At 33.3% G+C, this 140959-nt stretch overlaps 4 protein-coding genes across 4 annotated transcripts in view; 1 reads left to right on the forward strand and 3 right to left on the reverse strand.

The window, feature by feature from the left end:
* Positions 1–675: 675 nt before the first annotated feature.
* Positions 676–44024, reverse strand: LOC124357979 (exportin-2). The gene is made up of 20 exons (XM_046810153.1): positions 43893–44024; positions 33673–33762; positions 31882–32027; positions 31245–31437; positions 29391–29536; positions 28371–28478; positions 25262–25354; positions 23733–23900; positions 22155–22284; positions 21602–21765; positions 17633–17819; positions 15912–16107; positions 14287–14547; positions 13994–14085; positions 7848–8056; positions 6576–6673; positions 4621–4788; positions 3196–3342; positions 1683–1843; positions 676–958 (listed from the first exon to the last, which is right to left on the reverse strand). Exons 2-20 carry the CDS (start codon positions 33755–33757, stop codon positions 801–803), a joined length of 2910 nt encoding a protein of 969 aa, XP_046666109.1. The 5' UTR covers positions 33758–33762; positions 43893–44024; the 3' UTR covers positions 676–800.
* Positions 44025–49264: 5240 nt separating this feature from the next.
* Positions 49265–72144, forward strand: LOC124357985 (coiled-coil domain-containing protein 102A). The gene is made up of 8 exons (XM_046810166.1): positions 49265–49636; positions 59350–59559; positions 60895–61463; positions 62663–62888; positions 65155–65361; positions 68548–68744; positions 70261–70338; positions 71608–72144. Exons 2-8 carry the CDS (start codon positions 59353–59355, stop codon positions 71684–71686), a joined length of 1563 nt encoding a protein of 520 aa, XP_046666122.1. The 5' UTR covers positions 49265–49636; positions 59350–59352; the 3' UTR covers positions 71687–72144.
* A 16016-nt stretch (positions 72145–88160) lies between these two features.
* LOC124357991 (uncharacterized PE-PGRS family protein PE_PGRS54-like) lies at positions 88161–112847 on the reverse strand. Its single transcript, XM_046810179.1, is given in 6 exon segments — positions 88161–91560; positions 91562–93210; positions 96121–96415; positions 97266–97403; positions 101682–101786; positions 112710–112847. Coding segments are annotated over 6 exon segments (4713 nt in total). The 5' UTR covers positions 112779–112847; the 3' UTR covers positions 88161–89103.
* Positions 112848–130148: 17301 nt separating this feature from the next.
* The window catches only part of LOC124357996 (transcriptional repressor scratch 2-like), a 19823-nt gene continuing 9012 nt past the window's right edge, over positions 130149–140959 (reverse strand). Inside the window, exons 2-4 of the mRNA XM_046810194.1 lie at positions 134416–134642; positions 132966–133233; positions 130149–131602 (exon numbers count right to left, since the gene is read on the reverse strand). Of these exons, the coding sequence (XP_046666150.1) occupies positions 131337–131602; positions 132966–133233; positions 134416–134642 (761 nt within the window). The 3' untranslated portion in view covers positions 130149–131336. The remainder of the gene's footprint in view (positions 131603–132965; positions 133234–134415; positions 134643–140959) is intronic.

Raw genomic sequence — 140959 nt, forward strand, 5'->3', positions numbered from 1 at the left:
AACACATTAATTTGCAAGAGTAAATTTTATTATTCTTATTTCATTGTGTTGCTTAACTGAACATAGGTAAAATTTTGCCATTTAGTGCTTATCTATGCAAATATAAAAATTATTACCATTTTTATTTCTGAACCCCATAACACTATATATTTATGAGTTCGCAATTAAATTTCCTACAATTTGGCTACTTTGAATTTTTGTAACATTGTGTTTTATTATAATATGGATACTATTATGTAATATTCTTTCACATGTGAAATAATAAATACAAAATATGCAGTACAAAATATATATTTTTTTAACGTTTACTTCAAAATTATTTAGTCTTATTCTCTGATTCTTAACAAGAAAAATGATATATAACACTTTATACATAATGTATATTACATTTAAGATTGTTTATTAAATTTACAAAGGGTACAATTTAAAGTTTCTGATAGATGTTTCCAATGTAATCTGTACACTCAATACATAACTATAATGAATTCTCTCAGTCTTTCTTCTGACATGAATACTTTAGAAAAACTAATATTTTAATTCCTCTCCAGTTTTTATGGATGGTAGTTGACAGCTTTGAAACATAAAATATATCATCAGATGTAAAAAAAATCCATATTGTCTTAGCTAATTATCACACGCTGATAAAGCTACTGTGTTATTAAAGAATACTGTCCATTAATTAAATAACAAACGTTTATTTTATTAAAAATTATTTAATAAAGTTGTATTACACGTTCAACATGTGCTTAATAATTAATCCTAATGGTAATTACAAAGGTACGAAACCAGTGGGGAAGAGTTCAGCTGAGAGTGACGTTGGCTGCGTTGAGGTAGGTCTGGAGGTGTGACCGGTCGGCATCACCCAAACCGTTCTGTAGCAAGGGGTTGAGACGGCCGGGACATGCCACGGACAGCTTGGACAGGGACTGTGCCAGATGTAGTCTGGGGTCTCCCACACCTGCACCAACGCTCATGTCAGAACACTCATTTCATTAGGTAATGACGCTGTTTATAATCTTATTGCAGATAGTTCATGTTTCAGTTGACAACTGGACAACAATTTTCATGAGATATTGCTTTCAGTTGTGTGTTTTTGAACCTAATTTCATATACGTTTTAAAGACGGTTTTCGATGACGGTAAGATTTTGAAGAAATAGGATAATGCAAAATGTCTTTACCAGTTTTATTTCTTTTAGATTTCCAAGATATTGCACAATTATAGTTGAATCATACAAGCAGAAAGTATACCAAGTCACAGTGAAGCCTAACACTGTGCTTGGTGTAATTGAAAATGTACCAAAGTGTGAACGTGATGTAAGTCTAGGCTAGCCGCAATTGTGGTAGTGATGGATTGGACAATTCCCAAACTGTTCATAGTAGGACCTGATGACATTTATTTTCCACATACTTTATCAAGTGGTTATAAATAATCAAACAAGAGCAAACCTATCTCAGACCTTTTACTGATAAAATGTTAAAAGAATTAACACTCATCTCATAGAAGAAAAAAATAAACAGATATATCTTATCTACTTAGAAAAATTGTTTCTTTAGAATAAATCAAGGTTTTAAGATTTGATTTTTAGTGATGGGTGACAAATCCTATTTTTTTGGTGATTTGATATAGAATGACCCTTCTATAGAGACTGTATGTATGTAGTGATTGTATTATTTCACTCACCTTGCAGAGGATCATAGTCAGTCTTACTGGCAAAAGCGAGCTGGGAGTAGGCCACTTCATATCCTGGCGTTTCATCCACTTCAATGAAATGATCATCTTGATAAGTGGTCTCATCTTCAGGAAGTTCAAAAAGTCCAATCAGAACTTTCAGTAGTGGAGTCCTGAAGAAATCATAAATTTTTCTTTAGGTATACAATCTCTTACCATTATTATACACAGGGTCCTTACCATAAGCCAATCATAATATTTCAAGGGGAGATAATTTTAAAATATTTATTTGATGTAAATAGTTATTGTGATAAAAAAATTCATGCTTTAAAGAAAAATACATTGGCAAAGTGTCATTTTGATTTGAAAAAAGTACATTTTGTGGGAATTTTGAAATTGAATAATACTAGTTGCTACTTTAGAAATAAGACTCATTCTATTTATTACAAAATTGATTTAGAAAATGTTAATCTGAGGACAAAGGTATAAGATTTTCAAAACTGAAGGTTTTACCTTAAACTGATCTTATAAAGAATATTTAAACTGTCATCCACCAGCTCTGATATAGGCATAGCACTTTCCTATTTTATTTATTTTCTTCTTTTAAATTATTTATTTGCTCCAGATTTCCCATTATTGTGACTTTATTTCAAAGAAAAAAAAAATTAACAAAACATCCAGTTTTGTAGCAGTATTTCATTAGTACATGAAATATTAATCTAAAGTAGTAATTATTATTTATAAAAAAGCATTGGTATGTCGGAAAGTAAGTAACTTTTACTAAGGTCATGCTTTGTTATTTGGAATAGTCATCAGCTGCCCTATCTCACTTTGAAATAGTATGGTTGACTTACAGAACACTCTGTATAAGGCATAGGAGTTATCCTTCCTATGGGGTTACTAGAATATATGGTAGAGGTTACAAGGCAGATGTGAAGTAGAAGTGTGACGTCATTGGAACAATTTTTGTCTGCCTCACACCGCCATTATAATATGAAGAATTATCACTTTATTCCTAAATGTCTAAGCAATTTCTATAATAATGTAAATAAACAATACTTCTTATTATAATTGATTTAATAAAGCTACATAAACATGTTAACGCCTCAAGAAGGCACTATCGTAATACTAATTAGTTGATACCAGAGTATAAAAGAAAAAAAAAAGTAATTAGTACAGAGTAGCCATTGTCGATGGGCTCAAGACAACTGACAGTTTGCTCCAGTGACGTCACACCACGATGCGTGTGATCCATGTTTTCTAGTACCTATGTCAAATTCAATCATAAATCCTTTACCCACAAATTTTTGTGGATTGTTCTTTACAATTGCAAGATGAAAAACAAGTTCCATCTACACACTGTAAAGTGAAGGACCTTCCTTCCATATTTCTGTACAAATACTGGAGAGATTCTCGAACTAATAAAGTTTCTAAGAAATGAACTTAAAATGTTAACAAAATTTTCTAATTTATAATTAACAATGATATTAATTTGTAAGTACTAGTTGTATCTCTTTATTGTTACCAAAAGCTAGAGTATGGTCCGTCTATCAGTTCTGGAGCTTCACACAACAGCTTGGTGAGGCCAACTGCGGTGATCTTCCTCTCCACAGAGCCGGAGATCTTCTGTATGTCAGGGATCATGAGCCTCTCGATCACCATTCCAAACATTCTGTTAACACAACACATTCATCACATAACTTAATTACAACAGGTGTTGGCAACTACACTTAATATGGCTTCATTGTGATGTGTGTTAAAAAAATGTTAATCACTGAAAGAGAAAATGCATACACGCATAATAATTTTAATTTATAGAACTTTGCAACAAACACAGGTTGTATACAGCAACATTACTGAGTATTTACATATATGAGGTAAACATTCCGTTAGGTTGTCGCAGCTTAAATAAACTGAATAGATAGGAAAACAAACAGTTTTGACACTTTGCTATCTCTCTATGTATTACTGCTATGATTGCTTATTTGTAAATATAATCTATTCTAGCCTAACCTTACCATAAACAAATTAGGACACATGGATCTTTAAACCAGCTACTGCATTGTTTACGGCCCAGTGCAACCACATGGAAATAATTGTACGTATAGTACTTACATAGAGCTTGCTCATCTGACTGTATTAATCTGGAATGTGGCGGGTTAATTTAGTTATTTCAGCCTGAGATTTGGTTTTCTATAACTTAATTGGATCAGAATTCAGAATAAGGAAGGACTGATCTAAGAGGTTTAATTGACATTAACCCTTAACGCCCGGCATAAGGATATAATATCAGAATCACGCTAATTGTGGCATGTAGTAATATCCGGAAAAACAGAATTTTTTTTATTTCAAAATACACGTTAATTGTATACAAGCCAAACTACAATTTTCTTCAGTGCTTTGAGATATATTTTACTACATATTTTAAAATTCTTGCAAAGCTTTACTTGTGCCACCTGTATTTATTTTTTTAACTTTTAAGAATTTAAAATAATTGATAATCTGGCATCTAGAATATTCCCAAAGATGCAGGAGTTTACTGTACTTCATAAATGATGGAAGATGTGTACTAATAAAAATTGACACTTTAAAGCCAGAGACATGATCGTAGATGTTACTTCAAGTAACTGTATTACTTATAACCTGATGTATGCCATTTTTAAAACTTCAAATCTCTCAATTATCTTCAATGTCTCTATTTTGGCAAAACACTGACAGCTTGATTTTTACCACAAGTGTACTAGTGGACCCAGGGTAGCTCAGACATCCATTTATTCAGTTTCATCTATCATTGTTTTCTGACTGTAAGGAATAGTTTCTATTATTTGGAGAAAACATTGATTGGTCTGTAAAATAACTATTTCATCAATAAAAAATTGAAAGAATTTAAATCTAATGAAAGAAAAGAGAAGGAAGCTTTCATGAGAAATAAGAAGTTATTTGTACTTACTGTACTTGGATTGAGTCCACTAACTGTATGAGATTTGATGCTCCGTAATTGATGGTATAGAAAAAGAAGAAAACCAGAAGACCTTTGATGTATTTTGTCGTCTTGGACGACGAGAGTCTCTGGAATAGCAGAACGAATACGTCCTTCATGTATTGTGACAGCAGTTCACTATAAACAATAACACATATAATGAAACAAAGCAAATTATACAGCCCTGATGTAAACATACATTTTAAATGTTGATCTGGTTATAAAACTTTCAAGGTTACTTTTATAATTTATCAATAATTGTTTAATGGCGAGGAAAAAAATAGCACACAAAACTTACCAGTTACAGGCTAAAAGAAAAAAAAAACATCTTGCTAAGATCTATTACAATTTTGGTTAATACTATTTTAGCAAAAGTTAGAGTAAATCAATATTGTAGCTTGCTTTGTCTATTTTTGTAAATCAGTATTGTAGCATAGGTTCTTGGGTGACAGTGTTGTATTAAGATCCTGGACTTGTGGATGGACAAGCATCGTTTTTAGGATGCCAGGTTGCCTGAAAAATGTAATTGGATAGAACTGTAGATCTCTGGTTTGGTGAAAAGCTTCTACCTTATTAGCAGACCAAATTTGAAGTAGTCTTTGAAAATGTTGAGGGATTATAGACCATAATAATGGTATGTAATAATAGTGGTAAATGTTCTGCCTTGTGTGTTGATCTTTCAATCTTTAACCCTTTTAAGACCAGCCAATAATATACTGTCATCATGTGGTTCAAAAAGATCAACCAGTGATAAACTATTGATATTTCGTCCAAACTCCAAAGTGGCCAATTGAATTATTGCAATTATTATGTCAATGCTGTGACTTTAATAATGCATGAGTTTTAAATAATGTGTACTAACTTAAATGTTTTTTTTTATGTTTTTGGCCATAATGTTGATCTTAGAAATATAAATAACTATAACTTTGTTCTTTGAGATGATAAAATTTAACAATGTTTTTGTTCCGGTATGTGAAATAAATTTAACCCATTAACCACTTATCACGGTACCGTATCGTAATAGCTGATGCAGTAACAAAACAACGATCACGAGTGGTACGTGATAACGACAAACGTTATTAAATATATTTTAAACATTATTATGGGCTCAAATAATAACGTTTATGTATTAAAATTAAACAAAAGAACATATAAATATACATTAACCCCACAAAAATAACCTGAATCTAGGTATAATACATTTTTTGACCTTTTCTAACCAGTTACGTAATTGAATTGTCGGTAATGTTATACTTCAGTAAAACGATCAATCTGTGTTTTATTTTGTAAAACATTGTATTTTATTTTAATTATATCTGACACATGTTGTTTCTGCAATAATAATCTATGGTTTGAGTAAACAAACATGGTACTGATTGACATCCTTTCTGTTGGATAGTTTGAATTTTGCATACAGCAGAGCCTCCTAATGAGTTTAATCGTGTTTTCTCAAAAATGAGATTATATTCTAACCTGTTCTGTTAGCTAAAAATTATGAAGCTTAGTCACCCAAATCACAAAAAAATTGAATTTTTGTGAGTGTAAGTTTTTAATAGACCTTTGTGAGTTATGTGTGTTTGGTTGAATTTGTGTAAGAACACAAATGTTGCATTTTACAAAAATCTATGTAACATTGACAAAAATAAAAATAAATGAATGTAATAAAATGTTCCACATAAAAAATGAAATTTTCTACAAAACTGCACCAAATATCATGCATTATAACTATGTTAATTGGATTTGTACAAGGAGGTTAAGTGCATGAATGTTGATTGAATAGCTAATGGGTTAATGTTTGGTCCTAGTTGACAGTTTATGACCTGTTTCAGGATGTACACAAAAATGTTGTCATGATTTTTCCTGACTATCCCTGACCTATTCACAAAATTTGTCTTGATTTCCACAATTTCTCAAACTTAACTTACTTAGGGCAATGCTCGATGAGACTCTGCATCAGATAGAAGCCTTCATGGTCGTTAGCTCTTGATGCAATCATCTTTTGGAACACACCGAGGAGTCCACTCTAAACAATAATATAATATAAGCATCTAGATTAAAAAATGATATGAAGCTGTAGTTAATTGGTCACTACCATTCTACTTAAAAGTTTCCAAAATATTAAGCTTCGAAAAAATACTTCAAAGTGTCTATTTGATCAACACATATTCAAAGATGGATTTTATAATAATATATCTGTATTGTCTTGATCATTAAACTTAATGGCACACTAAAGCAATAAGGTTGATTGTGTGTTTTCAGTTATTGTGTCTAAATTTTAGATTAGGAATACAACAGAAAATAAGCTACCATTGTATAACTGAGGGTGGACTGGAGTTAGCCTCAAATACATTTTTCAGATATAAAACATAAAAATACATATATAACTGGACCAATCAAAGCCAAATACTATCTAGTTACTTTAACTAGATATATATGCATGTATGATATTTATAGGTTATATTAACAACAGCTGTGAACAATATTGTCAGGTACTTTGTTTTAAGTTGGTTAATGATGATGAAAGGTTTAAAAGGATATTAGGATTTCGGACATTTGCCATCATTATATGTTACAAAATGTATAGTACAACATTTCGAAGATTGAAATCTACCCACTTCATCAAGTGTGAAGACAATTCATAAATTTAATATACATGTACTTAAAATCTGCAATGTGTTGTAATGGACTGTCATTGAATAAAGAAAAGAAAGGAATCATACCCGAAAAATGGTTGGAGCTCAGACAGGAGAATATGAACCCAGGTGTTGTCACTTTACAGAAGCAAGAACACGCACACACACATGTACCCACACGCATACACACCAGCACGCTTATAGGTTATAGGTGGGACACTAACAAGAAAATCAATGTCAGCATTTCATGTGTTATCGTGGAATGTCATTTGAAGTCATCTCATGCAGTTTTCGTGTATGATTTCTTTCTTTTCTTTTTTTTATGGTGTCCATTGCAGCACTTTCTAGATTTTAAGTATATGTATTGTCTTCACACCTGACCAAGATGGTTGATTACAACCCTCAAAAGGCAGCTTTACATATTTGGTAACATATAATGATGGCAAATCTCCGAAATCCTATATTTGCCTGATAACTTTTACATTCTTGATTACGTAGCGAAATTGTAACTTTGAGAAACTTGCTCACTTTTAACACAGAAATGAGCAACAAAAAGATACTAACCACTTTAAGAACACTCTGCATCTGTGGTGGAGCACACTTATGTATGTAGGCTCGTAGTAGCCGCACCAGTGGATGAACATTCCCTGTGCGTTCCCACAGCACTGGGGCCAGCAGACAAGGGTACAGGGCCAGGTAGGGCTCAGGTATCTGACCAGGGCCGTGCAGCTCCAGTAACAGTGACAGGATTTGGAACACGTATGGTACAAATTCTAAACATTTTGAAAATATTTGAAATTATTTTTTTAAATATACAAAGAAAATTAATTATGAATATGGTAAAAATAATATAAGTTTTAAGATAAGATTAATTTTAATTATTTATTATATTTTGTTACTCTACTAAATTATAAGGGGGATGACAAAAGCAAAATCATTATAGCTAATGCATAAATACCAAGTACCTAGGATTTTTAATTTTATATGACAAAAATGGAATGAAGATGTGGTACAAATGAAAGATATGTGATGGCTAGAAGTTGCACGAATAAACATGGAAACCTGACACAAGAATAATGGATGCAACTTGAAATGGTATAAACAGAAAGAGTAAAGCAACGTGAATTGACAATTTTATAGAATTCATCAATTCTATTAATTTTGTGTGGAGTTGCAATTTATCTATCAAGTCCACCCTTGGGTGACAAATTGGTTAACCCATTTAGTAGTATGTATTTAGTAGGTACTAGTGACTTTAAAGCAAGGTGGTCAATACAAACAAACTTGTAAAAAATACAGAAAATCCTGCAGAAACATTAAGAATATTCCTGAAACCTTCAAGATGCTATATTAGCATCTGTGGTGACGTAAGACAAAATTGTGTTTATATCAAGAGAATATTAATATTAATAGTAGTGCAAAATCTGGTATTAAAGAAATAACAAACTATAACAATGTATAAGGTAGTGGAAATTTTAACAAATTAAATGATTTGGAGAGATATTTATTCTGAAATAATCTAATATTTAAAAGTTCTTAGAGGAGGATTTTTATTAATTCTGGGTATGCTAACAGGCCCAGGGATCTCCCTGAAAAACATCTTAATATACTAGGACTGAGTCTGTAGACTTGGCAATAAAGAGGAAGAATCAGCTAAATACTGCTCGCTGGATTATTCAGCCATCTTGATAGTTAGCAAGAGTGGATTGTAAAGCGTTTCTTGAGCTTTTGGACATGAGAGAGACAGACTCTAAAGAGTTTTTGGATTAGATGTAATCTCCAACTTATGGACAAATAGAGTCTGGGAATCAAAAAAAAAAAAAAAAAACTGAGATTGGAGTTCCATGGACTATTAAACTGCAACACGTAACTGTTGCATCTGGAGATGGCAGCCTCACTGTAAATAACTTAGAAAATCCATCACATGACAACGTAACCAACTTAGAAACCATAAACATACTTAACTCAAACATGGCAGATGTTATTAAAAACTATAGACACAAGAAAAAAGTGGGGTTCGCTCATAGCATCTCTGCTGATTTCCACGATAAGCGCCACATGACAGCTGGAGTGGCAGTCGTCTTTAAAAAAGCAGTTTGGGAAACCTAATACTGCCCATTGCATCACTAGACACATTTGGCTCTGCAGGATAGTCCGAATGGTGCTTCTGTGTATAGTTTAATAACCAAGAGTAGGTATTACAACAAACCAACTGCACAGGATTACAATGGCTGCCTTTTCTGACTTGGAAGCGAACTTCAAGAGTAGGGAACTGGATCACTTGGTATGTTCCCCAATTGGTTGTGTGCGTGATAGAGTAGATCTGTCACATTTTATATGCAACATAACAAAATTTCAACGTAAAACCAGGGCTAGAGTCACTATAGTCTCATGTCCTGAAGAGTCTTATCGGACCCTGAGAAATGGTATGTCTCATGAAAATTTTTTAGTACAAAATGAATAATCTGATATATGGAAACTCAAGAACTTCTTTCTCATCAGTTATTTTTAATAACACACAACCAATGATCATGCACCTGCTGACCAAGAAGATAAGGAACACAACCGTTCTTCACTAAATGTAACACCTCTCTGGCTCATGTTTCAACCAACTGTAGCAGCCTCGAAAACAAGTGCAAAAGTTATAGTGGTTCCAGGTGACCTCACATACAGTGAGGCACTAAAGCAGAGTATGAGTGAATGTGTATCAAGTGTTTCACCAGTTGTAATTAATGTAAATAAAAGTCAAGAAGTTTGTACGGTCAACGAGGAAGACCTGCTTGTAAATAATAGTTTTAAGATCTGAATGTTTAGTTGACTCATGTAATGATTCTGACAATGGTAGCCAAGAAGAATACAATAGGCCACAATCTAGTTTTTTTAGATTTGGGAAAAAACCGAGTAAAAAATAATGTAGTCCCCTCTAAGAATATTAAGATTAGTTCATTTCCTAAGGAATGTGAAAAAATGTAAAAATACTTTACCTCAATATTCAAGGGTCTCAGTAATAAGGTAACTATTTTGGATAGTTTCCTATCTGATTTAAATAATGCTTATATTGTTTGTCTGACTGAGCATTGGCTATGTTATAACGATATACTGTTTTCTTTTCCAACAGGGGTACCATTGTGCTGGAGCTTTCAATAGGTCCAACCATATTAGAGGGGGTTCTGTGGTGTTTGTCCATAACTCTTTGCAGACTAGAGTTTGTGGACATAAGTAGATATTGCTCGGAATTACACTTTGAGAGTTCTGCAACTTTTATCGATGAACTGAATATGATAGTAGTAGCTGTCTATCAATTCACCAGCTGGTGACTCCAATATCTTTTTGGATGCATTAGATAACTTACTACTTTTTCTTTCTAACTGGAAGGGATTACTCTGTGGTGGTCGGTGGTGATTTAAATTACAAATTTGACTTAACCACTAAAAATGGACCTGCCTTTGCACTACAAAATCTTCTAAGACAGCACAACTTCCTTTATCTGAACCGTAATGCCACAAGGGGCAAAAATTGCCTGGATAACGTTTTTATAAATAACAAAAATATTTCGAGTCATGTCTCCTGCAAAATTATGGATTTTCCTTATTCTGATCATAATGGTATCCTAGTAGACATAAATAAATTCCTAAAATATAACAGTGGTCCTCATAGCAGTGTCAATAATTTTAAAACTATTTTGCCTAAAAAATCATTAGATAGTATTGTAATAACACTAGCCTCATATGACTGGGATAAATTCATGACCCAGCATAAACAATGTGATGCAGTTACATTTTTCAATAATTTCTTTTCAACCATTATAAATGTATTATTTTATTTTAAAAACTAAAAAAATCAAATGGAAAAATTATAATATATCAGGAAATGAGTGGTATACCTCAGATTTGTCTGAAATGAAAAGTAATCTTATATACCTTCATAAAGTTGCAAAACATGATACCCAGTTATGGCAAAGTTTTTTAAATCTAAAAAAAAAATTACAGACAAGCTATTGCCTTAGCAAAGCAACGCCATAATGAACATTTTATAAATACAAGCAAAAATAAATGCAAGGCAGCCTGGAAAATTATTAATAGCAACAACTGTTTTTTTCCAATGCCAGTGATGATAAGCCTGGCATTAGTCCTGACGTTTTCAATCACTATTTCATAGACTCTGTCTCAATAATTAAAGCCAACTTAGACAATGCAACAATTTCTGCAAGTTATCTGTTAATAAAAAGTAATATCAATAAACCCTCTCAGTCTTTTCAGTGGCTAAAATAACATCAGATCATATTCTAAATTCAGTTCAAAAATATGAAAAACTCTGACAGCTGTGACGTTTTTTGTATGTCTAATAATATGATAAAGCAAATAACCCCTCACATTTTATCTCCATTGACACATTGCTTTAACCTTTGTCTAAAAGATAGTTATTTCCCCGAGGAGCTGAAAATTTCAAGAGTTTGTACGGTTTATAAAAAGGGACTCAAAAATAAACCAGAGAGCTACCGCCCGATATCCATTATTCCGATTCTTGGCAAACTGTTGGAGGCTCTAGTGCATAAGCAAATTAGCAATTTATCTCGAAACTAACAATCTTCTTAGCTCTGTGCAATTTGGATTTAGGAAAAATTGTTCCACTTTTCAAGCTCTAGATAAATTGTTGCGGGATGTGTCCCTGGCTTTGGAGGATAAGGCCTTTGCTCAAGCCACTATGTGTGACTTGAGCAGGGCTTTTGATTGTGTAAAACCATAATGATCTTATAAGGAAGTTAGCATATTACGGTTTTGGTCAAATGCCGATTTTATTTTTTGAGTCTTACCTTAATAAACAGAAAAACAAAAAGTTTGCATTGAGGAAAGCTGGTCTCATGAAGTAATCGTGAAGTACGGAGTCCCGCAAGGATCCATACTTGGACCTTTGCTGTTTTTGATTTGTATAAATGATCTGCCTGCTTCAATTACAGCTTCAACCATCCTTTATGCAGACGACACTACATTTTTAAATATTAGCAAAGATTTAAGTGAACTTAGTTTAATTTCAAAAAATTCTATTTCAGATGCTTCAAATTGGTTCACAAGCAATGGTTTTCTTATTGAATGAATCAAAAACGCACAATATTATTTTTCAGTACGAGGACAGTTGACAGTCGTAACTTAAACATTAGTCTCTCAGACAATGTAAAATTCTTAGGAGTATACATTGATAGAAACATGAACTGGGACTCTCATATTACGTATATTTCTTCTAAATTGTCAAGAGTAGTTTACCTCCTTAGGCGACTAACCTTTTCTGTTAGCACCGACTATGTCAAAACCGCCTACTTTGCATTTTTTCAATCAATACTTAGATATGGGCTGGTTGCATGGGGCAATGGTAGTAAGATCAATGACATACTGATCCTCCAAAAAAAAGGCCATAAGAATTATATCCAAATCATCTAGCTTAGAACACTGTAAACCGCTATTTAGATTACTAAACATTCAAACTGTCATAAACCTGTATCTATTTGATTTAATTCAATAATATTTTCCAAAATCCAAATTTAATAAAGCCCATTGGTGATACCCATTCGCACAATACAAGATGCAAGAATTTATCAAAAATAAAAATTTAATAGATTAAGTAAAACTTTAAAGAGTCATCAGGTACTTTCCCTGAAGGTATATAACCATCTGTCACATTTAATCCCAAAAGTTTGACAAAACACTTTTCTTAAAGAAATATTATTTATAGCTTTTGGAGAACCCATTCTACTCTGTAGAAGAATTTTTCTCCAATAAGTCTGTTTTGTTTTAATAAGATTGTTATGTTTTCAATACAGACCCATCGATGTAACTACAGTGGTACCATTGTTATTTACTGTATAGTTCTTTGAATTGCCAAAATAATGTAAATTATTATTAAATTACATTAAGTGCATTAATGCTGATATTGTTGATGTAACTGTGTTGAAACTTTTAACTTTTAACTATCTATGTTGGACTTGGCTACCAGAATGTGCTGTATTTATGACTTTGTCAATAATTATGAGATTTATACGACAATAAAGTGATTTTGATTTTTTTTTGATTTTGATTTGATTTGCACCCCACTAAAAAGTGGGGGGTTTTATAGATTACATCTGTTCATGTAATCTATAACATTAAATCACTCATGTCATTAGCAACTATTTTTAAAAGTGCAGTAGTAGTTCTGTGGTTGGAGCGAAAACCAGATTGAACACATTAAGTAAATGCTATATGACGATACATAATTTGAAAAACATCAAACTAAAAATATATTGAGAGATAAAAATTTAAAACCAAATGCAAACAGGATTTCGGATGAATGCAAATGTCATTTTTGTGTTATGGAAACTGAAACATTAATTCACTTCTTTTGTTTTCTCCTTTTCGGGTGTCCAAGAAAATTTAAGACATAAGATTATGCATTTATGTTTATGAAGAAATCAACAAAAACAGATTTCGCCTTATCTTCTGTGATATGTATATGATGTGTTGCTGCATTGGGTACAATTGCCAAAAATAGCTTCTCACGACTCAGTATCAAGGAACTAATATTAATCTATTGGTGTTAAATTCAATTTCTTTTTAGCACTGTGGAACCACAAACCAATTTTAAAAACGAAGACATCACTAATAAAAATGAACATTTTAGGCACAAACTGTACTCTAGTCTAAATTTTAAATAAAAACATCAACTATTCATTTAATTACCTTGGACATCCTGTTGAAGAATGTTCTGAAACAATGGAAAAAGAGCTTCTTCGAAACTTGCAACTGCTCCGACATTAGTTTTGCAGACTATCCTGTAAAAAATAGAAATAAAATCCCGATACATAAATTTTTGTACCTAAATTTAATATTCAATACACTTCTGTCATTGAGAATTAACATGTAAAAATGTGTTACTGACCATATAATGTTTAAGATTCCATAATGTATAAACCACGTTACCTAAAACAGTCAAGTTAATATTAACAAACAACTGGAAATGATTCAATTCTTACCTGATAGACAGGACAAGGGTCTCAAAGAGAAAATGGTTGAAGTGAGGTTTACTGGGATTCCTGGCGATGATTCCCAGCTTGTCAGTGAGTTTGGGTAAGAGTTCACCCAGGAAAGGAACCACTCTCTCCTGCAGTGTAGAGAAGGATCTCATGATTGTTTTCATGACATACTCATTCTCCTCTGATCCTGGCTGGTCGAGCCGCGAGAACAAGCCCGTAAGAAGCTCAGCAGCAAGTGGCGACAGGTCTTCGCTGCTCACACTGTATACACAAACACTCTTAGTTTAATTCCTTTTTGATTTTATAATATTTTAGTTAGGGTTTGACATAAACCAGATTAAATGTGTAATGTCACGTAATTAAAATTAATAATATTACTTAATTTAACCTTCAAATCTGAGGGTTCTACAAAAACCAGTTAAATTTGTGGATTCCTGTTCTCTGATGTCCTTTGGACTCAGAGCTCCTAGGATTGATTTCCTGGTTATATAAATAGCAGATTAGCCACATGTGGTCTGCTGATTCTTCTGCCTCTCCACAGAGCCTGCATTCATCATTTTGATTTAAATACACTTACATAAGATTTTTTCAAAGAGGACCATGTTCTGTTGGCATCCCAAGTACTCTTCTTGCTAAAATCTAGGAGTCTAGAAGACTCTTAACATACAGAGCGTTTTTGATTGGCTAAGTCCTTTCTCCAAGTCTCAGATCTCATCCTCTTTTCCGAAGCGTTTCATTTACAAGAGCTTTACTGTAGAAGGCTACTCCACAGCCTTAGTCTGGTCCTGACAAAAGGCTTTCAGAGCCTATCATGGCGAGGGCATTGCTGTTTCATTCCCAGAAATGGCTTCATGACCTGGCATCCAACCAATGACAACTGCTGGTTCCTCTTTGTCAGTTCCATCACAACATTCCTACATTCCCATACACCTTTTGAGTCAAAGGAGCAGGCATCAAGGTATAAAGCTACCTGACTGTCTGATAGTACTAGATATTCTGCACCTTTAGGTCTCTTCTGTGTGAGCCACCTGGTACAAGTTTCAATTGATATGATTTTTGCTTAGAAAACCGTGGCATATTTTCCTAAGGGGATTGTCAATCTGGCCCCTGGGCCATATACAACAAATCCTGCCCTGAAGCCCAGATGCGATCTGTCAAAAACTTAAGGACACCTTTAGTAGAGTATACCTCCCTTATAATTCATTTATCTCTACATTCTAAGTATACAAAATAAGGTTTTTCAAAGGAGTATTTCTTTATCATACATGTTAGTTAACAATTTGGCATCAGGAAATTAATTTAATATTGCATATAATCATGATAAATAATAATTTTCAAATCTGAATTAAATTAAAAGTGTTTGTTGAATTTACTTTAGTAATTTACTTATTGACTAAGCATTTAATTATTAATTATAAATACCTTTATACAAATATGGAACATGGTAAGCTGAAATCATACATATACACAATTCCTGTTATTTTGCTTTATATGCCTTTATATACACTGGGAAGTGTTAAGCTAAGCTTATTAACCACTAAAATTACATTTCCTTATTTGTTATTGTATGGTAATCAACAACATTAAACTACATTTGCAAGTAGAAAATACTCTAATGCACTTACATGGCTTTATCATTTTCCTTAATGAGAAGTATTTTATCAATTGCACAAGCAGCATATGTATGGACAACCACACTGTTGGCTTGCAAGTGTCTGACAAGTAACGGTAAAGATCCGACCACCACTTCTCTGGGTAACAAGCTGCGGAAAATCATCACATATTTTATGGCATCCGCCTTGAGCACAGGGACAGCGTTCACTGAAACAATAATTCATTCATAATTGGATTAAGATGTCTCTTCTAGCGAAAAGATGACTAAATGTATGCATTTAAATTTATGTGGCAAGAAAATTGTCTGTGCTAAGTTTTATTTCTATAATTTAAAAATAATTCACATAGTAACACACACAAAGATAAAAGCACTTTCTTGAATGCTAGACTACCTTGAAAAAATCTACACAGCCTTTTTTAATAGAAAATCGATATAATTTTTTTTCAGAAACTTGTCAATCAAATTATAAAACAATGCAAGAGCTTGTCAATTGTTTTGCTAGACTACATTAAGGCATTTAATTTCTTAGTCTAACTTCAGAAAGCTCCTGTCCTAGTAAATTGATGTTGATGGCTTATTAAAATGTCTATTAGAACGATTTGCTAGATCTACCATCAATTAGATTAGATAAAACTAAAAACAGTCATGTGTTTAAAAAAATTAAACTTATCAATAAGTTACCAGAAAAAGGATGGGATGTTACTTTAAGAAAAGTTTTAATTACCCTGGAAAAGTGGCTGAAAGTCTAATCTTTTTTACTCCATACTTGACTATATGGTCTGTGATATTAGTACTTTTAAGTTTTTCACTATGTTTTAATTTAGTTATTAGATAATTTATAATTTATTGTATACAGTTTATTGTCTTGTAAAATTTTCCTACTTGTGTTTATGCAATATTAATAATATTTTTCTCTCCTTCCAATATAGAAACGGCTTACATTACATTATAAAAATAATATGCTATATAATTTGTTGACTTCGCCTACTGCAAGATTTGTAATTGTGTGTTGTGTGTACCAACAACAAAAATATCTTGTATCTTTTTCCGGACACACACACACATTTTTGAATTCAGTAAATTAATAAGGCAAAAAGTCAATGTAGCTATATAGGGTATTCTAATAAAAGTGCGCAATTTTTTCAGGGTTGATAGAGGATGTGAATACAAACCTTATTTGTGCAATACACATGGGGTCGGAAATGTTTTGTTTCCGAGAAAATTGAGAATTTGTGAAACTCCTTATAGACAACATGTAGAGTTTCCTTCGAAGTTCGGCGAAAACAATGCAAAGCTGCTGAAACAAAACTTTATTTCCTTCGTAATAACACATTACAGAACCAAATAATGTGAAAAAGAATGTAAAAAGAAACTGTTACAGCAAATTATCTAAATTTCTCCTGTTTGTGAAGATACTGTACAAATTGTCAATATTATTTTTTTAAATTCTTGTTTGCAGAAAGTGGATCTTTTATTTTGTAATTAAGAAGAAAAAACATTTAGTTTCATATATTTTTTGGCCCAATTTCTAAAGGAACACTCCGTGTTTCAATTTTCTCAGAAACGGAACATCTGCAACCCCACGTATATTGGACAAAAAATGTTGGTATTCCCATCCTCTATCAGCCCTGAAAAGTGCGCACTTTTATCGGATCCAAGCTGATTTTTCAATGTCAAAGGTTATTAAGCTACTTAATCACACAGCAGTTTATTGTAGAGGTCACACCATACCATCAGGTTTCTGGAGTTCAGGCATTATATGCTGTGCACAAAAGTCAGGCAGTGAAACCAGAGATGATGTCTGTGTAATGCCGTGTTTTTGTGTTTGTCCTCTACTTGCCAATGAAGTAACCAAATAGAGGGCAGCATCTTTGGCTTTCCACGATGCAGGGTCTGCTGAATACTGTTGTAACATGGCCTGGAACAAATTTTAAAATATGTACGGTATAGCTCTCCAATATTTAATAGATATCTTAGTGTTATGCTAGTGTTTTTTTATTATTGACAAATACACAGTTAAAAGTATTTATAACTTCTTCAAAGTACAATTGTATTATGATAATATAATTTTGTATAATTTACAATCTTGAATAAATCAATTTATATTACAATTAATTACCAACAGAGTAGAGCAGGTAATGTTGATAACAATAATCACAGCAGAAAATTTGAAACTATGTGAATATAAACATTATTATTGGTAATGGACAAGTATAACCCTCTTAGTGATAGAAGCCGCTCTAGCGACGTTCAATTCGTTTAATATGAATGATAGATGTCGACGTTCAAACATGCCTTCGAAATCGTCATCGCTGCTCGGCTATCTTCGGTTAAAATCGGTCGTTATTTATTGCATTGTGTACAGAAACGTCTTCTCTTTCCTCTAGATCTGTCTCCAGATGAATTGTTAAAAGAATAAACAAATAGCTGGTATTTGTTACAACGTTGTTTGTGTTTTACTCGCAGTCGCTAACCTATGACTTGTGTTGGCATGTTTACCAGTGTTATATCGTTTATTCCGATCGTAATATGTTCGAAATGGCGGATGATTTACGTTGAGAAGATATTAGAAATGTTTTAGAAGAACAAATGAGTGATGGGAGTGACAGTGATATCAGTGCAGACAATTTTCCCGATGATTATAATTCAAATCCTGGTGCAGGCCATTCCCTCCAACGCTTACCAGGAAGACAAGAGCGGCTATGTATTGTATGTGGCCACACAAAAAAGGGGAAGATCGCGATTCTAGTGTCCAGGATGCAATTCTGGTGTTCATAGAGAGTGTTTCCATAAATTGGATCATTTTCGGAGACCAAAGTATCAAGGGAGGAAGAGAAAGCATGATAGTAGTAGTGCCTCTGAGTGAATCCAAGGGTTTCTTCCATGTACATAGTGTATAATATTTCCATCATGACAGTTTTTTTCAAGTAAAATATTGTGCGAGAACTATATATATATATATATATTATTTATCTTCATGAAATTTTGAAAAAAAATTGCTATCTTCAAATCTTTGTTTAGTAAGTTTTATACTATGCGGTTTTTGTGGTAAAAAAAAATTTTTTTCAAAAAACAGTTTTTTTAATTTTTGAGCAAGTTTTAAGGGATATGTGCAAAGGAAGGTAGTTTTATTTACTTTAAAATCGTTCTTTATGTTTTTATGAATATTTTGGTATATATAATATATTGTATTTTCAATAAAATTAATAATTTTTATTAATTTTTAAGAAACCCCCAGCGAAACACTCCAAATGCACCTATCATTCATAATAAACATATTCATCACTAGGAGGGTAATGGTACTTAAGGGTATAAAACTAACTTACTTTATGTAAATTGCTGTAAATTAATAAAAACATCTTAAAATGTAATATTTATATAAGCTTATATGGTGCAAGAAATTGTGTTAAAAACTTTGTGTACATTTTCTTGAATGTACAACCAACCCCCTTTGATAAGAAAATTTACAACATTAACATTTAATTACAAAATAAGTTTTTTTTTTTTTCAAGAAATAGTTTAATGTACTAATACAATTTTGCAAATCATTAAAAAGTTCTGCTCTAAAACAGCTTAATTTGAAATACCAATCTATGATGTATCCTATATTCTAGTTAGCCGTGCCATTTTCCTCACATTGGTTGATTTTTTTACCATTTTTCTTTGAAAACAGATTATTTTTCATGAAGTGTTTTTTTATAAAATTCTTATCTATTCATGTTGCTCCATTATATGTAAATCGGGATTGTTTGCTTGGATTGTGGATTTGCTCTAGTTAAAAACTATTCTGATTCTATTTTTAAGCTTTTGTTTACTCATTCAGTTTTTGATGCTTTTAAATATTTTTTTTGTGCAAATTAAATAAAATTAATAATAGAATATAGTATAATGTTTCTATCAAATTATATACTAACATATGAATCATAATACATAGGGGAGACTGGGGGAATTCCACGCACTTAAGGAAGAACAAATTTTTCTGACCATATTTTACCTGGAATAGTCTCCAAAATATATTCTCTAAAGGGTTACATTTATTATCTTCAATATAAAAATTATTCTAAGCTGTAAGTGTTATAGTTATAGAATGAACAATTTATAACTAATGCCTTGCATGTGCGCGGTATTCCCCATGACATGGTCTAATACCGCGCAGGGGTTGGGGTTATTTTGCACATGTATTTTTATAAGTGTTAAAAATAAAATTAAGCACCAAAAGTAGTTTGACATATTTTATTTACAAAACTAATGTTTACTTTTAGAAAAACTTAAACAAGTTCGGTGTTATAGTTGAGAATTATATTTTATAAAAATTATTTGCACAATTTTTTCCCCTTTGCTTCTTTTTTGATGCACATATCACATTCATAGTCTTCAGGACTATCCCAACCACTACACTCGGAGTGTGCCCAGAATCCACATTTAAAACATCGGAACCACTGTTCATTATTTCTTCCAAATTTGTCACAGAAAATACATTTTTCGTTATTTTTATCACTGAATGTCATATCTAAGTCGTCTAACTCATTGTCATCACACATTTCCTTCCATGATACGTCAGACTCTTCTGTTTCAGAAAGTTCTTGTTTTTGCTTTTTGTGTGGATGGTTAGGCTTGTCTTTTTTGTTAGTTTCTTAACTTCTTCCCTGGATGATTTGGTTGACAGTTTTTGTTTAGCTTCTTTTTTCTTTTGTCGGGCTTCTTTTTGCATTCTTTTCCTCATTTTGTTTCTTCTTTTTTTCCAAACTCATCTTGATGGGGGTGCTGGTAAGTATTTCCGAGTGCATTTTTTTATTTGTGTCCTTCTTGTTTCTATTTATATATTTTGGGATCGGAGCTAATTCCTTGAATAATACAGATTCAGTACAATTTGTTGAAGTAGAAGGAACTGGTGAAATAACATAACACGTGCCTCCTGTTAATGGTGCAGCTTCAGCACAATTGGTTGAAGTACAAACAACGGATGATGCAACAGAGTACGTGCTCTGTAGTTTTGTTGATATCCAAATTTTTATAAGCATTATATTTGGCACTGTAGTAATTTTATACTAGTTAAAAGGTATCAATTATAGGTATGATAAATTTAAAAACAGTTTTTTACGAACTAATTATAATTACACAAAGTTACAGTTATTATAGAAGGCATAATGTTATGGCGCAATGTTATATTAGTTAAGAACAATTATGAAACACTAGTGGTAACAAGATTATTCTTTGCCATGGTTGCGTATAAAATAAAAATAACAGTCAAATATAATTTTATAAACTATACAAAACTATGAATGAAGTAACAATTTGAAGTAGATAGCCCAGTAAATCAGTTAATAATAGAGGATTATAAATCTACACATAAACTATATACACAGCAGCTAATTTTCACGAGCAAGTATTTCCGCTTACAGTGACAGCTGGACCACTGACAGTATGGTAGAACTGATAAAACTAAAGCTTTGATTGTGAGATTGTCGCCATGTTTGATGAGTCACGTTGCATATTGTATCACAAGAAAACACTGAGGAAGCACTCTAACACATTCTGATGCAATTTTGTAAAACTAACATTTATATAATGTGTTGTTCTGAGATACAGTATGTTGCACTTAAAACATTTAGAGTTAGATTCTATCATTGATATATTCCGCTTACAGGGTACAAGGGGTTAATTAATAAAAGAAATCATAATATAAAATGTAAGCATTACCTGTACATACTGCCCAAATATTGTCATCATCTTCTCCTCAAAAAACCGGGAGAGAACTTTCACTAAATCACAAGCAGCTCTTCTTCTAGTATCTACATCAGAACCTTCAATATCTCTTCTGATATATTCTTCAGGGTTGTCTTCAAACAGTTCTTCATCAGAGGCTAAAAAATAAATTGAACCCTACGTATATCAGTTGATACATAAACCAATAGACAAACACAAATTATCAAAGGATATACCTTATATCAAAGCTCACAGAGTGGTGAGATAACGTACGAACTAGTTTAGAGATTGAGAATTAAGTTTTATTTGGTCTGAGGCAAATATACAGAAATAAAGTAGAGAAAAAAATTAATTTTGAGGCATAGATAATATATTTTATATACCAATCAAATGTTTTTGTATAATTTTATTCAGTATACTCAACATTTCAACACTATGTCTTAAAACTTGTTTTGAAGAACTTAATTGTGTAGTTTCATACAAGATTTTATTCAGTTTAGGAATGTAGTTTGGATATAAAACGTATTTATAACATAACCCCACTTACGTCTGAACTCCATGTTTGGTATGACAACCTTCTCACAAATGTTGCTAAGAACTGTGGGGTCCTCAAAAAGATGCCTGTGGTGGTTCCGGTCTGCGACTGTGGCCAGGAACTGCAGTGCATTGCTCACCAACTGGAAACAGTCACAAAATATTACACACCCGACACTGCACACTACCAGTTATGGAAAGTCTAGATTGGAATTTTACCATTCCTAATTGCTTCCTTACATTAAAAATCAACTATATTCATGAAAAATTGTCCAAATGTAATTTAAACTTGTAAATATTAAAAAATTGCCCAACTAGAGCATTAAAAAAATTGTTATATAAAAATTATGAGTTATTAATATTTTAAAACCTTGTAAGTTTGTAAAAAATCTAAAAAATAATGTTCATTGAGAATAATTAAAATTGGTTTACATGCCATGTAAAAAAAATATGTCATACAATGAGGTTACTGTACAAAAAATATTAAGCCCCTCTCTCCCTCAAATGGATGTGAGTAGGGAGGGGGGGGGGTAAGTAGGACATTAGGAAGTAAGGATTGAAGGTGTCAGTTGGAAGATACTAGTTCATTCTTATTGAATGACCTCCATCGGGATAAAGTCTGAGCTCAAGTACCTGAGTGTAATACTTGATAGGGTCCTGAACTGGGGACTACATCTGGAAAGGGTTGTTGCCAGAGGGAATTGGTCTTTGATGCAATGCAGACATGTCATAGGTGAATCTTGGGGACTTAAGCCGAGGCTTTTGAATTGGCTTTACGTCTCCATGGATAGACCTGCACTAATATCTGGTAGCCAAAAATGGAGGCCAGGATGGCGGTAGCTGGTCTCGCTAGCATCCAAAGGATGGCTTGCCTTGCTATCACTGGGGCCTCTCCAAGTGCGCCGGAGAGGCTTTAGACTGCTGTCTCAAATGCTCCCCTGGACATTATCATTAGGGCTACGGCCAGGAGTGTCTACTGTCTTCAGCAGGCAGGGCTTTGGTCGACCTTGGAGTGCAACAGGGGGCACTGTAAAATTAGCATCCTGATTCAGACAAGTGTACATGATCTCTGCTCAGATACCTCAAAGATTTTCCTTCGAAAAACCCATCAGGATCGTGATACCTCCTAGAGAGGCTTGGTCAGAGGGAAAGAAAAACTCTTCCACCAGCGGAGATTGATTGGTTTACAGATGGCTCTAAAACAAAAATTAGGGATTGTGGGATGTAGGGAGCTCGATAAGGGTGGTGAATTTCCTCAGGAGAACCTGATCAATTGTTTTCGACAGCTTGTAGAACTGCTGAAACTGTAAACTGGTTGACCCCATGGTATAATTCTGGAGTGCGCAAAAAGCCCTTGAGGTTTAAGTGCATGGCAATAAGCACTTGCATGGCAAGCCGCCCTTAGGAGTAGGGCTATTCCCTGGGTTTAGATTAGATCTTGCATAAACAATGTCAGCAACACAATATAAGAAAGTAGCCTTATTATATTGAAACAACAATTCAGATATTATTATTGGAGATTTCAAACAATAAAAACAGTAATTCCAAGAAAATCTATAGTACCTTAACAATTAAATGCCACCATACTTACTGCATCATACTTTGGTTGTTTGCCAGTACTTATCAACAAACTCCACACATCTGTTACAAAGGTCGGTAAATACTGTGTAAATTCTTCATCATATTTCTGGGCATACAGGGCCACATTATCACAAATTTGAGATTTAATCTGCTCCAAAAGCCCAGCTTCTTCATCTTCCTAAAAGAAAGAGTAACAAATAATGTTTGCATGTAAATAGCTTTGTGGATTAAATGTGCAATACAATCAATACTACAGTATGTTACATGTTTTGCTCTTTAATAAAATGTATTTGTAGTTTTCTATTATTCAGTAGCACTCTTTAATCATCTACCTACAGTTTTGAAACTCTAGTTCAGTTATTCTTTGTTTGAAGTTTATTTTTGGTTAGTTAAGTTAGCTTTACGGACACGTTTATGTTAAATTTTGCATGTTTGCCTAATTTAAGAAACTTGTATTTGGCTTCTATAAAACTGAAACATTAACATACACAAGAACTCCTGTTCTTGACTGTTGTTCTTATGACTGCAAGTCAAGAGAATCTTGTGTGACTGCAGTAGAGATGATGCCCTTATACCCAAAGGGCTTGGCTAAAGGTATTATGGCTCAGCCTATTACTAAATTCAATTCAGATTCCTTTATAGTATAATATAATTAATTTGTATGTTGAATAATGTCCTTAAGTCTATATTAATATACGCTTTCAGCTATGTTAAATGCTAAACTTTTCTAGGTCTTAAGAACAAAAAAATTTACAATAATATTAGTTAAATATATTTGTTTATAAGTGTTTTAATATGCACAAGACAAAGATCAGAAAATCATAGTAACCAATTAATTGTTTAAATCGGTTTCCTCCCAAGAAGGCAACTAGATCCTGAGAATACTGCTTGATTATAAATAAAGCTTTTGATTCTTTAGGACGTGGCTTAATATTTCAATATTTGAAGTTCTAGGACTCAAAGTAAAGCAAAAGACTGGCTTTAATCCTACTTAGCAGCAGTCAAGTGGTGGAAGTTAAATGTTCAGAAAACCGTGTGCTGAATACTGTAAAATCTGCTCCAAAAAAACTTTACGAGAGATGTTCCACAAGACTCCGTTTTAAGACAGCTTTTCATATTATTTACAAATGACCTTCCTCTTCAACTGGACAACATGTGTGTATACTTAATGTATGCTGACGATATCACTCTTGTAAGTGACAAGTCCATCGACTGATTAAAAGTAAAAGGTTAGAACCCATCTAAGCCTAGACAACACTTACCAATACTGTTGAAAAAATTACCTAGTTGCGAATATGACAGAAACAACCTGACAGAGTTTGCAAACAGAAAATAAGAGCTGAAATTCACATTGCAATACTGTAATACATATTGAAATTATTCTTTATTGTATAGAATGGACAATGTTTAACTAACGGTACAAGGTAGAGGACAATAATTATAATTCTAATGATTTACACAGTCTTATTTGTGATGATATGTAAAATGTAACTAAAAAACTGGATCAGAACAATATTACAAAATTGCTAGCATACTTACATCAGTTTTTAAACATGCAACCTCATTTGTGAGCAGGAAGTGAAGGTGATCCATCCAAATTGTCATATTGTCTTCTAAAAACTCAGGCAAATCCTAAAATTTAAGTAAAAAACAAATTACTATACATGTTTTGAAGGCCAAATGGGAAATAGGTAACAACCGTTAAATTTTCCCGGATAGTTATATTTGCTTTAAGGATTACTATATCAATGTTATTTAGTTGTAATTAGCAAATTGTAAGCATACATATGGTTTTATACTTAACACTATTGCTTGTAATCAACATAAAAACCAATCATGCACATCCTCTGTTAATTTTGTCCTGTTCCCCCAATGTAACAAAAATACTGCCAGGTATAAGATATGAAATTTATGAACGCTATAAATTGATTTGATTCAACATAATTATTACTTTTATTTCCAGTAATTAAATTTGACTGACAGCATCAATGGCTACCTTTGTATGTTATTAATTTCAATCCATTTAGCCCTATAGCTATAAGCGACAGTTAACATTTTCCAAAGGAACAGGCTAATTTTGGTTATCTTGCAGATGATTCATACTATAGTAAAATAAATTATTTTTAGACATAATTAAAAATGAGTTTATAAACTGTTTATTTTTATAAAATTTAATGGCAGATGCCACAGTAAATAAATCTATATTTTTTTATTTCCACACCAAAATATTCCACAGAGTTTAAAAATGTAGGTCTTTGTAATAAAAACTCGATTATTCTCCAAATGATATCTCTATTTTTAATTATTAACTCATTCGTACTGAAATACGAGTATGCTCGTAGCCCGATCGTGGAGCTCGAGATAAAAAAAAGGAGTAATCTCGTATTTTACTAAGGTTTTAAATTATGTGTTATTTCAATAAGTTTTATTTATAACCAAATTAAAATTATTAGAGCATAATAATACAATATGTTAATTTCATATTGGTGGTTAAAAATAAAATTACCAAAATAAAAAGTAGTGTGGCTTTTATCAACTGTTCTCTCAGCCAACATCTTGATGGCTTTGGCACCGGCTGTCTGCAGTACGTAATCAAGACTACACACTTCAAAAATATGTAAACAAAACTGCACTACATTTTATTTGAACTCTAAAAGTGGCAGGTGCCGAATATAAGGTGTGGTAGGCCCTTGTTCAAGTGGCAGCACTGGATATATGGTATGATTGTGCTGCATCGTAAGATTATTTTTGATTATGATAAAACTTATATGTTTGCAAAGAGGAAGACTCATACTTATCATTAATAGCGTGTTCTACTAGGTTTTACATTAATTTTAGGTACAGTTTATGATGGGTTTTGGTTATTCTTTATGAATTGAAAATAAGTGCATTCGGACATTTTCTTAACCCTTTGAGTGCCACAGCGTCGCTAATTTTGACGGTACAAAAAGTGCATAAAGTGCCAGCGTCGCCAATTTTGATGTTTCGTATTTTGATAATATTTTATATAGTACAAGATTATTTTGGCCAAATAATCAGACGGCTGTATTCAATAGGTTCCAAACTATCAATAAATACGAGTTTTATGTTCTTTCTCTACTATTTTATCTGCGAAACTTACGTTATTTGGGTACTTATCAAGAAGCCACTATTTTTGGACGAGTTTTCCTTATCGGGGACAAAATAAATTACAGTATTAAAAACAACTGACTTTATTTAACCTATTTTGGAATTTACAAGTTATTACGACAATCAATTAAATTAAAACTATAAGAACAACGTTTCATTATTCGAAAATGTCAGGTCATTCGTGTGTCTATTTGGAGATAGGAAGTATGACTCATCGAGTATTTGTCGATTCATTATGGAAGAAGGAACGTATAATGAAGTTTATTTTTATCTCTGATAGGGAAAACTCGTCCAAAAATAGTGGGCTGTGATAAGTACCTGTACGATGATTCTGTCTTCCAGTCACGCGACGTAGCGGACGAGTACCGTGTTGCATAACGGCCTTTCTTGTTGTTTATGTGCCGATAACCAAGCATTTGAGTAAATACAAAATAAAATAGTAACTTATACAGTATTTTACTGTATTTATTTACAAAAGTAATGTATGATTTGATTTGTGTTCAAGCGAAAAATGTGAATTTTCAGTGTAAATATTATTAGGGTTATTATTTAGTAAATGTAAACTTTTATGTAAATATGTTAGCAAGTATTTGTTTCTAAATCTACTAATCATATTTATTTGTGTTGTATTAATGTTTTATTAGATTTATTGGGAAAACTACATCATTACTAAGTAATTTCTAAACTCTGACAAATGAAGTACAGTTTATAAAATGCTGGTACCGGGCAGCATTTTTTTAATACATATAATGCCATGTTTTTAAAATTCTAGAATAAGATATTACACATGGGTTTTATTTAGAATCATATGGCCTTTATAATGGTATAAAGATAAAAAATCTTAAAAATACCGTATACACACAAATTAGGTCAAAACTTAACTTTTTATACAAAAGTAAAAATCTTTTTTTATAAATACTAAAATTTTTATATTTTCATAAATCAAATTTTATGTGTAACGATATGTATCATATTCTGCATTTAATAAGAAAAACAACAACAACAAAATGATGGAAATCTGTTTGGTAGTTATTTTACAACAGCCTTTTTCCCAAAAGCTTACAAATATGCGAAAAACAGCGTGGCACTTTATGAATATGCCTCCGGAAAATACCCGTGGCACTCAAAGGGTTAAATATACACAAAAAGGGTAATGTGTATTTTTAGTCATATAAAATTATATTATATTTTTGAAATCATCACTCAATTTTGGATAAAACGTATATAGAATTGATTCTTTGTGTACTTAAACTCGATGCCATAAACTTACGATAACAAAAACCATTTTCTATATAAAATATTTTTCTATATTCTTTTATGAAAAAAAGATAAATATAATATGTTAAGTTTAGAACACTGGTTATGATTGTAATATTGCTTAGAAAAATATATGAACAGTTGGCCTAAAATACCCTGCGACTAGAACAGAGAATTTACATTGCCACCTCTAGGGTTAATAAAAGCCACAATTTTAATTTGAATTCATTGTAAATATTAAAGTAATTCCACCAAAACCTACCTGAAAACTCAGTGAGTAGTATATTTTTGTGATCAACAACAGAGAGCTGTACGTGATCTTGAACTCAGCATCTGTTTTGGCATGTGTTTTAGTGAACTCCACTGTAGCCTAAAAATACATAAAATTGATCAATCAATACAAAGATGTTTTTTACACAAACCATCTTATAACAAAGTATTGTCTAATGATTTAATATTAAAAAAAGTAACAACACTCATAACATTATTCTTTGCTTAAAGTTCTTTAATAACGATGGAAGGTTTGAAAGAATAATAGGGATGGACATTTGCCACTACTATATGTTACAAAATGTATAACACAACATTTCAATGATTAAAATCTATCCTCTTCATCAGGGGATACAATTATTAGTTCATGAAAAAAGAAAATTAGGTATAAAAGTAGTTATTTGTGTACTGAAAGAAAGTAGTATTGTATTGTTGGTAAACTTGAACATAGTGTTTATATTACAATTAAAAGAGAAAAACGTGTAAACATTAAAAAACGAAACAATTTCCAAAAAATATAAATTGCTTGAATTCTGCAAATTTTTTCAGCACTTCAAATATTTCCCAATGTACCAATTATTTTTTAGGCTTTGACACATACTCGTCACAATATGCAAGTTTCATTTTGGAAATAGTAAAGTAATGTTGATTTAACTAACTTGTAATAAAACCATCAAGTCAGCTTATCTAAAGAGTTAGTCTTTTTTTCTTGTACTGTACCTCGCTTTCCCTTGACTAAATTAAAAAATCAATCCTAAAACCAATCAAGTCAAAACAACGTAAAGCTAAAGATAATTCAATTTTAATAACACCATTGTATTTTTTTAAAATAAATGACAACTAAAGAATATTGTCTAGTAAAGACCTATATGCAGCTAAGCAGTAACATGACTTGTCACGTTCAGTATTTAAAATCTAATTAAGGTTGTTGCTAGGAATAGTTATAAGAAAAGATTAATAATTGAAATTCCTAATTAGTTAAATGTGAATAACTAAACCAAACACTACTTACCACAAATAAATCAGTGAGCGGTTTTGCAAATTTGTCCAAAACAAATTTGATCTCTGTCCACAGAGCCTGAGATTTGAACTCAAATCTGTATCTCTTGAAAAGTGAATGAGCTGTATGAAGTACGCCATTTATGATGTGGAAATCCTCTGGAAAAACAGTAATTTTCATTAACGTAAATAAAAACAACATCCTTAAATTTGTTGATAACAATCATTACGAATTGTTTTGTTTATTCATCCAAAAATTAAGTAGTTGGCTAAGTTGGAGTTAATGTACACTTATATTGGGATTGAGAGTGACATTTACACAGAGTCTTTATTTGAAGTTTGTTTTTGGCAATAAAAGGTTTGTGAAGGAAACAAGATTTTACTGAGCATTTGCCATCGTTCAGTGAAGAAACTCAAAATGAACTCGTTAAATCATTTTAACGTCAAGATATAGTGTAATATAGGTGAAGAGAGTGTAGGTATAGGTGTCTCTGTTGTTGAAACAATGTAACAAGTTCATTTAGAGCTTCTCATCGCCAACTTTTTTTGGATCTCTTCAAATGAACATGACTCAAGTCAGATTTCAGGAGTCAAGTCTGTAACAGCGTCAGATCCCAGAAGCTGCACTGAGACAAAAGTAAAGTGGAGTTTAACTCAACATTCAAATTTATTCAACCCTTACAACCATAGCTACTTAATGTGTGTGTGTGTATCCAAATAGAAAATGTATGATATGATTAGAAAAGTGTAAACACGGAAAATTAAAAGACTGAGAGATCTAGTCTTTGGGTTACCATGTTTGGGAGAAAAAAATCTTATGAAAAATCATTGAGAACCATACTAAAAAATATGAGAAATAACAATACCTGGAGCGAAGAGATCTGATTATTAAGAGATAAAAGAAACAGACGATTTGAGACACCTGTTTTCTAGAGTTAGGAACAGAAATCAGAGAAAACAGATTTTGACAAATGGGGCACAGACAAAATTAATGAATACATACAGCTATAGTTGATCTTCATGAGCCAGACCAGACAGCCAAAATATCCAGGAAACAAAAATGTTAATAATTACAATAATTTACAAACTGTAATGCAATATTTGAATCGTTCATCAGACAGCTACCTAAATCAGCTAATTTACTTACGCTGGTTTCCTGTACAGAACATTAGGCAGAGATTGTGATACCGGCATGCCAGGTTAAGGTTGTTAAGCAAACAAGATCTGCGGCTGGTATGTCTGTGAAGAGGCGTGTACTCGAGTGCAAACTGATACAAGATGAAAGCTAATGGATTTACTAATTGGTATCTATAGTGTAGTTATTATTTCAAATATAGTTTACTAATTTAGATTAATTAGAAGTGGTAGGATGTTGAGGCTATTCCTCTGTTGTAAAACATTTCCGGGACTTTTGAACATTTTCTCCGGCACTGTATATATTGGCATTTCTATTTTTACATTTGACGTGCACTTATGAGTAATCTCAATTTATTTCTTTATATGTGTACATAGTAATGCTTTTATTTTGATTTAATTATTGAAAGTTTGTATTTTGAATGTGCTGCAACAAGACGGCACACCTGCCACATTGTGTTACCCCAAAACCGCAACGACTGTTTGTTATTCTTCATAAATCCTGTACTAACTGGACCTGGCTACACACCTTTCTTCCATTTCCACAAGAAGTTTATTGGAGATGGGTGGAATTTTGACTCCAAAAGACCACAATACATGTCTGTCTTTCCCTCTGTCTACTTTATGCCATATCATGATTACAGCTTAGGACTATATCCCTAAAATATACAAGGAAAACTTATATTGTGTAGAGAATACAATACACAGTAGGGCTGTTCTGTATTATTCTTACCTGATGCAAACTTTTCAACCATATCAGATATCAAATTTGGCCACTTTTCTGGAAAATCTGATTTGCCTATAATGGAAATGGCATCGCTCAGTTGCTTCTGTATTGCCTCGGGTGAGACCAGCATCATGTTGACAATAACTTGCTTGACTGCCTCTCTGTCATCTTGGTGAATTCTGTCATTTATATCTTCATTCTGTTGAGAAAAAGTGTTAATTGATCAAACACCTAACCGAATCGAGTATCGAATATTAATTTACATTTTTTACACAACTTAATGTTTGAAACAAATTTATGTGCTGCATGAAAACTGTCCAGTATACACAAGAATTTGACAATCTAGTATTTGGAAGAACTGGCATAAATCAGTAGAAAAAACCGTAACAAAGTATAGAAACATTTGTCTCATCCGTACATGTTAAAGACTACAAAATGTGCAAGGACATCTAAAAATGATATCTAGGACAAATATACTAAAGTAATATATAATACTATGACCATAAAGATTTTAAATGTAAAATTTTTAAAGATTGTTAAAATTTAATTCTTATTAATAATTAAGTAGGCTTATATGTCCTCAAAAAACTTTTTTAAACTAGGTTTATGGACACCTCTATATTATTAATAAGTACAAACTTACCACTTTCCAATTCCGTTTTACATAGTTTTTGAAAGCTACAGCTCCAGCTATTCGAATGGTGATGTCCACTTCTCCTTTACCTACCAGGTGAAGTAATAGCAAAGGATAGTTTTTGTTTCCTTCAACGGATTCAAGAAATTTCTCGGCTGTAAGAAACATTTTGTTGAGTGAGAAGATACAAGTATTCAACAATTCTTCTATGATATTTATCTCTTAGTAAGCCATTCCAAGCCCCTAAACTAATTGGTTAAAGTCTCGGGCAGCAGAATTTTATGGCAACAGAATTTCAAAACTTATTAACCGCTATGACAAGTGCCTACATTTAAATTGAGACTATTGTAATATCTAAGTATCATGTTCAATTTTATTACCTAAACTATGTTTCATTTATAGTACCAAAACATAGTCTTCTTTAGTTGCAATATTAAAAGGTTACTATTTAATTTATATCCATTCCAGTGCTACTTCATAAAATTGTATTCTTCTTTTACCATTCTATTAATATTTTTAGTTTGATTCACAAGAGTAATGTCACCGCTCAGAATACTGATTCACAAGAGTAATGTCATCGCTCAGAATACTGATACACAAGAGTAATGTCATCGCTCAGAATACTGATTCACAAGAGTAATGTCACCGCTCAGAATACTGATTCACAAGAGTAATGTCATCGCTCAGAATACTGATTCACAAGAGTAATGTCATCGCTCAGAATACTGATTCACAAGAGTAATGTCATCGCTCAGAATACTGATTCACAAGGCACATCAAGAGCAGTATTCTGTGCAGCAAATAAGACCAAGATTGGACTCTTGTGTGGGCAGAACTACTATATATTAAAAAACTATACACCATTACTGTTCTGTTTGTTGCAACATTAATGTATGGGAAACTAAATAAAATTGTTTGTTGTTTCAATTAGTTTTTCTAACAATAAAAACTTGCTTTCAAAATAATTATACAAAACATTTGAACACTAACTTTTTTTATCACAGCTTTGATTGTATCTGAATCGGAAGAAATACACATTGTTTTCATGTATAAACGGTGTCATTTCAAAAATTGGTTTATTTCACTTGCAATAATTATATTTAAATTTATTTTTAAAATAGGATTTTTGGGTTACATTTACAACAACACAGTCAGTTTTTCTATTATTGTGTTCAATTATAAAACCTAGAATTAAAGCAACACTTTGACAGTTAATCTCTTTTACGAATAACTTTCAGTTTGGTTTTAATGTTTATTTCTTGTCCTATTTAAACTCAACATTCTTCATATTTCCTTGTTGCAAGAATCTACTCCACTGGCAAAAAATATTCATGTATTCAAAACTAAGCAACCAGTGTACTAGGAGGTTAGAAACATAATTTACATAATGTATTGCAATTAAATTATTATACCTAAAATTTAGTTTCTTTAATATAATCTTTTGAAGCATAAAAATGCTCCTAGCAATGTCATGTTCATTTTAAAGTATGTTAACTTAAAATATCATATTATTGTTAACTCTGTGTTAATTCCTAAATCTTTCTAGTTAATAATCTACATTTTTCCAATCCAATACTTAAAGACCAGGGAAATTTAACCTTTACTTTTAAAGATATTAAAAAATATCTTTAGCTCAAAACATTATATATAGGCTTAAACTACACACAAAATATTACTACCATTTTATGCACCGTTTGTTTACTTGAGAAGAATTAGTTGTCACTGAGCCAGACTGAATAGTGTTGATACCTCGAGAGAAAACAGTGAATAAAGCTTAATAACAGTGCAAACTAAACTTACCTGGACGCCTGACATTGTTATCTGGACTAAGAGTCTGCTGAAGATACCGTGACAGTGTAATCAAATTTTCATCTGACAATTCCATTTTTCCTGGAAAAAATAACAACATTTTTACACACTTCATGTACATATGAGGCACATCCAGAAAGTAAGTGTACTCAATTTATGTAGGGTTCAAAAAAAATTTATTGAAACAAAAACATACTTGGTTACACTTGTACATATGTAAGTTATTTTTCGACATAGTCACCATCCCTCTCGATGCAAGTGGTGAGTCGCGGCATCAGTTTTTGTATGCCTGCCTCGAAGAAGTCTCCCGCCAGCTCTATCGCCCACTTCTCCACCTCTCCCTTAACCTCCTCATCCGTTGAAAACTTGTTTCCACTCATGTGCACCTTCAGGAAAGTGAAAAGATAGAAATCTAAAGTGGCCAGGTCAGGGGAATACGGGTGGTGGTTCAAAACATCCCATCCAAAAGAGTCCATGAGTTGCTTCGGGGCGTTGGCCATGTGAGGTCTGGCATTGTCATACAGCAGGCAGACTCCATTCGTCAACATGCCCCTCCTCTTATTCTGAATTGCCCTTTTCAATTTTTTTAGCATCTCACAGTACCTTTCCATGTTGATGGTCTCCCCGTGAGGCAGATATGTAATCAAAATTATGGTTCCAAAACATGGATGCCATGATTTTTTTGGCTGAAATTGTGGGTTTCAATTTCTTGGCAGAGGGTGACAAGATGTGATGCCATTGCTGAGACTGCCTCTTAGTTTCAAGCGTGTAGTGGGCAACCCAAGTTTTGTCTCCAGTAACAATAGAGTAGAGAAAATCACCAGCTTCGATTTCATAGTGTTCCAAAAACTCTTTGGAGCTCTGCACTCGATTCAACTTGTGCTGTTCTGTCAACTGTTTTGGGACCCACCTCGCAGAAAATTTCTGATATCCGAGAGTTTCTGTGATTGTTTTGTGTATCAGGGATCTAGAGATTTGAGGAAACATCACAGAAAGTTCATCTAAAGTCAGTCTGCGATCGCCACGGACCGCAATCTCGATATTTCCACAAGTTCGTCAGTCCCAATTGAAGGTCTTCCGCTCCTGTGATCGTCATGCATGGAAGTACGGCAATTTTAAAACTTGTGACATCACTTGTACACGCTCGTATGATTCATAGCTCCATTACCATAAACAGTTTTCACTTCATTATAAATTTCAACCGGAGCTTATCCCTTCACGAGGTAGCGAATGACGCCGCGAGGTGATACTTGGCGGGAGATACAATTGACATTATTTACGAAAGATGCTACTGCATCAAGAGTTTTTAACACACTAACCTCGGTTTGGTTTCGTTTTGAAGGGGAGGAGTCAGGCTACACAGCAGTGTTGCCAACATGTTGAAAAAGTATCCCCTACAGCTGTGAGAGTACCAGTACACTTACTTTCTGGACGTGCCTTGTATGAGAATAATGATTTCATGTTTCAGTGCTTCAGCCTAGGAGGAGGAAATAACCCCGTCCGACACTCATTCGGAAGAGTAGGCAGAGCTGTGTAGCATTATTACAACCACAAGTACAAAAAAAAGGAAATTTGTTTTCAAAATTTAGTTATAAATTAGATTTTTATTTACTATACTTTACTTCTAAAATTGCAATGTTTTTGAATATACCTTTGGTTAAATTTTTATTTTTTTACTTATTATTTTGTGAAGACTTTGAACTGCACAATAAATGCAATTTGGGCCTAAATGTAAATATTTATTTTAAATTATATTAATTAAATTGAGTTTTTAGAAGGTTATGAAACTTATAAACACATTATTACGCATATTTTTAGTGCAAATTGATTTTAAATATGTATAAACTATAAGTTTTGCATTTTAACATATATTTTTTAAATTAATAACAGATAATTAACAGATAAATCCTACTCAACGTTTAAATTTGATAAGAATTCGCAGTTTCAGTATACGTTATCTGTCATTATAAGGAAAGTATTTTTAAAAACAAGTGGTAGACATGCTTGAATACCCTAGAGCAAAGGTAGGAACACAATAGCGTACTATTTCAATGAAACAACATTGTGAAAATAGTATTTTTTGTGTGCCATTTCTCAACCATCTAGGACAAAATCCAAATTTAAATAAAAATAATTTTAGTTATTACGACAGTTACTGATAGGTGTAATGTGTCATAACTTCCTATATGAAATTTTTAGATTTTACAAGTTTAAAATATTGTAAATTTGAACTGTTAAAAAAATTAGAAATGTGCTGAAAAGTGACAACTGTAACATATTTTCTGAAAAAAGAGTACTTCTTTGATAATCTTGGATAAAAATTTGGATTTGCTAAATGAGGTAAAATAAAAAAAGCAATTGTGTGCCTGATGAGGTACACAATAATCTAAGGTATTTATTTAAACACAGGATCACATTTAACAAACCTCTAAGGCAAGCAAACAATAAAAACGCAGTTATGAAATACATAGCAAAGTGTACCCCATCAGGCACATAACACGCTTTACGAAGGCTCGAGTTGTAAAAGATCGAATATACACATACTGAACGTGTTAAAAATTATATTCCTGAATTCTTAGAGGTCGAAATATAGATTTTCATTTAAACGAAGAAGGTACGGGGAGACTTTAATAAGCAGCCTACTCTCATTATTCGATTGCTGTTATCGAACAATTCGATATACTATCCCACTTCGATATGTAAAAATGACATACAATAAGAGTTATAAATAACCGTAACAAGAAGAATCTCGTACATTACAATTTAAAAAACATAAATTTAACAATAACATTACAAAACCAACTATGGCCTAGACTTAGATATCAAAGAAACCTTACAATATTACAAATTGCCCAGCTTGATATCAACGAGTAACCGATTCTGTGAAATGGAGGAAAGAATTCTCCCCATGGGTTACTAGGCCCCAAATCCAGATGTTGAAGTCACTTAAACAGTCACTTGTGAGAAATATCTCACATATTTTCTTCATATTCAGATCATCGCTATTTTCAAAATTACAACTATTAGTTACTTCTTGCTGTTTATTGTTTACATTAAAATTACTATAACTAATAAATTGAATCATATGCTAAGTTAAATCAATTGTAATATCGAATTATTCCTTCGGATAAACACAATCGAACCATTCGATAATAGCAATCGAACAACGAGTGTAGGCTGCTTATTAAAGTCTACTCGAAGGAAGGTTTCTCGGTTCAGCCGCTATACATTGCAGATGCGTGCTCTGCCTCATCCTATACACAGATTTATAGTGCAAATTGTACATTGAAATGTATTTTTACAGTATACTTGATAAACGCCTAAAGACGACCTACCACTTGAGGAGTTTCACCAACTGTCAGTTAAACGATTAAACGTAATACTGTCTTGTTGAAGAGAAGGACTTTTTATTGCAATAAGTTGACAACATTAAAATAATGATTTACCGGTACCACTCTGGCCAATAATTTCATGCTTACCACACCCCCTAAAACCCTGCGTACGTTTTCTCTATAGAAAGTGCAGAATTAAGTAATAATGTTTAAAAAAAAGTAATTGCAACTCTCGTGATTAACCGAATTATAGCGATTTTGTTTTAGGCGAGTTGCAGTTCGCTCTTCGAGCTCACTTCTTGAGTTCAAACCCAATTACTTCATGTTTTAGACTTCCAGTCTACTATTCTTTGCCTTTTCTGACTACAGCTGCACTGTCGAGCCAAGAATGCTGACGCCCGCGTTTATGAGTCGAGTTCATCGTAAAGGGAAGTTATTTTTAAAGTTTTAGTAATTAATTTCGAAGGTGCAATCCTTAGAACATTGGAATATTTAGACCCGTCCCAAGGTATCATATTTTAGTTCATTCATACTCTATTTAGCAGCAACGTGGCAATACTTTCTATTTTATTTTACCAATCAGAAGTGGTGCTTTTATGTTTATTTGCCAATATTAAACATAGGCCTATACGTAAACTTCGAATTTCTAGTTCATTACTATGACCTCAGTGGTATCCAACCCCATGTGGATTGTCCATTCGGTACAATTTACTCAGATACTCAAGGTTTAGGACTGAATAGAATAAATTTCATGATAGTTACAGATTTGGATGAATCTGATAGTGAACTACCATGTCATCTTAGAGCTAGGCATAAGTAACAAGGCCATAGAGTGATAACTAATATATCTCTGCCTAACGATATATGTAGTAGATAAGAGTAGCCCTGCAGAAGACTGAGTATGAATATAACAGTGATTCATCATTAATCTTTAACAAGCAACAAGGCTCTAGAGTACGGTAATAGTAGCTCTGCGGAAGACTGAGGATGAATCTCGGTGGGTAGAAGTAAATGGAACCAATCATTTTTTGTTTAAAGATATTAACAATGGATTATTTGAAAGCACAATATGATTTGGACATTTGACATTTTTATATGAAATTACAAGAATTTCCACAATCCTAATATACTTTCAAAAAATAATTTGGTCTCAAATGGGAATGAGTTTTCTTTTTAAAGTAGTATGGTAGCCTACATATAATATTAAAGCAGTTGTCAAAATGGTGCACTGTACTGGAATGCTGGCTGCTTTATTGAGAATTATGAGTTTTCTATAATCATTCAATACAAAAATAGTTTTATTTGCTAAACTGATTGATTATGCATTATTTAATATCAATTTACAGGAACCACTACACTGTAATAATTGAATTTTCTTTCACTGTATCTATTCCATTTCATATTCAATTTATATTTACAGGTTTAATATAGTAAAATATAACAACTTATTTGTCTTCAGTAAATAACAATTCTCAATGAATTTAGTTGTTTCACATAATAATTTCTAGATGTATGTAACACTAATATCACATAAATGGCGAGGGCAGCAAATAACACATGCAAACAAAGTAAAATCATTTGTATAGTATTTGAGTAATGGCTGCAACAACAAGGGCGATGTAGATATATTATTTGTCACAAGCTGTCAGATACTTTTATCTTTAAAAATAGTAAAACGTAACTTTTTTTGTTGGTTATATGATAAATACACATGGTCTAGACAGGGTAAATGTGAAATTAGACATAGGTGGCCAAAAACAAGTTTAGCGTTATTATATTGCTATCGTCCACCTAAACCAAATAATACAAAGTTTCAAGGGTTGACAATGACAAATAATAAAGTTATAGAACATTAAAAGTTGGACTACATTTTTTGCAAGGAGTAATATTCCCTTGTTCTACATCTGAGCTGGACGGTCATATGGTCTTGTTGTGATCGTGAAACAATCTCGTATTTCTCATATTGGTTGCTGTTGACTTCTGCCGTTACGCCATCTTTGGATACGTAAAATAACAATAACTTATGTGATACAACAAGCAAAAGACCTTCTGAGAATAAAAATCCATATCGGGTAAACACAAGTGCCTACGGCTATCAGTGTCGTCTATGGCAGCACCTTTCGTGTCCCACGCTGATGGGGACATATTATGGAAAACATCCCTCAAGGTAGTTCAGATTAGTAAAAGATCAAATTTTAGATGGTCCGATCATAAATGCCTCTAGCCATTACTGCTAGTTCGGAAACAAGACTTGACAAAGCAAAAAATATACTAAATTCACCTAATTTCCTACTACACTGCAAGAAAAGTAGTTTATCTTTTAATGTTTTAAAATTCATTATTTGTCATTTTCATCCCCTAAAACCTTACATTATTTTGTTCAGGAAGACGATTGCAATATATTAATAATGCGAATCTTGTTATTGATGTGGATAAAAATAAATTTGAAAAAAATACGAAAAACAATTATCCAAGTATTATACTTTCTACAAACAAATAAACACTGCAAAAGCAAAAATAAATTTAATAAATAAGCAAAACTAACATAACCATAACTTGTGATTACATAAAAATTTATTTTCTCTATTTTAAAATAATATATATGGTTACAAGATGAACTCATACTCTCACTCTAAAAACATAGGATGACGAATTAAAAAGGAATAAATTTCCTAATATTTTAATTGCTTTCTTAAGCCACACTAAATAACTTTAAAAATAATTGACAAGTTTTGAGTTAACACACCACGGTAAAGTAATGGACGCCATGGTTATCTATGAGGTAGTAAAGGCTCCATGAGACGATTGTGCTGTATTAAGCTGTCCTGACCACAGAACACTCAGATAAGCTATCGGACGCATGAGACTCTGAAAATCATAGATACCAAGCAAAAAAATTTTTAATCAGGTTTTTAAAGGCACGGTGTTCTGCGAGCATGAATATGCAGGAATCGTGTGCAGTAGTTCACTCTTCTAACTGCAAACACAGTGTAGCGATAATGAAAGGCAACTATTCACACTGCCTCGCCACCCTGCTACTTTCACTCACTATTAATAGTCTATTAATAGTACAGTCTGCCAGTGCTTCTTCAACCTGAATTAGGGTGAATTGATATATTGACTCTTTCGTGTTCCTTAGTGTTTCAATTATCATGTGCAATAGCATTGAGTTCTAAGATAAAACATGTAGAGTTTTCGTTTGCTGATAAAATTAAAATAATCAAAAAGGTGTCTAGAGTTAACATGTAACCGAGGTGTACGAAGTGTGAGAACATCAACAATATCGGACATTAAGAAATCCTCCATTTTGAACTGGAATACGTCCTCGAGAATGAAAATGGGGTATTTGTCACATTAATGGCTGGAGTGGCAAAATACGAGTTTCGCGTTATTAACTTATTGGAATCTTCCTACAGAACAAAACAATATAAGGTTTGACGGGGTGGAAATAAGAAATAACGAAGTTCTAGAACATCACAAATGAAACAACTGTTCAAGCGCGCAGTAATATTTCCATGTTCTACATCCACATCGGGCATCACGTGACCTTTTGTGACCATTATTTAACCCTAGAACTGTTAATCGACATAATTATGTTCGGTTAATGCCGCTTTTGTGGTGTTAACCGTCAAAATTTTGTCGGTCAAACATTCCCTCGTATAATTACTTTTTATAATATACTCCGGTAACGTATCGATATAATTCATGCACCATTGGATTCGGGAAGAAAAATGCTAAGGAACAGATGAGTTTTATTCCTCTTTGTATTATGGTTATGACGTAGCAAGCTTGTTATTTTGAACGTAAAAGAAAACGCGACGCCGTTTGTTGTGACCGCCATATTGCCGCTGCCGTTCTGTATCACTTTCGTGCTGAGCTGTGGATATTTGTAAGTTTTAATAGTTTTACGCGTGTTTTTAGTGTCGTATTTAATGTGTAGTGTGTTGTTTGATGTCGTAGTAGTGTAAACATATATATTTTAGAATAAATCAATTTCTATTTACTGAAATATGTTTGAGAAATTACCGGCTTTGTGTAGGCTATGGCAAAATGACTTGGCTAAAATTCATTTCACATAGTTTGTTATTGTTTTCACTTACTAAACGTTATTTATAGCACTCTTTTAGCTCTGAAGTAACTGTTTATTTGTGGTAAATAGATAGTTTTTCACAATAAAATATATATTTCCTGTAATTTCTTTGGTTATATATAATAACTGTTTGGGTTATTCTATATTTTTTCAATATCTTTAGTTATATTTATAGTTTTCTAACTACATAATATTTCCTATTACTTATAAACCATAAATTTATAAATTTTGATATAGTACAAGCTTTAGAAACTATTTTATATTTTGCTGAATGAAAATTTTTCGCAAAATTTTTGAATAATGGCAAAATTTAACTTTTTTTACTTTTCAAAAAATAATTTATGGTAATTATTTCATTACTAATGTATATTCTATTTTATTCTAAGTAATAAAATATGCAAAACAACATGTATTCATAGATAAATGTATTAGCAAAACTTGTTTTACCAAAGTCTTACGTGTGTGTACACCCGATTTTCAGAATTTATACGCATCGCTGCTTTTTGTTCTATAGCTTTATGATGCTTTCATAAATGTGTATAATGTTTATGTTTTTCTGAAACTAGATAAAATTTGACACAGAATGGCTATCTCACTTATAAATATTTCTCACTATAACTTCATTTGCTAGGTATGGTCCCCCCCAAATTTAAGAAATATTTTTCGTAAATTTTATATTTGATTAAAAAAAGTGTTTATTAGAAAATTTTTGATGGTTAACTTTACAATATAGTGCAATTCTACGTTTAATTCTGAACACAAAAATATATACTCTTATTTATATTGCTTTTATTTTATATTTTTAATAATTTTTTTAAAAAAAACCTTGCGCGAAGCTCCAAAACAGCCCGACACTACAGGATGAAATGCCAGTTCTAGGGTTAAGCTCGTGATGACGTCATCGGATGCCACACCATCTTTGCAAACGTAAATGAAAAATAATACTGAAATGAGCAGAATTTTGATCCAAATGAACAATTTTATTCTTAAATTTCAAGCTACAAATTAATTAGTTGTTATCGAGTTAAGAAGAGTGCTTCCGACCATCAGTGCGGGCTTCGGCAGCACCTTTGGCGCCAAAGAAAGAAAGACATCCTCGAGATAGTAGGCCTACCTATCAGTAAAATATCAAATTCTAGAGGGGCTGATCAGAAATATAAATTGAATTGTAATGGAAAGGCAATTATGCACCGTGTAGAAAACTTAATAAATCATGAATACCCTTAATATGAAAATATATATATAGATGGACATTAATAGAGAACATTTACCATTAGTGTGTTCCACAGAATGTACAGAAACGAAATAATCTCGTTTCGGACGAAACGTAAACTCTTAACATGCTTGACAAAACACTCTGACACACCAATTCAATATGATTGGTCAATAGTGGATGGTTGATCCATGATCGTCATGCACTCACCCGATAGAAACTACAGTACACGATATCTAGTGAAGCACTGACTTCTGCCCCGGAGCGTTTAGATAACAGATACGCTATCAGTCCCAGCCGCAGATAATATTTGCAACATACCAGTTCACTACGATTGGTCAAACTAGTGGATGGTTGATCCATGATTGTCACGCACTCACTCAATCCAACCTACAGTACACGTTATCTCTGACTTCTGCCCCAGAGCGCTCAGATAACAGATACGCCATCAGTCCCACCCGTAGATAATATTTACAGACATCCAGACACAGTACACAAACAGAACATTAAAACATTAAGAACTTTAATATTTATGTATATACCCTCTAAAATAATGTATTTGTCATTTGCACCCCCTAAAACCATATATATTTTTTGTTCAGGAGGATGAGCAGAATACGTTGATAACGTCAAATTCGTGATTTGCAAGGTCAGCCTTTAATCTTATAATTTCCGAAAATGGAAATATTGGCAAAGCGGAATTGATTTACAGCAGCAAAACAGCTGACTAGCCTGGTATGTTCAAAAAATAAATGATTTTACTGTGATTTAGTATCATTTGTCAATATTATGCAATATAAACTGATATTGTTTATTATAATAAATACCATAAATATTCTTTGTGTTTTGTTTATTCCCAAAAAAACAGCCTTTTTTTTCGAGACGAATGAATTCAACTATCCGGATTGGGTCCAGTCCCAATTAATCCAGATAATTGGTGTTTCACTGTATTTGAAATACCTCTAACGTAATTCTGTTTGACATTTTGGTCTCGGTAGTTTAATCATGAGTATCAATGCTTCGAATGTGATAGTAGCTGCTTATTATAATGCAGCTCCATATCTATGTTGTTAGAATAACTGAGAAGTTGGCCTCAACATTTGGAGTTAAGTGCTGCTACACAATAACAGATTACTCAGTTACAGATTACATACTTAGTTTAACTGAGTTTGCTCCAATGCCAATATGCATTTACACAGGCCATTTAGACAATTTACAAAATAGAGCCAGTAACTGTCAAATTTATAGCTTGACAGCTATCATTTAGCCATTTGTAATGATTGGCACATAAAATTTATATCAATTATATGTGGAATGTTTTTACATACCATGCTTTTTCCTAAGTGCATCTAATAGTTTATTGGAAACAATCTATTATACTAGACGTATTAGTATTATATACGAATATATAATACCATAAAATAGAATTGAGACCTTACATCGGTAAGCCTATTTCGAGGGAACAGGTTATCATTACCGGTTACAAACCGGCATGGATACAACTGACAACATCACACAGAAAAACTAATTTATTAAATATAAATACATTTTGATACTATGAATAAAACACACTTACCTAAATAAAAATTCAAGCTAAATAAATATGTTTATCTACCTAAGATAATATAACAACGCGATAAACAATAACATCTAAATTACACCAGACTCAAGTAACGAACTTTTGATCCAGAAAACAGTTCTCTCTCCCTGCCTCCCACCAAATTCATCAATCCCACCGAGCAATTTACTCCAAAGAGTATAGAACTTTTTTATAATTTGATTTATATTTAAAATCTATTCAATAAAATATGAACGCCAAGTAAATATAATACATAAGGAAAACATTAGTTGATTAGCGTCCAAAGACCATAAACAACATAAAGAGCTTAAAAGCGATCGCTTAAATCAAGTTGTTTCTTTTAAATCTATACACATACTCACTATTGCACAGTAAATTCAAAGCAAGATGACTTTGATGTCATTCAAGCTTAATTATGTAGCTTAAATTAAACTTTGATATTTCCTCTTCTACATATACAGTGTATCTGTGAATCACCGCATTTCTTCTCGTTCTCAGCACTTCGAATTGGAAACGTTGAAATATTTTCAAATTTGATAAGAATGCAGTGCCGCATAGTTGAATCCTATGTGTAACAATATGTTTCAAAACTACTTTGCTCAGTATTTTATTTTTAGGAGAGATATGTTATTTTTCTCCAAACAGCCAATACATTTTTGAAAACTTTGTATTTAGCTGCAGCAGTTTGTTCCACATGTGGGTTCGCTACGTGAGTTCCTATGTATCGTAGGAATTGGTGGGGCTTGTAGGTATGTATGAATAAAACTGAAGCTGTGGTTTGTCAGGTTTCGGAATAACAACTATTTCCACTATCTTCCATTGAGATGGAATGTATAATCAAATCTTATAACGGCATGAAACAATATTTAGGGAAACAATTCCCTTTCCTTGGGAGCAGTTAACAAAATGCCTGTAATGAGAATATAACCGTGAACGTCTTTTAGAGATCAGCTCTATGAATATTTGTTTTATCAATGTAAAACAAAGAACAAGCGTAATGCTGTGTGTGTGTGTGTGCTTTGAATTTTGATAGATTCTTAGCAAGCGTCGTTTCTCGGCAAGCTTTTGCTAAATGAATAATTGGAAACAAAATGTATAATTAACTTTGCTAACAGTTTTTAATTTTTAGCTTAGGAGTTAATAACGAGGCAGAAGACTGTATGGAAGAAGTAAACAGGTATGGCATTTTCGGATGTTAAGGTAATCTTCAGCCTTAGAATACCACTCAATAAGTCCCGAAATTGGTTCCAGTTAGAACCTTTATTTGGCAGTGTAAGAGGCTTTTCCTTTAACATGATTATACGAGTATTTGAGCTTATGGTCAATATCAAGGGCAAATAATCCGATGAAAGATCACGTGATGAAGTGATATCCGTATGTTTTTCTGAAACTCCTCTGGTCACAAAAAAAATCAAAAACATCTGATATTTTGTTTAATCTATTGGCCCGTACGTTAAACATCCAGTTGATAAATAATTAAGATCATAATAATATATACATTTAATCAGACTTCATTCTTTAGGACTTACTAGCCTAGAATCCCACATTACATTAACATGTTTTTTTTTTTAATTTACTGTACTTCGCATTTGTCTTCCGCCAAGAAGCGATAACTTAGAGAGATGAAAAAATGATAAAGCCGTTGTTTTCAAATGTTAAACTATGAGGACAATAGAGTGGGTAAATAATCAATGTACCCATTCAATCTTCCATCACAACACTGGTAGTTTGAATATAATTTTGCTGAAAATTTTGAAGCTCGAGATGTTTGATAGTTTTCTTAATAAGCACAGTACTTCCACCGTGAGTGGTGCTATCGGGATGGTTAGTGATATAAACAACAGACTTAGGAATTTAAAGTAATTCGTGTCTGTGAAATGGGCTTCATATACAAACATGATATAAATTGTACGCGTGGAAATAAAAATCTTAATACCTGTACTATGGTGGGCCAAGCCATTGGCATTCCAGAGACTAATCCTATAAAAATTATTCATTTTAATTTTTCAATAACTTTTGTCAGTAGGTTAACGAATGTGCCTATTTGTGGGACTGGTTGGGACATGTGCATTTTAAGTTTCTCTAAAAAACCTGTCGAATATTTGATTAAAATTAATATTTTCTTCGAACTTAGAAATACCCGATGTTATCCCAGCATGTGACAGGGATGATGCAAGTATTGTAGTAGACTCAGGAACCTGTGATAACTATGGAATTAGACCTTGGGCAAATTTATCAGCCTTACCATTGTCTGGTGATGAAGTACCATGTGCTTTCTTAGTACTTGGTTTTAGATGTGGAAATACATTATTTTTTATGTTCTTATATATAGAGCATCCTTTGTAATTTTATAGGTGCTCACCACCTTAATACACATTTGTGAGGGCATTCGTAGATTTTTCACAACTAGTAGTGTCATGTTCACATCCACATTTTTCACAACAGTTTAGATACAAGCAGTAAGATTTAGTACGCCCATTGATACCTCTGGCACTTTTTACATTGTTCCACATTATTACGTTTATGTGGAGGTTCAAATACAACTTTGGCATTCAGTAAGACGTACTGGACGTTGAAAATATCCTTATTGGTACGCACAGTATTATATTTGTACGAATAGAAGTTACTCGTTCCATTACTTTTTCAATGCTTGCAAAAATTCTCTTTTCATTGGAAATGTTGGGGACAAATGTAGGAGAAGGTGTTATTTTTTATAGTTACTACGCTTCTCCTGTTGAATACAGGTATTTCCTGTTATTATTCCTGTAGTATTTTCCCACTTTATAAAAGAAGGTATCAATTGTTACAAAAAACAGCCCTTGCAAAAGAATAACGAACTGTGCTGTCAGCGTACCGGAAGTGGAAGTTTATAATATTATTAAGACTACATTTTTAAATATCATCTTTGATTATTTATCATATTGGCTGCATTTATACTGGCGAGTAAAGTTGTGAAAGAACATACGCAACTTATGGCACATATTGTGAACAAGGATAAGCAATTTCTATCTCGAGCACTGTCGCAAATATTTGTGACAACTGCAGTCACTAGTTGTTAGAACAGTTAGTGCAAACTCTGTTCACACACGACAGTAATATCTCGGCAACGGTTGTAATTGAAATGTTAGTGTCCCACACTTCTCTACAAGTTGTTGCCAACAACTGGCCAACAGTAGTCGCGGTACAGATACATTTACACAAGACAGTTTTACTGTTCTACGCTGTTCTCCAATTCTCGTGGGCTAATGTCCAACCATGTTTGTGACAGCACTCGTGAGACCTCTTGCGCCTGTTTGGACTAGTAATTTTTACTGTTGGATAAAAAACTTACGTAACTTCTTTCCATTGTAAAAGCAACTTAAAGACACTTTCGAAGAAGCTGGCATAATTTATATTTTATACAAGTTAGCTGCGTAGTTTATAATTTTGCCTCACTCTCGTCCTCACATATAAAAGTTTTACATAGTGAAAGATTAAATGCTAAACTTTTATATACCAATAGTTAAACAAGTATTCTTTACATTTGAAATTCGTCTACAAAAGTTGGTCTAATCGTTATGTTAGTAAAATAAAATTGTAAATATCCGTATTTAACTTTATTATTAATTAACAACATTATTATTCTATATTAATACAGCTAAATTATAAATGTTCATTACACGTTTTAGATCTATTTCACTTTATTTATGTAATTCATTGGCATCCCATATGCAAGGCGAAGTGAACTTGGCTTTATTAAGCAAACGTTTTTACTGTAACAAAGAAGAAACCTTACATCAATATGAGGATTTGTAGAGAAATTGTGTTCGGTAAAGATAGTTCTGTTCGGTCACGCAAAGATAGTTCTACATTAAGTTAGGTTAATTTAGCACACTCTCTACGTCATCAAATAGTACTCTGTACCGAAAAAGTTTTACCGCTCGCCAGTTTCTCCCACACCTACGTGGCCTGAGTTGTTGGCATTTCAGAGAGGTCACTCAACAACATTTCATTCAACACGAATCTAGACAATAAGGTCTAGACAATGGCCTGTTCTATAAGCTCCTTGACACACCGTTGCAGAAAACGCCGTACGTTCTAAAGTCGCATCTGGCTGGCATATCTTTCCACACTTGTGTGGTAAGCTGTCTACTTTGAAACCGATCGATGCCGGAATGCCGCACGGACGTGTTCTGGGCCCATATCTTTTTCTTGTGAACACCAATAATATGCCGACTATTCCAGGGGTTACATTACCACTATGTATAGTAGATGTTATATATGACATGTGGTTTGCTCGCGCTTCGGCTGTAATGCAGCTGGAGGTGGACGAACACTCCCTATGGCTCAACAGTGACGAATTTCAATTAATGCAATTTTTCAGAACAATGTGGGATATGCCTGGGACAACTCTCTGTCCCATGTGCTGTAACAATGAGATTGCGTGGAATACAACCGTTAAATATCTTGGTGTTACTGTTGATTCCAGCTTTAAATTCTCAGCACACACACATAATAAATGTATCGAGGTGAAACATATAATTTACTGCCTGATGTCACTAATATACCGGAGATCATCGCTTTCCATTCTTATGAAGCTAACATAATTTCTACTAAGAATGCAGACTTCATGATATATGCATCTTCTGCTTAGTGGGTGCTTTTAAGCCGAATCTACAGGATAAAGATGGAATCATGCTACAACCCCAGTTTGTGCATTAAAATACGATTAGTATATATTTTTAAGGTGACAAATTTGGGAGAATACGCCAGTAAAACTGCAGAAAAGCTACTCCGTTGGTTGTAACATCAATCTATCAAAACACTGAAGGCTCTGATCGCCGTTGAAATACACTGCCCTCGTCTGGCAGGTATCTAAGATAGCCAACCGTGATAGCTAACAATACTGAAATTCTAATCTGCGCGTCAGTTGTTAATATATACGTAAACATATATGACTGTTTTCTATGCCGCATTACCCCGTAGCAATACTTCATTGGGTTTAAAAAATTATGTTTCTTCAACTATATTTCAAAATAATAATATTAACGGAGACTGACTTGTTTGGACATCGTGTTTCCATTCTTTCGTTGGAATAATGGACACTGTAACACAGTTGACTGGGTTCATGCCCAGTTCAAATAAAGATTTTTGATGTGAAAAGAAAAAAAAAGATAAAACAAGGCCGAAATAAATATTTAATGTTTTAATCTTTAATAATCTTTTAAATGTATTAATAATCTTAGTGATCGGTGCAGCATCATTAGGTATTTTGGTATTAGTGACCTAGGCCACAGTTTAGGATATATGGCTATTAGAGTGCTTGTTATTAAGCTCTTTGGTTAGAAGCTGGTTTACGATAACGGTTGAGCTCGTTCGTTTAATTATAATGCAAGTAGGCCAGTAATGCCAGAAACACGAGTCTGTCGTTTCAGTCGCAGTGAAGTGCAGGGGTAGTAAACATTTTCGAGTCTAGTAATTCTAGCCTTACCTGGTGACAGGCGGAGGCGACAGCTGAAGTGACTGAGTCAAGTGGGCACTACAATAAATGTGTGATTTACAAAACGTCAGTTTAGATTAAAGTTGATTGGTTGTCATTCTTGTTTATGAAATTAAATGTGTAAACATTCATTTTTCGGTTTGAATTAGTGGCTAATTTGGTTTAATAGGGAAACTTGACTATTAATGCTAAGCCAGATTAGTGGAATCATGGTACTCTTGAAAGTTTAGCCTAAATATATTTTGTTTGGAAAAATCGTCAGGTAGGATATAGTTTACGTTTTGTTTTCGTAGCCTAATGTAGACTATTTTATTTTTATGTTGTAGACGATAGGCGTAATTAGTTTAAATGGTAAGTTGATTGGTATGTAACTAGGAATTGAGGAAATGAAAATTAGCAATCAGATTACTTTCTAGATTTGTATATATATTAAGTATCGGCTATGATACATCAATACTAAATATCCTTCATGTACTTTTGTTTCAGAATTCTAAGCTATCTGATATTGTTTTTAAGTAAAATTTACAGTTAACCAGAGTTGAGAGGGATTAAGCCTACAGGTTACAATTTTTTAGTTTTTCATTGGCTTAACCAGTTAGGGTACATGTTAGAAATAATAAGTTAATCTGAATGATATATTTTGTTTGGAAGTTAGGGGAGACTTTAATAAGCGGTAGGCCTATACACTCGTTATTTGATTGCTATTATCGAACAATTCGATATACCACCCAACTTCAATATGTAAAAATCATATAAGATAAGAGTTATAAATATACCTAACTGTAACTAGAAGAATGTTGTACGTTATAATTTTAAAAACATAAATTTAACAATAACATTACAAAACCAACAATGGCCTAGACTTAAGATATTAAAGAAACCTTACAATATTACAACTTACCCAACTTGATATCGAGTAAGCCGCTTTTGTGAAATGGAGGAAAGGATTGTTCCCATGGGTTTGCGGTAGCCAAATCCGTATGTTGAAGCTACTTAAACAGTCACTTGTGAGAAATATCTCACATATTTTTCTTATATTCATCACTATTTTCAAAATTTAAAAATATTAGTTACTTCTTGCTCTTTATTTTTTACATTAAAATTACTATATAACTAATAAGTTGAAATAATATGCTAAGCTAATTAAATAAATTGTAATATCAAATTGTTCCTTAGGATAAAAACAATTGAACTATTCAATAATAGCAATCGAATGAAGAGTGTAGGTCGCTTATTAAAGACTATCCAGAAGTTATCTGGTGGTTTAAAGTAGATTGTATGTATATATTCAATTAGGAAGGTATGGTTAGATTAGCTTTTGCTAATTTATTAAGTAAGTGTTTATTTTGTAAGGTCTAGGTTATTTATTATTTTTGTAAAAAATTAGCATTAAATTTGTTTTTCATCCATACTATTTATGAGATTTACGTTATTAACCTAGGATATTGAAATCTTCTGAAAAATACAATATAAGGTTTAAGGGGGTGAAAATGATGGTATTTATTTACATTAGCGTGACCATGGAAAATGGACTTTTTTTCATGGGTTGGGCATTTATAGTCAAGTATTATTATCACAGGTGCATATGAACTGGGGGGAAAGTATATTATTGTATTATATTGATGCCTTTCGGACATTATTGCGTTAAGGAGCAGGGGCATCACGTGATCTGGGATTCGACTTTTGCAAGCTTGAGTTAATTTTTTTTTCTAAAAGAGCAAGCAGTGCGCAGCACTGTGCAGCGGGCAGGCATCGTTGACAGGATTAACGTATTAGTCAGACTCGTCTTTACGAATTGCTTCCACGTGAGATACCGAACATCCAACACAAAGGTGTGCCATTACCACTACTGAACTAGGAGGTTAAGAATAGACGTGGAGGAACAACGGTAGTTCAAAATGGCATCCCTTCTTTATTTGAGTAATACCAAACTGTCAAATATGGATAGTGTTGCCAGAGGTACGATAATTTCATTGATTTTATGCGCCGGTAAGATACGCGATGTAGTTATTATCGTACTATGAAAGATTTTTGACAAATTTATACAAGTAACAAACCAAAAGTTAATTATAACATAATTTATTATACAAACATAACATACTTTTTCATTAAATGTGTTTGGTACGATTATTTTATATGAAAGTACGATAATTTCTCATTGTTGGTATGATAATCAGTTTTTAAAATCTGGCTATACTGCGTTTGAGCAGACATGGAGTTATAGGAAACTGTCAAAAACGGAGTTTTCAGATGATTTAAAAAAATCGTATCTCCTTTGATTTTTGTTGCCGACGAATTTTTTCTTCAATATTGTTTTCAGGAAAAATTGTAGTTTTCAGGAAAAAAAAAATGAACATACCTTTCCATGGTCACGTTAATGTAAATTGATACCAAAATGACATATAACAAAGTTGTAGAACATATTCAAAATGGAATTACTTTTCTTCCAAGATAGCCTAGTAAGAAGTTATATTGAGGCAAATGTACAATATTTATTTCCTTTGACAAATTGAGTTTCCCAGCTCGCAGTAATGGCCAGAGCATATGTGATTAGATTCTCTATAATTTGATCTTTTAGTGGTAGGGTACTACTTGGAGGGATGTTTTTTTCATCCATCACCATCAGCCTTGAAAAGGGGATTTTCTGATCCCCAAAAAGTTAATTAATAATAATAAATATATAAGTTAAGGATATGAAAAATGTTCAGTGCTTTATCCAGAAAATAGAAATTGAAGCAAACACATGTTTTAGAACAGATTTGTTCAAGGTCAGATAACTTTTAAAAATTGGGGCCTGGTACCCTACCAAAGAGACCATTTGAGCATATTCAATACAGACTTTGGATTATGATGTCTTCCATGGTCACATATTTATACATTTTCACTTCAGCGGAACTAATAAAAATCGGCCTCATCGTACCCCCATATCTCTTGTTACTTCATTTGTCTATATTTTCTGACCTCACAAAGTAAGTTGGGGTGATAGCAAATTTTTGGGAAGTTTTCTAAAATGTGGACATTGAAACATATTCGTTATGAAAAAATGTTATAATAATTTGACAACTATTAAAAATGTGGGTTATCGTAACCCCCTTTCCCCCTCACCATCCTTAAAGGAAGTAAGTTCAGGGATAAAAATCTACGTTATATATTTACAATAGGGTATAAGAACGTACATGGAAATTAAAAATATATCGAATCACGAGACAAATACCAGACAATACCATCATGGGCAGCCTGAGAATTTATGCGTTCAAAAGTATAGGTTCCAGCTGTGATAAATTAACAAAACGGTACTTATGTATAAACACCATAGCAGCAAAAATTTAATGGTTATCAAGTGCAGACAATCTAAACCTATATTTTTGGTGACAAAATATAAAATAAAACACTATTTAACTTCAAAACCCTTAGAAGTCCAAAAAGACTTTATGTAAAGAGAAGTATTCTCTAAGATTTAGATGGAAAATGGACCGATAAAGAATTCAAGATAGATTCAAAATAATACAAAATCAAATATTGGTCAAACCAAATAACGTAAATATTTAAAGTTATACTTCAGCTATGTTTTTATATCTATAAAAATAATAATGGTGCTTCAATATTATCTGGAGGCCATTATCTTTTTAACAGTTCTCTGTATTAAATTTTTGCTGAGGTGGCGTTAATTCGTAAGTACCCAAAACTTGCTCAGTCAAATATTTTGTGTTTAAATTAAACTTTAAATAGTGGTTTACAAAATTAAACGCCCACGGTAAAAACTTTAAAAGCTCCATAACACAACCAATGCAGAATTTGTTGAACCACCTGGTCAAGAAATAAAAGTGAACATGTTCATGAAGGGGCGAATACATTACATTCCCTATAAAATGACTGCATGTATCACTAAACAAGACCGTCTGAAACAACACAAAAATATAATTAATTAGGAAAACTCTCCTTTACTAGCTAGGGATGGAGAGAGAATGAAAAATGCTATACTGTAACTTTTAGATTCTAACCGTAAAGCTAGAACACTATTAAATAAGGAGGGAATACATACTAGAACAAATTTGTAATTTAAATTACTGTGAATGTGGCACTCAAGTTTGTAAGGAGCATTTCACACAGAGATCCTCTGCACTAAAAGTGAATTCATTTGAGCCTGGAAGTAACAAAAGTCAATCAATCAATCAATCAATCAATCAAATCTCTTTATTGTCGTAAGGCAGTTACATGCATTGGACAACGTCAAAATTATCTACCAACAGGTTTTGTCAATCACAAAACTGGTAGCAGTCAAACTTGGCATAAGTCCTAGTTTGGGTTACAAACTAATTGAAAATTCAAACATTTTAGCTATAATTATAAAATAGCCTAACAAAAAATTTAACATTTTTTTAGGTTTACGTTAAAAACAATATATGTAACAGACAACATATTAAAATTAAATAACAATAAAAAATAACAAGTTTCATTAAAAAATTTAGAGAACTTAACAAGTTTTATAAAAGTTTTTTATAGATAACAAGATAACAAATAAAATTTTTAAATAAACAAATAGGCCTAGTTAAAAATATTTGACATTAAAATTTATTGTATAGGTTAATAAAAATACCCTACTGTACAAAATTAAAAATATATACTTTGACATGTAAAGAATTCGCTCAAAGAATAAAATGGGTTCTTCAACAACCACACTACTAACTTATTTTTAAAGATTTGAGTATTGTACATTTTAATGAGGTGACTTAACTTATTATAAACTTTCTTTTGACAAAACAGTATGACTTTTCAAGGTTTTACTTAGCCTGCAGTGTACAAAGGATAAATTATTTTTATTTCTCGTGTTATGAGCATGAACATCCTCGTTAAACAACCAGTCAAAAGATTTGTTAATAGCATATACAACAAGATCGAAAATATAAAGATTTACAATAGTATAATTTTAAGTTCTTTAAAAATAGGTTTACAGTGGTCAAGCCGTTCAGCATTAGCAATGATTCTTATAGCTTTCTTTTGAAGAATTAAAATTTCACTTAACCGACCTGAATTTCCCCAGAATAACAGACCATACTTAATAACAGACTGGAAATAAGCAAAGTAAACCACTCTAAGATAGTCTAAGGTAACAAGTGACTTTAAACGCCTTAAAAGATAGATCACTCGAGATAACTTGGGTACAGTGTGGTCTATATGACATACCCAGGTAAGCTGATTATCTATGACAACACCCAAAAATTTTACATCATTTACAGTTATTAGATTACTGTCAGTTGGATCAAAAGGCCTCCTTAAGGTAAACACAATATTTTGAGTTTTATTTTGGTTAAGATAAAAGCATTTGTTTCAAACCATACAGATGCATCAGCCATCACAGAATGGACAGTATTTTAAGGTCGTTAATACTATTACTTATGCTAATAAAAAGACGTGTCATCAGCGTACAAAAATGTTTTGGTCTTGACATTACAAGGTAGATCATTAATACTAATTAAGAAAAGAAGAGGGCCAAGAACTGAACCTTGGGGTACTCCAAACTCGAGTTCAATATCCTGTGACCACTCCCCATTGATACACACTCTCTGTCTGCGGCTATCAAGATAGGATTTGAGAAGGCTCAGAGCAGATCCATGTATACCATAGTATTCAAGCTTCAGTAATAGATCATTATGACATACTGTGTCGAAGTCCTTACTGCAGGTCGCATAAAGTTGCCTGAGCAAAGAGCCTGTTCTCGAACACATGCAACACTTGACAAACCAATTCCTCTATGGCATCCATGGTCGCTCTCCCTTTACGGAAACCAAATTGAAATTTAGACAAAATAGTATGACCTTCAAAGAAACTACTTAACTGATCATGAATAATAATTTCAAACACTTTAGAGAAAACGGGAACAATTGAAACAGGACGAAAACTTTCCGGTTTATCTTTTAGGACCCTTCTTAAACACCGGACAGACACGAGAGACTTTAAGTTCCTTGGGAAAAATTTCCCTCTAGCAGACATTTGTTTTATACAGATAGTCAAAGGACTAACAATGCTACTTATTATTTGTTTCATGATATTATTTGACATAAAATACAAATCTTGACTATCAGAGTTGTTTAGTGATTTAACTGCTCTTAATACATCCTGAGAAGTCACCACTCTCCATTCAAATTCAGTATTACAAACATTGTCACTTCTTACTAAATCTAAAACAGTCTTACTAGTAGGTGATATTTCTTTTTTTATATTCCTCACAGATTCAATGCAGAATTCATTGAAAACTGTAGGGGACACCTTGGCCACAACATTAGGCCTATTATGAAAAGAACATTTCATTCTTTATTAGACTCCAGGCCGCTTTACAATTTATTAGAACTCTGAATCAATATACAAATTATTATACCTAAGTTTTAGCCTCAGAAATTTTATGTTTGTAAAGCTTTTTTCATCTCATCTAATTTAACTTTTTAAGACTAGGACTATTGGTCAAACGATACAAGTAATGGATATCAATTAATTTGTTTTTTTATAGCCTGCAACTCAGGTGTGTACCACTTTCTACTTTTACTAGGCTTGACATGTTTTTACCACCTGCTGACTTTAACAAAACTAAATCCAAGATAACCTTAGTTACAGATGTAAAGAAAGTAGTAAACATTAAAGAACCATCTGAAATATGCTGCAACATAAATATTCCAATCTACACTATTAAGCTATCTTACCAGTAACGGCACATTTCTTTTAGGAAACACAAACCTAGGATTTTTACAAGCCTCATGAGGGATTATCATTTGTATTATCAAGGCTTCTGTTATTTTTTATTTTAACAACTAACCCATCGTGATCTGAGAAAAACAAAGTTTTTTAAATTATGACAATCAGTAATCCTATCTGTATTGTTGTGGAAAAAATATTGTCCAAACAGGCACTTCCTCTAGTTGTGTATTATTTAAACAGTAGCAATTATATTGTCCTTAATAGATTTAAAAAAGGTCATGACACTTTTTACGGTTGGATTGATTTACATCAAAGTCAGCGTTTAAATCACCTCCAACCACAATTGTATAATCATCCCATTTAGAAAGTAACAATAACAGCCTATCTAAATAAGTCTAAAAACTTACCGGGGTCTGTTCCTGGTGGATGATATAGGCTAACCACAATTAATTTGCAAACATCAAGTGCAATAACGGCCACTTCAAAGATAAGCTCTCTACATAAATCACTTACGTCTATAATTCTAAAATTCAATATTTACACGTATAAAAATTGCTGACCCTCCACGGATATGGTTCTTCCTACAAAAAAGCACTTGCCATCTGGTAACCACTAGGCACGTGCAATGCCAGTTCATCCAAGTTGAGCCAGTGCTCGGAAATACAAATTAAGACAAAAGATGACTTACCAGACAAGTCTTTTAGAAAGTCCTCGAACACAAAGTGTTTTGTTTCCTCAGTCCCTGGATATTGAGAAACAAACATTCAAAACCAAATGAAACAGTGCATTCATCGGTGAGGGTAGTTGTAGAGAAATTAAAACTATCCTCTCCTCTGGCCTAAAAAATGATCAGGCCTATTGTATCTTCGTGGTGGAATATACTTTTTTCACAAAACACCTTCGTCCCCAAAACTCAGGATCCAAAACAGTCTCAAAAATCTCTTCGCAGACACCAATCTTGAAAGGACTTGTATGTGTCATACTTCGGTTTAACCTCTTCACAGACGACGTTGGTGATGTTATAACTAGACAGATAGGATTCAATTTCAGATTTGGTAACTTCCTATATCTAACTTTGAAACAAAGATCCACAACCTTGTTGCAGCAGTTTTAAGCCTAACTTCACTCCAACCTCAATTTTTAGTACCAAAGATAGGTTTGGATCGAGATTGATGCTTGCTAGTCTCAGGCAAAATTTGTTGTCTTCTTAGAGTTCTCTGATTTTTCTTTGATAAAATTACATCAGATTCGTCACAATTCTTAAGTTCACTACCCATTGAGTTTGACGATTCTGGATACATTAAAGATTTTTCTTCCAGGTCCTACTGTTTACGACTTTTGCATAGGTTTGTTCTTCTATGGCTATTACTATCGTTTTCGCCACTGCCATACATCTGATTGACCAGGCCTTGTATCATCGTTTAGCACTGGTTATATTTTTTGTAGACAGAATACTTCAGGAACTATTGTTCTCATTTTCACCGGTAACTACGTCAGGGTCAGATATCTCTTCTGCCGTATAACCTTCGACATGATCAATTTGATTATTCGCTCCTCTTTGCTTGAGGAACACGTTTTTTGATTGTGACCTAGTAAGCGGTCCCTGCTAGGTGGAAAAGTTTTTTTTTACATTTACACTTCTGCTGACGTCTTTAATTTTGAAAACATCATCCTGTTTTATGGTATTTTGCAGGATTGGTCCTTGCAATCACTTTGAAAATTATTAAATTTGTCACAAGACAAACTGTCAAGTTTTTGTTTATTTCAACATTGTCAGTAATTATATTTTTCACAAGAACCATAAAGCTTACCTGACCAATTCATGCAGATTCAAATATTCATCAGCGTTGATAACTTGAGACTTCATAGATTCTAACCTTGTTTCACATCGTTTCACACACCCACTTAACTGAGTCTTTCAGCGACAGAATTAGTCCATATTTATCATCATCAATGTTTAAGCAGGCCGCGTTTTATTGCAAAATGCTTCGCACAACAGCCACACTTTCACTAGAAATAATAGTATTTTCACAGCACTCACACACTGAAACATCAGTTCCCATTTGCCACGGCATCTCGATCCTAGCATTAGCAGTTTTAAAAGATCTTTTTTGCAGTCAATTTTTTAGTCACAATTTTGCTATCGAATATTACATACAAATAGGTCATGTTATATATAGGGTGTCCTATAACTCTTTGGACAAAGGTATACTAGGTTATTGCTCAGGTCAAGACAAATATATTTCACCATATGAACATGGGTCTTCAATGCTTTATTTCCCATCTGTCTGTCTGCATGAGGTTTTTAGAAAAAAAATTAATATCATAAAAAATAATAATTTAATTTGACCAAATTTAGTTCAAATGTTTATGATAATAAGGCCAATTATAAAAAAATTATCATTAAATTATCTTTAGTTTTTTCAAAATGACGGCCATTCAAACTTTAAAACTTGGAATATCTTAGAAAACTAGCAGTTTTTCTCAAGAATTATGTGAATAACAGTTTTTAGAGGATATTATCACAAATCTAATGACACCAACATTATTTAAATCGAATAATAAATAACTAATTTAGAGTAAATGTACTGTGACAAGACATGGTCCATATTGAGATTCTTAGCGAATCACGAACAATACAAAAACTGAATAAACGGCAGCTGAATAAATGGTCAATATATACCATTGAAACTCAAACACAAAATAACATAGATTTTTGTCCATATTATATTAAAAACAAGCGATTTTAATATTATATTTGTAGTATATATGCTCTTAACTTACCACCTGTGTGACAAGCTTTTGGTACGATAAGGAAAAAGTTGGTTAAAATAAATCAATTCACAGTGTTGTAAGTTTTAAAATATCGTAATGAGAGCATAATGTTATTTACAGCCGTTGATGTTTGATAGTCATCACGTGTTGTGTGCATTTCACTTCGCTCAGTATGAGAATTAACTGTATAAGATCATTCGAAACTAAATAATTTATAGTCAAATAAATATTCACTACACTCATAAAAAAGATTCACAACAAACTATAAATAATACTGTACATAACTGTTCTGGACAAAAGATATTGCAGAACCAAGACAGTAGAAACATCGACTTGTAGTGGCATGTTCATTCTTACTGGCTGCAGCTAAAAATAAGAACTAACTTCCAAGAACGGTGATAGTTAAGTTAATGGGTGTTTAATCCGAGGGCATCTAATGTTTTTACATCCTATTTATAAGTCAACTACAAGTATTCAAAATGGCTGTTAAAACAATATTGATATCACCAGATAATGGCTCATGGCACTTCTGGAAGTAGCACGTCATCTCGCAGACATGAAGGTGCAATGTCTAGCCGCTATGTTGACACAGAGTGGGAAGCGAAAGAAGCATTGCGCCAAAGAGAACTGGAAGAAGCAAGAGCAAGAGCTGCTCAGATGGAGAAAACCATGAGGTGGTGGTCCGACTGTACTGCCAATTGGAGGGAAAAATGGAGCAAGGTTAGTTATTAAACTAATATTATATAAGTAATTATATAAAACAATTAGCATCATAATAATTAGAAACATGACAAATGATTACTGTATTTTACTAAATAAGAGCAGTGACAACTTATGAACCGGAAATATAAAAGGATGTATTGTTGATTTTAAATAATATGTACAAGTTTAAGAAATAACATTATAGTAAAACATAGTGTAGTAAAAAACAACTATATATTTGTTTGTCTATGTAATGTTTCTCTTTGTTGTTATATAATATTGTTTTATTACTTCATTGTTTTATTTTTTTTTCTATAAAATTACTGGGTTATTAAGGTTTATGCATTGTATGTTTTGTTAATTCGTTATCAACTTATGAAATTCACTCTGTAATTTTAAATTCAATGTTTACCGTAACGTACTGGTTGTATGCTGTTGGAAATTATAAAATTAATTACATTGAGCTGAAGCATCTGTTGCTATCCTATCTTGTTTATAAGACTAGAAAGCAGAGTACTCAAGTCATTGTTACAGTACTGTGTTGAGTAACAGTTTAAGTTCAACTTTGTATTTAATAATATCACCAGTATAAACAGTTTATGTCTGTTGTTGGATATGGGTGAAGCAACGATGAATATACAGTTTCCCTTGTTCTCTACAAGACTACCTTGTGTGTTGGCACATTATTCATTAGAATTACATCATTTCTCATAATGAAAGCATTAATTGTAAATATTGTATCGTAAATTGAACTTCCATTGCTTTCCATATTTGCCATGAAGAAAAGTGGAATTTGTTTTAATACAATTCTAGCACATTGTACACCACTTTGTATTCCTAAGAATGTTCATATTATTATTTTGTTTCAGAAAGGATAATGTTAATTTAACATTATTAGTTTAACATTATTAATTGATTTTACAGTGAAATAAGTTATTAATTATTCCTACGATTAATGTTCTTCACCTTATGGTTTCATAAATTGTTTTAATTATTTAAAATCTCTTGTTGCCCATTTAAGATATTTCTGACGTGATACACTACTACTGTATCTACATATACAGGCAGGTGTATTTCATTGTTTTTTTACACTGTGAAATACGGAAATGTACATTATGTAAGTTTATGTTTGGGTATAAAACTTAAAATAGTTGAAATTTTTTGTTAGTAGAAAAACCTTTTCTCTGAATATTGGAGTAAAATTTCCTTTTTACCAAATTCTTTTGAATAACCTCTATGTTAATTAAATAAGAGATTTTAATTATTTTTGAAAGGTTTAATATATTTGTATTTACATTTTATCTTTCATTTAATTTATTCTGTATTGCATTAAAATAAGAAATTTTGCCTTAGGTTCGAAATGAGAGAAATAAAGCAAGAGAAGAAGCAAAGATGTTGAGATCTAAACTGGATACGTCACTGAAAGACATCAATACTTACAAGAGAGAACGTCAGGAATTGGAAACTCAGAATGAACAGATGAGGAAAGAACTGGAAAAGATTCATCTACTGTTGCTGAAGCATGCTGGTCAATGGGATCACAAGCTTTTAGAGGCGTTGGAAAGTGTGGATTCGGAAAAAGATGTTCCCACTGAAGAGCATGGAACAGAGAATAATGGAACAATAGCTGGAGAAGACGACAGGACATCAGCAGAGAAAGATTCAGGAATCGAGGAATATGTGCTTCAAGGAGCTGTGCCCAGGCATGCCGTGGAGCTGTACGATGGGAAAGAATCCACTTTAGATAGGGATGGAGAATGTGATACCAGTACAATTAGTGATAGTGCAGAAAGTATATTAAAAAGATGTAACAAAAAAGATCCATTTGTTACATCCCCAGACGAAGAAGAAATGCGGCAGAAATTGTCAATGCTACAACTAAGATTGGATGAAGCTACAAAAACACTGCAAGTGGAAAGAGAGTGAGTTTTTTATTATTAATTTTTAATTTAATGATTACAGAATTTTTTATTGTGTAGTCTTTGGAGATTCTAGTAATAAGAATAAAATGGTAATCTGGTGCTCATCACAAAGCAATAAATTTTCAGTAAAAATAATCATCTATTTTGAGGTTGATTACAAATAAGCAAAAGTAAAATCTGTTCTGTTAATATATCAATTAAACATTACTCTAAAATCTGGTCCTAGTAATTTATTGAAATAAAGATTATGCTAGAATTGCATTACTCCAGTTTGATAAGTTGATGGTAGTGAAGTTAGTAAAATTATCAAAGATAGCAATTAAAAAGATAAACTACATAAACCATTTGTACATTATATATTGTAATAAATATAGCTTTTCCTAGAATATATGTATGCACTTTATAGAACCATTTAACGATTGAAGTTATTAGAGAGCACCTTTTTTGAATTACATTTTATTTCACTTTTTATTATCAACTCTATTGACCATGAAAAGTTCCTTAGACCACATTTTAGAGAGTTATAAATCTGTTTAATGAATTGTCATTTCAAATTTTTTCAGGAAAATTGGTTTTCCTATCCTGTTTTCCGTCTTTATCAAGAGGATCACAGCATGTCAAATAAACTGCTTATTATATTCAGTTAACTATATTGTAGGTGTTCACATGCAATATGTGTACATCAATGTGATACATCCAGAGAGGTAGAACATTGTCCATAAAATCAGCATATCCATCATTGTAATTTTGTGTGTTTCAATTAGTAAATACAATGGAAATGAGCTAAAAATTAGTAATTATTATTTAACTCAAGCAATGGAATAAAAAATAAAACAAACATACAATTATTGTACTTGACACCATTAAAATATTTCTAATATGTAGATTTTTCTAAATTTTGGTTTGAATTTTAATTGTTAGAAAATATTTTATCATTTACTTTATGAAATCTCTTTAATAGTATAGTAATTATTTAAAAAATGTTTAGGTGCTAGCTTAGAGTTAATCTTTAATTAACTTTATTTGATTTCTTGTTACCAATCTTTAAAATATGAGAAATATTAAATTTACGTTGTCTTATAATAGTAACCTTTAATAGGTGAAGTAGCTTCATAATATGGTTTAGCTACATTTCTGCAATACTGTATTCAACAAAATCGAAAGCCGTACGGTTTGGACTAAACACAGTGTGTTTCCAGGGAGAAACTCAGTTTGCATCGTAGCCTGGAGCGGCTGGAGATGGAGGTGTCAGAGTGGAGGGACAAGTGTGAGGATCTGCGAGTGTCACGGCAGGAGGCGGTGCGAGAACTGCTACAGTTGCAGGATCAACACCAGGACACTGTGGCACTGATACAGGCCGACCTCATGGACGAAGCCACGAGTCGTGAGGGTATGGACCGACGCCTCGCCGACCTTCGCGCTCAGGTACAATTAATTTGTGTCTGTTGATTTGATAATTTAGTTAAAAAACCTATTCTTGTGGTTCCAATTAACAATTGATGCAAATTATCTTCACGCTGAAAAATTATCATCATATCTTGAGCCCCATCTGATGTCAATTGCTTTTACTAGTGTTGTGGAGTTTATCATGGTAAATTCTACGTCTGTGATGTGGCAAGCCTCCAAACACGTAACAATCCATTGGACAATACAGTCGGCCGATACTCTGCTATTATATGAGCGGTAATGTGGCAAAATGGTAGTGACCGTGATACAGTGTTTTTCTGTTTGAGTTTTATTCAGTTGCCGAAATGGGTCACTGAACGAAGTTGTCCAACACTTATTCTTGAATGAAAGTAGCATTTTGGAAAGAATTTTGTTAAGATAGATTGTGCAGTGTACAGTGTTCGCCCTATAAACAGGTTTAGACTTCGGTTCAGTGAATATTATAATTTTTTTGACAGTTAGAAAAGAGATGCAACCCGTTTTTTTGAGAACACTAGAATGTGTACCGGGAATTAGCCGAGAGTTTAATGGACCAAGGAAAAAACCAGGAATTTTTCTGGGAAAATTTCAAAAATAATTTTTCCGTCTCCATGTACTTATAAAATCAAAACATAATTTGACAGCTTCTTGAATCAAGAACTGATTAATCTCAAATATCGTACTTTACGTGACGGGGATTGTGAAATTGTGAATGGAGATTAACATATGATGGTGAGCTACATCTGACGCCGGTTGTTCTATACCACCTCCACTAGTGTAGTGAGTTTATCTTGATTAGTTCTACTCCTTTGCCACGGCAAGCCTCCGCCCTCCCTCCACCCAAAAAAAACGTAACAATGCATTGGACAATTAAAATCGGCTGACCGATCGTTTCGGACTTTAGTACTAAAAGATTGTTACGCTTGAAGCGGCAGAGCGGTAGTAACACGATATAAATGAGTTTTTTGTACTTAATATATTTTAATATTTTTGTACTTGTATTATTCAGTTGTCGAAGTGGGGTCTCCAGACGAAGTTGGCCAACCCTTATTCTTGAGTGAAATTAGTGTTTTGAAAAGACATGTGTTAGATAGATAGCACAGACCTAAAATTTACAGTGTTATAAACAGGCTTAAGAGTTCGGTTCGTTGAATAATATAATGTTTATTTATTTATTCTTTATTTTCATATTCATAGAGAATATGTTTGACGGTTTGATAAGAGGTGTAGCCCAGTTTTTTGAGCACACCAGAATGTCAGTTGGATTTTAACACTAGAATTGACGGCGGAAGCGCATGCTGCAACCATTGTCGGACAGTTGGTACAAGAACTGGAGAACAGTGCTGGCTATTAAATTTTCTGGTATAAACATTGTCATGACATCACTGCTGTATGTGAACGAAGTCTGTCCCCCTCCCCCAAAAAAAGATAAATTAATTAAGTATAGTTCAGATGAAAGTATTTGGTGTATTTGTTGATTGTACTGAAACGACCTTGTGTACCGGTCATTGTCTCATACCGAAGTTCGTCCACCGCTACACCTCTGACCCGCAATACTGGGCTGCAGTCTGCCCCACAGTAGCGTTGTGTTGGTATTTATTTGTTATCTTTGTATTTCCGAACTGGATACATGTATTTTCTAAACATCACAGAAATGAAAGTTATTAGGTATACACAATATTGTGTCGACACATCAAAAGACACAGAGATAAAAACGAAGGAGCTTAAAATAGGTGATAACGATAAATCATCACAGAATTTCTTGCATATTGCTAGCGAGGAAATGCTAGTGCACCACCACAGCTTTGTGGTATTTCTTGAAAATAGCGCTAGTGACGATAAAACGTCATCGTTGCACTTGACGTAAGGGTTAAATAAAGTACTACAGTTGTCTGTTTGGTTTGAAAATAGACTAGACAATCAGAAATTTTTGACCGTGAAAACTGTGAATTTGAAAAGAAATTTTGAGAGGCCACCTTGATATTGCTGTAATCCTTTCAATTATATTTTTCTTTGTATGATAATATTGAGATAGTAGGAACTGGCAGGTGCCTAAAGTTTTTCTACACAAGTGGAAAATACACTGAACTTACCTAAGCCCATACTATTAAAATAGTTTAATTGACTATAAATACTAATCTTATTTCAGATGTGATTCTTCAGTAGTTTTCATAGTTCTAACCATTTTGTACCTCTCATTTAAAAGACTAGATGTATAAACTGAACTATTACTAGGACCTCCTGATTGAGAAAAGTTAAATTTTAGTTGGAGAGGCTACAGGCAGAAAATGCTGCTGAGTGGGGAAAACGGGAACGTCTAGAGACTGAGAAACTGAACTTGGAGAGAGATAATAAGAAGCTTCGGGGAGAACTTAGGGATGCCCAGGAGCGGCTGGAGAGGCGGGGAAGACCCACATCTACTGCGGACACTGAACTGAGGCAGCTGCAGCAGGAGGTCACTGACCGGGGCAAGGTAAGATCTAGCATTCACTTGTTGATATTGATGAAGGACTGAGAGACACACAGGAGAGACTGCACATGCAAGGACGTCTCATGTTTTTCTTTTAGCAGCTGAATTACAGTGTAACCTCATTCAGTTGGACCCCTTTATATCAGATCTCTGGGTAATCCAGATCAGTTAAGGAAAATTTAACATTAGATTTTTGTTGTTCGTCCAGACTCCTGAGTGTGGGATAAACGTTTATCAGTAGACTGTTGATAGAACTCCATGAGTCAGCCAGACGCATAACAATGTGGTGACGGGGGAATAGCCTACCTACTCAGTTCAGGCCGCCACTCACTACAGTATACGTGTCACAGTTGATTTCACTGAAATATCGTGTCAGTGCAGTTTTTGTGTGAGTTCATTTATAACACCAATAGATTTTATCTGTTATGTATGTACAGTTGTGTAGTAAATTTATGTGTTTTTAAACAATGGTAACAAAACTTAAAAATGTTAATGTAATAATAAAAAAACTGCACAAAGCTTTGGGACGAAGTGATATAGGTGAGCCATTAAAGTTAATTGCAGCTGATTATGGTATTGGAACTTCTACGGTCTCAGACTGAAAGAAAAATAGAAAAACATACGAGAGTTATGTTTTAAAATTTTGTTTAAAGACAGTGTTGATAACCGATGCACAGCAAAGAAAGCTAAAAATGAATCGCTAGATGAAGCATTGTTTGTTTGGTTTTGTGCAGATGGGGAATGGGGTTTACCAATATCAAATCCCACTATACAGCAAAAGGCTCTCAGTTTGAATAAACATTTTCCAGGTGGTGATCCAAATTTTACTACCAGTCAAGGCTGGCTCGACAGGTGGAAAAAACGTCATGGTATTCACCAACTTACTGTAATTGATGAAAACTTGTCTTGCGATGTTGAAGTGGCCAATAAATTCAAGAAAGAGTTTGAAGATTTTGTAAAGAAAGAGAATTTATCAGCAGATTAAATTTATAATGCTGACGAGACCGGTTTATTTTATCATATGTTACCAAGCAAAACACTGGCTTGAAAATTGATGAGTCTGAAAGCAAAATGCTTTAAAAAAGCAAAAAAATGTGATCGCCTTACCATAATATTTTGTAGCAATGCGTCATGCAACCATAAATTTCTGCTACTTTTAATAGATAAATAAAAAAAATCCCTGAGTATTAAAATGTCAATCATGAGTCATTACCAGTAATATATCGATTCCAAAAGAGTGTAGGATGAACAGCGTGAATTTTAAAGACTGGTTCTTTGAGTGTTTTGTTCCTGGTGTCATGACATATTTAAAGTAGTGTGGCTTGCCTATCAAAGTTGTCTCGCTTATTGATAATGCCCCTATACACACGGTTCTTGAATCACAAAGGGGACATCACAGTTAAATATTTACTGTATTTAATGTAACTGCGCTGATTCAGCCAATAGATCAAGGTGTTTTAGAAAGCATAGACTCCAGTTGAAGGGGAAGAACAGGGTATAGTGGACTTTCTAAAATCTTTTAGTGAGAAAACAGCTTTGTACATGGTCTCCGGGTCATGGGAACAAGTTGGCAGAAGCGCTCATAAGTCATGGAAGAAGCTATGGCTTAATGTTTGTGACTTGCCAGAGAACCAGACTGAAGTCATGGGGAGAAAAACTGACAACAAAGTGTAACCTCAGGAGTTGTTAGGGATGTTTAAAAACGTCGATAGATGTTAAGACGTTGGAATTAATCATATTGAAAGTTGGTGTGAAGCTGACAATGACAGAGGCTACGGTACTCTTACTGATAACCGTATTACATGTATTGCGAGATGTTGCGGTAAAGATGCCGATAACAGAGAGGATACTGATAAAAAAAAAAAAAAAACACTGATAATATCACAGTTATAAGACATGCAGAAGCAGCATTTCATTTGGGTGATTAATGGTTTATTTTGAGCAACAAGAAGAGACAACACCTGCTGAACTTCTCATGTTAAAAAGGATGTGTGACCACATGCCACGGTAACTACATTCAAACCTGACAAAACTCAAATTAACAAAGTTCTTTTAGAAAAACTAGACTGTATTATACTTTATCCAGATGTCTAATTTAAGTGTTTTTCCGTAATAAAAAAATTATGTATATTTTTACACGTTGTTCTTTATTTTTCAACATTCTCTGTTTAACCCAGATTTTTGTTATATTAAGTAGGCGGTGGTCTTGGCTAGTCTGACTAAATGAGGTTGCACTGTAGTTATTGAATGTAGTGCGGTTTGTACTTTGTTTGTAGGTTTGGTTATATTCTGAGCCCATAGCATATGAAATAACAATAATACAATTTTATAGGTAGCTTATAATTAATTATAAAATTGTTTTGTTTTAAGATGCAAGTGAAATCTTAATAACAGGATATAAGTTGTGTATAAAATACCAAAATGATCGCTGTGTGATAAGAATTTGTAAGACACAGTGATGTGAGACTGAGGATATTTTCTGTAGCCGTTTGTAGCACTGTAGCTGTGAGTTCATGCACAGTGAGCCAGCTATTGTGTCCTCCCTCCCGTCAGATGATATAAACAAAACTGCGGGCAATAATACTACACAGTGGGTGAATCCATAGAATATTCTGCTGTACTCCGTCGATCATTTTGTTAAGTACATGTTTTCTTTTATGTTCTGAAATATATAAATGGATATACAGTATCCATCATTAGTGTCTTAGCACAATTCTACCACCTGGATATATTCATTTGCCATGTTGGGAGGTTCAATTTGTTGCTGAAAGAGCAAAAATGTTATGAAAATCTTTTATTAAGTACCATTCAATAGTTTTCCCCAAACGCTGTCAAATGTTTTGAACAATTCCAGCATTTTATAAGTATGACTTTGGGAAATGACCATTGCACCCATAGTGTTAATTGACTCCCTGTATTTAGTATCTCCTGTATTATAATGTCCAACAATAACATATTATTATGTTGTTATTGTTTATTGATGTAATCAATAAACAATTTAAAAAATAAAAATAAATCAATAGATTTTTAGAAATTTTATTTCAAACACACACATTTGCTTTTATATTTTCAGTATAGTTTGCCTTTAGTACTTTTAAAGCAGGAATTAAGAAAAGGAACACCTAGGTGGTTGCAGGTTGAGGACAACTCTTACTAGCTATCCTGCTCTCAACAGTTGTTAATTTACAGGAATTGACAGACCTGAAACACGCTCACAGTAAATTGAAGAAGGTTGTGGCAGACAAAACAACAGAACTAGCACATGCGGTGAGGAGAGCCGAACAGTATGAAACCGAAGTAAAGAGGTTACGGAGTCGAGTGGAAGAGTTGAAGAGAGAGCTTGCTGTGGCAGAAGATGAAATCGACTCGGCTACTAATAATATAAGGTTTGTACTACTGTTACACAAGCCAGTGTGCACTTGGTATGTTGGGAAGCCTGTACAGATTTAGAAGTACAAGACAACTCTTGCTGTCTCTAATAATGTCTATATTCTTTATATTATTTTTCTATATGTAGGAATAACATTCTGAAAAGAGAACATAATAGAATCAAGAAATTGTAGAACTGTGCAATTAGAATAAGTTTCAACCTCCTGCTCGTCAATTGTGTAATTCCTGTATGAGACACTGTATCCCATAACTTTACCCATTATATAGAGATGGTGTATATCAAATCCTGCATAATTTAGAAGGTTCTCACAACAAGACCTAACCGTAATGGTCTAATAGCTTTTTTAGCATTTTTTTCACTATAGCATATATTAGGAAGAAAGACCATTCTGACGCCGTTGACGGTTATATTCCAAAGATACATTTTGACCGAAATGCCAAACACAATTATATCCAAAATTATACACTATGTCTCTTGGAGATTTTTTTAGTTTACAAAAATTGTTCGGAATTGCAGGCGCACACTCAGTGCATATTGCGGTTGACTAGGAAGTATGTTTAGACAACCTTTATTCCGCAGCTGAAGGAAGGTGTCCTTTGTCTAGCTCCTTCCACCTGTTCATCTCTTTTGCATGTCATACAGAGCCAAATATATCACACATGCTATAGAGCCACAGAATAAAATACCTGTATGTCCCTTATCTGCCCAGGTAGATAGGATGATAGACCTAATCTAGGAAACCTTGGATAAGAAAATGCTCTAATAGTTAGTAGTTTATATGATTTTTCAATTTTATTTCTTTGTACCATGAATTTGAATTTAGATCAAAATAACAGTAATAAATAATCATTTTTAGATTTATATCAATAAATATTCCAATTTTAACTAAAATGCCCTGTTTTATATGTTGTTGTTTTTACCTCTCATAACACATACAAAATTAGCTTTGAAATCAAAAAGAAAAATATATTATATAGATGTCTTGACTTTAAAGGAAAATTATGGAATTCATTAGTGGTGTACGAAGGGTTCAATTTTCTAAAGCGACCTTGGAAGTTGGGAGAAGTTTTTTCTAATTTGGTCCTTTTTTAGAAACCCTCTTGAGTGCCAGGGCTGATTATACTGACAGATGACATCACTCTGTAAGAAATAATAATGTACTCATCAATACAAGAAGCATTTGACCCATGAAGTCTTTTAAATCTAAGCCAAACCATTTAATACATTATGTTATCTTGATTATTGTGTCATAATATTACTACTTTCATCGCAAAATAATGATTTAAATAACTTATTTCAAGATATTAATGTAAATTCTAAATGTTGTTCGATAAGATTTCCTTATTATCTCACCATAGACAGTTAATAGTTGGAGGGAAATGTTATTGTTGACACGGTATATAATAATTTTTATATGTATAAATATTTTTACTTTAGATCAATATTTTGGAATATAAATATTTCAAGTTGTAAAATCTCAAATTCCAACAGTGAGTGTTTTATGATTACAGGAAATTACAACGATCAAATGACGTCCTTCAAGAACAAGTTCAAGTCCTCGAAGTTCAAGTCAAACACTTACAAACGAGGTAAGATTATTGCATCTCAGGATTTTGAAAGTACTTGCTGTTAAAAATGGTTTATTTAAACACCTAAATTTTTTTAATTATAACATTGTAGAGAACTGGCTGCAGCGAAACAAACTTTGAGTTGTACTTTACAACAATAATTTTAAACATCAAACACTTTTAAGCCCTCATTATTGTTTGTAGAATCATGGAAGGTGTCATATTTTAAAGATATAACAATACACATCAAGTGCTTTTTAGCTTTTGTCTTACTGTGTATATTTTTTTAATGTTTAAAGAATAAATACAAAAATGTTTGAGGTATCTTTCTGAATAACCAATAAAAACAATACTGAAAGACATTTAGATACATATAGCTAGGTCAGGTGACCACCATTGTTGCCTTCTTTTTGCAATCCACATGTGTACTTATAGCATGCGTGCAGGCACCTTACAAACTTACATCTTGTGTTAGTTTTGCACTTACATTTTGGTATTTTATATTAAGCTGATAAACAAGTCTTTAAATTAAGTGGTAGACAAGCTCAGATTGGACTTGCATCCAATAAAGATTATTATTGTCTATAATCTTATAAAGACCAAAATCTTGCAAGGCAAGTAGACAAAGATATTTTAAGAAATGAACGGGAAAGCCGGGAATAAGCCGGAAATTTCCTGTACAACCAAGAAAATCTCAAAAAATTATTTTTCTGTTTCTAAGAACTTATGAGGTCATGAAGTAGTTTGACACTTACTTCAATCAGGACCTGATTAATCTAAGAATTTTTTATTTTAAAAAATGTGGTCCGTAATTAATCTAAAAATGTTGTATTTTACACAATAGGGTCCGTTCCCCAAGAGTCAAAGGTTCTTGCCAACCTAGACATTAGGGTGTGCCCTCCCGTGCCTCCTTTGACTGGGGAGGCTGGTTCAGAGCTGGCTTTCCCTTCTTTTGAGGAGACATAACTTGAGATTAGTGCCCTAAATATTTCCCCATGAATCTCGACAGGAGGCGGCCTCTACTCCTAACCTTACCTATCCAGAATATCCTGTCACTCCGGAAGCAGCATAAAGGTCCTTATCGGATTAGATGCAAATTTCTAAGCTTCTTGTCCTAAGAGAAAAAAAATGTAATTTTTGAATGTTTGTGATTTTTATATTAATCTGCTATTGTATTTTTCACGCTGCGTTTTTGGAACAGTAAAGAGGAATCTGAGGATGATGGTGAGGAGGGGGACGAAGAGCCCAGTGAGTCTTAGATGTTGTCTAGTGTGTGATCTGTTACTATAGGCAGAGGAACTCGAGTATCACGCACCGCAGTCCTGTGCTCCGAGCGGACGACCAGAGTGACGAGGACGAGACGTACTGACATTACGAGTTACACGTACTCTAATTAAGGAAACAAATTGTTACTTTCAAAAAGTGCTTTAAACGCTGAAAGCTGGAGACCCCACATTGGGGTTGTTGGCGTACAGGTATTTAATTGAGCGTAGCTATGTAAATATTGTGATTCTGAGATGTATACATAATTTATGTAGTTCAGTTAGGCTAAGATCAAGTAAATCTAACACCATTCTTCACTAATTTATAGTTAAGAATACATTTTGTTGGGGTGTCTATTTTTATTGAAAATGAAAATATAAGTAATAAGATAATCAGTCGATCAATTCCAAGTATATTTTTATAAATTTGTTAATTTTAAATTCAGCTTTAATATTTATTTTATAAGTAGATTAAATTATATAGATATTGAATAATAAGTATTAACTGTCTATTATAGCGCACATTTAGATGTGGAACAAAATAAACATCTTTTAGTTGTTTAAAGAATTTATTTTTAGTCTAATATCCGATCTCAAAATTAAGCTGTAATTACTTGTATAAAAGATTTAGAGCGTGAAAAAATTTAAAAAAAAACCACATTGTATTGGATTTTTTCATAGTAATAATCAAACTACATACCTGTGAACTCAATCATCTTGTAAGGAGTTTACAAAAATATAATTATTTATATTCTCTTTTTATTTGTGAATGTTTGTGCTACCAATGTGTTCACAGTAAACAGAAATTTTACTTCGTAAGTGTAAAAAAATGTGAACCGGTTTTTAGTATAATTATAATAATGTAAGCTGTGGACACCTGTTTATTGAACGTAAGAAGGTCAAAAGGAAGTCTTACAATTAGGATTTTGTTTTAAGGGAAAATTTAATAAATAACTTTCTATATATGACATCCAATACAGTCAGCTGGACAGAGAGGCCATGGAACTGTGTATGTCAAATATGGATATAGGACATGATATTGTTAGGTCAGCTGATTTAATTGCTTGCATATCATTCATTAGACCAACATGTAATCTGATCTTTTCCTCAGTTTCAGATTGTATCCTGTCTCCCCTTTTCCTGTGTTCTTTCCTTTTTATACAATACAATTCAATTCATAATATCAAATACTGCCAACACTCGAAAAATGCTTTTCCTACAATCCAGTATATCAAATATAAGTATAAGAGAATATAAGAATCATACAAATAACAAAGTTATGTGGTTATAAGCACAGATCATTCATGGCATTTGTCTTGTAGAATGTATGGGTGGGCCAGTTGGGAAACCTACTGCTTCCCTATACAACCACATGGTGCATCCTGTTATAGCGAATGATTTGGATCCTCTCACTATCCGACATTTTTAGGTGTGCGTCTTAATAAGATTTATGTTATTAGACCCGGTGGAATGAGATACAGAATGTTTCTCTACTTTTATAAAAGGTTGCCTTTCCTCCCTTTCTGGTTGTCCTGACGTTAATGGAATGTAAAATCTTGTATTCCAATACGAAAACACTAGGCGGTGAATTCTCCTAACATTGTCCCAGATGTCATTTAAGTAGTTATCCTTTTTTGGGCAGTAGGGACATGGAAATTTTGGCAACCACTGCTTCCCTTTACAACCACATTGTGCGGAAGTCATGGCAATAGACTCATGTTCCAGAAGACTCATACAAATGAGAACAAAAGGATTAAAATACCTAATACTTTTTGATAGTCAGGCTGCACTGAAGGCACTTGATACCTGTTCGTTTGATTCAAAAGCGGTCTGGAAATGTAGGAATGCTCTAGCAGAGCTGATAATGAAAAACAGAGTAACACTCGGTTGGGTACCGGGTCATGAAGGCATTCATGGAAATGAAAAAGCAGACATCCTTGCCAAAAAGGGAGCAAAATCCACAATGATGGGGCCTGAGCCAGGTTGCAGGATAGCCTTCTCCAACATTATTAAAGCTCTGGTCAAAGATTGGGCAAAGAGGATAAGAAACATTAATTTTAGTAGAGCTTCAGGATTAAGACTATCCAAAATGTTTATCTCTCCTTACGTTAAAGGGTGGACAGCTCTCTTAGATCAGAATAAGGAGGATATAAGACTAATATTAGGAATGTTGACAGGACATGGCCCCCTAAGGAAACATCATATGAAGGTAGGCCTTAGCCAGACTAAAGAATGTAGACTCTGTGGAGAAGAGGAGGAATCAGCAGAGCACATTTGGTTAGATTGTCCTACCATCTTAGAAACTCGGAAAAGATACCTGGGAGCATATCTCCTCAGCCCCAAGGATATCAGAGAACAGGACTTTGAGGACACAAAATTAAAGTAAGGGAGGCACAAAGGTCCTTTTAGGACTAAGCGCGGGGACAAACTGTCCTTTTCCCTCAGGAAGGGGGACAAAAAACCACATTTTACATCCTTCTTGGCACTTGGTTGTGGCGGTTGCTGATGGATTGAGCACTTGTTGGGTCTCCTTCATTTATAAACATTGTCACCCTTTCCTTGCCCTGTAATATTGTCTCTAACAGGTGTGTCAGTTTGGTCTCATTATTTAATTGGTTCTCCCCGATGTTAGTCAAACAATTAAAAGGTCAGTAGGGTTGATTCGATGCGAATGTTGAGTTCAGCTCCATTTCACCTTTCACTTAGTGCAGCTTCTGATATCTGATGCTGTCACAGACTCGACCTCTGGAATATGGAGTCCATGTCCGTCTGAAGAGATTCAAAAATAGTTGGAGACGAAGCAGCATTAAGAACAATTGAGTGCACTATAGTATTTTAGATATGATTTCAAAGCAAAGCAAAGCAACCTGTTTGGCGTAGCTGTGGCGGAAAGTGTTGATTCAATGCGAATGTTGAGTTCAGCATCAAATATCAGACGCTGCAATACCTAGGTGAAATGGAGCTGAACTCAACATTCTCATTGAACGCTATTACAACTGTATTATAATCTGTAGGATCATACAGCTTACATTATTAAGGTTATACCGTACAACTGGTCTAAATGTATTCTTAAATTTTGATAAATTAAATGTATTAACAAAAAACTTATTTGTATCTGTTTCTTATGGGCAGAAAAACTAAAGTTAAGTAAATATTTAGCTTGGGAGTAAACAAATTATGGTAGTACACTTGATCGGCTATTGTAGTAGAAACTGATGTAAAATAATGCAAAATAAAACATCTCTAATTATTATTATTAATTCAATGTCACAGCTAATGATAAAACACTCTTTTCTCAAACACATTTAAGTATGATGAAAAATATTAGACTTGCAAATTTGCAGAACAATAATTTACCCTCTGGTTTTTTATATGCACACCAAGGCTTTTGATACAATCTATTATGCCTGACCAACGGATACGTTGTCGGTCTGACGCTAGACAAAATACTGATTTTGTTTTGAGTTTTCAAGATGTAAATCTTAACAGAGACTCAAATTTCATCAATTTAGACATGTTCAATAAAAGATGTAACAAAAGTGACAACAACATATCCACACACCAGATATAGAACATGTTTTAGGTACCTGCTGTCATGAACACGTTAAGTAAACTTTAACATCAGTACAATAGATTTTAGTGCAAGCACAAAGATACTTTTTCCAATTCTCTACTCTGGTGTTATTTTCCTCCTTTAACTAAACGGGTATTTTACGTTATTTAGCCTTAAGTAAGTAAAATGTGTATTTTTTTGTATGTATGTTTTTGTATAACATAATTTCATGTTTCTATTAGGATAGTGTACACTATGTAAATTTACATTTTAATATTTAACAAGTACATCTATTTCCTTAGGTTTAGCAATAAAGACTTAGCTTAGTGAGGAGTACTCCGTTTCAACCAACTGTTGTATCGAAGGCTGTTATGATGCAGCATAATTGAATCAAGAAATGTTGTGGGACACCCTTAGCTAGGTAGAATATGAGGTCATAATTTACACACCATTTAACACTTTAGCGCAGTAAAGTGTGTATCGAAAAATCATTGCCAGTCGTCATTGATTATTATACTTATACAGGAAACTAGTTAAATAACGTTTTTAGGTCTGTCCACGTCAATTATTTAAAGTGAACTGAATAATGTGTCGTGTGAAAGTATCATTATAAAACAAAAGAGTGAGAAAACCGTTGACGAAAATAATTTGTTAATGTGGTGGTTTAAAATTGACAGTTTCTACAAAGAATAATGATGGAGACAACTATAGCTATATTGTGGTAATAACATTGGGTGAGCACAATAATGTTATTTTTATAATTCCGGGTAATTAGAGTATTATTAATATTTTCTTATAAAGAAACAACATTTATTTACGTACAATTTTATAAAACTTGTGTGGTTGGCATATCTGTGGATTTATGTAATTTTCCAAGTTACCTTCTCACTGTTGATCATTGTAGACATGACTCTCTCTCTCTCTCTCTCTCTGTATATTTTACTCTGAACTTGTTCATTATTATGTACTTAGAATTGTATTATTTTGTGTATATTTTAATTTGATAACTATCCCAATTGTTATGCTCTATGAGCTCTACTCTACTACTTTTCTTTTGAATCTCTTGATTAGGTTAAATAATGAAAGAGTGTTCCCATTAATTTAGCTATTGTTAAAGAAAGTTTGTACTAAAAGCTTGCACTCAACCATTCCTGTTCTGATGCTAACAAACTGGACTTTGATATGTCTAGTTTATCACACAGATTCTCTACTTCAGGTTATCATTAATAACCATTACAAGACTGTTGACACTGCTGGTGTATCATAATAGGGTTCAAAGCTGAAAAGCAGGAAAGTCTTCAAGTAATTGATTGGCTCAGTTTTCTTCCAGATCAGTGAAAGCATTTTAATTTACATGTCAAAAGTACAAAGATTTGTTCTCTGATGTGACATAAATAGTGTGTATGATATAATATATCAAACTATTCATAAATATGTGATGATATAAAAACTGTAAAGTTATCTTAGGCTGTGGTTTCCTAGACGCGTAATAGATGCGCTGCGTATGCGTATCTAAGACGTAGCACACTTGTCTTATGGGGTTTTGTATAAGCGGTTTCCTAGGCAACGTATCAAATGTGCGCACATCAATAGCTGCGTATTTGGCTTACTGCTTTCAGAGCAGTCAACTCTGAGATACGCTGCGTAACAGACATGTCTTGTACAATATCAATTAGAATTGGAGGGAAATGTCGCCGAGAAGGTACGAGTAAAATTCTCAAACAATGACGACGAAGAGTTGATTGAATTGGTCTCTTCTAACGAAATATTATGGAAGTTTAGTCAGCCTGACTATAAAAGTAATATAAAGAAAGACGTCATATGGAGGAAAATAGGAGTTTCGCTGAATACATCAGTTAAGTCATATAATTATATTTGACAATATCCATGACAAATATAATTGATGATAAAATATATCCATGTCATGATCTAAATCACTGTATAGCATTAATGCAGCCGCTAGCAATTTCTGTTTACGTGAAGTCATGTTACGCACAACCGTGTGTATTTTACGCAGTCTAGGAAACCACTAGACGACAGCTGCGTTTCCGACCGAGGTACAAGCCGCAGCGCATATAAGCCTCAGCGCATCTATTACGCGTCTAGGAAACCACAGCCTTAGAATCAATGAAAACCTGTAACGTGGATATAAATCAACGTAACTGTTATGTATTTATTTCATAATATTTACGTTTACATGGTAGGAATATACCACACTATCTGTCGCATATCAGACTTCACTGAGCTTGCACATTTCAAATCCATCCAATTGCTCATTTTAATTTTTAAATACAAACAAATAGACTAGTCTAAAAGTGAAATTTTGCCTGTCTACGAGTGGATAGGCTTCAATAGTCTACTTATAAAATCTCTTTTGAGAAGTCTTGCCACATGATACGTTCATACTTTTATTCATTAATTAATTGGATTTTATAGCAGTAAACAATGAAAGTCTACACACGAAGTGATGATGTATGTATTGGGGTAGTTAGGCTAGTTACTTTGTTACATAGCCATGTTATCAGCTAATAGCAATTACGTAGAGGTAAAAAAATAAGCTGAAAAACGTCATGACATTCAGGAGGAGGGTCTGGGGTTAAGAATACCCTTTATATGAGATAGTAATTTTGTTATCATCTTTTAATAAAATAAGTATTTCAAACACAGTTTTTTTTTATATAAAAATTTAACAAATTGTAGAATTGTTTTGCTATTTTATTCTTAATTTATTGGAGACCAGATGCAATACACTGCTACTATAAACTATTACCTGAACACAATATTTCACCAACTGTCTTGCAATGATTAAAATTATACAGGCTAATATGTGTATTTTTGAAATACTTTATTTTACATAATATTTGTATTTTTGTTTAGAATTATTGAACTTGTTTAACTCTTTGTAAGCTATAGTATTCACTCTATGGATATATTTCCAGTCATAACAAATATTTATTTAGCAAATTAACGGTTAAACAGAGATGCAGAATTTGTACCACATTATTATTAGTTGCTGTGTTCAGTTATCAGACATTTTATAACATCTTGTTTTTATTGAATTGAATTGAATCATAATTTATTTCCAAAAAATATTTACATCCGTGCACATTTAGTATCAAATTCATATTATCTTATTACTATACTAGTTAAATGTTTACATAAAGATATTATACATAAGAATATTATACACATCAATTTAAAGTGGCCTAGGAAATGAGCCTACATGGGCAGAAAAGCCTGTGCGTAGGCTCGAGCTGCTTCCCTGGAGATTTTAGATGAATAGAATTTGGTGATTAATTAATGTATAATATCAACACAAAGGCGCGCGTGCGCGCTCACACACACACAACCAAAAAAACCGTATTTAGATAATACGGAATTGAAATTTATTAGCGTAAACACTACAAATACTTTGTGGAAATATTTAAAGAGATGAAAAAAATTAAGGAATGATGTATTTTAAGAATCAAAAAGTCAACACGTAGATCAATCTAACATATTACTAGCAGATTCTTGACGAAATGTTATGGAATAAAAAATAAATAAATGTATAAAATAGGAAGAAACCATGTGAGGCATAGGTGCTGTTGAAGGCGCTACCATGCTGCAGTAATAGATTGAAACATATGATTGCATGTTCCTATCTTATTTAAATATTCAATACTATAACATATTGTTGTATTAGTTGATATGTGGTCAGTAATTAAACACATTTATAAATATCAAAAGTTTAAAGAATTGGTAGAAATCAGTAAGATATGGCTTAACATAAGTTTATTCTTATGATAGTAAACATCATAAAAATGTGTGGTAAACTAGCTTTACTATTAAATAATAAATTAACTAAAATATTTAGGGATAATGTAGCTAAGCAATTGTGTAGCTCCATGTGCCACAGGGGAAGGGGGGCCTGGCTATCTAGATTAAGAGACCCATTTCTGTTTTACTAATCTAAGTAATGTCTTCTCATAAAAACTGTAGTCCAGGTGTTTTGTGACATTATATTTGTTTATATTTATATAGGTAATTGAATATGTTCTGATTGTGTAAATATTTTTATTTGTATTTTTGTACAGGTGTCCATGTTTTCTAAAATATTAGTTGCACATGTGATTTGCTCAACTTAAACATAATACAAATTGTATTGTATAGTGGTAGTGATAACAAGTTTTTTATTTGGTTGGATTGATATCCCTTGTTTTTTCACATATTTTATATTTAATTTGAATCTAGGTATTTGTTTTTAGTACTGTTTAGATTTAGCAACTCTTCCAGCCAAATCAGAAAGAAAGAAATAACTCTTGAGAGAGATAAGATCAAACTTTGATTTATATCATACCAGGCTTCTTAAAAATATAATTTATCCTTTATGAAATGTGTTGTAATGCATAGGTTGGAGTGTGGAATGTTGTGTTGGACCTGTGAATAATTATTTAATTTGTAAATATTAAAAATGTAAGCTTAAGTAATTTTTGTTACTTATTTGATTTGATATGTATACTGTGAAATTTTTTCTATATCAAACACAATTTGATCAAATTAAAAATAATCTCCAATAAACATGTCAATACAATACAACCAGATCGGTTTTACACAGTGGCTGGAGACTTAAGTTTTTTAAGGATGAATTTTTTTTATTGAATTTTGAGTATAATTTGTCTCTCCGTTTAAACATGTTTGGCGTTCTGAATATCCTAATATATAGTAAAGTAGGAGTGTGGCTCACGTGTTGTGTACCAGGCTTGGCTCAGGTTGCTTGAAAAAGTTAAAGTCTATAGCTAATTTTATTCTTAAAATGTCTTGCAAACAGATAGATGTAAAACACACACACACACACACACACACACATATATATAAAAGAATTTTCTTATCTTAATTCCCCAGCAGAAAAAAACAAAATTGTGTCAACCTATTACCTACCTAAAAATTTTATTTATTTATATTCTTTTAACACATTCACAACTTATACCCCATCGGGTACACACGATCTTTCACAACTGCCGTTGTGTACCTGACCAGGTACACACAGGGCTATTCTAAAGCTTGTCGTGCACTTGATGGTATACACGTTACTATGTATTTCCTTATTACGTTTTTATTGCTTACCTGTCTTGGTGGTTTGTTAAATTTGATCTCGCACTTAAATAAATACTTCAGCCTATTGTGTACCCCGTCGGGTGCACGATTGTTTAATTTATAAGGTAAACTAATTTTTTACGTACCCCTTGGGTTACATGGAAGACATTAAAAAACATTGAGATAAATATTTTGTACAAAGTTGTGAAGCCTGCATGCTTTTCTCATTATACTTAGACATTTAACATAAAAAAGATCATTAAGATTTTTGCCATTATTATTTAAAATTTAACCATATATAAAAGAAGTTCAAAATTAGCCATCGTCGTGAACGTGTTAATTGTTTATAAATAGCTTTTTAATACTTTATTATTACATATAAGAAAATGGCTGATTTTAATCCTTTAAGTTTGCAATGCTTTTCCATTTTCAAGGTACTTAAACTTTGTAAATAATAATTTTGGCATAAGTGTTTGAGGGTCAGACTTTAATTACACTATTATTATTAATGACTTGCCACATATTTTAAAATGTCATAACCCATATTGCATGAAAGATCTTTTATAAAGATTGAATATTTAGCTTGTGTGATTAAACTAAATTAAATTTAGGTTTGAGATTTGTATTTAAAACTTTGAAGATCCAAATAACATTCCAATCTAGATTTTGAAGAACTCGTAGTTGGTAGTGACAAGTACAGTGTGCAGTACTGTAGATAAATATTTTGGCATTATTTATTAATTACTAAGTAAATCATGCCAGATTTCTGATTGTAGGTCTTAGTCAATGTGACAGGTACAAATCAAGCAATTTTTATGTTTCTAGTCCTAATATACTTAGATCATATTAGATGTTTAAAAATTATATACAGACCATAATCTTAGTTAATAATTTGGACACAAGCTGTTTTGAAATGAATGGATTCATTAATGTGTTTCATAGATTGTTCAAAACAGCTTGCAAGTAACATTATAATATTATTTGGAGTTACTTAAGTAAATTTCATCCAAAGAAAATGCCATAATACTTTTTGTATACTGTAATGTTAATAATACTTTTCCTCCAACATTCAATGAAAACGATGATGTATTGTACAAAGCAGATGTACTTTTCAGATAAGATTTAGCCTATGTGTAAAGAATATTGAGATACAATAAATTTTGCCATAACCGATACAGAATATCACAAAATAAATATGTGCTTCTTGAGTAAGTTAGAAAAGTTGTATGTTAATGTTTTTGTAGCAGTATTACCAACAAAATATGGCTGTTATACTTCACTTGACGAGTATTTACTTAGGTGTGAGAATTATTTTAATCTTTAGGTCTATCTTATAAATCAATGTTTGAAGTTGTTGACTTGAAAAATGTATTTTTGTATTCAGTCTTCATGTGTTAGTGAATCTAAGGGTGTACCGTAAGTGGACCTTATAATGAGATGTGTGTAGAATTCAAGGCTGTAAATAAACATTCAAACTGTTAATCTATTTGTCCACTGATTGTTGTGCTTTTCTTTCTGTACTAAGTTTCCCCAAAAATTGAAAATATAATCATAATAAGTTAACATAATTGAAATTATTATAAAACAGACTATATTACCACAAAAACATTCTCAATGCAGTGCTATTTTTATAATTCCATCCCATTATAGAAATGTAGCCCTGAGTGTAGATTACAAATAAATTTTGTGGAAGACATGTTATCTTGAGTTTTGATTTTCCAACTTCTTAAGTTAAGCTCTCTCCATTAGGTGATAATTTTGGTTAAAAATTTAGCACTTTTACAATATGAAAGTTTAGTTACTTAAAATTCGTTTTATTACTTATCAATCAAAATAGTCATTAGAATGTCATGCGTGAGGCATGAATAAATATCTGAAATTTACCACTGTTGAGGAAATTCAAATTCATAATACATTGGTCACAATGTTCTGTCCAATGAACTAAGGAAAGAGCTTAGAACTGAGGTATTTTGTTCTATGAGGCATTGGCATTGTGACCAAACTAGTGGTTTTGAATAGATTTTGACAATAATGCGCTGCTCTGCCATTGGTTATTGCTCAACAGGCTTCTTTAGTGCCACTTATAAAAGAGAAGCTGGTCCCCTTTTCAGTCTTATTCTGTCTGTCCTTTTCGGCTGCTGTCCTGTGCAAGGATCTTACCAAGCAGAATAAGGAGGAGAGTTGGTACAGTATAAGAATGACAATAAAATGTGCAACTATCACAGGATCTGATGTTATAATAACAAATTAAGTAGTTATATTTCTTCTGACTATCTCTAACCTTTTTTAAGTTGCATATTCTTTCTTATAAAAGACTTTAGACAGATAAAAAGAAAGTTTTTACAACAATAATTTTAATTGCTATGAACTGATTCTCAAAGCATTAGTTATCTGTTATGAAAATCCCGTAGTAAAATAGTTTACATTATAAATTCACTTTATGGCTCATAATGAACTTGAACTTGATAAAAAAGTTACTCAAACTCATTTTAAAATTTCTGCACATGTCTGGGTGGATATTTTATAATTTCATTTTGGTTATTCTATTATTTGTACCTTACTAAATTCGAATCTTTATTGCACAAATGGTTTGACACAATTCTATTTTGTAATTGGCAAACTTGTACATTGTCGCAGCCTGCAAGAATTATAGAAATTAACCGATTGCCAGTATTAAGCATTTTAATGTTGCTGTCTCCTAAAACTTGACGGCTTTCAACTTAATGTGCGTGTATATATATGTATATATAGTATATATTGAGATAATGTAATATATATGTTAAAGTATATATTGATATAATATAATATAATAACAAATTAGACTTCTTAGTTTTAAATTTCCTTTAATATTTCGGCTTTGCCGTCAAAAAGGTATAAATAAAAGGTATAAAACAAAATAACACAGCAACAAAATTTACACAAGTAAAAAAATTGGTTAGCTGAGTTTATATATATATATATTTATATACTTATAAATATAATATTTCAATTTAAATTAAATTAAATTCAATTCAAAACCTTATTTATTTCCAAAATAAAGAAAATTACAGTTTTAATATATATACTATAGTAATTTTCAAGTATGATTAAAACATTAACATTACTTAAATATAGGAAAAAAGTACCCACATAGGCAAGCCTGTGCGTGGCATGAGTCGTTGAAAAAGATAGGTCGACCCACATTGCCGATAAGTTTTAATCATATTATAACTCAGATATGTAGCACACTTAACACACTCACTTACATATACATAAATACATAAACCTAGCTCCCATTTACAATAGAGCTAAAAAAAAGTAAGTAAAGTAACGGGCATAGGCTAGTAACAGACATGAGCTTGAAGTAAAAGAAAAAGTAAAAATCCTATCTGTAATTGGATGCAATAACGTTTCTCCGTTGCCTCCCCTCCCAAATCTGTAAGCCAATTAACCAGTAGCTTCTTAAATATTCCAACTTTTATATTATAAAAATCAGTTAATGGTCTCGGTAAAATTTCTAATCAAAATTTGCATTGTATAATGAGAATTAGTTAATGTAAAGCCTTTTAGTTAATCTATCTGTTAAAATTATTTACTGAAACCGAAATCCTAGTTCCGTACCTATGGTTAGTTCGTCTAAAAATTGTGTTATTGTTTTTTATACATATACAAAACCAATGTTTTTACATATAGCTGCCTGACCCCCAAAACTCCCAATATCATTAAAAAGTGCAGATGATGCATAAACGGTTACCTTTACACAGGGCAGTCTTAAGAATGGCTCTTTGGACAACAATTATAGGTTCTAATACTGATTTATAGGCACCTCCCCAAGCTATAATACCAAACCAATAACATTGATTGACAATTAAGCAAAATGAGCAAGTTTTTCAATTCATTAAAATTTAAAATTTCACGTAGCTGCCTAAATACAAAAATACATTTTCTTAATTTGTTTTTCATGTAATCTATTTGCACTGCCCAACGCATCTGTTTGTCAAACATAATTCCTAGATATTTATATGAATCGACACTGCTTGATAGTGTCACAACTGCATGTTTCATCTTGTGAAATTGCCACAGGAATGAAGTTTTAGGACTATTTTCATTAAAATCATTATTAGCTCGTAATGAAATTGGCAAGAATTTCGTTTTGGAAAAACATTTAAAGATAATAAGTTTTGATCAAACCATTTTTTTTACTATGGATAAGCCACGTAATGCCTTATGACTTCTCCCCCAATTCTTTCCTTTGTATAGTATTTGCGGAATCATCTGCAAAGAGAAACAACTCACCCTCCACATACAGATTGGCAAGATTGTTAATATAGATCAGGAAAAGAATGGGACCAAGTGTACTTCCCTGGATGACTCCGAAGTATCTACTTGCTGTTCACTACTCTTTGCTCCACAGATCGATACATATTGCTTCCTGTTCCGACAGGTAGCTCTCAAACCATAAGTATGTGCTACCTCGGCAGCCTATACAATGTAACTTTTGTAAGAGCTTACTCCGTGAAATGGAGTCAGATGCTTTAGCCAAATCTAAAAAATACAATGAGGCAACACCTATTCGAACTAATAGCATCGTTTAATTCCTTTAGTCAGCATGTACAACGCATCTGTTATGTTTTTTATCTCTTCTAAAATCCATACTGACATGAGGTTAAAATATTATTGTTATTTAATACTTAACTAATTGATTTTTAATTATTTTCTCGAGTACTTTAGAAAAAACGCTTAATAATGATATTGGACGGTAATTACTTTTGGTACGGAAATCATTATTTTTGTAGAAAGCGGAATATCTTTTGCCAATTTAAAAACAGATGGAAAATTTGCCTGAAATAATGCTTAAATTAAAGATATGCAATAATGGTTTAAAAAAAAAATTCAATGTTATTTTTGAGAAGGGAGGCTGATTACACCATCACACCCAGGCGGTGGACAGTCCACGTAAGTTGTTAACCTGTTCAATAATGTCAGTCTCAGTTATAGTGCTTAAAGTTAAAGTGGAGTCTGTTGAGTAATCCTCGTCACATAACACTGGTGGGCCCGCTTGAGTCGATTGCAGTTTGCCAAGTTACATCCTACTGTTGAAAAATAGTTATTGAAGTCGTCGCTATGTCCACATAGTCATAGTGAGTAATGTTATTGTCCCGTCCCCTGCATATATTTCCTATTGGGAAAGAATCTTTATTTTTATTTCTTCCTGACAGTTCATTAAACTGTCTTCCAAAATAAACGTTGATTATTCCCACACTGATTTTATTTTTTTCTCTATAGTAAATCAACCTAGTCTGTTTTTTTTAAGCAGTTATTTAAGGAATTTCGATAGCGTTTAAAATAGTTAATAAGTTCTGTGTTAAAAGGTTGTTTCTTAAACCAATTTGCTTAGCTTGTCCCTTTTCTAATTGACCTAATTAAACCAGGCGCGTGATCCAAGGTTTTAACTTAGTGAGACGAGACCCACCCATATTGATTTATTTGCCTTGCGCGTAATATTTTGTCAACGATAATTTTATTATATTTTTAAAATTGTTTGCACTAGTTTTCAATATAATTGTGATAAAATGATCGAATTCCAGCCTTTCATTTCTTAACATATTCCGAAAAATACTTGTATCTATATAGCTATTTATTTGTCTGTTGCACCCTAACTCCTGAAGCACTGAACTGTATCTCCAGCGCAGTGCTGTAGTGATCCGTAATGCCTGTGTGTGAGACAGCTGTCCGAATGTTATGGAAATTATCATGATTAACAAATATATGGTCAATACACGAGCCACTGTCCCCTGTCACCCGTCACACACGTGTGGGTATATTTATACAACTCACAAAACCAGTTTCTGTCAAAATGTTAAGGTAACGCTCTGCATACATATCAGTGTTCAGTAAGTTTAAATTTATGTCACCTAAAAAGATATACGTTTTATTCTTTGTTTGTACTACTATAATACCGTTCCAGTCCGTTAATAAATAGGTCAGTGTCACTGTTCATGTGTTCTGTATAAAGCAGTTACAACATGAAGCAGTGGTATCTCCTACCATAAAAAACAAAATCAAACGTAAAACCCATCACCCATTGCTACCTCAGCGGACACGACAGATAAGGACCTCTTCACATAGACAAGAGTACCATCGTTACGATTTCTTTTTCTTGTAGTCTTCACTACCTCATAACCGTCGAGATGCGACACGATCATGTCGTCCACCAACCCAGGCCTCGGTTAAAACGATAATATCAATATCTCTGTTGAGTGATTCCAAATAAACCAATAAACTATCAATATTTTTTTGAATAACTTCTTATATTCAAATGGAAAATTTTTAAATTTACGTTATTTAAATTATCAAAAAAAAAAAAGTTTAAAATCAAAACTATTTTCAAACTCTAGACATTCAACAGTACTAGAAATATCTAAGTCGTTAGGTGACTCCATTTATTTAGTAGCCTCCCACCGATCCGCTATGTTTTTGCGACCTATATTTTTTCTGAACTCATAATTATCAATTTAGAAACTACTTAGAAATGGAATATACATTAAACTATAAAATAATACAATAACACTCATTATTACAAACTTCTATACAGTTTGTATAAGTATAAGTGCTTGCCTAATAAGTGCACTATACACAGATTATTTATACTGATATAAACAAATGATATAATATTGGTATTTTATTAACAAATCAGCACCAATCACCGCATAAATAGAATGTCACACACACACACACACACACAATCACTCACTCACTCCCTCCCTCCCTCACTAACACACACAACGTACTGTCATGCAATCCTCTCTCATTCCCAAGCACACACGAGCCCTAATATAACACTAACAACATATACATAAAGTATATAATATATATAAAATATATATATATATATATATATATATGAAACACATGCTGATGAAACCATTCTGCTTTTGAGTACTAATAGACAATCTGGTAATATTGTCTTTGCACACTTATTTTGCATGCAATTATTATAGTGTAGTTATAATAACAATAATATGCAGTTTGCCCATATCCCAAAACTTTTGGAATGCCCTTCTATGAACTCTCAGATGGCCAATAGTGATTTTGGAAGTTAGTTAGAGACTTACTAACTCCCAATGGTTCTGATTGCCTAAGTGGCAAAATAATTATCATATCAGATGTTTGACTGATTATGTTCTTGTATTATTGCAATGAATCTTTTTTATGGTAAATGACTTGTATATCTTTCTTTACAGTATACAAAATCCATTTTTATATTGTTTGAAGAAAGATTTATATGATATGGAGATTTTAAATTATGCACATCAATTCATTTGAAGAGTAATTTGTATAAAATAATGTAGTTACTAAACAACTCAATGGCTGAGACGCTATTTTTCTATAAAATTTGAATTTTCTCTATCCTGAAACAAAAACGTATTGAAGCAGAAATTGTTGAGTGATTTTGGATTATTTAATACTTAATTTTTCTAATAGTAAGCCTTCAGTCTGGATATAGTATTGTCTCTCAACTTAAAATGGTCTTCTTCTAACCCTTACAAGATCAAAAATATACACAATTTTTATAATCGTCTAAAATTTTTTTTCTCTATTGTAGAGACTTAGTTGAACAGAGTTTTCACAAATGTGAACATCCACCATCTTAAAACTCAATAAAACAGTATGCTGGTGACAGATATATTTGACATATGTAATAAGTAAAATCACCTCTACCAAATTGAATATTAGAATTGGATAATGTAACAGCAGTAAAGTTCTTAACAACTGTTATATGAGTATTATGAGGGCCGTACTCAGATTTGGTGTGCCCTGGAAAAGATATTTGGCCGGACCCCGTCATGTCCCGCCACCGCCGTCTGTAGACACAGTCCCTTCAAATAGATGTGTGGCTTGGCCCTGGTAAAATATTCCAAAAAAAACCGGTCTGAGTACTTTTATGGATTGAAATAAAGGACCAACCAAAATATTGTTTACTATAAATAAAATCACGTTTATTATAATTTAATAAACACATCTAAAAATTAATGTCAATTATAGTAATGTGTTAAAGTACATTATTTACATTCACAATACATTTAGGAATTCTCTTAAAACACAAATGACTTAACGAGAATAAATACTTTTAAATCTTAATCATATTTTAAACCTACAAAAATGAACACTTTAAGTATAAAATTTTACAAAAGCCTTAAAATAAAGATTTTAGATTTGTTCTGTAAAGAACATTATTAACTAGAATATGCTTAATTTCTTAAAGGTAGTCAAAATTAAAATATGACAAAATATGAATATGAATACTCTCTACTTTTCTAGTTTTAAAAAAAACTTGCTAATCATACATTTTTGTTTTTTATTTATGTATAGTATTCTGCATTTACATGAAGAAAAAGAAACTTTGATGAACACTTCCAAGAAAATATTAACGTACCCGTCTGGGGATGTATAAATAATTAATAATTATGTTTATAATACAGTACTTTTATTTTTGTGTAAGTAACCACAAGATTTTTAATTTAGTATTTATTTAAATCAGGACTATCTACAAGAAAAATTACCAATATTTACAATACTTTACTGTTTGTTAACTGAGATGGTACATAAAAAAACGAGTAATAAACAGTTACTTACTAGGAATGTGAAAAAACCCAAAATGTTTTACCGTTCATGATATTTAATTCCTTTTTGTAATAATCGTTATCACTAAAACCAGATTATCCTTACACTGTTTGCTTCATTGACTATTATTAATTACAAATATAAAAAAGTGGAAATTTTACCAAAGAAATGTGTGGAAGCAACCTTTTTCAATTGGCAGTTTTATTGAGATCTAATGTAATTTTAATGATCAGTACAATTGGTTATTACACATTTATATGTCTCATGGGAAAAATAAAAAATATATTCAGCTCAATAACCACAAGGAGTTCCATCAGCATAAGTTGGAGGGTTGGGCTTACAGATTTTTGTTCTCCCATTAGATCCGTGAATGGCATTACAAGTAAAAGTAAAATATCCACATGTGGAGGATTTTGTGTAGTAGGTATGGGTAACTTTCTTTTTGGGATCTACTCTGTCACCATTCAACTCTCCTGTTTCACTATTAGACACAGTTACAAAACTATCATAGTTCTTATTCGGAGGTTGGTAGTTCCTCACCAATGACCGAGTACCATAACTATTCCTGTAGGGGTTCTCACCATATCTTCCATAATTATAATTGTTGTTCTGCTGCTGAATGGGAGAGGGATACCTTTTATTGTAGTAGCTCTCTCGTCCAAGTAGCTCTTGTTTGGATTTGGTCTTGTCGATGTAAGTGATATTTCCAGATCCAGGAGTGAGCAGTACTGTCTGAGTTTGAGCTTGACCGCCATCAGATGCTGCAGCTTCTGTTGTGTCACCGGCTACTGACTTAACCTTTCCTCTAAACCCTGAAGGAACGGTGTATCCTCCAGAGCCTGGAATCTGTTGTCCAGGCTGGAAGACATCCCCAGCCTGGACAGAATCTCGAATAACTTTAGCTCCATGAGGGACATTAGAACCGAAAATGACATGTTGTGTCTGACTGGGAGAAACTGTCGGTGAAGGCGTTGGTTTTGGTGTTGTATGGACTCCAGCACGAGATGACATTTGACTAGGAGAGATATCAAAATCTTCTTCATCTTCATAATCATCATCATAGTCCTCTTCATCTTCTTCAAGATTTTCATCTAAAGTCTGAGAAGGTGAAGGCTGTGATAAGCTACCAGTGTTATAATTAAATTGGTTGTTCTCTCGTCTTTGAAATCCTTCACTAGGATAGTAGCTCTGAGAATTTTCTTGTTGGTTGCTTGAATCTAATACATTTGGATTTGGCTGTGAACTCAGAAGTGGATCAGGTAGAGACTGAGACTCTTCAGCTATTCTTGAGTTTTCATTTGGGTCACTAGAAATGGGTCCTTTTCTGCTACTTGGATCTGAAAAATTATAAATTGTCTGCCCATTCGTCAAATTAAGTTTTGGGAATACCATTCCAGATACTCCTGATCCAGCTTGGGCAGCTCCAGAATAAGACACTCCATATTTAAATGAACCTTGTATTTGGGTCTGTGATTGTCCTGAAAGTGAACTAGTTTGTGATGATGCACTACCTCCACCTCTGTAAACAGATTCTTGTTCAGGACTATTTCCTTTTTGGTAGGGGGAGAAACCTATTTGAGCTTGACTTTGTGTACTTCCCTGGCCTCTTGATTGAGCATCTGCTAATCCACCTTTGGTTCCTGCTTGTACCTGAGTATTTGTTCCAAAATTAAGACCTGAACTTTGAGATTCGGCTATAGTAGCTCCATTTTCACTTCCAAGTTGTACTTGTGCTTGAGACAAGCTACTTCCTGCACGTCCTTGAGCATTGCTTGTGGCTCCAAGATCACCCCCATCAATTTGACTTTGAGCACCCTTATCCTTATCACTAGTTTGTGCTTGAGCTGAAAATACTCCAGTACCTGAATATGTTCCTGATACTTGGGCTTGTGCTACTCCATCCCCTATTTTGCCTTGGGAAGAAGCACCCAATTTAGTTTCCTTTCCTTCATACTGAATGCTAGTCTGTGCTTGGGAATCTCCACCAAATGCACCTCCAACGGCTCCACTTCCTGGAATGTACTCACCCCCCAAACCTACCCCTGTACCTATACCAGTTCCGGTACCTAAACCGACACCAGTTCCGGTACCTACACCGACACCAGTCCCTGTGCCCATACCAACACCTGTGCCTACACCAATCCCTGTACCAGTTCCTGTTCCCACACCAGATGGAAATCTATTAGTTTGTGGACCACCTGGATATACTCCTTCACCTGTTCCTGGATAACCTCCTGGGATACCTATTCCTGGATATGTTCCTGTTCCAGGCACTCCCACTCCAGGATATCCTCCAGGCACTCCAGCTCCGGGATAGCCTCCAGGTACTCCAGCTCCTGGATAGCCTCCAGGAACTCCAGCTCCTGGATAGCCCCCAGGTACTCCAGCTCCTGGATAGCCTCCAGGTACTCCAGCTCCTGGATAGCCCCCAGGTACTCCAGCTCCTGGGTAGCCTCCTGGGTAGCCTACAGGTACTCCACCTCCTGGTACTCCAGTTCCTGGATAGCCTCCTGGTACTCCAGTTCCTGGATAGCCTCCTGGTACTCCAGTTCCTGGATAGCCTCCTGGTACTCCAGTTCCTGGATAGCCTCCTGGTACTCCAGCTCCTGGATAACCTCCTGGGATTCCTACTCCTGGATATGATCCTATTCCAGGCACTCCCGCTCCAGGATATCCTCCAGGCACTCCAGCTCCTGGATAGCTTCCAGGTACTCCACCTCCTGGTACTCCAGTCCTGGATAGCTTCCTGGTAGCTTCCTGGTACTCCAGTTCCTGGATGGCCTCCTGGTACTCCAGTTCCTGGATAGCCTCCAGGTACTCCAGCTCCTGGGTAGCCTCCAGGAACTCCAGCTCCTGGGTAGCCTCCAGGTACTCCACCTCCTGGGTAGCCTCCAGGTACTCCACCTCCTGGTACTCCAGTTCCTGGATAGCCTCCTGGTATTCCTGATCCCGGATATCCTCCAGGTAATCCTACACCTGGTTTTCCTGCTCCTGGATAACCTGGTACTCCAGCTCCTGGGTAAGCACCTGGTATACCTCCTGCAGGGTAACCTGGCACTGTTCCAGGGTATGTTCCAGGCACTCCTACTCCTGGATATCCTCCAGGTAATCCTGTTCCTGGTATACCTACACCTGGTTTTCCTGCTCCTGGATAACCTGGTACTCCTGTCCCTGGATATCCTCCTTGAACACCAGTTCCAGGTGGTCCTATTGGGTGTACTCCTGGCACTCCAGCCCCTGGGTAAGCACCTGGTACACCACCTCCGGGGTAAGTCCCTGGTACACCAATTCCTGGATATGTTCCGGGGGCCCTTCCGGGAATTCCTCCTCCAGGTGGTCCTATTGGTTGAGCTCCTGGAACTCCCGTTCCGGGATAGCCTCCTGGTACTCCAGCTCCTGGATATCCTCCTGGTACTCCAGCTCCTGGATATCCTGGAACTCCAGCTCCCGGTTGTCCTGGATATCCTGGAACTCCAGCTCCCGGTTGTCCTGGATGAGTTCCTGGTACACCTATTCCCGGATATCCACCTGGAGTTCCAGGTGTAGGTGGTCCTATAGGGTGTACTCCTGGCACTCCAACTCCGGGGTATCCTCCTGGAACTCCTGCTCCTGGTGTTCCTGGGTAACTTCCTGGTATTCCTGTTCCTGGAAATCCTCCTGGAGTTCCAGCTGCAGGTGGTCCTATTGGATGCAGTCCTGAATCTCCAGCTCCTGGATAAGTTCCTGGTATTGTCGCTCCTGGATATCCTCCTGGTGGCCCTATTGGATGTACTCCTGGCACTCCAGCTCCTGGATAAGTACTTGGTATTCCTCCGGGATAAATGGCTGGAAATCCTGCTCCTGGATATGAACCAGGTGGCCCTCCTCCAGGTATTCCTGCTCCAGGTACTCCTGTTCCTGGTACTCCCACTCCTGGATATCCACCTGACACTGCTGTTCCTGGAATTCCTACTCCTGGAATTCCTGCACTGGGATAAGTTCCAGGACTGCCTGCACCTGGTATTCCCACTCCTGGAATCCCTGCCGTACCAGGTGTTCCAACTCCTGCCCCAGGATATCTTCCTGGCATTTCTGCACCTGGCAATCCTATTCCTGGTACTCTTGCCCCTGGATATGTTCCTTGACCTGTGACCCCTGGTATTCCTCCAGCAGTTCTGTCTCCTATTCCAGGCACTCCTGCTCCAGGAATACCTGCACCTGGAATTCCTGCACCAGGGTATCCTCCTGGCCCTACAATGCCGGGTCTTCCACCACCGAGACCTGTTGGATATCCTGGGATGTAACTTGGGTACATCCCACCAGTCTGTACAGTTTGTGGCCCATAAACTCCTCCATAGCATTCCTCGCAACCTCCAGAACCAGATTGGCTTTGAGCCTGGCCCATTCCATGTGAACCACCTGAAAAATAAATGTTAATTTAGCTATCAATACTAACCTGAACACTAACCATTATTCAGTAATATTTCGTAGAAAATTGTAATTAGGTCCTAGATTTCAAATGTCAGAATTTTCATAATAAAACATTTTCATTTGAAGAGCCAATACTTTCCAATCAGTACTTAAGAACCATTATTAATGGTGATGTAATTGTGCTGGAACTCTGTTCTGACACTGGTTTTTAAGGAATAATCCCGAATTAAATCAAGAGATCAAATTCCATTTCAGCGATTGGCCTAGAGGAAAAGTACACAACTTACAATGTTTTATTACCAGAATTCTAGAAGAAAAAAATAACATACGGAGAGAAATCAGCTACTTACCAAGGCCTAAACTGCCAATATAGTTTCCCGATACTATTCAGTTGTCACCAAAAAATAAACGGTCTATAATTCTTTGCAGAATTTATTACTTAATTTTAATAGCCTGGCAAATATAGTTGTAGGCCATAAACAAAAACTTAAGGAAATTTTAATTGTTGACAACGAATATGGTTAAGCTATTAGTTTATTGTATAGTTTTTGTTATATAAATTTTAAGTGAGCAACTATATTGTAATTATTTATTTAGCCTTTAGTTCATTTAAGAAGTTTTAATCATATTTTTATTTAGTATTAATTTGATGCCACTGATGACTTGAGTAGTTTTGATATACAGTATATGAACTAAGAAATGCTTGTAAATAAAGGTATTTTTATTTATTTATTTATTATAATTCACACTGATATTTCAGCTAAAAAGGCTGTTATGAACAGTTTTGTCTGTTTAAAATATTAAAGAAAAGGCATTTACAAAACATTCCCAGTAAAAATATTTATCTCCAATAATTACTCGTAGTAATGAACAAACATTTGTTTTTAATTGGGCTGAAACTAAAATTGTTCAGTATTTACAAAACAGAATTATGTATTATATTTCGTAGACTTCCTTGTACCTTTGTGATTATTTTAATTTAAATTTAAAAATAAGTGTCCTATCATGTTTCTTGAATTATTTAAAAAATTTTCATTCTGACACAATTTGACATAAAGAGGACAATAGCAGAGGAAAATCCATATTAAGTCAATACAAAAATATTACTATTATTCTACACACTCTTACATCGCAGTGCCCTCGTCAACTCATTTGGAGTGTCAAAGTTAGCATCAGCACCAACCACATTGGTTTAATTTAAAACTAATCATTACAATATTTATTCTAGAAAAGACTAATTACTCTGCAAATTTTTAACTGCAGACATGTTCCTTAATTGTTAAACTGTTTTGGGTTTCAATTTAATTATTTCTATACAATACTAGCAGTTACCCACGGCCTCGCATGCAATTTCATTTTGAAAAACAGGAACTTTATGAGGATAAATTCTTTTTAAATGACATCCAAATGGAACAATCCTAAGATAAGTGATAGTCACTGAAAGATATTCCAATCTCTTACTTCATTTTTGATTTAAGTTTAAGGAAGGGGCCCTGCAGTCGAAGAGTGAGACTTTTCTATAATGGTTTTTATAAGTACCGTTCAAATTTCTCCACAATATTTCATTGAATATCTCCATGTACTATTTTAGATCAGTATGTTAAAATCTCAAGTCTAAAGGTGGACTAAAGTCGTAGTCCTTAGCTTTTCAGTGAATACTCTTGTGATTTGATGAATGATAGCATTTTGTTGTAGTTGATTAAAGTCCCAATAAAGCGAACCCGAACAAAGAAAATAGTGTGCATTATAACATGACATTTGTAAAGTGAATCTGGTTTTGAAAAATAAATAACAACAAACATGTACTATTGCCTGTTTAAACGTGTATAAATGAATTATTTTACTTATTATTCTGGACTTTGACAAGTGATTAAAAACACATTTACTATCTGCTGATAAATATAAGTCCATAAATATAAAGGATATTGGAGTGTTAAGCGAGTTTTCAAGACCAATAAGGCGAAGTGCAGAGGGAGTTTTGAAATAGAAGATTGATGTCCTAAGAATATTGATGGAAAATTTAAATACTATCTGTCCAGTAGTGTTTACATTGATTGAGTACCACACACAGATAGACTTCATTAGATTTTTGCATAATTGTGTAGATAACTTATTATTACGAGGTACAAAGACTAAAGAAACCATCTACTGTAATAAACATACATTTTTCTCAGCAAATAACATAAAATGGTATAAATGGCCATATATCTAAGCTCTGCTACTAACAATATAAAATTGTAAAAAAATTAAGGCTTTATAATAAAATAATCTGATGTATTACAAATAATATTATTTATAAAATTAATTAATAAACACTAAACATATTAATAGCTTAACATGCTAGCAAGGTTACCTTATGTCAAATTAATAAGGCCTCTTATTCAAGTTTGTGCCTTGTGCTTTTTCAAAATAGAGAAAGTAATAAGGAAATATTGCTAATTAAATCAAAAAGGTTATGGATTCTAGTATTTATTTATCTTGTCCGTAAAACATTATAATTCTTAGCCCTACTTATAACAGCATGTCAATAAGGACCATGTTATGTGATAGCAACAACTAATACAAAAGAATAAAATGTGTGAATTTTTTTCTAACTATGTAACATAAAGAAATTATTTTAGTTGTAATACTGTATTTAAAAATTGTATACCAACACATAAAAATTAAAAATTAAAACCAAAGGACAAGTGTAATATATGTATGAATATTTATATCAAAAGAACATTGTCTAAATATTTGGGTAATGAGACAGAATCAAAGTGATAGTACAAATTTGTGGTACTAGGCATGAGTCCGGATCTTCTATATACACGGGTGAGAGGGGAGTTGTTCTATACTCACCTTCCCACTGCAATGCTAAATATACTGTGACATTATTGACTAAAGCTCAGTACTTACTGACAGTTGCTCTAGACAAGTCTGGTTGAGCCACAGCTTCTGCAGTGCCGGTTTTGTCTCCGGATCCCTCCTTGTTGAACGCAACATACTGTGTCTGGGTCTGTCCTCGGTACCTTCGAGGCCGAGAGTAGCCGTTGACCTGTCGTCTTCTTCTGATGTGCTCATTTCGTCTGTCGTCTGGTATCTCGTTGGACACAAGGTCCACGTCGAGAGACTGTAGAGTTTTATACTCGAAGATGTGGACTTGGGTTCCTCGGCAGAAGTTGACTACTTGGAGTCCAGCAATTCTGAGAAACTGTACATGATTTTGTTTTACATTTTATCCTTCAGTCTCAGTTTACAGTAAACAGGTTACTGGTTGTAATAGTAAATTATTGGCTGAGCTTTAGCGAAGAGGCTGGAAAAATTTCATCTGCCTGTTTGTCTGCACGATATCTCAAAAATAAAATTTCCTACAGACGTAACATTTTGCACGAAGCTTAATTTCTATATGAGCAACACTGATGATGATGGCGTATGTCACTTCATGGGATTTGGCTGAGCGTTAGCCAATAAATCACTTTTACATTGGTCTTATGGGTAACCATGATGGCAACGAGAAAATTTCAGAATAAATAAATTTGTAAATAAACTGCCTATGTGATTTGAGCATGTGACATTTTATTCATAGAGTAAAAAATAAAATAATAGAGCGAATATTCAATGTTAAAAGCTGTGACAAGATTTGATTTCAGTGATGACAAAGAAATTTTCAGAAAAACATCTTTTACGTCTGCATGGTAAATAAATGTTTGACACTTTATGCATACATTTTAGGATACAATAGGATCAATTTACATTTGAAAGGATTTGTAAACTACTTTATAGACACACAAACAATGTCCTGCACAGCATATAGACTTGGTAAACAATCAAATTTTAATAGCAATTTAATATTATAATACAAAAAGATGTGTTTTGTAATAAGTTTAGTATAAAAATGGTAAATTGTTTTTAAGTTTTATTAATGGAAATCAATTGATTAATTTATTTAATTCTAATATTATTATTCAAGTGAAGTAGATGTTATTCATTTTAAAATTTTCCAACTGTACTAGGTGAAATATAATTTTTCAGTTTAGCTCCCTACCTAGAAATATACTCACCTCATATTTAGTGAAGTTTTGGCCGACTACGTATTCTTGCCTTCCCACAACTTTTCTGTGTTGTCTGTGAATTGTGGAACCATCTAGCCTCTCTATGTAACATCGTCTGACTGTCGGGTCCTTGTAAGCTTTGATCCCCTACATAAGTGCAGAAACTTTATTAGCTTTGCATTTTAATGTAATAAATATTTCTGCATCATAGACATTGTGTTTTAATTTTTTAACTCAAAAATGTGTTAAAAGTAGATATTTATTACCTCTTAATCAAATATTGTAAAAGTGTACATTTAAGGTACTGGTAAAAATAGCTAATGTATACACAAGTATCTCCAATTAAATAAATATTTTATGGCCCAGAATGTTAAGAGATCTAGGGCTGAGAGACAATATGCATCGTACTCGTACAAGCAACACACAATTTAGGTTTTCATGTGATCAACAGGGGAATTTTTACTAATTGAAATAAACCATCAGCCATGCTGATTTTTATGGAGGTCAAAATGGGTTAAAAATTTCTCTTCCGGTTTCATTGGAGGAAAGGTAGATTTAAGTTGTGGTTGTCACATTGAAATATAAAATTGAAGACACATTGTAATTTACTCAACACTGACATGAGAGAGATCTCAATGTCGGCATATTGATGTACTTGAAACACTTTAAAATATTCAGAAACTCCATCATCTTAAAACCTTACAAGACAAAAATTGTTATAAGTATTTACATTTCTTTGTAAAAACATGGAATTGATTTAGTTACAATCGATACAAAATTATATTGCATTCATTATATCAATACAATTATTGTATATTTCTCAAATTTTTGAATGACTGCCATTTCAAAAATGGCCTCATGAGTTATCAAAAAATGAGTAAGAACAAATGTTGACTGAAATTGCTTAACAATGTTGTAAAAAGTCAAATGCGAATGGCCACCATCTTGAAACCTTTTATTGTTTGAGACTAGCTAATGAACTTATTCAAGCAGTGAATAAGTACTGTCTTACTACCAAGTTTTGTTGACTTGGCTAAAAATTACGTCAATTAATTCGTGGTCACCATTATTTCCACAACGTAACTCAAAATTTTAAATGGTCACGATCCGAAAACCTTATGAGATATCAAAATCCATGTAAGAATAAACATTATTTTAAATTATGAGATTTCTAAAACACTTTTTTGGTTTGATCTACGTTACATAATAACTTAAATATAACCTTCCTTTTCAAGCTTTGAATGACAGTCAACACGGCCCTCATGGAAGCTCTTAGTTTAACTGAATAAAATAAAAATACCAAAAATAAAATATTATTCTTACTGGGTTACACTCAAGGTCACCTCATTACAATCAGTGAGTCAATGATCTCTAAATAGAAATCTGGAAGCTAAGTTTTAAGGAAGTCTGTGTTTTAAGGACTTCACTATTATCATAACAAACTGTTGAAACCTGTGTTGTTAGAGAGAATAAAATAATAATTTATTGATAAATTTGTCTTTTATTTAAAAGTGATTTAACCAAGGGGGCTATTGAGTGAACCAATGGTATTATGGAAAAAAATTTATTTTTATATATTCTGAATTTAATTATTAATGGAGTTATAGGCAAACCTTCTTTATTGCAGAAGAACAACATTTATGTTTACATAAATTTTAACTATTTTACATAATAATATAAGATTTTTACTTGCATTTATGTACCATATGTATTTACAGTTAAGATTTAATTTAGGTGGATTTTGAACTCTTTGAGAACAATTCAGAACTCAGTGGAGAACAGTGAATAATGGACTCAGTTCTGCTAGCAGATGTGGGAGGCCCGCCAGCAGCCGGCATGAGAACTGCTAACAAGTGCAAGCTTGTGTGGCAGATCAGCTGATGGCAGTGCGGTCAGCCTCACCATCTGCCACCATTCATCACCGTACATTACAACCACTTGGCTTTGTCTACACACTACCAGACAACTATTGGAGAAGAGGCATTCATTGACCTTTTAATCAACAAGTGCTGTGACATGATTTCTCTTCATGTTGCACCATTCTTTGTATAACAAGAACAATACTATACAATTTATTTTTGTATTGTTGTGTATTGAGCACAAAGCAGCTTATAAAAATAGTTAAAATCAAAAATATTAGTTATAGAATCATCTTGAAAACCATAGATAATTTTTTATCATAAAAAAATTAAATGATTTTCAACAAAACCACAAATTGATAAATTTATTAACGTTCTACTCTATTTTTTAAGCCCTGTGTCCTAACACAGTATTCCAAACTCTGAGCAGGTATCTGTAATCGTACTTTTTGAAAAATATTGCAATTTTCATGTGGAAAATATGTGCAGGCCTCTGCATGAAAAAAGTAATGCTATGTTCGGGGGTTTGGATCTCTTCAGCGAGTGCTTCTCCTCCAAATCACCTTTAATTAAGTGAGGCTGTACAGATCGCCACATTTCTTGAAGAGTCTGATTATCCAATCTGCCTAAGAAATAAGATTGGTCTGAATGTCTGTTGTTGATGAGAAGACATTTTTTCCAATAAAGGCCAAAGCGAGTATGGAATCTGAAAAAGTTCTATGTGATGGGGAGGGGGTAGACATTATTACTCAGGAAAGTGCTCAGTTTCTATATGTAGAGTATTAGATCGTTTTGGAATGCTGATTGATGTGATTTGGGATTCCAATATACAGTTTGGTATAGAACTGTCAGCAAGACAGCACCTCTGATATTTTACAGTTTCATACATTGTTTAAAATTGATGAATGGTGTCGTAAGCTTGATATGGTCTGCTAAAGAGGTGACAAAATATGTGTTATTGGTTTTCGGGTGAAAATAAGACCACATATGCCAATAAGAGACAGTGAGGTGCCAATATTGGTGTTCCAGCATTCACCGTGATGTGACCATCTATCAAGAAAACTCACCTATTACCTTGTTATTATTCAATTTAAATTAACTTATTGGTTGTTAATCATTATCTAGCTTTTAGTTTTCTATTATAGATATTTATTTTTTATTGAGTTGACCCCTTTTAAAACCATTTCCTTAAAAATTATATCAAATTATTTATCGGTTAAATTGTTTAGTTAGATTTTATCTAGTTTGTCGTTGAATTGTTATTGTAATTGATTGTTATTTCTATTGAGTTGGCCACTTTATAACCAATTCGATTTAAAAAATATAATAAAATATGTAAACTGTTTGTACAATCTATCATAAAGTTTTGTTTACATTCTTGGCTTGTCTTATCTTTTCTTCGAGTATAATACTTTTATATAGCAGCCTGACACTACCAACGAACGAATAGTTGTGTCTTACCAAGGGTGTTGATAGCCCAAGTGTTTTTCACATAAAAAACGATAAAAAACTAGTCACTGGATGAGGCTTTTGCTCAAAAGTAATATATTGATTCCAATAACACTACGTTTTTATCATGCACAATCACCAAATGGAGAATCTGGTTGTCTCAGAGCAGGGCCTCTTGTCTAACTTTAAGAATATTGCCACTCTAAGGTAGTTATAAGGAATTTACTATTTGGAGCAAGATTACCGTGATACTGTGGGAGGAGGGTCTGGGAGTTTCCCACACATGGGAGTTGAATGAGTACCAGTGCCTTTCCTGTATAATTCCCATCCTGTCTTATTGTTACTCCCTTTTACCATATGTTTGCCTCTTATAATGCTAGTAAAGTTAAATAATGTTATAACCTTCATCAGTTAATTGTTATGATCAATAAGTAAAGACCACTAGAAACAGTTTTGTAACCATAGTCGTTGGTGAAACGATTTTGTAAAAATTTCTGTTCAGCTTACAAATACAAATGCAAAATACACTATAGATTCTTGTTCAACTGAATTTGATGTGATCAAAGTAATTTGGTTCAATTAATAATTGACTAATAATAATACTTTTTATAGTCAAAATGTGCGTTAACCATGGAATGCATCTCCAGATCCATGATACTGTACTGGAAATACAATATAGCATTGAGCTCTATTTCATACTGCATTTTATATTTTTATTTTGTTAGTGAAACGAGATCAAATTTGTTGTTTAACATTTATTTGGTATAATTAATATATTAGGTTAATTGGGTTTGTGCAGAATACACAGACTATTATTATATTTCTACTTAAGAGAAAGAATCAAATATAGGGCAAGCTATTATTTTAAAAATTTATGTAGACTGGAGCAATTTTTTGATGGGTTTTACAAAAATCCTATTTAAATTTCACACAGATGATATTTCTTTGAGAAACTTCAGAAGAAGAGAAAAATGTGTCCTCTCCTATTCCTTCCTCCCCCCTCCCACCATTGCTTGGATATTCTGTTCATCAGTAAACACTGTAGACTAAAACAGAAAAGTTGTTTCAGTAACTGGCATACAGATGGGAGCATGTAATTGGTGAAGTAATGTCTCACCACAGCATAGTCTAGCAGTATCCTGGGCTCCTGGTCAGCTGATAGTAAAGCTGTCCTCTGGTCTGGGTCCACTTCCAACTGCTCTCTTTCTCCCAGAAACACATGCTGAAACAAAATTTAACAATAGAAATTACAACATTTATTACTAAATTACTTTCTAACTGGAAGCAAATTGTTTTTGAAATTCATATTTATTTAATAATAATACATTGATAATCCTATTTACTATTTTTATATTGTATTAAGCTTTGTACAAATGATTAGAATATGGTGTAAATTTAGCTGATGTTCAGTCTCCTCTGTAGAATTTATTCTTACAGATTTTTAAATAAAACCTCAAAAATGAATGAACTACCTACTCTAAATAAATATAACAATTTTATTGAAAACCAATATATTACAAATTAATTGTAAATCATATCCTTTTGTCATTAATACATTTTTTTCAAAATTTAAGTCCAGATCATGTTTTTAAAATGTGTTATGATCAAAAACACAATGAAACCCATAATAGTTGGCTATGATTAAAAAAAAAAATAAAAAAAATGAAACAAATATAATAATTTCAAGGCACATTATTTAATATGTGCAAAGTTAATTTAGAATTTATTGACTTTGAAGAGCCTTAACTTGGAGACTCAATCATTTAACACATTTAACAAGTTCAAGACGTAATTTTAGTATGCAAAAACGTTGACATCTTTTCAACATTTACAGTAAATAGGTTATTAATTTATTATTTTATTTTTCCTATTCGTATATGGATACTTTCAATAAAAGTGTATTGTAAATAATATAACTGGACTTAATAAGACCTTTGTTAGTTGTTTTGCACCTTTTCCAGCCGATTTATACGAAATCCATCTAATAACATGATAAGGTTATCACAAATTTAGGTTAGATAATAGAGAGATCGCAATAGATAACAAATAGCTATCTGAATGATACATTTTCATCAAGTCACTGCCTCCGGCAGACAGGAATTATATATAATATTTAGTATCAATTAAATTTAACCTATTAGGGAGAGCAGGGTGAAACGTAGGTTAGGATCTTAAGAGCCAGCTGTAATAAAATGACCGGAGTTTTTCCTTATAAGAACAATGTTAAACCTCAAGCAGATTTGCGTTTATTTTAAGTCTTTGGATTATGGGAGATGTCATATTTTAAAGATAAAATCAATATGCATCCAAATGCTATTTACTGTTTTTAATAGATTTCTCGGCTATTCAGAAAAAGATCCCAGACCTTGTTGTAGGTACTTGCACTGTTAGAAATTTTGATGACTCGTTTTAAATGTGTAGTTAATACGCATTTAAACACATTTTCATTGTTTTTTTGCAAAGAGTACACCTTTTGAGCATTTAAACGATTATTCCGAAAATCCTATAAGAATATTGAAGACTCTAAACAGCGTATATCTTTAAAATGAGACATCTTCCATATTCCTATGGCCAAAATAAGTGCGTGAGGTTTAACAATGTTCTTATGAGGCAAAAATGAAGAATTCATAAAATAAGTTTTTAATTCAATTCTTTGAAATTTATTCACGCTTTTAAAGTAACAAAACGGTTTAGATATGAGTTTACTAAGTTACTAACAGCTATTAATGTATTGGTTTTGCACGTTGAATCCATGAGCCATGTCAGTTTAGTTCCGCAATCTGCACAGCAGCGCGCGCTACAGTGAGAGAGAGCTATGTAAGGCGCGGCGGTGACGCTAGATTAACCTCACTTCCGTTTCCTTCCCAATTTCATAGTTAAGCGTCACCCGTAAATCAGGTCACTCAATCATAACAAACTGAGATGTCTCAAGTTTGTTAGTAGGCCACTGGGAAATTGCTTTCTACTATAACCTATTGCCTTTGCACAATGATACCATTAACCTACTATGCCTTAGCACAATGACTCAAATTTATAAATTGGAACCATCACATACGCGTTCTTTGCTCCAAACTCAGCTGCTGTCTATTTTTGAGGTACTTATCCACCTTCCTTGACAAAAACATTTTGCTGGTTGTATACTTCAACTACTTTTAGTCTTTTAAGATACAGCAAAAAGTCTGGGGAACCGCTGCTAAATCTTCACTTGAAAGTGTTTAAAATTACAGAAGCGGGAAATTCGAATCATCTGTGGGCTGGGAAGTCGTGACAGCTGTCGAGATGTTTTCCTTGCCGAGAGCCTGATCATTCTACCTTCTATTCGCATATATTCAGTCTGCCTGTTCACTTTCAATAATCTTTCCAATTTATACACACAGATTTGAAACTATACACAGGGTAATCTTGTCATACCTGTGTTCCGGACTAGCATATTTAAAACATTAATTCAATATCTTAAACCCAAATTGTTCAACAGCCTTCCTGAAAAAATAAGAGATTGCGAAAGTGCAAGTTCATTCAAAAAGTCACCCGGATCTCTCACTTGCCGGGTGAATGTGCTACCATCACACCACAGAGCCCTTACTTTTTCCGATTCAATTATTTTGTATTTGGCCGATTCTGACACATAAGCGCATTCACCCGGTAAGTGAGAGATCCGGGACCGAGTCCCGACGGAGCAAGTACTTTTTGTGATTCAATGTTTATTGAAATTAAATAAGGCTATTGCCATTCATACAGATTTAATGTAAAATAAAAGTCGTTTGACAGGGATTTGGCCTTCCGATCATTTTTATGTTAGTTTGGTTATTTAAACGCATGTGTGACAGATACGGCCAAATACAAAATAATTGAATCGTAAAAAATAAGGGCTCTGTGGTGTAATGGTTTTTCCCATCATAACGGATGACCACTTTAAAATATATATCCAAAATACATACTTAATTATAAATACTTATTCTGCATCTTATGATTTTCAAAGCAATGTCGAATATAACAAGTTCGTGTCTGGGTTTTCTCCAGGACAGTTTTGTGAATGGGCCAAAATGGTGAGGTTTGACTGTACGGAACTTTCTTGCGGGCGGCTGGAATGGTAAATCGGTACTTAGGTGTTATATGGAGGCCACTCTGTTCCTATCTACTACGCGATATAAGCAAATTTATATTAGGTAATCATAAATATGTTACTAGTAGTACCAAAGTTAAAGTTAACCTTTACGAGCGCTCACGCGATCTGAACTTGAATTTGGTGATCTGGCGTCGGAAAAGTTGGTCGATCTGGCACGTGAACTGAAGTCGGAAAGCACCGATCGGAAATGCCCCAGGTCATCAGTGCGGGCTTTGATGGCGCCCCCGGCACCACTCCGCACTTCTGGCGAAAAAGGAACGCATCCCTCGAGATAGTATCTAAATTCAAGCTCAGATCATGTCAGCGCTCGTAAAGGTTAACTTTAACTTTTATATAAACCGAGTGTCCCACGAGGTTCATCATTTTGTTTCAAGAATTGCTACAGAGCTGAAACTGTCACAGAATATTTTTAAAACCTACTTAATGAATTGTGTAGAGTTTGAGGATGTTCGGTGCACAAATGGGCAAGTAATATCAAATCAAACGTTTAAAACTCTTCGTGGGACACTCCATACCTATAATAATACTTACGTAAGAATTTACCTACTTATATACCGCAATAACAAATAGTAGGTAGGGATATCGTGACCTCCGTATAATACCAAAGTACGGATAAAACTTGCTTTCGTTTCCGACAAAATTAAAACGCGACACAATAGTTACAGCAATGTAAATAGAGGATGGAATTAGTTTTGTTTGTTTTAATTAAATGAAACCAGGTCTGTCGGCCAGATGATTGCAGTATGGTTTCTAGACAGACAGACACGTGTTGTTGTGTTGTAGACTACACGTGACGTAAGGAACAAAAAGCGGAACACCAGCCAGTGTTACTGTGAGCAAGGCCGAGGGTCAGAGGTCAACTGGCGTCTGCTGCAGTCAGTGGCGGTCACAGACATCTCACTGGACACTGGACAGCTGTTTTACCTTTTTTCTAGCTTTTCTCTACACTTCTGCAATATCGGGTTTGAGATTATGTGGGCATAACACAATATTTAATTAATTTTATTTATTTTAGGCTTGAGTTTCTTTTAGTTGAACTAGTTAGTTTGATTGCCCTTACCATTTTCTCAACCACATAAACGCTCAAAAATTTCAGATTTTTGTTTGTATGTAATGTATAATTTTTCTGATTTATTAATGTAAAATTGAGTCCCTTCATTCCAGAGTACCCTGCCTTGTCCTTTAGTTGGACTCCGTTTTAGGTTAGAGTTGCTGAAAATGTTTCTACTTCAAACTCTGTCTAGTTTTCAACCGACACTTTCTACTAATACGAAGTGCCTACTATTTAACTTGATATAGCAACTGTTTACAGTGACGTAACTAGGGAGGGGATGTGAGGGAATGACATCTAAAAGCTCTAAAATTGTAAACAATTGCACGTCTATCCATCAGCAATCCAATTCGGTTGGAATACAGGAGTTAAATGTTTACCTTTACTGAACTAATTTATTCAGATTAGATTTATTCCATACCCACCATTGTGGTGTGCTTTTCAATCAGATTCATTCCCCCCAAATCCAAGTTCTCGTTACATCACTGATTATTTACAATGTTTAAATTATTATACTTCCGACATTATAGAGTGCAACATCATTACCTAATTATTATGAGGCGTTCACATCATTTGCCACTAAGTGAAAATAGTAAAATCTTGAAAATGAGCTAGTAATGACAATTAGAAGGAATGCCATCTTCATTCTACAGGGTGTAACAAAAATGTTGGGCTGGTATGCAATTCAGATTTTACGTGTGATTCTAACCTAAAAATGAAGAATAATTTTTTTCCAACTTTGTTTAGTAACCATACGCCATTTTGGTTTTGTTATCAAAACAATTTTATCTTTGTTGTTATCTTTACGAATGATACCAAACTTGGTAAACGGATCTATGTCAGAATGTATTATATCTGAAAAAATTTCAAATCAGTTTTAATATTTTTAAAATGGTGGATGTTTAATTTTTCTTATTTGAAATGTCTGTTTTTATAATGAATTTTCAATAACATTATCAATTGCAAACTGATCTTACAAACCTGTTAATTTGGTTATGTTTACATTTATTACATGTTAAAGATTCAATAATCAGTTTCAGTGTTACATTTTAGTTACAATAACAGCTGATTTAAATAACAGCTGTTCAAATACTGTCAAATTGTGGGCCATTAGGTTGCATGTGTAATACGAAATATTCCATAAAATAGTTATTTCATAACTGCGTGGGTATTCATATATTAGTTAACCAAATCGTACTATATATGGTGTCCCCAAACTATGTTCCACAATTCTAAAGATATGGGTCCTTCGTTCAAGGTAAGAAGTTTCTGTAAGCAAAAATAGTATTCCGATAACAAAGATAGATATTAAACGATTGCTCAAGCTTAATGGGGGTTCTTTTACTTAACATTAAAATATGTCATAGCTGATAAACAGTTAAGCTATAAATTTATTTTTTTGCGAATGTTAGCGTCATTCAAATCTGTTTTTTTTTTTACAAACATAAAAACTTATAATTATTGGTTCTGAAGTTGCAAACTTTAACGAATTAGGCGCCAATTTGCTCTGAAACAGCTGTAGGCCTACATAGAAAAAAAAACAATGATACCTGGCAAAACGCCTGTTTTCTTATAGTAATCTAAAAATAACTTAAAATTATATTTTTAACACTCTGCAAGCGAAGTGGCGCTAATTTCAATGCTCGTGTTAAATCGACACTAGAGTCGTGATAGTTAATTTTTTATAATCTTTTTCGTAAATTTACAACTCAGCTGGAGAAAACGACTTTTTTGAACAAGATAGAACTATATTAAAGTTGAAAATGTTTTACTCCTTTACTTTTGTATGTAGCATGAAAAGGACGATGTCTTATTTTAAAGATATGATTAATACCCTATTTAAACATCTTTTACCTTTTCTTGTAAAATCTATACCATTTTAGTAATTAATAAGTGTACAAAAGGGTTTGAATTTTTCTAAATAACCAATAAAAGATATTAAAAAAACTAAGAAGCGTTATGATTCATTTTAAGGATTTTAAAACTAAGACATCTTACATAACTATGTGACACTAATAATAGCAACGTAAAAGTGTTTGCTGTTTAACATCGTTAATCAAGACAGCCAGAGCACATGCATGCTCAAGGCCAATAATAAAACAACATAACAATATTTAGAGCCTATGTTTTTATAAAGGCTTAGTGAAATACTAAATTGTTTGCCTTTATAATACATTTTTGTTTTATTTACGTTTTAGTTGTGATATTTTTCATAAAATGTTAATCTAAATACAAAATATATGCCATTTTGAAATTGACCAAACAACCATTTACATACACATGTAATATGCCATATTTAGCACAAAGTTATGATTTCTTAATGCAAATAGCTATAGACAATTGCAATATTGTAAATTTAACAGTTTATTAGCGTGTATCTAGTGTTTAGTGTAAATAACCACGAATAATTTATTGGTTACTTTTAAGAAAACATACAAACAAAGCGGGCTACTTCTCAAGTTTGCAGGAACATTTTCTTTTGCCTCATCCTTAACTAGGTTTTGGAATGTAGTTTTGAGACACGTATGTAAAGGCTTTGTAATGGTACAATAAAACATCTCCCAATTCGTGAATGTTGAAGGCCTTTGTGTATTTTTATCTTCTTGTTAATATTTAAAACTTTATATATATATATATATATATATATATATATATATATATATATATATATATATATATATATATATATATTTACCCTACCTTTGCGCTACTTCCGGAGTGACAGGATATTCTGGATGGGTAAGGTTGGGTGTAGGGGTCGTCTCCTGTCGAGATCCATGAGGAAGAATTTAGGCCACTAATCTCAAGTCATGTCCCCTCGGAAGAAGGGGAAGCTAGCTCTCTGAAACAGCTCTCCAGTCAAAGCAAGCAAGGGGTGGCAGAACCTTGTGTTTTGGCTAACTAGAACCTTTGACACTTAGGGAACGAATCCCACCAACTCCAACAGTCATCTCCCGCACTAGACCTATCGAATTAAACCTGCACCCCAGAATATCGAAATTTGCGGTTAGTGATGTGCCGCTCATAGACATCCATAAGCTTGCCCAGATTTAAGTGACACATCAGTTTTTGCTATTCCCAGTGGTAGGTTCAACTTGAAGGTATAAATCAGCCAGAAGTGAACCCTACTGGTGGACTGCTATAGACTTAGTTGCGGTCAAAATCAAGTCAGTATTTTGGCTTGGAGATCTAACTTTGCCGCAAGCAAATATTTATGCAGACTTAGGAGAAACGAACTTTAATAATTACGTTGTTCAAGAACCAATAAGGATACTTTTATTTGCCAAATTACATTGAGATACCATGTCGAGATACATGGTGTCATAGATTCCTCAATTATCCTTGATCACAGACAGATGCACATCTCAGTTCATAAACTTAAACATTGTTTAATTAAATTTGAGAAAGAGACCAATCCAAAATACGTCACTTGCAGAGATTTCGTCATTCTATCGTGATGTAATTCATATTGCAGCCAAACTGACAAATGTTTTGTGTACTGAACAATGTAAATTAGCTACTATTGAGAAGGTAAAAAGAGTATACGATAAACAATTTTCACTCTCACAAAAATAAAGTAATAATAAGTTTTGAGTAAATTTAAGAACAGATCGAAAAACAATTATTAGAGAACAGATCAAAGAAGAGGAACACTGATCAACAAAAAACAGATACAAATGGATTGTTATGGAAAGTTTAGGAAGTATTGTTTTGCAGATGGTAGTCCTCATCAGTGAATCCCAAAGTATTTTGGTATTTTTTTATAAAAATAGAACCTTATCAAGCTCTGAAAATCTATATCCATAACCCCGTATCCAATTTCATTGCCGACTTTAAATATCGTTGAGTGCAATGCAAAAGTTTATAAAAATGTTTTATATTTTTACAAGACACGTGGAAAAAATAATTTGATGAAGAATTTAGTTTTACTACTGTTTCCGAAGAGGAAGTAAAGACATATATGGATGAAATAAAAACAAAGACAGTTGGGAGATCAATCCAATTGGTTAAATATGTAAGTTCCCAATATGAGCTGTTATTCATCCATCAATAAATGTATCAATGTGTTTTTTTTCCAAGAAACTGTGAAATTACATATAGTACACTCCCCTCCAAAGGACGCGACTTAGAACCGAGAAATTGGGACGAATTTTTATATTAACAGATGGAATCATGATCCTACAGAAGATAGTCGTGGAACAAATAACGAACTATGAAAATGACGCTGGAGTACTCGCACTATATGCACTGCGTTTTTATAATTTTGAAATTTAAGTTTAGGCTACGAAGAGGTGCAAATAGATTCGTGAGGGGTTTTACGAATTCTTGGACGTTTTTCTTTCAGACCCCAAATTCTTGGAAATTTCTAAGTGTAGTCTATATAATTGTTATTTTCATGGGTCTGTAGTTATTCTCTAATATAATAAATGCATTTTCAACTTTGTAAACTATTAATTATATTTTTATATTGGAAGAATAACATCCATGCAACAGAATCTTATTTTTCTTGTATACATTTTTATTACTTAAGGAATTATTTTATCAAAAGAAATTGGGGATGGTTTTAGCTTCAATATAACAGTTTCAAAATTAACATTTATATTATAACATTTATTATTTTATTTTCAAGATTTTTACGAATTTTCACTATTAAATAAACTACCTTAATTAAATATTTTATCACAAATGAAGATAGTTTGATTCCACGAGAAGTCGCGACCTATTTTGGTATTAAAGTCTGTTTTCATTCTGAAAGCTCTCGATTAATAGGCGTTAATACTAACGAGGCGAGTGACCTATTTTGATAACGAAACCGCAGGCCGGCTGAACAGTATGTTAATTACTTCATTCAGAGGCCAGTTGGACTCATTTACCAAATTAATAACGACAATAACGCCAAGTGGCCAGCGGACACAGAGAACAGCGTGACAAGTGTGCTCTGCTCGTGTTAGGCCAGAAATGTTTGCAGCTCACTCAGGCTCGACCCGACAAACATGTAGCCTGTAATAACAATACATGATTTACATGTTGTTATTTCTTGTGTTAGACTATAAAATAATCGTAGAGCAATTCTATTACGACTGATGTAGATCATTTAAGTTTCCTTTTGTGATTTTAAATTGTCCTTCCGGCTAATAAGAGGAAGTACGTAGATTTTGTGATAACCGAAATGTAATTACTTTATTCTCAAGTGATTTAAATGCACTCAATATCTCAAATTCTATGAGATACAATATCGTTGTCCATAACACACATTTTTAGAAATTTTGTAAGCATTCCGGAACACAGTTTATTTTGTTCTCTCTCTAGCTGGCCAACGAAATTAGCCGGAATAGATATAAGATAAATTTGTGTACAACATATAAACTTGTTTGGGCGTTTTGGGGCAATTATTATTTCCACAATCTGTAATAAATAACATGAATAACTATATATATTAAAATTATGAACGGGGAGGAGTGGTTTTTTGGGACTCATGTTGTCCCATTTCTTGTGTTAGACTATAAAAGGTTACAATAATCGTACAGCAATTCTACAGCGACTATTTCAGATGAAATGCAATGAGTTTCCTTTCTTGAATCTAAACAGTCCTCCCGGATAATAGGAGGAAGTACGTAGATTTTGTGATAACCGAAATGTAATTACTTTATTCTCAAGTGATTTAAATGCACTCAATAAACTCAAATTCTATGAGATACACAAAAACATTGTCCACAACACAATTTTTTAGAAATTTTGTAAGCCTTCCAGATCACATTTTATTTTGTTCTCTAGCTTCATGCTTCATAAATAACGGAGTTGTGAATCTTTTAAAGTTTGAAAGGTCGTTATAATGGAACGGAATTGTTTACTAAGCTGGTGAACGAAATTAGTCGGAATAGATAGAAGATAAAGTTGTGTATAAAACATAAACTTGTTTGCGCGTTTTGGGGGCAATTGTCATTTCCACAATCTGCGATAAATAGCATGAATAAATATATATATATATATATATATATATATATATATATATATATATATATATATATATATATATACATATACATATATAGCATTTTGAACGGAGGGGAAGTGGTTTTATACACCGGGGATTATGTTCGTTGAAGATATGCAGAAATTCCCTGTAAGTGCTATGTAGTGTGGGTAATTGCAGTAGGCTGATGATACGTTTTATACAACATTTACCTGAAAAAGGGAAATATTTGTACAACATTGATATTAAAAAAACGGACTCTGGAATAGAATAATTTTTATTTCGAAAAAGGTGATCGGTTTTTAACTTATAAAACAATATATGCATTATTAGGATTGTTATAACGTTAAAAAGTTATTTAAACATGTTAAGCGCAGTTTCCTACACATGTGAACCTTCCTGTAAATGGTTTTATCATGACACAAAAATCTAATTTAAATCCCACCATTGTTTGACATAATACCAATTTCTCCCCCAAAATTGTAGAAATTTACGTCCAAACTGAATTTTTATGTGAATTGAAAATTGCCGCTCTCGTGTTCCTATAGTGTAGTAAATTTTTTGATGATCATCTATTCTGTACATTCCCAGAATAAAACCGTTATTGTAGTGAATGCAATGTTTATAAAAAATATCATATTATTATCTTTGAATCAGGGATCATGTGCAAACTTGCACGTTATAGATTTACAACTAAAAATATCAAAAGACACGTGTTATTGATATTTAAATATTGAAATATCAAAGATTATTGCATGAGCAGAACTTTTGGTAAGCTTTTTTAATTTTGTTTAATTAATTCATGATATTTTTCATACGTTGATTTGTTTTTTATATCCCACACCAGAACAATACTCGATACTTTGGCAGACGACTAGGAGGCTATGATAACTAATACATAACGCTATATCAGTACAAGATAACCCCAAAGCCACTGTAGAAGATGACCCAATACAGACTACAGATTACACTTCGGGAGAGTTACCAGACTTACCTTGGACGAAAGAGCAGACCCCGCGAGCAGTGTCACGAGGGCCAGAAGGTGTAGGGCCCTGCAGGCCATGCTAGAGTCTGTGCTAGAGTCACGCCTGCCTCAGCCTCCGCAGGCCCGCTGTCTCTCCCACCATCTCGCTCCCACCATCCCCGGCACTCGCCCTATTTTCTTATAAAGCTGATAATCCACAATTGATGCTCCACTTCATGGAAACTCTATTCACTAAATAAGAACTTATATGTAGAAGCCGGTTATTTCGGTGATGACAAATTTTTACATTAAATAGGTCACGTATTCAAAAAGACCAATAAGATAGTCACTGAAGGCCATTTATTTCAATCCACATGACGGTGCAATCTGACAGTAGTTCTTGTACAGAAAAGGGATATCTCTCTAGCAAAAGAGAATTTTTCAGCTTCTGTTTTTCAGGTAGCCAAGACAGCGCATTATAGAGCCGTAGGTCTGGATAGTGCATGCTTTAAGAAATGACAATCTATGGATCGGGTATCAACCATTGTGGCTTGATGATTACATTTATTTTCTGAAAAAAGATGGGGTTTAATTTTAAAGAAGCTAGATACTTGAAAGATTGAGTCGATCCAGTTGCTGCATTAAGGCTTACAGATCATGATGACCACCTCCAGACATAATATGAACAATTCTCTTTTGGTATCTAAATAATTTTAAAAATTCACTAGAGGATCCCAAGAACCCAATAAAATATTTTTACCTACACATAACGTAGATATGATAGGAAAGGTTGACTCAATTTGAATGTTGAATTTAGCTCCAGTTCACCTTCCTTTTACTGCAGAGTCTGGTATCTGACACTGTCTCAGACTTCACTCCTGGAATCTGTACCAATATTCGTATTGAGCTTCTTCGTCACCGAATTTATTTGGATCTCTTCAGACGAATATGACTCCAGGATTCCAGGATTCAGGTCTGAAGCAGCGTCAGATACCAGACGCTGCAATAAAAGGAAGGTTAACTAGAGCTAAATTCAACATTAAAGTATTTTAACCTGCTGTAAACATAAGGATAGTACACTTGAAGGATAGTTTCTTTACCAAGTACACGCATTAATACTCGAAAAGCGGAAGTAATTGAAGATAGCTTCGTGCATAAGGTATCATTAATATGTTTGGACCAGTTAAGTCTTCATCCACAGTAACATCAGGAAGAGGGGCAGACTTTAATAGGCTTATTTCATTTACACTTATACTCGCTATAAATCATGAAAATTTGGTGAGAAAATACTTTTTTGTCTCAATTCAAATTAATTTCACATGAATCAAATTATCTATTCAGCACATAATACAGTGTTATGGTTGGAAGGGTTGATTCAATTAAAATGTTGAGTCACTAAGCGGAAGGAGAAATGGAGCAGATGAGTAATTGATAAGGAAGAGGATTTGGAGAAACAAACTATCCACAAACAGCCTCTTTGCAATTCTCAGCTTTTGAAGAATGGATTTTCCGTACTAGTTAGAACAATATATTACCTCATTTGTATAAAATGAACCAGAATCTACGTTTGAGTTGTTTGGCGAAAAGGTATAACTTTCAATATCAACAAAATAATATTCAAACTAAGTTCTTGTAGAGTGCTATAGACAAGTTATTAATTTGTAATATAGCTCCAACTTTTGTTTTCCAAAGATTCATTGATTTCAAAGATTTCATTGAATATCAGTACAATAGAATTAATAATTGGGTATATTTTTTATTGGAGTACAAACAACATAAGTTTCTCATTACGGCCTATAATTTTATGTTGGTCTATAAAATCTATTGGTGTCTCTGTTAAATGTAGAATAACAATACATTTATGAAATAATAACAATACACAAACTGATGCTGTAAACACACAGTGTAACTTACATGTATTTCGTAATTGCCGCTTGCCTTCCATTTTCTGTTGCACAAAAGTCCATTATATCCATTTTAAAGATGTATTGCCATTCTACGGTTAACAGAAACATCAATGAAAGGTCGATTATGACAATAAAATACAAAAATATTCATATTTCCTAATTGTTTAGTTACCATTATCAAAAGCTAACATTTGTGTAGCTCCAGTTCACCTCCCTCTTAGTGCAGCGTCTGGAATCTGATGCTATCACAGACTTGACTCTTGGAACAGGAGTCATGTTTGAGTGAAGAGATAAAGAAATTGGTGACGAATAAGCTCCAAATTAACTCTTTACATCGTTTTGACACCAGAGACAAAAATAAAGTTTAATCTAGGTGAAGAGGTATTCTTTGAAAAAATCGGTAACGGAGATAAAAAAGATACAAGATAAAAATGGTATTACTTTTTTATCTTCAATAAAAAAATAAAAACTCTCTACATCGTTTCGGCATCAGATATTCCTAAATTACAAAATATAGTGTAATCGGTGAATATGTATCCTTAAAAAACATCGGCTACGAAAAAGTTCAAAATGAACTTGGTAAAGGTGGGGGTGTTTTAAAAACAAAATAGCTCAAAATGAACTTTTTAAATAATTTTGACATCATAGATTCCATAGAGTACAAAATATATTGTAATCTAGGTGAAGGTGGGGTTAAAAAACTCTCCGATAAAGTAGCTAAAAATTAACTCTTACATCGTTTTCTATAACTTACATACTTTTTTTGGATCTATTCAGTGTATTTTGCAGCAACTTGTTTTTGTGTAATGGATCTGAATAAACGGTAGTATTCACATAGTATACGTAACAGTAGTATCAGTCGAGGTAGATATAAAATATACTTTCCAGTCATCAGTCTCAACGGTAGTATTCTCATAGTATACGGAACAGTAGTATCAGTCGAGGTAGATGCAAAATATACTTTCCAGAGTCATCTGTCTCAATGGTAGTATTCACATAGTATATGTAACAATAGTATCACTCAAAGTAGATGCAAAATATACTTTCCAGTGTCATCTGTCTCAACGGTAGTATTCACATAGTATATGTAACAGTAGTATCAGTCAAAGTAGATGCAAAATATACTTTCTAGAGTCATCTGTCTCAACGGTAGTATTCACATAGTACATGTAACAGTAGTATCAGTCGAGTTAGATGCAAAATATACTTTCCAGAGTCATCTGTCTCAACGGTAGTATTCACATAGTATATGTAACAGTAGTATCAGTCAAAGTAGATGCAAAATATACTTTCCAGAGTCATCTGTCTCAACGGTAGTATTCACATAGTACATGTAACAGTAGTATCAGTCGAGGTAGATGCAAAATATACTTTCCAGAGTCATCTGTCTCAACGGTAGTATTCACATAGTATATGTAACAGTAGTATCAGTCAAGTAGATGCAAAATATACTTTCCAGAGTCATCTGTCTCAACGGTAGTATTCACATAGTATATGTAACAGTAGTATCAGTCGAGGTAGATGCAAAATATACTTTCCAGTCATCAGTCTCAACGGTAGTATTCTCATAGTATACGTAACAGTAGTATCAGTCGAGGTAGATGCAAAATATACTTTCCAGAGTCATCTGTCTCAACGGTAGTATTCACATAGTATATGTAACAATAGTATCAGTCAAAGTAGATGCAAAATATACTTTCCAGAGTCATCTGTCTCAACGGTAGTATTCACATAGTATATGTAACAGTAGTATCAGTCAAAGTAGATGCAAAATGTTACTTTCTAGAGTCATCTGTCTCAACGGTAGTATTCACATAGTACATGTAACAGTAGTATCAGTCGAGGTAGATGCAAAATATACTTTCCAGAGTCATCTGTCTCAACGGTAGTATTCACATAGTACATGTAACAGTAGTATCAGTCGAGGTAGATGCAAAATATACTTTCCAGAGTCATCTGTCTCAGCGGTAGTATTCACATAGTATATGTAACAGTAGTATCAGTCAAAGTAGATGCAAAATATACTTTCCAGAGTCATCTGTCTCAACGGTAGTATTCACATAGTATATGTAACAGTAGTATCAGTCGAAGTAGATGCAAAATATACTTTTCCAGAGTCATCTGTCTCAACGGTAGTATTCACATAGTATATGTAACAGTAGTATCAGTCGAGGTAGATGTAAAATATACTTTCCAGTCATCAGTCTCAACGGTAGTATTCACACAGTATACGAGTATGTAACAGTAGTATCAGTCGACGTAGATGCAAAATATACTTTACAGAGTCATCTGTCTAAACGATAGTAGTATTCACATAGTACATGTGACAGTAATATCAGTCGAGAGGCTGAGAAAATTCTCTCAATGGCAACGAGGAAAACTCAAAATAAATGAATTTGTGAACAAACTGAGCACAATCATATGACATTTTAACATGTGACGTATTGACGCATCGAGCCTGAGTATTAGAATGAATTGAGCTATACAGGTAAACGTGAATGGTAGCTCCACTGTATGTTGGAATACTACTAACAAACGTATAGTATTATTTTTATTAATGAGCGTGGTAAAGCTATAATTAGATGATCGAACGAAGTTATGGACTACTCCAGACTGCGAATTTTTTGCGGTCATCGATAAAGAGTGATGGGCAGAAATAAGTGTGATAAGGTCGGCGGTGATCCGAAACTGAGACTGGCAGATTCGTCCCTGTCACTCTTCAGCCTCTGACCTCGACATGGCTCTCATTAGGGCATAACTGGGCGCGAAAGTTGTCACCCATTCACATACTTTGTTATTTGTTATATTCAAAGTTCTTAATCATTCTGGATTAAACAGATTGACTTACTGCACGTACTAAAAATTCCACGATTAGTATTGAAACCTAGTTTGAATGAACTAAATTACACTTTTAATGAATATGCAAGCACTAGTGTAAAACTGAACAAAATTCGACGCCATCTTCAATTATTGGTAAGGGTTCAGAGGAAGGAATGTCAAAATGAAATATTTGCTTTAAAAGATTAACCAAGTATGTCCTCTTTTAAGCGTTCGCTAAAAATAAATTTATTTAAACAAAGTCAGATATAAAAAAATCTTACAGTAACAACAATCATTTATATAAACTGCTAGTAACGTATATTCCCATAAATCCTTTTCATAAATACACTAGTTCGAAAGTTAACCTAATAAAAAAAGTGTTTTCTTTATTATAAGCAAACTTTAAATATTGATAATCACGAAATGTACAACCTGAAATTAGTTAAACGGCTATTAAAATTTATTTACCTAAAGGCTAATTTATTTTTTTTTAAATAAATTTAATTTTTTTAAAAAAGTGTTTAACTTCATTTTGGCCACACAAAATATTTACATAAAATAGTAGTATGTTTCTGGAAAAAAATACATTTGTTCATGCCTACGTAGTATAAGTCTGAAAATTATGATTCTTTCTTGATATATATATATATATATATATATACACCGTTAAGTGTATAGCCTACCTATATAACTAAACTATACAAATTAAAGGAACAATAAATAATAAGTACCTATTTTGTTAGAATTGTGCATAGTGGTAGTTGTCCTCTACATATTGTAGTCTACTCTAAATCACATAATGCGATAGATCAGATATTCTTGACAAATTCAAAAAATTTTAAGTGCGTAACATAAGTTTTTCCGTTTTATACTTCGTCGGCATCGCTTACACAATTCTTGAAGCATTTTTGGCTTCACTCTTTAGTGTCAACTTCAAACAAACAGATGTTAAGCCGAAACTGCCAGTAATACGCAACCGCTTGTACATGTAAGCTGAAAGGGGTGGAGCTTTACCGTGATTTGCTGAATGTTAAACAACCAATTATCAATATGACTTGTTACCACAGACTACTGATTTTCGACAATCTAACGCTATCTTCTTTTGTTGAAGTTAGTCTCCTTCTTGATTATTTTTAAGGTTTCTCTTACTATTCTAATACTATCTGTTTATCTCGTTCTAAATCTTGCGAAACGAAACATTTGTTACATTATTTGTTGGTGTATGTCAAGCAGCCAAGATATCTTACATGAAACTTTGACCAAGTAGAGTTACAGAGGGTGGCTCAAACCGCCCTTCCACTATTTATATAAGGAGAACGGTATGAGCTAGAACCTCCAACTATATTTTAAACCCACTGAATACGCTATTGGCTATCTGCCAAAATGAGTTTGAACTGTTTCAATTTACAGGCTGTTCTGAAATATAGGGATACGGGTTCGAATCTCGAACATTTCAAATGTAAACTTATGTCAGTATAATTATAATATGACATACGACAGATACATAATTTAAAATAAAATTTCATACATAATTTTAACTCGTTTAAAGCCAAAAATTTTAAAATTTGATTTACGTTTTTATCTTAATCCGTTTCAAAATGGTGCCTAGAAATGTACAAAATTATGAAGTTTTCTATTTTCCATTGCCAAATTAGGATTTTTAAAATCATTCAGTTAGGTTTAATTTACTCAAAATAAAAATAACTTTCAAACGACAGACTACGACGTAGGAGTATTAAAACGTTTGGGACAAAACCCATGCACCAAGTTTAGACAAATCTAAATCTAGTTAAACTAAAAGCCAAATACTAGAAGATTTCCACAAACTGTTTAAAATGGTAATCATAAATCTAAAACATAAACTACATCTATTAATAACGCAGGCATCGTTATGAATTTAATTAGTCGTTTATGATTAATTTTATTTTATGTACACAAGTTCAATATTAATTATTTATACATTTAGGATTAATATTCACTGTAGAATGATAGTAAGGAAATTTTAGAAACTTATTTGTAACGGTTTATCTAGACGTAGGTTATAATATATTCAAAGGACTTTTATAAAAATAAATTATAAAAGTTAATTTAAATGGTATGCAATAATTCTTAAAATTACTTATCTTTAAATAACCATCAAGGGGGAATGACTTCATCACAATCTTCAAAGCCAATTTCATTTCAATCGTATGTTTATTAATTTGAAAGTTGAATAGCTGTGTACTAACGTCATCACAAAAGACAGGAAAAATATTAAATTTAACACCTCTTACAAGAAATTTTACTGGTTATTTTATCCCATTCGATGTACTATTCGATTAGAAATTATGGGAAAATTATGTTACCTGTAGGGGGATTCTAGTTATAGGTTTGTTATTTTAAAATAAGGCACAAATTATACTTAAAAATATGGTACAGAATTTTAATTGTAATTTAAATTGATTTTACTTTCCATATAAATGAAATAAGTGATAGTTTTTCAGCAAAGTTTGGTTGGGATGTGTGAGAAAACGACATTTCGACATGCTATTTTAAAAGATCGTATGGTCGGCTCATAAATCTTTTAGTTATAGTAATATTTATAAAAACACAAAATGTAAATAAAGAAAATAACTGAACATTGCTCATCAGCGGGAAATCTGATTTTGCACTAAAAATGATCGTAAGCACAGCACTGCAGTGTTTGATAAGTCATTCCAAGTAATGGCTTGTAGGTTGTGGAATGCCCTTCCCAAAACAATTACTTCCATCGATAGCCGTTCCCGGTTTGTGGCGAAACTGAAAGATATGTACATGTACATTTGTATCTTGAGCGGTTAGCCGAGGCAGTTCCGGTCTGAGATGCTGTGGGCGTGACACTGGCAGAGGGATGAATAATTGTGTTTGTGATAAAAGTTCATTTAGCAATAAATACTTTAATTTATTTGTATATTAAAAATATAATTTTATATTATATGTTTTAAGAATAGTAGAGATGGTTAATTTATTAATGTGTTAAATTTTAATTATAACACGTTAAAATATTTTATTAATTTTATCACTTTGTGTAAATGTAATTATTTATTTATTTTATTATCTTTATTATTTTTTGTTTTATTCTTAGATAATATTTATTTAATGTTTTAAATTTTACATTGCAACAGGTTAAGTGTAAAAAGGGGCCATGCGGCTTGTAAAAAATAAAACATTTTTCATTTTCATTTTTTCCACTTTCATTTAATTTATAAAAAAATGTTTCGATTCACATTTAACATTTATGCTTAATAAGTTCAAAAATTCTGTGTACTAAACATACAGAAAAATTGTATATTTATTGAGTGTTATGCGTTTTTAAATTCATGTAAATCAATCAGTCAATCGAGCTATAATATGAGATCTCGAGTTTTCTTTGAAATGAAACAGCTGTTCAAAATCTAATGCAATGAACTCACTAAAACAGCTGTTTGTTTTAAGCGTTCAGGACCAAAGCATGCAAATTTCTATTATTTTCTCCCAAAACACATTCGGTTTCAATTTTCTTGAGAACTATGCGTTTTGTAAAATCTTTAATTTTATTCAAGAAACCATGTAAAATTGGCACAAGTTCATAAAAGTACTTATAAACTACATTGTTGACAATACAAATGACCCTTTGCCATTGTTACAGTGATACAAGACATCAGTAACACTACGTTTCGAAATCTGGAATCTGATTTCTTCCTCAGGTGGATAACTAACCTAACACATAACTGCAATCTAGGTTAAAACGAACAAATCACACCAGAGCATTGTGACAAGCATATGTCAGGAATCACAACAAACATGTTGTGTGTCAGTTCCATGCATGTTATAGATCAGTGTGAAATCACAATTACTAGTCAGCATAGGTCACTTTCTATAACAATTAATATATTATTCATCTTTGCAACCCCAAATAAATAATTTACATGTGCATAAGTAAATGAGAACTTTTTAGCAATTTTATCTTTAGAAAAGGATAATTTTAGCGTGATGTTAACAGTACTGGTAAAAAAAATTAATTTTTAATCGGAATGTAATTAATATGCTTGTGTATTGCGTTCCCTAGAACGAAATATTTCAAGAGTAAAACATTTAAAATATTGATATTGTAAAGGTGATTAGAATTGTGTTAGTAAAACGCAAATAGTATGTAATAATAAATTATGGTCTCGCCATTAAACTTTTAGGTAATATTAAAGAAGTTTCCTATCATAGTGAACAAAGTAATGATTGTAGACTTACAAATTTTGAAAGAATTTTTACTGGAATTACGCCGCAGATAGAAGGAAGTGCTCTGATATCGAATCAGGTAATCGACTTTGAGGATTGACTTTTCACTCTTACTTTTTTCTCATTATTCTGTGAAAAACATGGCACATGTTAAAATCGCATATGGTTGTTCTGAGGTTCTTTAGAAATTTATTTATTCTGTTACGTGTTAATGATATATAAATGAAGCTTCATACAAAATTTTAAGTCTACAAGTCAATTTTGTCCCACTTGTGACACGCTTCTCTGCTGTTCAGCCGATTAATGATCCTACAAATCATTGCAGTATTATTTTAAAGCTTATGCATTGTATAGTTACATGTATAGGTATATACAATTGTATAGTTTTTAAAACTTCATACAAACTGTAACAATAATTAATTATAGTATGTAGGGTTAAAAGTCAAACTGAGATTGCAACTGTACTCAGTTTAGTAATTGGGTCTTTCTGTTTGAGAAAGTTTCCACCCAGGGCGCTAGTGTAGTTGCTACTGACGCTATTGGCGTTTTACACAACGCTAAAAGATGGCAGCACAGGATAGAAAATCGCTACAAAAGCCAACAAAACAAACCAAATTGTAATTGTAATGGCTTGTAACTAATGATTATAATTTTAATGGAACTGACTTTGACACAGAAAGGGTTTTATGTGTGTGCTTACATTGTTCAAATTGAACTTTATTAGTCTGAACCGAGATATGTTTACAGTATAAAAGATTAAATTGATAATAATAATCAATAATAATAAATAATTAATAACAATAATTAATAATATCGAATAAAGCGCTGACATTTATTGTTGAAAGGTCTCTACTATGTGTTTCTGACAATTGCAATGAAGTCGTAATCTTATTTGCTTGCGGTGATTGAAAATACATTGGAAACCTAGTGAAAACACAAGGAGTATTATTTCTCAGGATAGATTATGCTGTTTAGCTCCTTTTGCTACCTAAAAGGTTGTTATTAGTACATACATCTTCAAAGTTAGATGTACCTATTCAATTGAAGCCAAGAGAGAAAGCTTCATTTTGTGTGAAATAACTTGTTATAGAATTGAATAATAATGTAATGGACCATTTGTTTGCTTGGTGGTTGACTCATTTTTTTTTACTTACACCATATCAAGTCAGAAAAAGAACTCAATCAATTTAAAATATCAATTCGATACTAATACTAATATTTCGAAGAGAATGCTCTGAACTATCGTTCTCCTGGGGGTATTCCACAACCTCCAGTCCCCAGTTGGGGTCTCCAGCCTTGCTACCCCTAGTTAAAAAGTGAAAATTATGCCAGAGATTCCTAAATGTTTTGACCCGAGGCTCCCATTTTGTTCACATTATTGCGACGGCTATCTCACAAACCATAGAGAACCAACTAGATGTACAAAATTAAGTATACGAGTACATTCTTACACAGGTATAGGAAGAGGTTTCTCGCGCCATATCAAATATCACTTTCAGTCAGTAAATAAATCTTTTTTATATCAACTATCCTTCGAGGGGGAATAACTAATGTACAGAGGGATACTATTTTTTAATTAGGGGCTTTCTACGCCATTATGTATTAATATACCGGTATAACCAATATGAGAACCATCTCAAATATACTATAATATACTTTAAATCATATACTGTAATGTGTACATTTAATTGCAATTAATGTGCATCCAATTCTTTCTACAGTAGTAAACAATAAAGCATGTTTTGTAATAAAATAATATGTTAGGATTGAAGAAAAGTAAAAGTGATTTTAAAAACAAGAATGAATGAAGAAGTTACATATGGTTATGACACAAGTGTAAAGGTTTATTGTTTCAGGGAAAATTTAATACTGAACGCTAGCAACCACTATAAAGAAATAAAGTAAAATTAAGTTGGTTAGTGAATGTTGAAACGAATCAGCTGATATTATGTTGTTTCCTTAACTGAAAATAGCTGTCTAAGCAGCAGTTGGATTAGTAAATTTTGTTTTAACAGTTAGTTGTAACCGTTAGTGTTTTAACAGTTGATTTAGTAGATTTTTTGTTTAGTAGGTATTTTTTTTAGTTTCAAACTAAATAAAATACTCTAAGATTAACATCGAAACTTCGGATGCCTGCGTGCGGTACAGAGTCATATTTAAAATGGTCGTGTTTCAAATCTACAAAAAATTAAACCTAGTTTTATTGATTCCGAATATGTATATAAAGGAGATGTCCTGATTGATTTATCAATATTCGTTAAAAATCATCAAAGATAGAAACATGAAATATAGGTTTATCTTGTTTCTTGTAATCTTTACACATCAAGTATAATACTTATGCATAATACTTGTCTATTAATTCAACAATATATAAGTATTAAGTATTTAATTAATTAATTTATTTATTCATCAACGGTATCCACCATTTTTACAATAACAATTAATAATAATTGAATAACACAATACAATATAAGACTACTAATACTATATAAATACACAATAATACATGCATTAAATATGTGGACAACAACTAAGACAAAAAAAGTCAGGAGCTTGTGAGCAAAACAGCAAGTGTAACAAGACTAGTGTCCAGACAAGAAAAGAGGGCAACAATTAAAAATAAAATTTGAACGACTATAATAGTAAAATCTTTAAACCAATAACAAGAGATAAACTTGAAACAAACTATAACAATATGATAAAAATTTAAAAAATAACAAAATTAAATTTCCTAAAGAAATAACAAAAGATAAACCTAGAACAAACTTCAACAATCAAGACAATAACAAACAAACAATAAGTTAGGCATACAGAAAGTAACAAAAGAGTGTAAAATTTACCCTAACAGAAATTGCCATACCTATGATACTGCCACAACAAAAGCCTAACTAGGGTTTCTTATAAATAATTTTAAACAGTTCATTTCTAAATCCAGTTGGCCTCATGAACAATTCAATCAGAACGACTAAACGTTGAAGAATTCAACGTATTTCTCAGTTATATGTTATTATTTGAAATACAGGCAACCTTCACATAATATTTTTCTTTCTTTCTACACTTTTACTTCTGTTTCCGTTAACAAATTGTTATATTATAAGGGCACGGTAATGTTTAAGCATGAACCGCTCAAATATTATTACAAACATTGATGTAGTTAATACTGTACTGAATCGGCAGCGGCAGTAGCTGTGTTTTAACACGATCTGAGTTTTAAGTCTGATTTCGCGGCAATCTGGTACATAGTGCTGCACAATTTGGCAACGCTGGTTACTGATAAGCGCCAGGTATCTGACTGTCTTGATACCCAGCGGCCCAAATTTGATTGAAGATTTAGCAAGGCACTTCTATTCCAGTGAGTCCAGTGAGTGATACTTGCAGGCTGTGTGTGATAGTGGCGGCCTTTAGAATTAGTAATTTGTAGTTACCACTGTAGTATTCGGCCAATTCGCTTACCCACAGGGTCAGTACTAGTTTCCACTAAAAATGTTGTAATGACAGTCAGTAACCACTTCTTTACGAGACGTAATGGTGAGTTGTGTGTGTCAAAGATGGATGAGTTTGATAAAGACTATGAGGAAGCAATCAACGAAACTTTTGATAAGACTATTGGTGGAATTTTCTATTGTTTAAGTGAAGAGCTGCAAGATACACTAAGTAAAGAAAGGTTGTCCTGGATCAAGACTGGGTGGGTCGAAAGAAGTAACCTTGGAGCTTCGTCAATAATCATTTGGAAACTTGCGAAATTAAAAAAAGTCAGAGAATGAGTGCAAAGCAATTTAACGGACTTAAATTGTTGAAACTGACAGTCACCAATCCCTCGCTATCATGTATAGAATACCAGCTATGAAATTTATGCTAGATGTTCTTAAAACCACATCCATTTGCATTACAAACATGCAATTGTGTCTATAAAGTATGGAATATATTAAAAATCTTAATAATAAATTAGAAGTACCCGTTGATACAAATTCCGTTGATATTTTTCTATTGTAAATTAGAGTTCTGGCGATCATCTTTATTTAGTCTTCAAAGTAAATTACGTACCATGTGACACGTGATTTTAAATTATTTTTTAAATCTGAGTTCATTGGTGAAAACCGTTGTTAGATATCACAATTCGGCAAAACTGATAAAACAATGCAACTTTACAATTTCGTAGTTTTTATTCTTCAGAGTTTAGGACATTTAGACATGTAGACATCATTTGCACCGTCTTCGACCTTTTTAGATCCCTTAACTTTAAGAACTTTTGCTCTATACGTGGATTTAACAGCTAAAAATATATTTCAAAAGCCTAAATTAGACACAACAATTCCTTGGCCAACCAATCCAACTCTTAAATTTCAAATCACACTTTCTAGTTTTGTCTTGTGTGTATAGTCGGGATGCCTGATGTTCCAAGGAAGTTCATATTAATATTATAAGTTTTCAATATTGTCCTCAGTCACTAGGTCAGTGACTCCACTATTGACTCGTAAGCGTACACTAAAATCAAACCAGTTTGTGTTCAGTGGCTGGCATTATCTACTGGACGTTATCTGTCAATACCTTATCACTCGGGAATATCAGATGGACTAGCGGCCACAAATACTTGTGGCCATTGTTGGCCACAATAAATTATCCGCTTCTGTAGGGACCTTTACGGAATAGTCATATCAAGAAAGACTAAGCGTTGTGCGGCTACTACTGCTGTACCTGCGCAGAAATAGTGTATTTCCGAGTTTTAGTGATGTTTATGGCTGAACCAATAGTGACATTTTTTTCTGGAAAGCCAAGACATAATATCATATTTCCACCATGACATTGTAGAGTTTTTGGTTTCTGGAACCACTATAGTGAGACACGGAGCCTGGTCAATCGCTATTGCAGATTATGGAGGTAGAGACGTTAAAACCTTTCTGAACCATTCTTCAAAGTGTTGTCTCGTGAAGGTTTCCCTGCCTGTCTGCGAGGTTTCAGCGCGGCGTCAGAAACTTTAACGTTTCTGACCAGCCGCTGCGTCATCTTAATACACCACTACACATGTAAACAGTAAAACTTCTTTTCTGGAAGAGATTAAATTCCGAAATTTGTAAACTATGATATGAGCAATCCTGTTAAGCTTATATTAAAATTTGAATGCCATTCGATGACGGGTTTTAAAGGAATACAAATTTTAAAATGGTGTACGGTAAAACAAGTAAAAACTGTGTTTTTCCGGTTTAACTGCGATATAAACTATTAAGACTTGTATAACCTAACGTGAAATGAAACGAGTAAAACAGTGGTATGACTGGATTTTTGATAGGCCTATTTGTTTGGCAATAAACATCACTCAAACTCGAGTGTAAATACTTCCTGCTGTGACAGTAGGCTATGCTCTATATGTAGCCTACTGTCCATGGTAGCAACCTAGAGGCTATCTCCCGTCTTATCCAGATGTTGGAAATTCCCTCTACCTTAATTAAAATTTGAATCTATACCTGTATAAGCACATTTCACGTTTTGATAATACTGCAATATGCAGAAAAGTTTAAAAATTGAAATCTTGTTTTAACATTTAAGAAATTAAATACAGTTAAAATTACTAACATTTCATCATATAAAATAATTAAAATTACGCTTTTAGATGAGTATTCGGGTTATATAAAGTGTGCCATAAAAATTAAAAATATTTATTTTCTACTGAAAGTATGTCTCACTGTACAAAATGTTTTATACAAAAATAATTTTTCATATTTCTAACAAAAACTTAAATTATCTATGCCCTATTCATCATCTATGACAGTTGGTTAGTGGAAGAGGATAAGCTAAATAAATAAGACGACTAAAAAACTACTTGCTACATAGGTTAAATGTTTAAACATATTGTTCCAAAATATCTGCAGTACTGCCTCATTTTACAAACTGGTTTCCGAGAATTTGTCGGTTTACAGATTAATCATTTATGCCAATTTAAGTAAAAGTACTGTCCACATACATACCAATAACAAAATACAAGGAGACTCAGGCAGTTTACAGGTAACTTAACAAGTACAATTAGTTCATCCATTGGTCCCTTAATGAGCCAATATTTTTACATTTAACAGCTATATAGGAATAAAACAAAAACTCTTCGACATGTAACAAATATACCTTAATGAAATAATAGCACTAGGATGATAAATAAGCCAAAACTAAAATGAACACAAACTATACAACAATCAATAAAATAAAATATAAAATAAACATCGTTCGACTAGAATACCTCGTCCATAAAATTGTTTAATAAAATAAGTTTGAATGTGTGAAGTTGTCATGCAGAATTAGTTAACGCGATATCGTTTGGTTTTTGGAAACCATCCATGGAACCACTGGTCATCCAGGGGCAAGGACCTAGCCAGCAAGGAGGTCCAAGGGGTCCAGACTCCCCCCCCCCCAATTTTCAATAATTTCAATTACTATTTTAGCAAACAATTATTATTATTTAAATAATTCCGAATTCTGGACATGTCCTGCTGAAAAATCGTTCTCAACATGGAAACGAACCAAGAACTTTTCTAGAAACAAAATGGGGAATGAGTGGTTGACTGCACTTGCCTCACTTTCTGTCTACTATGGGAAAATATCAGTTTCGCTAGAGCAAGTAAAAGATACGATTGCTCAGAAGTCAAGAAGAATTTTACTTTTGTAAATGCTCTTTAACTTTTATTATAAATCCTCAATGTGGATTTGTATACCTACTGTGTTTTGCAGGCAATTTCAATTATTAATCTAACACAGCCTACTAAAGCAGTGCCTCGACAATTATGAATATCAATCGTCAAAACAACTATTCAAAGACGTAATAACTTCCTTTTTTTGTTTCTTAAATTTTGAAATTTTCAAAAATTAGGATGTTTCCGGGGGAGGCCCCCCATTTCATCTTGACTCCCACCCCCCAATTTTTGCCACGTTCTTGCCCATGGGTGTATATTTGTATAAATTATATTGTGCGATATAGGTACACAAGTCTTTATCATATTGAGGATGTTAATTTTGTTTTGTATTTAGATTTGTTTATTTCAGTCCTCACTGTTTCCAAGTAGTGTTTGTAAACTTTATTACTCTTATATTGAGGTTGAATTTGTGTTGACGCAATTCGGGAATGTTTTTCCAAGCAATCTGAGATTTAATAAAGTTTTTAGGATTATACTGGGTATCTAACTTAGCCGGGGGAGACCAGATTTACTAAACTTAAGTTAAAAACAGTACTTCATAAAATAAAACTAATGATTTTCTGTTCATTGTGTGTAAATTTACACTAAGTTGTGTGCAAATATAAATTTACTCATTGTTTGTTCTCATATTGTTTTCGTCTCATAATAATGTGCGATTCGTGTTATTATACCAATATGGTTATGATTATCACGGTGTTTTATTAGAGTTATTTGTAAAGAATAACGGCATGCTTTGTGTTATTGAAAATATTACTTACATTACACGAGCAAAAGACGATAAAGTTTTTTATTATAGTTTGGCAAGTTATTATATGTAATGCAATGCGAGAATTGTGAATTGTATGCGTTTTCTTTGCTTTACAATAAAACTATTATTCAGTGTCGTATTCCATTGGTTTAATTATTGTGTATCAACGGTTAGACAGTTTTTATCATTTTGTTACTTGTTACGTATCAAACAATTACTGTAATATCATAAATAATTGTTCAAACTGATTACGTTGCGTAACTCTGCAAAGACAACTTCACAAGTAAAAACATCGTAAGGTTAGTAGTTAGCACACAAACTGAAATCAAATTAAAGGTGTTAACAATCTAATTGTACGCTAATAATTAATCAGTAAGCTATTATCTAATACAGGGTACACATTATGTACACGATATGACTAGTGTGGAATTTGGCTAATACTACTACTTATAATACTCTCACTAATATTGTACAAACTATTTACTAAAATTAAGGTTTGCAACCTTAATGAGAGGTTTTCATCAGAATTTTAAACCTATAATAGAGTCATTTTAGGTAATTTCCCAAATTTTGGAGAACTCCAAACTCTCTAGGTTAGGACGGGAATCTGATATATGAAGTTTTATTTCTAAGAATGGAAAATTGTTTTCTTTTCCTTATCAATTTATTAGATAGTTCATTTATTGTAATGAAGATTGTTTCAATTCCGTTATGCACTCCAGATTTAAGAAACATTGTCTTGAAATGGAATAAGGTACATTCTTGAAGCTCTTGTCTTATTGGAAATGATATATTAATTTAAACAAACTCTCCAATAATATAAAGTTTTTTTATTTTTGTGAGGCCTTTCGTACTCAATGAGTACATCTTCGGACTCACACAACTGAATAAGATTAAATATTTTCAAAATTCACCGTTACTTTATTTGATTTAACTAAATATAAACTTTATTTTTATATATACATATAACGTACTGTGCTGTCATAGAATATTACCTCTTTGTATTTTTAATGACATATGTTTTTATTTAGTACAAAATTGTTTATGTTACTATTGTTATTATTAGTTTTATTCAGTTGTGTGAGTCCGAAGATGTACTCATTGAGTACGAAAGGCCTCACAAAAATAAAAAAACTTTATATTATTGGAGAGTTTGTTTAAATTAATATATGGAATAAGGTAGTTATTTATTACAGTTATCCCTACTGTAGATGTTTTAAGTGGTTTTGTCGACCTATGATCTTTTGTATAGCAGATTTCGTAAACCCCAAAAATCAGGTAGAACTGTTGGACAGAAGTTCTCCTCAGGTATGAACTCTGTTCCTGATTAGTAAGGACCTACTATTTGAACTTAATAAATCGTTATTAACTTCAACATTTAAGACGTTAGCAATTTTCACAATAAATATTGATGGAGTAATATTTTAGAAAACTAAATTTCCTAATTACAGAAAAAGTTTAAGAATCGGATGCGTACAACAGAGTTTAACCTGACAGACAAACGTGTGTCTAAAGCATTTTGTTTGTGAAAATTAAATTAACTACGGACACAATACTTTTTAAAATGTTTAAAGTGAGTTCCTTTTGAATTATAAGGTACTTAGATAAATTTAAGTGTTAGTTAATTTTTACGGTTCGGTTTAACGCTTTCTAAACACATAAGGATTGTATCCAGACATTTCATTATTCACTGAGAACTGAAATTATATTTACAGTATATACAATATACAAAGATTACAAAACCGTTAATGGTCTTAATATATAAAGATTTATCTGGAGACTCATACAGATTTAAATTAAAATGTTTTAATGTACAAATAATGTTTCAAAAACGAAACATAAGATTTTATATGTGTTTGTCTGTTTGTTTATATTTTCTTTTGACGAAAGGATGGTACGGAGAAAAATATTAACATATACGGTTCCTCACCGATACTTAAAGCCTATCTAAGGAATCATATCTAAGGAACATAGTTATAGTGTTTACTAAGGACGATACAACATTAGTTGATGTAGGGTTGAAAATCCAAAGCCTTATAAAAGTTCGTACCAGAGGTTCAGCAGTAACTCATTTCTACGAAGCACATCAGCAATGTTCAGTAAACATTTTATAATTTTATAACTGCTGCAAGATGCAGAGCTGCAAGGCTTTCCAAGCGCAAAGTCTACACGGTGATAGCCAAGCCCATCAGCTGGCTGCGGGCTTTTCAACGGCGGATTCTACACGGTGATAGCCAAGTCCATCAGCTGGCTGCGGGCTTTCTAAGGGCGGAGTCTACACGGTGATAGCCAAGCCCATCAGCTGGCTGCGGAAGCTGAGATCGCACGCTGTGTCAGAGTCAGGCTGCGTCTCCTCGTCAGACTTGGGCCTCATGCAAGAAGATTCCTCGTGCTTGTAGAGGTAGGACTTGAGAGCAAACGCTTTGCCGCAGCGAGAGCACACGTGGGGCTTGGTGTTGGAGTGTGTCTGGACGTGCGCGCGCAGGTTCGACTTGTCCGCGAAAGCCTTGTTGCACACTGGACATTTGAATGGTTTCTCTCCTGAAAGAAGAGTAATGTTTGAAAAGACAATACAAGTATTTATAAACACATTATCTATAACCTTTATTTTCTTGCTTTTTGGAAATTAAAGACGCTTGTACAGCTAATGAGAAAGTGGCTAACATTGTTATGGATATGAACTCTGTTGTGGGAGATTTGGAGACAGAGTGAAATTACGCGCAGGGCAGCCCTGTCTCTAAAATATGTTGTGCAGCCATCAGAACGGTTCTGAACTTAGGGATGATATGATCACGAAAAAGCCCTTTCCATTGTATATTTCCCATGAAGTTGCAAAATGTGGGTTACAACCTCAGTGAAACAACTACTAATCTTTGACTCTAATTCTTGAAGATTTGAGAAGGTTCCTGATAGATGGGTTGGGGACTTCCAACCTTTCAACTTCTCTCCTCTCACCATCCAAATGGTAACGCCCAACTGGTTACCAATGCTGGATATTTACGCACTACACCCATGGTCTAGTAATGATGAGAAGAAAATCGTTAGTGCAGCAAGGTAAGACATACCGACTGTTCCCAAAAACCAAAAAGAATCTCACAGTAGGAAAAGAATGTATCAACAATCGAACCATTCTTTGTTTGAAGTTTTTCTTATGATGGAAGGATTGTGAAGGAAAGTGGTTCCGGCCATTTGGTATCGTTCAGTGATACAATACAATCAATAAAACTACGTTTCGAGATCTGCAATCTGGTCTTTTCTTCAGGTAAATGACTAAACTAATGCATGACTACAATCCAGGTTAAAGTAAACAAACCTGGATTGTGTGTAAAGTAAACAAACCAGGACGATGTAACACGCATAAGTCAGGAACCACAACAGCCATGTTATGTGTCTATTCCAAGTACACTAACTCTAAAACATGTACTTAATAAAAACTAAACACTAATTATTGAAACTGAACTACAGAATACAAGTCACAATAATAGGGCTACACTCACCGGCCAACCAAACAGAACTGACCAGAGGGCAGTAGTAAATGACGATCATCAAACAGAGACAAGATAGCGGCAAAAAAGGAGGGAGGGCGTTTTTTAGTATTGGTTCATTCCAGATGAACTTCTTAAAACCATACTGTGACTACACATTGGTTTGTTACAAGTCTGTAACCTGTTCGTTACTTAAGATTTTATTGTTTGTTAATTTTTCAGAATGCCTGTAAATTCGGTGTTACTGATTGTATTGCATCACTAAAAATGGCAAAAGTCAGGGAAAATCCTATCTCCTTTACAATCGAGCCATGTATTTAAGGTTAGGACTATGGCTTTTCCTTTTGTGTAGCCCTTTAGCGTAAACATTCTGTTTGAAATGTGTCCGTAATAATGCGGCAAGTAATGGACGGAGGTACCTGTGTGGGTACGGATGTGGCCCTGCAGCAGCCAAGGGCGCGAGAAACACTTGCCGCAGAAGGAACACTTGCAGCCCTGACTGTGCGTGCGGACATGCATGGAGAAGGCCGGCATGGACACATACACCTTGTCACAGTGAGGACAGCGGCGAGCCTTCTTGTCTGCCAGAGACCGGTGAGTCTGCCTGTGTCTGGCGAGGTTGCTGGAGGTGCTGTAACTCTTGCCGCAGTCTGTGCAACTGTGACACTCGCCCTCCCGCTCCCGCTTCTACGGACAGAACGTCTACAACTTAGGATCTTTATACTGTTCATCAATATCAAAACTAAATAGATTAGATAGATGGGTAAGTTTAATAAGTGACAAATGTAATATGTAATCGCAGCCACATTACAAAGAAAAAAATGTTGTTTTTAATTTAGTATATACAGAGTGTTCAGTAAAGGGAGTCACAAACTTCTGTGGGTGATAGTATTCATCATTTCAAGCAAAATGTGTTCTGTAAATATAAGTCGGAAAAATGTCTCGAAATCGTTTAGGTGCTAGCCGCCATCTTATATTTTTTATTTAACAAATTAATATCTGTAGAACTGGTTAAGCTGAAGAAACAAAATTTGGCCCATAGATTTGAAAGGCTAAGTGAAATTTTTACGAATAATTGTGTTATTTTCTTTTATATTAACAAAATGGCGTATGTTGAAAAGTTTTTATCAAATAAAAAAAAAAACAATATATTTATAAAACAAACTCGATATTAATTATTTAAACAATTTTATTAAAATGCCAACGGTACTGAATTCAACGAAATCCGTTAATGCATAAGCGAGATCGACCACTTTAAAGGTACGCTAGCACAAGATGGAAGCAGCAAACTCACAGTCGAGAGATATCAGCAGATCGTTGCTCCTGGCTTGTGCAAGCGTACCTTTAAAGTGGTCGTGCTCGCTTATGCATTGATGGATTTCGTTGAATCCAGTACCTTTGGCATTTTAATGAAATTGCTCAAATAGTTTGTACCTAATAAAGTTGATATAACTATACTGGTTGTTTTGTTATTTAACTTTAAAGATTTTACACAGATGCCCTTTTGTTAATATTAAATAATAGATAAATGAAAAATGAGTGTTTTTCTCTTATCTATTCATTCTTAGGTACCATTTTTTTTTCTTTAGCTTAACTAGTTTTAGAGACAATAATTTCTTTCTAAAAATAAAAATGGCGGCTAGTGGCTAAACGAGACATTTCTCGACCTATGCTTGTATCATTTTTAGTTTGAAATTATGAATAATATCTAGAGAAGTTTGTTACGACCATTTGTGAACACCCTGTATATAGTCTTTGTTGTTTCTGACATTATATTATTCACGTCAGTCCCTACAATGTATCGTTGTTATTCCTTTATTTTTATTTTATCTATCGTATAGTTCAGAAATATTGAGCACCACCACTGACCTCCACCCTGATGGGAGGAGACGATCTGAAGATGTGGCCTGCCGCCGCAGCAAGGCTAACTTCAGCCAGCTGTGTGAGGTTATAGAGGTCATCAGGGACATCAGCTGGGGGCACTGGCAGTGGTGGGCAGCTGGGTCTGGTCGGCAGGGGGTAGCATCCTTCTGGTGGAGGTAAAGCTGCTCTCGTTGCAGGATCTGCTTCACTCACTCCTCGCTCAGGACTCGTCCCTGAGGGCAACACCTGTTTTGAGTCATTTGTCAATGTTGGATCCTGACTAGTGCAATCATTTACATATTGAACATACTGAGCACTCACATCCCATCTTATGTTCCCTTATACGTACAATTGGCTTAACAACGTTTAAAGAAAGGTACCGTATACTAAAAACTCTATCCAAGCCTATGGGAGACAAATAAATACCTATCAATCCAAGAAAACGTTTATTGAAGTACCAAGCGTGTATGTTTTGACTGTTTTAAACTTTACAGCAAGTTATATAATACTAGTTACCCGCGGCTTCGCAAGCCATCTCTTACTGAAACATAGGAACATCTTAGGCATATTTCTTTTTAATGACTTTATTAACTCTTCTGGGATAAGTGATATACACTGAAAGACATTCTAGCATCCTGATCCATTTAGGATATTTAAAGAGCAGCTTTTTTGGACTTTGAAGTCGGAGAGCAAAAAAAATGTATAAGTACCTGTGAAATAACTCGAATTTCTCTCTAATATTCCATGGTTTATTATTGAGTAGCTCCAATAATTTCAGTAACAACTGAACAGTTTTAGCCTATTTTAGTTCAGGTCAGTTCGTGGAGGAATACTAAAGTCGAAGTCTTTTAGCTTTTAACTAATCTAACTTTCAGCTTTTTTTAAGCAGTTAACGAACTCAAAATGTAATAAATGGTGGAGCTGTAAGTAATTTTAAGCGAAATTAAGCATATTTTAGGTAGTATTATTACAGTGTTCATGGTTAGACGAAATTTTGTATGGTTTTTATTACTCACGATTTACGCGTGTATGAGCACTTTTGGTTCGAATGAATGATATTTTCGATGCCAGTTCGAATTTGCTTTGTTGCTCCGACCACAAAAATATAGACATACGTTGTTCTGAGAACGCTATTTCTGTCAAAAAACAAAATCAACTAAGGCGGATTTTATAACAGTCTTAAAATTTCTAATAAAGGCAAGATAGTAAGTAATTTTTTCTTTGATATCTGTATTACACAACTGGTCAAGGCATATCATACTTATACTGCCTTATAATACTGTTCAAACAGTACATAGTCATTTCCCAGGTAATATAGGTGTTTATTTAAATGCGGTAGACGTTTGAAGTGACATGTTTAGCGTGTGAGAGAGATCGCCGGTACCTGGCTCCGTCGGGATCTTCTTTAGAAACACAAACTGTAATAGTATCACTGCATACTTAATATTAGCTAAAGTTAACAGTTAAAAGTATATTTGTACTAAAACTTCCAGTTTTATTATCTGGATAACTTTTTTGCTTAACATAGATTACAGAAAACGTTCAAATGAGAACTGTTGTCATTTCAAAGATAACTCTATGCTTTCAATCTATAAATGTAATTTATTTTAACAATGTTTTATGTATAAACTGTTGCAACAAATATTAAGTAAATACTTTAGTAGGGAATAATAATTCCCTACAAGACATTAAAAAATTTAACAATTTTGATGCACAGCAGCATCAATGAATGATTAAATTGTGTCAGTTGTTTTTTCTTTTAGCAAAACCGGTCAGGAAGGTCATACATACTTTAGGTATGTGACATACTTAAAGTCTAGTCGCAATCAGGCTATTTTCTAAATTCACTGCCAGATGATTAGAATGATTATTTAATTTGGCTACATATTTTCTGCTGTATCTGGTGATTTCTTGCCTTATGGTTTGAACTTTTAAATCGTCATGCAAAGATTTATTTGAAATGTACAATAGAGAATCTACAACTTGTCTTTACAATTTTAGCTGAAACCTCTGAATGATTTCTATGTTTGAGTTGCTGGCAGTACCCCATAGTTGTATTCTGGTCGATTTAGTTGTAGGTTTAAAAATGTGTTTGTATAAGATTAATTTGTTCTCCACGGTTAGTTGAGATTATTTTCCCGAGAAGCCAGTTCAACTTACAAGTTTTTAATTTAGTTGTAGCCTTTTGGTCCATATTTGATGGTGCCAATTTAGTATTCTATTAAGATACAGCCCTAGATATATAACACCTTGAGATTCTGGAATTACAAAATTATTGAGGCTAACTTCTAGACAATTTTCATGTCTTAACGAGAACATAAGCTGGGTGGATTTATACACGGAAATAAATTAAAAGTTAAACTGAAATTAATTTAACATATGATTGTGTTGTCTTATTGTAATGTTTAAAAAGAACAGTCGATTACATTTGAAAGGGTCTCTCAATTATTAACAGTTGTTTGCTGCATTTCTTATGGGGATTTTTCCAACTCTAGAGACCACTGGGGCGGAGCCCTGATATCTGAATGTAAACTCCTTCCTTAGAGCGCACATAGACCACAAGATAAACGTATGTACTAAATTCATGTCTCTATATCTAATGATTTTTGCTGATGAATCAGTCAGTCAGTCAGTCAGGATATTTACTTATATAAATATATATATATATATATATATATATATATATATATACATATATATAATATTAATAAATATAATTATATATCTCTTACGATTAGTAGATTTATTAAAACCGTCTTTGATATTGATAGATAAACAATAATATTTCTGATTGACTGGACAACTTCATTATTGCGTTTGGTAAAATCTCTTATCTTTATAATTCTTTTTTATCTGTAGATGCAATAACGAATGTCTAAATTCCCGTGAGTTTCATTGAGAAAAGTCTTGGAGAGCAGGTGAAAATACCACATTGTTGAGCCAAAGCCACTTGTTCGAGTCTGCCCACACAGAACAGCGCTCGCGTCGTGGCCAGGCTATTTCTGTTCAACGACATTCCCTCGCTTTGAACTATGCCAAACAATCACAGATTAAACATCCTGTGGCTGAGTAGGCTGTTCCACTAAATCTACTAGCTACCGGTAGAATTCCTTATGTGAAGGTGCTTTATACTAAGGTTACTAGCAGTCAATTGGCAAAGTGATGACCTTTTCTGAGAAGACATTCTGTGGTCTTAATCACAGATTAAACATCCTATGGCTGAGTACGCTGTTCCACTAAATCTACCAGCTACCGGTTGAATCCCTTATGTGAAGGTGCTTTATACTAAGGTTACTAGCAGTCAATTGGCAAAGTGTTGACCTTTTCTGAGAAGACATTCTTTGGCCTTAATCACAGATAAAACATTTTGTGCCTGAGAAGGCTGTTCACTAAATCTACCAGCTACCGGTTGAATTACTTATGTGAAGGTGCTTTATACTAGGCTTCTGGTAGTCAATTGGGAAAGTATTGACCTTTCCTGAGAAGACATTCTTTGGTCTTAATCACAGATTAAACATCCTGTGGCTGAGTAGGCTGTTCCACTAAATCTACCAGCTACCGGTTGAATCCCTTATGTGAAGTTGCTTTATACTAAGGTTACTGCCAGTCAATTAGCAAAGTATTGACCTTTTATGAGAAGACATTCTGTGGCCTTAATCACAGATTAAACATCCTGTGGCTGAGTAGGCTGTTCCACTAAATCCACCAGCTACCGGTTGAATCCCTTACGTAAAGGTGCTTTATACTAAGGTTATTGGTAGTCAATTGGCAAGTGTTGACCTTATTTGCGAGGACGGTCTGTGATGTAAACCGGAACAATCATGTTTTGTGTTCGTTTAGAGCAATAGCCAGTTTCTGTACCATGTTGCGAAAGCAATTGTAAACTCAACACCAGCTGTCACTGAAATTTTACCTTGGATTTGTACTGGTAAAATTACTGTTAACCAAATACCTCTTACGTACATGAGTTGAAGGGCTAATCAAGACAAGTTCTTCCACTACAACTCGACGAAGTAATTACTTCTTGGAGGTACCAATTTTTAACGGATGATGCGAAGATTAATTCTATTATTTTAAGTACATGAATAAAAGAGATAGTCTGGTGTTGCAGTGACGAGACAATACTAAAATCAATGGAGTATTTGCCATCCCTGAAATGTCTTTAAAATATCATCTCAAACTACATCAGTCAGACGAGTTCAGTAAGTTGCATACAGTACATTCAATTGAACTGTATGTAACATTATTGTTGACAAATTAAAGCTTATTTAACCCTGTATAACTTTATTAAAAACAAACGTTATTTAAACAACGCAAGGATGAATTTTACACAGTTTGAAAAAAAGTAAAGCGAAACAGATCCTCTCGTCGAAACAGATATTTAGAGTAAACAGTGCCACCTGTCTCAGTGATACCCTGTTCCTTGGTTTATTTTCAACCGAAAGAGGAGTTTTGCCAGATTTTGGAAGAGCAGGGCATTGTGCCCGGAATAGAAGAGCACCTGTGGACCACTTACTTTAGTCGTTCAGCTTCGCTTGTAACCCTTTCCTTGCCCGATCCTATCGCCCCATACTCACCCACGATCGGTAACCCTTATCACATCCTCGTTAATCATTGCTGACTGTGAACTGCTTGGAACGATTTCAATGTTAAAGAAAAAAAGGTAGAGCTGAATATGATCAGGTACATTTCTAGTGCTTCTAATATTCCATGATTGGATAATATTGTATTTCGCTAGGTAATAAGAGGACTGTGACATGAGCCTTGATTTGCTGCTTGGATTTGCCCTTGATTATCGTATGTACGAGTAATTGCCTAGCCTGTTCCAGCAATATACATGTCATGTTACCGTATGATTCCCCAAGTTGTGACGATCTCCTCGATCTCGCTGATGCCAATTTAAATTTATGAAGAACGGAAGGTAAAAATTTGAACTGGTCAACGTTCAAGTTAGTTACGTTTAAGAAGATCTCTTGGCAACTCCCGTACTAAACGGTATAAAACTTCGGCCTAATGGTTACGTTCAAAGCGTTTAATTTATTTCAATTATTTATTAGACTGAGCTAGTCTTTAGTTTCTTGATTCAATCATAACGGTTTTACTCATTATTAATTTTTAAAGACTCCGTTTTAGAACCGGAAAATAGTGAAAGTGTCGTGTTCGCGTCGCATCTTCACTGGATCTCTTCGCAGGACCTAAATATTGTTTTAAATTCACACCCCCATTCATATTACAGATCTCCATGGTCGTCTGGTTCGTCTGACAAACCTACACTGGCACCACGGACGAGGGCTAAGTAGGTTAACATGAACGCTAATTGGACACAAGGTACACTTCGTCATATTTGACTTATTTTTATACGTACCTTATGGAACTGGTGTTACAAACAAGGAACATCAAATCAGATATAAATAAATATATTGGTGTATACGTATGGTTTTTGTATCTCTGAACGGATGGCAAATGGCAGGGAAAATCCTGTTTCCATTACAATCCCTACATCGTCAAAAACAAATTTCAACAAAGAACGTATAGGTATTTAAAATTCTTTAATTTTTAACAAATGCATCATACCTTGATTTCTAAGAATGTTATCTAAAAGAGAGGCTGAAACCCTCATTAAATAATTATGCGTAAACAATTATTGTTTTTCTTAAATTAATTAAATTGGTGGTTTAAAAAACCTCTTTCCAATGAATGATATTGCAATTCCAAATCGAGTTGCACCGTTCTATATCGGAATAGCCCTTTTGTGAGTAAGCGACGGTTTAGGAAGTTAGGTGTTGAGGCAATACTCAAGGAGGGGGAGTGCCAGAGGCGACAACACAGGAGACTGGGTGCCAGCACAATTCTGATGGCGCTGGCACATGCCACTACTGGGGAGATATCGTTGTTCTTGCCGTTTGTCAGCCAAATCGCCACCTCCAAGAGTTAACCGCTTGCTGCTCTCATTTAACCATACAATAAACCGTACTCGCCTGTATAACAACAAATTCCATTACCTAATCCTTTACAGCCCGTTTAGAGAGTCATGTCGGCGACATGTAAACCTAAATGTTGATTTATCCGTTAACAATTTGAGGTGGTCCAATCGAATTTGGATTTGGAAAACATTGTTTATGATGAATTCATCGCTCTTTAAGATAACATCCTTGAATACAAAACGTAGAAATATTTTTTATCACTCTACGTGAAATACCAGATATTTAAATTATGAATTCAGGGCATTTTGTAATCAGGCCTAAATAAAAATAGTTGAAGATATAAATGTTAAATGTTTGTAGTATGTATATGAATAAACGTGTGATAATTTCGTATCATTTTCTCAAGTTATTTTTGGTTCTTAAAGACACACACACACACACACACACACACACACACACACACACACACACACACACACACACACACACACACACACACATATTATGTATGTGTATAAAAGACACCGTAGGTTATGGAATTTGTGAATATAACGGCGAGTACAGTCTATTATATGGTTCCAAATGAGAGCTGGAGGCGGTGGTTTGGTTGACGAATGGTGAGACCG

This window comes from Homalodisca vitripennis, chromosome 1 (genome assembly GCF_021130785.1).
Source record: "Homalodisca vitripennis isolate AUS2020 chromosome 1, UT_GWSS_2.1, whole genome shotgun sequence".
In the NCBI taxonomy this organism is placed as follows: domain Eukaryota; kingdom Metazoa; phylum Arthropoda; class Insecta; order Hemiptera; family Cicadellidae; genus Homalodisca; species Homalodisca vitripennis.

Excerpts from the sequence above, each read along its gene's own strand:
- LOC124357985 (XM_046810166.1), top strand. The coding sequence starts at position 59,353 with ATGGCTCATGGCACTTCTGGAAGTAGCACGTCATCTCGCAGACATGAA. Across the intron at positions 61,464-62,662 it reads ACACTGCAAGTGGAAAGAGA|GGAGAAACTCAGTTTGCATC; the intron begins GTGAGTTTTTTA and ends GTGTGTTTCCAG. Across the intron at positions 68,745-70,260 it reads TCGGCTACTAATAATATAAG|GAAATTACAACGATCAAATG; the intron begins GTTTGTACTACT and ends TTATGATTACAG.
- LOC124357979 (XM_046810153.1), bottom strand. The coding sequence starts at position 33,757 with ATGGAATTGTCAGATGAAAATTTGATTACACTGTCACGGTATCTTCAG. Across the intron at positions 23,901-25,261 it reads TTGCATGTTTAAAAACTGAT|GAAGATGAAGAAGCTGGGCT; the intron begins GTAAGTATGCTA and ends TCTTTCTTTTAG. Across the intron at positions 1,844-3,195 it reads GGACCATACTCTAGCTTTTG|GACTCCACTACTGAAAGTTC; the intron begins GTAACAATAAAG and ends TGATTTCTTCAG.